General features: G+C 43.8%; 3 protein-coding genes, 1 long non-coding RNA gene and 1 pseudogene across 10 annotated transcripts in view; 1 reads left to right on the forward strand and 4 right to left on the reverse strand.

Moving 5' to 3' along the window:
- Dntt (DNA nucleotidylexotransferase) overlaps positions 1–2,561 on the reverse strand; it is a 29,572-nt gene extending 27,011 nt beyond the window's left edge. For both annotated transcript variants that reach the window (XM_050148601.1, XM_050148593.1), the window contains exon 1: positions 2,359–2,561. In XM_050148601.1, coding sequence (XP_050004558.1) covers positions 2,359–2,561 — 203 coding nt within the window. The remainder of the gene's footprint in view (positions 1–2,358) is intronic.
- Positions 2,562–39,094: 36,533 nt separating this feature from the next.
- Positions 39,095–109,456, forward strand: Blnk (B cell linker). Its single transcript, XM_050148473.1, has 17 exons — positions 39,095–39,360; positions 69,446–69,511; positions 73,592–73,641; positions 78,701–78,741; positions 80,051–80,207; positions 82,504–82,667; positions 84,711–84,792; positions 85,862–85,933; positions 90,728–90,797; positions 93,043–93,070; positions 93,845–93,887; positions 97,206–97,290; positions 98,324–98,355; positions 99,735–99,811; positions 100,902–100,985; positions 102,666–102,821; positions 109,094–109,456. The coding sequence occupies exons 1-17, from the start codon at positions 39,314–39,316 to the stop codon at positions 109,211–109,213; spliced, it is 1,374 nt and encodes a 457-aa protein (XP_050004430.1). The 5' UTR covers positions 39,095–39,313; the 3' UTR covers positions 109,214–109,456.
- Positions 50,032–61,262, reverse strand: LOC126505500 (uncharacterized). 2 transcript variants are annotated; one of them, XR_007592922.1, is made up of 3 exons: positions 61,153–61,262; positions 59,968–60,072; positions 50,032–50,162 (listed from the first exon to the last, which is right to left on the reverse strand). It is a non-coding gene; the product is annotated as an uncharacterized lncRNA (long non-coding RNA). The 2 variants fall into 2 exon arrangements; XR_007592920.1 differs by lacking the exon at positions 50,032–50,162 and adding an exon at positions 59,692–59,822.
- Positions 109,457–117,649: 8,193 nt separating the features above from the next.
- Positions 117,650–139,558, reverse strand: Znf518a (zinc finger protein 518A). Of its 5 annotated transcripts, none has more exons than XM_050148007.1 (6): positions 139,459–139,558; positions 137,059–137,139; positions 135,037–135,115; positions 126,576–126,706; positions 124,531–124,613; positions 117,650–124,140 (listed from the first exon to the last, which is right to left on the reverse strand). In XM_050148007.1, exon 6 carries the CDS (start codon positions 124,019–124,021, stop codon positions 119,564–119,566), a length of 4,458 nt encoding a protein of 1,485 aa, XP_050003964.1. In that variant the 5' UTR covers positions 124,022–124,140; positions 124,531–124,613; positions 126,576–126,706; positions 135,037–135,115; positions 137,059–137,139; positions 139,459–139,558; the 3' UTR covers positions 117,650–119,563. The 5 variants fall into 5 exon arrangements, with proteins under 5 accessions (XP_050003964.1, XP_050003972.1, XP_050003981.1 ...); XM_050148015.1 differs by lacking the exon at positions 139,459–139,558 and adding an exon at positions 139,183–139,400; XM_050148024.1 differs by lacking the exon at positions 135,037–135,115 and having other exon boundaries at positions 126,576–126,679.
- A 3,069-nt stretch (positions 139,559–142,627) lies between these two features.
- Positions 142,628–144,080, reverse strand: LOC126504151 (glyceraldehyde-3-phosphate dehydrogenase-like; annotated as a pseudogene).
- Between the last annotated feature and the right edge of the window lie 99 nt (positions 144,081–144,179).

The following is a 144,179-nucleotide window of genomic DNA, read 5'->3' on the forward strand; positions in this document are numbered from 1 at the left end:
TCTGGTGCCCTCTTCTGGCCTGCAGACATACAGACAGACAGAATGTTGTGTACATAATAAATAGATAAATAAATATTTTAAAAAAATGTATGTCTAAGGCCAGGTGTGGAGGTACATGCCTTTAATCCCAGCAGTTGGGAAACAGAGGCAGGAGGATCTCTGAGTTTGAGTGAGGCCAGCCTGACCTACATAGTGAGTTCTAGGACAGCCAGGATATCTAGAGAGACCCTGTCTCAACAAACAAACAAATATGTATTTATTGAAAAAGAAATTCAAAGACACAGAACTATGAGCATATGCCTTCCCACACCAGATACCTGTTTCTAGTGTTTTCATGGGCTGCCTTCCTGCTTGCTCCTGTCATCTGACCTAGTTTATATTGCGGAGAAACAATCTTCTTTCAGTTTGGCTGGGCAGGTCAATGGACCTAACCAGTTAACAAGAGAATAATGCACTTTTCACTGTGAACTTTGCCAAAGCATATTGACATCCTTTCTCTTGTTCAGCATCACACCAGATAGAACACTGATCTGAATGTTAGGGAGCCAAGAGGAGAATGTACCGAACCAACCACAGGTCTGGGACGGGTTAGAGTCAGGAGGTCTAGAAGTTTCTTCCTAAGAAATTAATGACTCTGTATCTGGGCACAGAGATTCTGTTAGCGCCGGGGCTTCTGCTTCCTGTGGTTTATTTTCCTCTACGGCGCACACATGTGTTGAGTGTGTCCGTGCTCTCAGCCTGAGAACTCCGCTCCATCACAGGCACAGCGGTGGCTTCCTCGCCGGCACCCGTTTCCTCTGTCTCCCCAGCAGCGGGCACAGTCCTGGCAGTCAGTACCCGGGGCACTGCTCTGCCTCTTCGATTCCCTTTGCCGACAAAGTTCCCTGCTTCCTGATGACCACCCTAAACACCTGACCCGGCCAACCTGCTCGGTTGGTTACTCAGTCAGTGAGCCTCCACCTGAAGCTTGGACCGGTTACCAGAGCGCTTTCTGAGTAAGTGGCCCCAGGCAGACGACTCTCACCTTTCTCGCTGGTCCTTGCTCGATTTCTTTACCATGAAAAGCAGCTTCATATCTGCTTAAAATGTTCATTTCTGTTTTTAAATTTCTCTTTAAATTTTTTTTTTTGCGGTTTTTGTTCCCCTCCTTGATCTATCTAGTTTCTTTCTCTTTCAATGCTAACACTGTATTTAAGCCTAACAGATTGGTTATAGTAAAAAAAAAAATTAGGTGAAATTCGTTTTGTGTGTAAAGAATGTTCGGGAACAAAATTGAGAGTGACCGTAATGACTTAAAACGAAACAGAGCAGGAGACCATGTGGCAAGAACTCAGAAAAGAGAACCCCCAAAAATTCAGGAAATTTTGATTGGGGATATTTTAGCAAACGAAAAATTGTCCCCTCAGTTTGGTGTGTGGAATTTGGCATGCCTGGTTATTGACCTTGGAAATGTGTCTCTGTACTGCTTCAAAGCCTGCATTTCACCAGCAAGAAATGTTTGACAATCTTCTTGTCAAATTCAAAGACTTAAAATTCAAAATATCACGTAAAAGTCATAGCATCCCTGACATGTTATGCTCAGCCCACCCTTGCACAGTCGCACACAGAGAACTGAGTGGGTCACCCACAGTCCCCGCCGTAACCCCAGCAGTCCTGTCTACAGCCACCATGTGTGCCAGGGCCTTTCCTGGGGCTTTCTGAATCACTTCGATTCTCCTCATTGATTCAAGACGGTGAATGTATAGAATATTCAGAAACACCATGGTAACCGCTGCTTCCTGACAGTGACTCTGTCTAGCTGGGTCCAGACGGTGGCTTCAGCTACCTATTTCCCTCCCTCTTATCACAGCACTCTGTGGTGGCGTCTGTTACCCCTAGACAAACACCCTTAACCAACATCCCATCCCAAAGCCTACTTGGCCTGGACCACTCTTTGGAAAACCATCACCGAGGCCACTTAGGTGTCCATGGTGAGCCATCTCAGCCTGGCCCACACCCAGCCAGGTGTGTGTCAAGTCAGAGACACACCGTCAGCCCATCCTCTTATTCCAAAGCAGCGGTCTAAACAGCTGCACCCAGTGGTGCTGGCTCAGTTTGGTAGAACATGGAACTGAGTGATTTCCATGTAAAGTTTTCTGATGAATTTTTTTCTTTCTTATCACCCCTGGGCAATTCATCTCAGAGTCAGTCATGAGGAGCCAGATTTTTAAAAATCTTATCTTTTGGTGCCAATTAGTTCCCATCTGATCTCATTCAGCCTGCACCCATCTTGTCTCCCTTAGCCAGCTGTCTCCTTGGGTCCCTTGGAGATGTCCTCAAGGCCCCCACCTGCTTGCCAAGTGACCAGGGCTGTCCTACCTGAGCTCGCTTTCCACCCTGAACCCTTTCCTCCGGGCCAGCTCCATGAGGAAGGCTCTTCGAGTCGTTCCCATCCTCTTCTCCAAAATGAAGAGGACCAAGTCTCGAAACCTGATGTCGTGAGATGTGGTGGCCACTGAGGTGCCCGTCTGCCTGGGCCTCTTCTTCCGAGGACCCAGGTGGGCTGCTTGCAGTGGATCCATGGCAGCAGACAATTTGGCTCTACAGTGCTGTCAAGTGCTGTCTCCTACATCAGGGCTCTGATGTCATCTCAGCGGCAGACTCTGCAGCCAGGAGCAGCTTCCTGGGCGCCACCCTGGTGACAGCTTCCTGCCGAAGGAATTTCTAGCTCTCATCAGTTCCTTTGCCCAAGGTGGAGCTCATGACAAAGAGTCAGTCTAGCTTGTGTTTCACATGCTCGATGTCCGCAGCCTTCCAGAATAAGCTCAGGAAGAAGTGGAAACCCGCCACTGGCTGAGTGCTATGTCTTAGTTCTAAGTGTGTTCAAACCCTTTACGTTGCATTTTTTAAAGCTATGCAATCTTCTTTTCATTAAATTTGCTTAAGGGGCAAGGGGGTATTGTGTGCAGGCCATGGCATGAGCGTGGAAGTCAGAGTCAATGTTCTCCCAATGAGGTCCAGAGATCAAACTTGGTAAAGATGCTCGCTGGCCACTGCATCATCTTGCTGGCCGCTGTGGGCTTTATTTATTGCTCCCTCTTTCACTCCACTTTTATTCTCTCCCCTTGGACATTACATCGGATGTTTGTATTTTGCACAGGTGTCAAAATACACAAGTGACTGTTTTGGTTTTTCATGAACGGTATCTGTGTTTCTCTCTCTGCTGGTTACAATTTTTCTTAAAGCCTGTAACTATGATTTTCAGATCTCCGTTCTATGCTGCTGCTTTAAATACTGTCATTTTGTGGTGGGCACAGGGACACAGGCTGTGAGCACATTTTATAAATAAGGAGCCAAGGTTCAGTCACTGTCCATCACAAAGTAAGGGGCAAATGAGATCTTAAATGCAGTTCTTCTGTCTTCAGATGTGATGCATATAAGTTTGTTTTTGTTGTTTTGTTTTGCTTTGGGTTTTGGTTTTTATAATGCACTGAAGTTTGCTGGAGAGTGGTCCATTATATAACTAACATAGGTCTCAGAGATGAGATAACATTTGGATAAAAGTCACTTTCGTGAAGTTAGGATCATTTTCATAACTTTCTGTGCAAAATGAAATTTGCATCTTTAGCCAACATATTTCATAGGTCTCACTTCTTGAATACCTACGATGGGACCTAGGCAAGCACCTACAAGCCTTTGCTGACGGATCCTTACAAGACCACTGCTAGCTAGCCACCACATAATACAGCAGAGAAGAACCTTGGCCTCCTAAACAACTTGCTTAAAACCACAGAAGCAATAAATAGCCACAACAAAGAAGTGTCTGAGTCAGGACTTGAGGTCAGATTTGTCTGGCTTCAAATTCTATGTACTCTTGGGACCAGTGGGATGGCTCAGTAAAGACACTTGAGTTCCCTCTCAGCAACCAACTTGATGAGAAGAGAAACTGACTCTCACACATTGTCCTTTGATCTCCACAGAAGTACCAGGGCACACATATTCATGTACACACACACTCACAAATAAAATATAAGAAAAATTTCAAAATTAAAAATATATGTTCTTGCCAGGTAAGGTGGTGCACACCTCTTTAGTCGCAGCACTGGGGAGGCACAGGAAGGCAGATCTCTGAGTTCGAGGCTAGCCTTGCCTACAGAGTTCTCTCTTCTCTCTCTCTCTCTCTCTCTCTCTCTCTCTCTCTCTCTCTCTCTCACACACACACACACACACACACACATCAAGATGCCTCCTTCTGTCATATGTGGTGACATATGACATATTCACACGTGGTGGTGTGAATAAAAATGGCCCACATAGGCCCAAAGGGAGTGGAACTCTTAGGAAGGCAGCCTCCTGATAGGTGTGCTGTTTGTTGTTGGAGGAAGTGGACTTTGAGGTCTCAGAACTATATCAGTGTCCTTTTTCTGACTCCTAACCCCCAAGCTTCTCAATGCCCATTACACCAACCCTCTACACTAACAACCCTCTGACACTCACACCATATGAAACACCTAACTGAAACTTTAACACAATGTCCAAAGAGAGCAGAGGTGCGGACAGGGGACTATCCACACCACTGGAGACATACTCTACCTGAAGAAAGACTCACAGAGGCGTGCATACCAGGCAGCTCATCATGGCCTGTTCTGGGCAAGCAGGGCTTAGATGCACAAACGATGTCTACTAGCAGACTGGCGGGTAAAGTGTGATATGGCGCTCATAGCCACCTAGGTCTTGCCACATGCCAGTAGGCAGCATGGGTAACATCCACAATCTAATAATTATAAAACCAGCTCACAACTTTTGTGACCAATTCTAATAGAGAAGAACAGGGAGGCTCACGGCTTAGGCAGGAGTTTTAGCTTTGTCTTCTTGCTAAATGTGTTTCTTGCCTTCCCCTTTCCTGTCCTTCCTTCTGTTTGTCTTTGAGATAGAGTCTTACATGCTGCCCTGGCTGGTCTAACCCAATAGCTATCAGGGCCCCTCCCAACTCCATCCAACTCAGAGCAACTTGAATGACACACCACACCTGGCTCTTGTTTAACAGATGGATCCCCTACAATTAACAGGGATTGTATCTTAACCACGACAATAAATAAATACATAAAATAAATAAAAATAAAATTTTAAATTATCTTGCATTGTATCATGTTTCCTTGGTGACTCTGGGGCAGTGAAATTATAAGTGAGCAGAATCCAGGGTGGACCCATCATTTACATTTCTTGTGAAGTCCTACCTGAGTGTCAAGGGATGTGAGAATCCGCTGATGTGGACTTCTGATGCTGAAGAAGGTGGGGGTTAGGAATTTCACCTGAAAAACTCTGGGGATGAACTCTGGGGCCTCTAATTCCATTTTTTTTGACCCACAGGGTCCTTCACAATGGCATTGTGTGGTCTGGCCCCTTCGTATTCTGATTTGAAAATGGTTTGTATCCTCAAAACTTATACGGAAACTTAATTGCCATTGCTGGGAGGATTGTTGGGGGTGGTCTGTGGAGGGGTGACTAGGCATCAGGATTAGTGTCCTTGTCACTGGTTGCATGGGATTAGTTACCATGATGGTGCTGGGTTCTTAAAACGTGAAGCCACCCGGGGGAGTGGGGGCCTGAAGAGATGACTCCTGGGTAAGAGCTCTTGTTACTCTTGCAGAGGACCTGGGTTTCAGTCCCAGTACCACATGGTAGCTCACAACTATCTGTCACTCCAGTTCCTGGGGATCCAGCGTCCTCTTCTGACCTCCGTGGACACTGCATGCATGTGGTACACAGACACACATGCAGGTAAAACATCCAGAACACAAAATAATTAAAATATTTTTTAAAAATAAGTGAAGCCACCCTTCACAATTCCCCTCTGCCACACACCCCTACTTGTCTTTCTCTTTTCCACCACGAGAAGAATGAGGCCTTGTCCCATCCTCTTTGACAACCCAGCCTTCAGAAATTTAGCCAAAATAAACCCCCTTTCTCATAAATTACCCAGCTTCAGACACTGCGGTGACAACTAAATATGGATATATAGTCACAGTTTAACGGAGGGAGGTGGAGGTCTGCTCAGAATGGCTCTAAAACGGGTCTGGGGGCACAGAAGCATGGTAGTCATTTCGGGAATTCAACTCCGAGCTTTAAGTACCTTGAAAATTGTGAAATGTGAGTTTGGGGGGCAGAGCTCAGTCAGTAAAGTGCTGGCCACCCAAGCATGAAGATGGGATTTGGTCCATGGTACTCGTAACCCATTGCTATGCTCAGGCCTCTCTTGGACTAGCATTTGAAGTTACAGATATGAACCAACAACAAAGTCTGGTCTCCCAGAACTACTTCCACACCAACTTCCAGACCTGCTCTGGAGGGAGCCTCATGAAGGAAGTGGTAGAGGGCTGTCTGGGTTTGGCCAAGGAACTTCCTGCTCCCATCATCCCTATTTCCTTCCCCATAACAGTCCTGTATGTACAAAATGTAAATGAGATGGACTGCCTTTTCCATCAAACTGAGGCTATGAGAGGTCCATATTTAAAGGAATTAGCAAAGACACCATCTGGCAGAAATCCTATCCCCCTTAGCCAGGCAGTGGTGGCGCACGCCTTTAATCCCAGCACTCGGGAGGCGGAAGAAGGCAGATCTCTGTGAGTTCGAGGCCAGCCTGGTCTACAAGAGCTAGCTCCGGGACAGGTTCCAAAGCTACAGAGAAATTCTGTCTCAAAAAACCAAAAATAAATAAATCTCTCCCCCTCACACCCCCAAACCACCTTGGCATCTTCCAAGATGAAAGTACGTGCATGAGGTGACAGCCCGATCTCAAATCTTTGCCTCTCAGCTGCCCCACTGAGTTAGCCAGCTGTGTGAGGATGTGAGGCCAGGTTCTGAGCACTCAGAGTGAGGCACAGAACCCCTGTGCATTAAGGAACAGGGCTGCCACTGAGAGTTTGCTTGCTGGATTTGTAGGGTCTGCTCACCCTTCTGCAGAAGTAAAACCTTTTGCCTTGCTGAAAACCTTCACATTCTGGACATTTTCTTGGAACCCCAGAGCCATTTCTGATACCACGATGCCGTGATCTAATTATTCATGCACCTTCCATTGGGTCGTAAGTACTGTGTGCTCGTAGCTGAGTTCTCAGCACTTAGCCCAGCTAGGAAGGCAAGAACCACCAAATGTTCACAGAACAGCCAGATTCTAAATGTAAGTTGACGTATTAAGTTTTTACACTGGGCAGCTTTTACCCCCGACAAGCACAACTAAGTGTCTTTTCAGTATAAGTGATCGAGAGGCATTAAAGAGCCAGGCCACTCAAATGCAACACACAACGTTATGAACTATATACTCACAGGTGTTACCAGACTTTTTTGTGTCTCAGTTCCCTTACCTGAACAATGGAGGTTCTAGTGGTTTCTGCCTTACGAGTGTTTATAAAGACTAAAGAAATGCAAGAGTATTGTCAAGCAATGTTTGCTCAGAACAGTACTGTTAGCCAAAGGGGCGTGACTTCTCTTTGTCCCTCCGCCCTGACCCCTTCACTTCCCTGTGTCACCAATATTTCTGCCACTGTGGTGCTTTCCGCGTAGTAGATCTTTCCAAAAGAGGAGTTCAAACCACTCAAGGTGGACTCAGGATCTTAGGGATGGTGGGGAGAACAGCAAGGATCCCAGGGCAAGTTTCAGGGGATGCTCCAAGCCAACAAAACATTCTTCAGTGCTGGGTATGGTGGCACACACTTGTAACCCCAGAAACTGGGAAACTGAGGCAGCAGGGTCATGAGTTTGAGGCCATCCTGGATTATATAGTGAGACTGTTGATGATGATGATGAAGATTCTGTACTGAGTTAAGACAGAAGGACCAGGCAGCCTAGCTCTATACAATGTATATTAAAACATCAAACACCTCCTGAAGCCCTATAGTAAAGAAACCTGCTTGGTTTGTTGAGTTTGGAGCATGCCCACCTTGCTCCTATTCTGTTAGCTGTCATGCGTGATACTTAGACAATCTATTGGACGTAATGAGGCGTGTCAGTGACTTGGGACTCGGACAGGCCTGAGCCACCTGACACTTTCCAGATGTGTCTGCCTGGGCAACTTCGGACGCTGGTGGAATTCTCAGCTTCCAATCTGTAAAATGGCCATCAGGGTGCTGACCTTCATAGCCTCATAAGACACAACTTTCTCTGCCTGCCGCTCACCGTTCTTTCTGCCTTCCCTCCCTGCCACTCCAAGGTGCCAGCTGGCGTGAGTGATGCTCTTGCTTGACATGACAGGTATGGATAAACAAAGGGCACATCTGACCTCCAGCCACCACTCTGCCATTCCCGTGCAGTGGCTCCTCTTCCAGGTTTAATATTAACCCCACGTCTGTAACGCCAGTCTGCCCTCCTCTTCCTCGGTGACCCCCATGCCAATTCTTAGAGACCTCTACTGAGGCAGGAAAGAGGCTGTCACGCTGCAGCTTTTCCCTGGATGGACAGGCACATCTCCCCTCATCAACAAACACTATTTTTACCCTGAGCCCAGTTGCTCTTTGCACACACCGAAGGAGTCGGTTTAGGAGAGGAGACGTCTGTTTCCGGCAGTTTTATTTTCTTTTATATCGAACACCTCACATCATCTTATTTTAAGCTGCCCATCTGGGAACTTTGCCATCCAACTGTGGGCAAGGTCTTGTTTTGGTTTGGTTCTTCGCTGAGCCAGTGCCAGCTTCCTCTGTGGCCTGCGCAGCTGCTTTCGGCTCTCCATTGCAGGTGTCTTTTGGAGAGCAGAACTGCCTGGCTGGGAAAAGCTGTAGGGTTCGTCAAAGGACAACAATCTCAGGACATTTGCCTCTTGTCGTTGAGAAGCCATCCACAGCAATACACATTTTCTGAGTGTTTACATATAAGGAAATTCTGTATTTTAGCTCTGTGTTTTATCTTTATCCACTAAGTGAGAAATGACAGAACAAGGGAATTAGTGACCACATAGCAGTACTGGTGGCTTCCATATTTTTTCTTTTAAAGAATTATATTTATTTTATTTTTTGTGTGTGAGTGTTTTGCCTGATGATATGTCTGTTCACCATATGCATGCAAGGTACCTAAGGAGTAGTGAGCCTTGTGGGTGCTAGGAATCCAGCCTGGGTCCTTTGTAAGAACAGCAAGTGCTCTTAGCCACTAAGTCAACACTCAAGCCCTCTTCTTCTTTTCATTTAACCGTATTTATAAAACTCCAGAGGAACACAAAATGAACAGGCTACAGCCTAAGCATCCCCCATGGATGTGAAGAAAGCCAGGCATTTCTTACAGAGAAAGTCTGAATAGGAAAGTTGGGGTTTTGTTTGCAAAGACTTGGGAGCTATCGAATGTGTCTGAGCAGAGGCCAACTGAGAAATATGGCACCTCATGAGAACTAGCAAGGCAGAGATGAATCAGGGAGGAGAGCGGGAAGCAATGAAGAGATACTTGTTATGAGATGTGAAATAGGACCAGGCAAAGGGAATGGGAGCAATCTCAAGTGCAATGACAGTCCCAGACCATAGGCTGAGCTGTTTGTTGGTCACTGGTGGGAGGAGGGGTTGTCAGTCAGTGATGGCCCCTGGGTGCCTGGAGAGCCCTCTAGCCGCTAGCCCTGCTACACCTGGCTTCCTTCACATTCGTATCTCTAGCCTATGCCCCTTCCTTTTGTTCTCTCTCTCTCTCTCTTTCTCTCTCTCCTCTCTCTCTCTACCCCCCCCCACACCCTCTGAGACAGGGTTTCTCTGCACAGCCCTGGCTGTCCTAGAACTCACTTTGTAGACCAGGCTGGCCTCGAACTCACAGAGATCCACCTGTGTCTGCCTCCCAAGTGCTGGGATTAAAGGCACGCGCCACCACTGCCTGGCTTGTTTTTTCTTTTTGAGGCAGGGTTTCATGCAGCCAAGTTACATGGCCTTGAACTCACTATGTGTCCAGTGATGACTTTGAACTTGTCATCTTTCTGTTTTTACTCCGTGAGTGCTGGGATTACAAGTGTGAGCCTGGGTGTCTGGCTGGGATCTCTCTGTCTTGGGTTTCAGGACTATTTATATTCCACTTAACAAACCTTTCTGAAACCCCGACAGAGTGACTCATGACTGCTCCCCACGCTGTCCCAAGCCTTTTCCATCCTTTCTCCTGCTCAGTAAACTCCCGAGGCCACCATCTAAACCTCCTGTCCCTCTGGACTGCAGACAAGACACCGGCACAGGGTGAGAGAGGCAGCAGCTATCACTGGCTCACTAAGCTCTGGAACGCCAGCTGTTGGTGCTCAGTGGCATCCTCAGGTGGCTCCTACACAATAAGATGACCAGCCACTCAGCCTTGCCACTACCAGGAACCTGGAAAACCCTGCTCAATTCTGGTTCCAACCTCCAGGGCACACACCCTTTAGCTGAGAAGTTGACAAGTTGACGATGTAATGAAGTACTAGGAATAGTGGCCACCTGTAGGGATGGTCCACTTTAGCAAACACTTCAACGTTTGCCCTGACCTCAGATATCCCTGGAGGTTAGAACGCTGGCTGGTAGGATCTGCATGGAAGGGTAGGATGGAGACCCAGAGCTGTGATGCCACCTAGACACTGTTGCCAATGGCCAGAAGAGAGACTTTGGAAACTATGAGTCCAGCCATAAATTCAACTTGTTGTTGGGTACCTTCCAGGATCTGGAGGCTCTTCCAGGCTCTAGACATGCAGACAGAAAAACATGGCTGGTCCCTGCACTCTTGGAGCTTAGAGCCTGTTCCATGGAAACAGACAGTAGATGAAGTTATTAAATCAGCAGATTTGGCTGGTGTAAGAGCTATGGGGACGAGTAAGGGGAGCAGAGTGTCTGTGGATGGGGCTGGGCTGATTTGAACCAAGTTGCTCTGAAAGGACTTTCCTGAGATGGTGACATTTAAGCGAAGGTCTGAGAAACAAAGAATAGTAGGAATAGGCCCTAGAGGACAAAGTCACTGGGCTGAGGGGTTGAGTCAAAAAGATACAATTTCAAAAGCGACTTCTGCAATCTTTAGACAACTAATTGAAAGACAAAGTAGAATAGTTAGCCAAAACAGTAAAAATGTGTAGAATTAAACTAAACTTGGTATGTATTTGACCTTCATGCTTTGAGGATATCTGTTAAATAGCTTGGTTATTCTTTCCTGTGTTTTATGGAGGTACCTAAGGTTGAGGGAGCAATTGTAGCCTCCGTGTTTGAGCCATCTTAGGTAGCAGTGTAATGGCTGGCAAAGAGGGACCTTCTTCTCTCCAGCATACACAGTGACCATCAAGTCCCTGACCCTTGTAGAGGATGCAGCAAAGGCTGCTCAACTCCTCAGGCAGGAGACTGATGGCTCCGGAAGAAAGCCTCCATACCTCAGGTCAGGACTTCCCATGGGGGAAACCCACAGCAATTACTGCTCAATGGTCAGGGAAGGTTGTTGCCGTGGGTGACAACTCTGAATTGTCCCCCAGCTCCAACACATGGGCAGTTGGCTGTGTTGTGTCTATCCAGTTCCTCCTGACCCATCTTCTCCCACTGCCCTTGATTCCACAGACATCCCTCATCTCAAATCCTGCATACTTCCTCAAAGAACACACCTTTAATATGCACTTGAATTGCCTCTGCCCCTCCCTCACATTCTATAAAAAGACTCTTCATATAGAGTGTAGCCTTCATGAGCCTCAGAGGGCTGGGCATCCTACACAAACATGTATATTTAATTACACACCTAAGGATGTCATTTTTGTTTCTGTCTAAAGAGCCTCATAGAAACTTTATCAGCTCCTGACCCAGATGCAGAAGACCAGAGGGCTCAGTCCTCAAGCAGCCATGCCAAACCATCTCTCTAAGGCTGTTTTTGCTGATGATACAGCCACCACCCCCATTCCTCTCCAGGAAATACAAGTCTTTTATCAGCACCTGGGAGGAAAAGGGGGTTCAACCGCCCTGTAGACACAATCCACACATGTGATGCCAAACTTGGTCCTTAGCAACCTTGAGGCTCTATTTTAAATGTTTAAGTGTTTCTCAAAAAGAGAAGTTCATGGAAGGGAGAGGGTGACATGGAAAATCATTTTCAATGCAATAGTCAATTCTAAAATGCAGACTTAAGAATAATCCTTTTCTTTCTAAAATTCAAAAAAGAAAAATTCAATGTTAGAACATTGTAGAGACAATAGTTCAGTTTGCATGTATCATGTGCCAAATCTCAAGTCTATATTTAACTAAGATATTTTTTTTATATATGCAGACTAACTACTTGCTTCTGTGATGCATGGAGGTCAGCTCCTTTCAAACACATTCTGAGGCAACAGGTTACTTCATGGCAGAAGTAGGAAACTTTCATGCAGCTAGTCAGCTGAGGCTTTACTAGAAAAGGTAGAAGAGAGACTGGGATGATGGCTTAGTGGTTAAGAGCACTTGCCATGTTAGGCAGAGACCGCTCTTCTGTTTCCCAGTCATTCAGACCCAAATAATCACGCAGAAACTATGTTAATTACAACACTGTTTGGTCAATAGCTCATGCACATTTCTAGCTAGCCCTTATATCTTAAATTAACCCATTTCTATTACTCTGTGTTTTGCCACAGTGCTGTGACTTACCAGGTAAAGTTCTGGGCATCTGTCTCCTTTGGGAGTTACAAGGCATCTCTCTGACTCTGCCTACTTTCTCTCTATATCTCTGTTTGGATTTCTAACTGGCTTTACTCTAAGCCATTGGCCAAAACAGCTTCTTTAATAAAAAATGGTAATAAAAGATATTCATAGCATATGGAGGGGAATCTCACATCATCTCACCTTTTCTGTCTAAATAAAAAGGAAGGTTTTAACTTTAACATAGTAAGGTTACATATAACAAAAAAGATATCAGGCAAGAATTACAGTTACAATTTTTTTGAGTCTAAAGTTTCATATCTAATTTATTTTTATTATAACTAAGGAAAACTATAATTATAACTATCTATTCTTCAACTCCATCAAAGACCCCAGAAAGATATAATATTACCTAAGTTAACAGGAAATGCATTATAAACAACTTCCAAAACTCTAGAATTAACAGAGACATTGGGACAGTCATCCAAAATTCTTCTGCAACATTGGGGCATCCATCTTCAGCCTACAGGCCCATAGTATCTGTCAGACCTTTCCATGAAGCATAAATGTTTTCCCTCTATTGTCAGTTTGTCAATCACTTCCTTCTGTATCTTGCAGAATGTCTGGCAGTCTCTTTCATTAAGCAGGAACTCTGAATGACTCTCTCACCTTTAGGCAAGTTCAGCAGTCATTTTTATGTGGGTCCTGCATGTCCAGATTGTACAACATATCATCAAGCAGTCCAAGCAAGAGCCATTTCTTGCCAAAATGGCTAACAAATTCTAAGGAGCTTCTTCAATGCCCATCATCCTCTTGAAGTAGATTGGTGCTGCCAGGAGCAGATGTGTCTCATTGTTTTGAAATGTCCTAAGTTCTCAAAACATTTTATTTTATTTTTTATTTATTTATTTTTTTATTTTTATTAAAGATTTGTCTCTTCCCCATTGCCGCCTCCCCTTTCCCTCCCCCTCCCCCAATCAAGTCCCCCTCCCTAGTCAGCCCAAAGAGCAATCAGGGTTCTCTGCCCTGTGGGAAGTCCAAGGACCACCCTCCTCCATCCAGGTCTAGTAAGGTGAGCATCCAAACTGCCTAGGCTCCCACAAAGCCAATACGTGCAGTAGGCTCAAAAACCCATTGCCATTGTTCTTGATTTCTCAGTAGTCCTCATTGTCCACTATGTTCAGTGAGACCGGTTTTAACCCAGGCTTTTTCAGACCCAGGCCAGCTGGCCTTGGTGAGTTCCCGATAGAACATCCCCATTGTCTCAGTGTATGGGTGCACCCCTCGTGGTCCTGAGTTCTTTGCTCGTGCTCTCTCTCCTTTTGCTCCTGATTTGGACCTTGAGATTTCAGTCTGGTGCTCCAATGTGTGTCTCTGTCTCTGTCTCCTTTCATCGCCTGATGAAGGTTAATATTCAGGAGGATGCCTATACGTTTTTCTTTGGGTTCTCCTTCTTATTTAGCTTCTCTAAGAACCCGGATTATAGGCTCAATGTCCTTTATTTATGGCTAGAAACCAAATATGAGTGAGTACGTCCCATGTTCCTCTTTTTGGGTCTGGCTTACCTCACTCAGGATAGTGTTTTCTATTTCCATCCATTTGCCTGCAAACTTCAAGAAGTCCTTGTTTTTTACTGCTGAGTAGTACTCTAATATGTATAAATTCCATACTTTCTTCATCCATTCTTCAATTGAAGGGCATCTAGGTTGTCTCCAGGTTCTGGCTATTACAAACAATGCTGCTATGAACATAGTAGAGCATATACTTTTGTTGTATGATAAGGCCTCTCTTGGGTATATTCCCAAGAGTGGTATTTCTGGGTCCAGGGGTAGGTTGATCCCGAATTTTCTGAGAAACCGCCACACTGCTTTCCAGAGTGGTTGCACAAGTTTGCATTCCCACCAGCAATGGATGAGTGTACCCCTTTCTCCACAACCTCTCCAGCAAAGGCTATCATTGGTGTTTTTTATTTTAGCCATTTGCTGATCAGGAGTGCTTTAAAAATGGTAAATAGCTTGGTCACAGTGGGCCTGGATGCTCAGTTCCCCTCTCTTGGCCTTTCAGTATGGCAGAGGAACATTTACTGCCAGTTCTGGGACTGCTGGGTGGAAACTGTGCTCACCACCTCAACTCTGGGTAGCACCATGCAGCACATAAACCCTTTTTGTCTGAGTAAAAGCTAAATCTGCCATGTAGCATGTTGTGCGGCCTGGAAATGTCACAGTGTATGGCAGTGGGAATCTGCCATGCTCTCCTCTCTGTGCACACCTAGCAGACCTGAGCTTGCCACCTGTGTAGGCAAGGAACACTGAGCTATGGGCATGGTCTCAGCTACTTTCCTCCCAACCCCAAGTAGGCACACAAGCACTTGGACCCAAAGTGGGTGGTGGGCATCAGCCCCAAATATTTGGGTGCCATTTTGTAGGTGGAGACTGCTCCCCCATTGCTCAGATTCGAATAATAACATAGAAACTATATTAATTATAATACTATTTGGCTAATAGCTTAAGCATATTTTTAGCTAATTCTTATATCTTAAACTAACCCATTTCTATTAATCTGTGTGTTGCCACAAGGTTGTGGCCTACCAGTAAGGTTCTGGTGAGCAACTGGTGTCTTTCTCCTTTAGCAACTACATGGTGTCTCTCTGAGTCTGCCTACTTTCTCTCTATATCTCTGTTTGGATTTCCTGCCTGGCTTTACTCTGCTAAGCCATTGGATGAAGCAGCTTCTTTAATAACCAATGGTAATAAGACATATTCATAGTATACAGAGGGGGAATCCCACATCAGCCATGCAAGCATGAGGACCAGTGCCCTTGTAAAAAGCGAGGTGCAGCTACTCATACCTATAACCCCAGCATGTGGGGGATGCAGACAGAATGACTGCTGCAGTGTGTTGGCCACCAGTCTAGTCAAAAGCGTGAGCTCCAGGTTCAGTGAGAGACCCTGCCTCAAGAGAACAAAGTAGGTGTGATAGGGCAGGATACTAGAGCCCTCCCTCCAGCCTCCACATTCGCCCACATATGCACATGAACTCACACATAAACCATGAACACACAAATACTAATACCAAGTTATTATAAATATAGTATGTTTAAAGACAGAGGATCCAGAACAGCAGCTTCTGCTGAAGGAAGAGGTTTACTTCATACAGCTTGGGAAGCTGGGGGAGGGAAAAGGAAAACCCCACAGCTTTGATTGGACAATTAGGTGAATTCATGAGCTATCGTCTCCAGGGTCATAGGGCAAGCTCCTAAATTCAGGCAGCTCTAGCAAAAACACTGTAGACCAGATGGCAACAACAGTTTATCTCTCATGTATCTGGAGGCTGGGAAATCCAGGAGTAAGGAACCAGTAGATTATCCCTGGGGAGGGGTCAGTTCTTAGTCTTCAGATGGCCCTTCCAACTAGATCCTCCCTGGAGATCCCTCATGAGAGAAAGGTCACTTCTCTCTCTCTCTCTCTCTCTCTCTCTCTCTCTCTCTCTCTCTCTCTCTCTCTGTGTGTGTGTGTGTGTGCATGTAACAGCAGCACATGTGAAAGCCACAGAACAGTGAGTCAGTTTTCTCATTTCACCTTTATATCAGTTCTAGGGAATGAACACAGATCTTCAGACCTGAACTGCTGTGGGACAATGGTCTTGTGTTATTTTAATAAAATGCTGATTGGCTAGTAGCCAGGCAGGGAGTAGAGGTGTGGCAATGAGAACAGGAGAATTCTGGGAAGAGGAAAGGGTCAGTTTTCAGTCATCATCCAGCCACAAAGGAAGCAAGATGAGACTGCCTCACTGATAAAAGGTACCAAGCCACGTGGCTAACATAAAGAATTATGGGCTAATTTAAGATATAAAAGTTAATAAGAAGCTGGAGCTAATATGCCAACCAGTTTATAATTAATGTAGACCTCTGGAGCTAATATGCCTCCAGGTGCATTCAGACTGGGGATTAGAACATTAGTATGTGAATTATTTCTGGCCAAGGCAACACACATGCATCCCATATCAATGGATAGAAAACAAATGTGCACATTGTTTTGCTTGTTAAATTCATACATTGTCAAATTAAATATGTGTTGTTTGTTTATTTATTTATTATACAATATTCTGTCTGTGTGTATGCCTGCAGGCCAGAAGAGGACACCAGATTTCATTACAGATGGTTGTGAGCCACCATGTGGTTGCTGGGAATTGAACTCAGGACCTTTGGAAGAGCAGGCAGTGCTCTTAACCACTGAGCCATCTCTCCAGCCCCTAAATATGTGTTTCTTATGCAGATCTTTGATTCACAACCTGGCTGCATAATAAATGTACCCAAGCTTCTAATAGTGAGCAGTCCCAGTTTCAGACTAGAGGAATTAAATATGAAGGTGAAGGTAAATGTGTGTGTGTGTGTGTGTGTGTGTGTGTTTGCGCACGCGTGCGCGCGCGCAACCACGCACATGTTTCACAAGCTCATGGCTACCCTGTCCTGGTCTGTGGGAGCCCACAGAAGTGAATCTGTTCCGCCTTGACTAAACGTTAGAGAGTTCATCTATTCTAGCTCCTTCGAGGTTATGAGAGGAGGTTTGATCTAAGGTGTGGCTGGCTACTAATAGGATGTTTTGACCTAGGGTATGGTTACTTGATGTTTTGGGTATTAAGGTAAATATTTTGTTTGTTCCTTGTATCATGGTAAATAACCCTCTTGCCTCCCCCTCCTCTTTGGATCGAGGTATATAAAGCCTATAAGAAATAAACATGGGACAAATCTCTGTATTTACTAGATGCCCCCCCCAACTCTATCAATTGTCTCTTGCTTACCTCTTTTTTTCTTAATCCTCACGCTTCCCTCCAAGCATGGACGAATAAGTCACCCGGATGGTTCCAAGCATGGACAAATCAGCCAGGCAGGACCAGGTAGTTGTCACCCGGATGCAGGACACTGATCCAAGGTTGAGAAAATGGTGGCATAGAGTGTTTGTTGAGCATGGCTAAAATAGAAAATTCTTTTTTGATCTCCTTTATAGAATTCTGAAATTCTCTTGACCCTTGGGCTTGCTAATGAGAAAACTATTCTTAACTGCTGGCATATTTTTTTTTATCAATACTCTAGGTGACTTAGATTTGCACCACCAAGATCTTACCAAGTGGCCAGTGGCAGGACACCAGAAGAAGGTACTACTGCCTGCCCTGTATGAGATGGTGTTATGAGGACAGATAACTGTTCTCCTATCTTTCATACCAGGTGCCTCACTGGGGCAGAAATCTGAAAGATGCCAAATCTCCTGAAGTCATTCAAATAGAAAAGGGGAGTCACTGGATGGATTGGTTGCAAGTGTTGAAAAGACAAAGTGGGGATGAACTTTAGCTGTTTCCACAGGAAAAAAGAAAATCAGCGCCCTCTATAGACAGAAGAAGGAAGCTCACGTTTTCTCTGTACACCTTAGGCAAGGCTAGTGATTTTTATCTCCCTAATGTTTAACACATGAGCTTGTGGGTACTCACGTACATCCATCCACATGTCTCTACACACAGAAATACACAGGCAAGGGCACACACACACACGCACACACACACGCCAAAGACAAAGGCAATGCAAATATTAGTGTTGGGTCCAGGGGTGTCGCGTGAAGATGAGAACACCACCAAATCTAATAAACCAGAAGCAAACTTTATTCCAGAAACCAGATCTCAGAAAAATCAGGAGCAAACTTAAAAATAAAAATAAAAAATAAAACACCACAGGGCATAGAAGCTTATCAACTAGCTGAAACCACAGTCAGAGATGGTGTTTGTTAGGCTGTGGCAAAAGGCCAGTTTCTGAACCCATCTTTTTATAGTAGGGACACCAAGCATTAGGTCTGAACAAAGGAATTTTTATGATCATGCCCCAGAAAGTCAGCGGAGACCCTAAGGGGGGCAGGAAAATGGGCTCTAATGTCAATGGGTAACTAGGCAGCTATCATGAAATATGTTTCAGAGGAGATTACAGTGCAGGTCACTAATTTCAAGAAAGTGGGTGTCTTTAGCAATTAGTCAGAAAAGGGACTGCTAGTAAAACTAGAAGGTTAATAAATTAGAATTAATTGGTTCTTAGACTGGGAACTTAGAAGATAGCAGAAAGCTTCTCACACTATCTCAAGGTAAAACTCAGATACCGACTGCCATACTTTACAGCCTCCGTTATCAGAGCTCATTAGATAAACCAGGTGTTTCTACCTTGTCCCCTGTGTCTCCTGGTACCTCCAGGCAGTGTACTGGCGCCCCATGCCTCCCCTTTGGTGATACCAATTTCCCATAACAGAGACAGTGCTTAACCCAGAGGTTACATAGCTCTGTCTCCTAAAGGTTAGCTCAGTTCACATCTGTCGTTTATCAGGGATGGCCAGGACGCTACTCTCAGTTTGCAGAGAGAAGCTCTGGCCTTGTAAATAGAACAGCCAGCTGTAAAATGAAATGACCTAGGCTTAAGCGGCTGAGAAAACAGCTCACTGTGAATGACTGATCCTTGATCTGCTGTGAAAGCTACTGACAGTCTGTTCTCATTCCCCTAGACTTATAACTTTATATTTCTTCATTTCTACATTCTTATTTCTGGAATCTACATTTTAATTTTCTTATTCTTGGACTCTCCAATTAGCAGCACCAGCCTGGTCTCAGACTGTCGGACAGAGCAGGAATGTGAGTTTTCTGGGAGCAACTCAGACTTATACCCACGAGAAATGTTGCAAAGTGAACTCACCAGTGATGCCAACAGAAGGCTTTTACCTGCAAAGTAGTGGAGCAGCTTCCTAAACTGGTCTTATTTTCCATTTCTTTGGCAGGGAACTTCTCTTTGTTACCACTTGGGGTCAGTATTTCCATCTTAGAAGGCTTGCAGCTTGTGAGCAAAGTCCCTGAAGGAAAGATACAGTGAATTATATAGCAACTAAATGACTTTAGGGGGTTCCAGCATCCTCTTTTTCTTTTTTTATGTTCCCTGCTTCGAGCTCTTTCTGTGTTTTCCTGTGTGCGGTAAACATCCATTTTATTTGCAAATGCTGATACCAGGTTTGTGCCATTCATTCAGTTTTAAAAAGTAAAGATGTTAAGTAATAAAATAAGCAGAACGATCATTAAATATTTGTTCAAATCTGTGCAACATTGAATGGGCCCTAATGCTCCTGAGTGGACCCTGCTTGGGGGACTTTGCTAGGTCTCTGCAGGTTCACCCATTCAGCAATTATACTGCTTTGATGGGGGCTGTGGGTGACGAGAGAGGCTGTGTATCTTGGTGTATATATGATACCTCCTTACCTCCCCCTTGTTTGCTGTAAATCCTGGAACTGCTCTTTAGTTTTTCCACTTAAAATGTTAATGATGTTACTTGTACCACAAACCCTAATTGGAGGCTTGTATACATTTAGGTAGAGGCTACTCTGACTTCCTGGTCCTCCATCTTGGGCTGTACAGATAGCATGGGGTTGAAGGCAAGTTCAGGCTCCATCATTTTCTTGACATTTTGGTGACAGGAAATTTCCTTAAATCTTCTCAAGGTGCCCATTTAATTTGTAAAGACATTGTCGATCTGCAAACTGCTCTTTGAGAAAATATCAGTTGAAACTCAGATTATACACCAGAGAGGTAACGGGTTCCTTTTCCTTCCACAGTTAACAAATGTTGGGGATTTTGCATATTGTGACACATAGAAAAAGACATCCTAGTGGAGTTTTTGCTTACTTTCCGTGTGTGTGTGTGTGTGTGTGTGTGTANTATTTATTAAAGATTTCTGTCTCTTCCCCGCCACCGCCTCCCATTTCCTTCCCCCTCCCCCAATCAGTCCCCTTCCCTCCTCAGCCCAAAGAGCAATCAGGGTTCCCTGCCCTGTGGGAAGTCCAAGGACCACCCACTTCCATCCAGGTCTAGTAAGGTGAGCATCCAAACTGCCTAGGCTCCCACAAAGCCAGTACGTGCAGTAGGATCAAAAACCCTTTGCCACTGTTCTTGAGTTCTCAGTAGTCCTCATTGTCCACTATGTTCAGCGAGTCCGGGTTTATCCCAGGCTTTTTCAGACCCAGGCCAGCTTCTTCTTGTGCTTGTTAAGAATATTTCTCTGTTGGATAGGCTGTGTCTTTCTGGTTTCGTGGAACTTATTTAGAGATAAGTGTATAAACTGACAACATGACCACTCCTTCATACAGATAAGGGAAAGGACAGCCAGAGGCAGCTGGAAGAATCCAGAGCAGACTGGACACGGTCAGCAGGCTGGACACGGCCAGCAGGCTGGACACGGTCAGCAGACTGGACACGGTCAGCAGACTGGACACGGTCAGCAGACTGGACACGGCCAGCAGGCTGGACACGGCCAGCAGGCTGGACACGGCCAGCAGACTGGACACGGTCAGCAGACTGGACACGGTCAGCAGGCTGGACACGGTCAGCGCTATCTGCAGAGATGAGGGAGCAGCAGGGAGAGGACACAGTGAGAAAGGCAGGGTCCTAAGGACATGACAGACAGGGAGGGAAACAGGGGAGCTGCAGGGGGTTTGGGGGAGCGAGGAGGTGAGCAGGGCGAGAATGCTGGCCTGGACTTTGAGATGTGGAACAGGAACTTGGGATGCTGAGGGAGGCTGGAGGCCAGCACCAGCTTGGGGATGTTAATAAGCACCACAGGTAGCCATGTGTCCCTTCTGCCAGGGGTTAGGGACATGCCTTGGTTTCAAAAGCTCATGAGGAATCCTGGCTTTTATCTAAGTGCCAGAAATCCTCCTGTAGTCCAGCTTGAGCTCATTTCTAGGTATTTGGGATGTGTTTTGGAGTTTGGGGAATTAAGAGCTTCCTTTGGACCTGGCAATAACAAACTTAGCTTTCTTCCTATGTTTTGGTTGCTAACATTTGCTTCAATGTGCTCTCTGCCTCAAAAAAAAAGTGTGTGTGGTATATATGAGTGTGTGTGTAGGGGGTGCAAACACCTCTGTGACTCAATGTAGGTGTGCATACAAACATATGCACACACATACACATCAGATGTCTTCCTCTATTTCTTTGCATTGTATTTTTTTTTTTTTTCGAAATGGGTCTCTCTCTGAGCCTGGAGATTGATGTTTCAGCTAGACTGTCTGGACAGCAAGCCCCTAACACCCCCTGCCCCATCTACACCTCACCTCCTACAACAGGTGCTGGGGCTACAGGTGAACACATCCCTACACTTGGTTGTTTTTTTTTGTTTTGGTTTGTTTTGTTTTTGATCATTTCCGGGGATCTAATCCCAGGTTTTCATGCTTGCATGGTAAGCATCTTAACCCACTGAGCCATCTCCCCAGCCCTTCTTTGATTTTTAACTTGGTTAACGGTACTTTGTGGACATTTTATGGTGTCTAGGCTTTGTATTACACGTAGACTCTTCCCATTCAGAGATTATAGATAGGAGGGGGAATCTTATATTCTCTTCTTATTTTTTTCTTATGCTTTTATTTTTGTATTTAAATTGTCAACGCTGGAATCTATTTTTGAAAACCAAGTATGATATTGGACCCAAGTTCCTCTTCCTCTCAAAAGCTTCTCAGCTGTCCTAGACTCTTTCATTAAATAATCCATATCCCCCAATTCCCCGGTCAGAAACCTCCTTAGATGATGAGAGAATCAGTATAGGCCAATGACTTCTAAATTTGGCAGCAGAAAACTCTGTGAGGTGCAGAACTTCAGACTAGACCTATAGCCCCCACGGTGCCTCTCGTCACTTGGAAAAAGAAGAAATAAATGTGCACTGAGCTGAAGCCATTCATCAGTAAATAGCTGTGTGGGAGAGTGGAAAGAACACAGCCCCAAATCAGAAGCCCTCCCCTTGCCTCTCCTGTCCACTAACTGTGAGCAAGACACACAACTGCCCTGGGTCCCAGTTTTCTTCTGCGCAGAGAAGAACTAACCACTGTGTCAGAATGTGGTCTGGGGCTCTAGTGTTTTAGCGAATGTGGAAGAGCATTACAAACCGTGTGTGTGTGTGGCGGGGCGGGGATGGGGGATTGGCCTGGCTGTTTGAGTTTTTGCAAGGCTGGCCCAGAACTGCTAGGTAGTGTAGGTGACACAACCCAGGTTTCTGAATGTTTAAATGTTCGATCTTTACGGTTTCTTTAGCGCTGGTCCACTCTGTTACCTTCCTGGTAAGAACCCTGGGTCTGTGGTTTCTCAGCTTTATCCATTTAGACAGTGTCTGGTCAGGGAGGTATAAAAAGAGAAGGAGCGAGAGGGAAATTCAGCATCATCTGATTGGTGGAGGGGTAAGAAAGAGTGAAGTTTGTGGCCTTGTTTGATAGTCTTCTAGGATTCTTTTTGTTTGTTTTTCGAGACAGGATTTCTCTGCGTAGCTTTGGCTGTTCTGGAACTTACTCTGTAGACCAGGCTGGTCTTGAACTCACAGTGATCAGCCTACCTCTGCCTCCCGAGTGCTGGGATTAAAAGTGTGTGCCACTACCACCCAGCTTCTAGGATTTTTTAAAAAAATACTCTCTGCTATGATTCATAGCAGTTTGCTGGCAATGCAGAGCAGTGGCGAGAACCAGGCAGTGTGGCAGTCTGGTCACATTCTCTCCTCCTACAGGTACTCACTTTGCCTCACTTCACCCCAGACATCATGAAGATAGCATCCCTGTGCTCATGCACGTCTTCACAGGGGTTCCTGATGGCTCACACCGTGCCTGTAGCCCATCCTGTAGGGGACCTGCAGTCAAAATGGGACATTGCTCTTTCCCACCCCACAGATCAACAGGAAAATTCTACTAAGATCTAATCAACTTAGCCAGAGAAGACAGGGTACAGTCACTCTGTTACCCCAAGGGGAAGGCACAGTGTCCAGGAGGACACAGTGCAGAGAGTGCACTGGAGACAATGTGAGCACGCTGGCTGAGGGCTTAAAGAAGGGGTTCTTAGGAGCAGGACATAGGGAAAAGTGCAGGGCAGCTGATGACCAACAATGTTCCCTCAGCTGGGAACCGGCTTTATTGGTCTTTCCATCAAGACAACCACCAGTTAGCTACTTGGTGGCTAATGTTCATCAAGGCTCCAAAAGCACAGAACCCCTCCAGCCCCAGGGGAAAGTGACATCAGCATTCTTCTGTGGATAGCACATTTTAGTGTATTTTATTAAGTTCCAAACCTTTGAAAACTGGTCTCCCCAAACACTCCAGCGGTTGGTCCAGGTGCCGTGAAAAACGACATTTTCTCTGGGCCAGTTATCAACAATAAGTGAACCCTTGGGGAGTGAATAGAAACCACCCTAGGGGTTTACACTTTTTTTTTTTTTTGAGGAAGGTCCATATTGTTTCATTTTCTTTCTTTCTTTTTCTTTTTCTTTTTTTTTTCTTTTGACACAAGGTTTCTCTCTGTAGCTTTAGAGCCTGTCCTGGAACTCACTCTGTAGATCAGGCTGGCCTCGAACTCACAGAGATCCACTTGTCTCTGCTTCCCAAGTGCTGGGATATGAGCCACCATGGCCTGGTCATTGCTTCATTTTCAATTCGAATTTTTCATTAATTCTATTCTAGTCTAGAGCTAGAGAAATGTACACTTGTGTGCTCTTGTTAGCTCTGGGGTGGGGAGGTAACTTATGCAGTCACCCAGTGCTCCACACTCAGGAGGCTCACACTTGGATCCATGCTCTGATGAATACAGGGCCTTATGTGTTAATTTAGCACTAAGCCCTACAAAGTAGTCAGTCCTGCTCACTAGATAATCGATAATGCTCAAAAGCACAGACAAGCCAGGTATGGTGGGGGTCTATCTTTAATTCCAACATTCAGGAGGGAAAGGCAGATCTCCATAAACTCAAGGGCAGCCTGGTCTCCTTAGGAAGTTTTAGGTCAGGGCTATATAGTAAAATGGTGGGCAGATCACCACAAGTTCTATGCCAGCCATGGCTGCTGTCTCTCAACAATTAAAATTAAATATGGCTTAAGAAACAAGAAAAGAGGGTCTGGAGATATGGCTGAGTGGTTAAGAGCACATACTGTTCTGACAGTGTTTCCAGTACTCAAATCAGGCAGCTCCATTAACTCTAGTTCCAGGGAATCTGACGACCTCTTCAACCCTCCTCAGGTACCTACACTCACGTGTACATACACACACACACACACACACACACCTTAAAGAATCAATATAAAAGTAAAAATCAGGAAAATAAATATAAATATTTACAAATGAAAATTGCTTTATCGTGCTAATAATGTATACACACCAAGTATGTATTTCAAATAAATAGCAGTGAATAGGTAGTTTTGAATGGAAAAAATAATCATAGTTCTGTTGGTTTGGGAACATTAAGTCTCACCATGTTACATTGACTGCCTAGTTAGAGGAAGTGAGAGAGAAAGAGAGAGAGAGAAACTGAGGAGAGATCGGTCAAGGGTGGTAGGAGAGAAATGAGGAGTGGGAGGGTGAGCGGAACTTAGCACCAAGCCCAACTGTCTTCCTTTGATGAAAAAAAGAATTGGTTATCTCTGATACACACATGATCTGCGGATATGGATTTATCAGTGAGACAATATATATGCTATCTTCATTGTGTGGCTTCTCCTTATTTTTCAGTTTCTCTCTCTGTCTCTCTGTCTCTGTGTGTGTGTGTGTGTGTGTGTGTGTGTGTGTGTGTATGTGTGTGTGCGCGTGCGTGCAGATAAATTCATGCCCATGTGCGTGTGCCCCAATACACTTGCAGAGGACCATTTGCTGGGGTCAGTCCTCTCCTACTGCCTGGGTTCCAGGGATTGAGTTCAGGTCATCAGGGTTGGCAGCAAGTGCCTTTAACGCTGAGGCCCCATTATCTGAGTTTAAATGTTTTCTGGTCTGGGCTTGTTTTGAACCAAACTAGAAACCTTATCACAGCCCTCCCTTGGGAGGCTGAACTCAAGGTAAAACCCATGCCTTTGATCTCCAGTTTCTCAGGGTGCATGGCAGATTGCCCTGATTTCTAATGATCATATTAAAAAACAAAACAAAATTAAAAACCTCTTTTTCTTATACTGTGCTAATAGAAATACTTCCCCTTAAAATTTCAGCATTGTTAGTTAATTTCCCATCCTAGTAATTTCTTCTATCAAGAGGACTTTTAATATACATATTTATTATTTAAATATATAGTAATTTAAATATGAATTAAATTAATATATATGTGACTCTGTTGTTCTAATGAGAGTATAGTCACAATCAGTTTCTCTGAAAATGCAGCGCCCAGAGTTCATATTTAGAAATGTTAACACACATATACTTCTGTTGCACTGGAGTGTGTAAAACATTACAGGAAGCTCATTGCAGTTGAGTTCAATCATTTACTTGTAGTTTGCTTGTTAGGCACTTGAAAATACTTTGTTCCCACGGAAGCAAAGCTATAAAAGATGCTTTGGTCCCCAGGCTCAAAAGACTGTTGCAGAAGTGTTTTGCCCTTGCAATGAAAACAGAAAACAAAGCATTTGGTGACATAGTAATGGGGGAGAGAAAGAAAGCTCACAGTGTCAACCTGTTGGCTTTGAACACTCCAGCAGCATGAATTCCAGGCCAGCTCTACTGAGGATCCAAATGGCCCTGCTCCTTTGAAGGCTTAGTTGAAAGCCGGTGTGTACTTCAAGGGCACCAAGTGGCGTTTCTGTGATGTTATGTTCCGTTTTAGCCTTCTGGCTGAGCACAGAGAAGAAGGCGAGAGAGGAAGGAAAGCCTTTCTGAGATGCCCACGGAGCTCAGAAAGTAGAGAGGGAGAAACACTGGGTGGCCTCCAGGGCTGTCACTCAGCTTGCCTTGGGAAAACCAGTTGTCCCCCATGCTCCTCCTCCTTGTGGGTTCCTGAAGCTTACACAGCCTCCTCCCTGGGGAGCTGGCCCATTTTCCCCGGCTCCTGGACCAGCTCACAGTGCAGATTCTTGCTATCACTGGGAAACTCATGCCATTTCATAATTGTTCGTTACACATATTCCCTTTACTTGCCTCAAAAGAAGGAAGTATTTAAATTCATTTTTAGGGACCTACCTAACACTGAATGTATGTTTCATTTGTCTAAGTTGGCACCAAGCTATGAGCAAACACTCGGCCTGGAGGAGAGAAAGAATGAAGACATTACCCCTCCTAGAGGAAAGATGGAGACTAGGGAGGAGACTAAAACTGCTGCTTTACAAGTGATGGTTGGCTATACTGTGAGGTTTCCCCAGACCCCATGCCACCCCTTCCTATGGACAGTCGGTGTTCATATGGGGTTCTAGGTGGGCCTCTGACCTGCTTCCACAGTGGAGGACAGCATGGCTTCCCCTCGGTCTTCATGCTTAGTTCAGAGATGGAGATGTGACCTCAGTTTGTGTCCAGTCCAAACGAAATTCCGTTTCCCCCAATTCTGGTTGCTGGACAAAAGTCAGTTCTCCTCCAGCAAAGGAGCCCTTCCCTCCCCTCTGACAGAAGGAACAAATGTGGAGCCTATTAACATACCAAAGTGCTCTCTGGTCTGTGGGCTCCCTCCCTCAGGATCACAAGTCCCCAGCTCTTCTCTCTTCTCACCTCCCTCCACCACGGCAAACTTCCAGCCTCTCACTCTCCTTATCACCCTGGTATTTTGACTATGCCCTCTCTTGGTCCTTTCTTTGTCTCCTCTTCTCACTCCCCTGCCCTGCCCTCTGCTCCTGTTTCTCCTGGCCAGGCCCAGTCTGCTGGCCATGTTCTGCTTACTACTCTCTCTCTCTGCTCTGGACTCGACCAGATGCCTCTGGATGTCCTCTCCCTAACAACTGTAATAAAAATCTTGTCCTTCACCATGCCATGGAGCCCTCATGTCATTGGTTTATACAAGATGATCAGGCCAAATCTTCCTACATCTGAGGGTGTTATCTCCATTCTGTTGAACTGAATCTGAGGAGCTGGAAGGCTGTGGAAGTGGGCTGGGAAATATTCAATAGCTGGCTCTAGGGAGAGGGTCCCTGGTTGATAGCATTGCTCTCTTCCTGGGATGAAAATCATCCTGCCACAATTGATTAGAAGCTCCATCATTGTGTCCCTCACATGGAGATAAATATAGAAGATGTGACTAGCCTCAAAATCATCCATGGTAGAAATTTAACTAGGAAGAGATGATTTAAGTGGATTTGTTACATTTATTTTTCAACAATTTTAATTTTAATCTCATATATATCTTTTTTTTTTTCAAATAACAGCATTGTTAAATACAGGCCCACAAAATTCTCTGACAGTTGTCTCTGAATAGTAGGTATGAGTTAGAGCCAGCAACTCATCAAGCAGTTGCATCTGGCCATCTCGGAGGAAGTAACTGAGCAAGTGGCCCAGAATGAGGGGGAAATGGTCGAGCATGATGCTGGGCTCTGAGCTCTGCAGCCTGCCCAGCACAGGACTGCCAGGCCATTCGTGAATTGACTGTCATTTGTATTTGAAAAGTCACTAAGTTAAATGCAGGTTTTACATATTGGGCATTTAAACATTAAAGAACTTATAGTTTCAAGGTACACTCTACATTTGCCCTTGTATAAGCAAACTCTAAGCTTAGGGATAATTTCTGAATTTTTCATTTTTCTTTAGGTAGAGAGGCATTTTAAGAATCCTAAGACCTGGGCTGGAGAGATGGCTCAGTGGTTAAGAGCATTGTGCTCTTCCAAAGGTCCTGAGTTCAATTCCCAGCAACCACATGGTGGCTCACAACCATCTGTAATGAGATCTGGTGCCCTCTTCTGGCCTGCAGACATACACACAGACAGAATATTGTATGCATAATAAATAAATAAATATAAAAAAAGAATCCTAAGACCTGTTATTAAACACGCTTTATCAACAAAAGCAAGCCCTTTGACAAATCTGAATAGGATTATTCCTTAAAATTATTTAGAAAACTTAAGAGTTGGTATCTTATGCTTACTTGAATTTGAATTTCTTGATTCGGTAAGATTACGTGCTTGTTTATATAATCTTGTTTTCAATTTGCTATTTCCGAATTTGGAGAATCTCTGTATGCATTATAGCATAGGCATCGTTAAAGGTCTATTTCTGTAAAGCGCCCTTGCATAGATACCTGTTACTTCATAGGTATAGGGTCTGCCTGTTTATGAAGAAGCAAATGGGAAGGACTGTAAGAATGGCATTAATGCATTTGGTTTTTCCCATTCCAACTTCAAAGCTGCTAACGTTCCTAGTCTGTCAGTCCTCAATCGGTTATTGCAAGAGGAAATTTTATTTCTTCCCTCAGACAGTGTGAGGCTGGGATAGGACAGCTTTCATAAGACAACTCACCCTAAGGGACTACATTGTTAGTTAAGTAACATTAAGGCACATACACAATTCTTTTCATAAACAATCAGCTTCCTTGTTCTGACCGGAGACACTGTTGTCTTTGTAAAAAAGAACAATCTCTAGGTGGGGAGTGAGTCAGTCCTAGTCCTTTTTTGTTTTGTTCTAGTTTGAATCTTCATCTATTTTAGACTTTTTCAGGGGCTGGAGGGATGACTCAGCTGTCAAGAGCACTGATTGCTCTTCCTGAGGACCCAAGTCTAGCTACCAGCACCCACATGGCAGCTATAACATCAATACCAGGAGACCCAACAGCCTCTTCTGGCATCTGAGGGCACCAGGAATGCAGGTGGTGCACATACATGCATGTAGGCAAAGCACTCATATGCATAAAAGATGGATGGATGGATGAATGGATAGATAGATAGACAGACAGACAGATAGACACAGACAGACAGTTCATTCTCTGGGTCTTGGTTTCCTGATCTTAGAATCGTAAGTTAAAAATACAGGATGTTATGCAGTATTTGGGACAGGCTTTTTACTAAAAATGTATCCACTTGTTTATCTAAAATTGAACTGACCATCCCTTATGTTTATCCTCTAAATCTGATTGAATACAAGAACAAGAAAACTGGACCCCTCTGAAGAGTAGTTGGAGTTTCAAGTATGGAGAGTCTACCAAAGGAGAACATTCTGGAATCAAGGTGAAGGAAATGCTGGTGAGATCCGCATTGATGGATCTGGGCCTATAGGGGCCTAGAGACATAGTTAGAAGGTAAAGAAGACGTGCAGGTGGAATCAGTCAAGGTGTGATACCTCTGACCTTTCTGGAAGGTGCAGTGAGGAATTGCAAATCTTTCCTGCTGGCCTAGGTTTAGGTCTTTTCCTCTCTCAGCATGAGATTCTTGGAGGAATTCCAGCTTCGTGGGTCCATTGTTTCAATAGTCTGATAGTCAGATGAAAGATAAAAGTGTCTCCGCCAGGCCAGTTAGACCATCAGTGAGTTCCTGGACTCATTTTTAGGACAGCTCACTCTATGTGCAGACTTGGTTTGGTTTTCCTGGCCACCGAGTTCCAATTAGTGCAGTGATTAGGATTTCAATCACTATCAACTCAGTTGACTGCCTGAGTTAGAACCCTGGTTGGGTCTCACAGCTGTCTTCGTTTCTTACCTTTACAGTCCGTCACTGCCGACGAGATGTAACAGGGGAAGTTCCAACTAAACAACATTCTAGCTTTATGATGTTCACTATGAAGAAGGATCACAGCCAGGTGCAGTAATGATCCCACACTTCAGAGGCACAGGCAGCAGGACGGAGAGTTCTAGGCCTTCTGTGCTGCCTACTGAGACCCTACCTCAGAGAACATGATAGGGAAAGAAAGGCCAATGAAACAGAACAGAGTCCTTCCATGTGGATATACAGACATAAATCATTTCTTCAAGGTAACAGAATTATATTTTCAGAACGTAAACAATATTGGCAAACGCTCAAAGTGAAGCTGAAGTACCAAGAGACAGAACAAATCAGAGATTTTCTGCTGGATGAAATTTGACAAGCTTCTGGAAAACAAAAGTGGTTATTGGAAGTGGCTGGGATTTGGGCAGGCCATAAGACATTAGAAAAAAGGAGAAAGAATAGGGGGATACCCAAGAGACACCAGGGGTCTCCGAAGCAGTACTCTTTCTCTGGAGGCAGCATTGACCAGGCCTGGGACACTGGGCAGCCCCAACACCCTGGTGCTTCTGCAGAGAGGGCTGGTAGTGACCATCGTTTAGAATACTGCAGTAGTTTTAAACTTGAACATTTCAAACTCATGGACGAGCTGAAGACTGGATAGAACCTGTACCCCACCATCCTGTTCAGTCACCACTAGCGTGTTTAACGCCATTTGTAAGTAAGCTGTAGGAATGATGACCCTTACACTCTAAGTCCACCAGCACCTACCATCCAAACATGGTCTAAGAAGAATCTACACCACCACTCAAACAGTGAACAATTCCTAAGTTGCTGATTGTCAATACCATTTATATCCAGATCACAATAAAATCTCAGCTGTTGACTGGAGCACTCTCTGTTAGCTAATTTCCTTAAATCAACATTCAAATCAGGGTCACGCAGTGATTGCTCTTGATTGTTATGACTCTTGAGTCTGGTTTAACTTTGAACAGTTCCTCTTATTTTTTTTTCCTCTTTCCTTCTTCCTTCACTCCTTCTTGCTTTCAAGACCAAGTGGTTGCCTTGTAGAATTTCTTCATCTGGGTTAAAAAAACAAAACCAATAACAACAGCCTCCCCCAAACGAAACCCCACCCTCATTTCTTCCTTTTAGTGTTACAACTTTTTCTAGACTCTTTATTCCAAAAGAATCTCTTTCTCAGCTTGCCTAATATTTTGCTTACACACTGTGTTCCTAGCCTACTTGTAACCCTTGCACTCGCCAGATGTCCTCGTTTGGATTAACTATGGCTCACTCCATGTAAACTGGAAATCTAGATCTGAAAGCAAACCAGTCTGAAAGTGAGCATTGGCATCAGAGTCCTTCCTAAGTGAAATAGGGCACTTAGCTTTGTCTCACATCAGGAAGCATTGTGGGTAGGCTAGACTTGATTATATGACGAAGATACTAACCCTCAGATCTCAGCTCTGGACACCTCAGCTCTGTAATTGGCCGGTAGTCTCTGGGATGGACTTTGGTATGTTGTGTTATTATCAGGATATGGTGTCCTCAAAAATATTTCCCATACCTGCCTTGGCATTAGTTGATGGTCTTTAGCTTAATCTGTTTTTCATTTGAGATTGCGCAATGGTGGTTTTACTGGGAAGGGAATTCAAGTCCTTTGTGTACCCTGGACATGCATGCTACTACTGAGTCTTATCCCTGGTCCTTTCCACCCTGGACATGCACGCTACTACTGAGTCTTATCCCTGGTCCCCTCCACCCTTTTTCCTTTTTTCCTTTTCTTTTCCTTCTCATTTTAAAATTCTGTTAAAGATTTATTTGTTTTGTTTTGTTTATATGAGTGTTTTGCTTGTGTGTATGTATGTATGCCACATGTATACATTGCCCTCAGAGATTAAAGAGAACATCACATCCCCTGGAACTGGGACTATGAACAGTGAGTCATGTGTGGGTGATCTACCTGGGTCCTCTGCAGAGCAACAAGTGCTCTTAACCACAGAGCCATCTCTCCAGCCCACTTCTTTCTTTCTTTTAAAACAAATTCTCACCATATAAACCCAGCTAGTCTTGAAATTGCTCTGTAGGATAGGGTGGCCTTAAACTCACAAAGACCCACCTGTCTCTGCATTCTGAGTGCTCAGATTGAAGACACGCACCACCAAGCAGGGCACACTGACCCTCTTTGTACTTTCCGTTTTGATATAACATTTCACTGACTTGCCCAGGCTGAGTCTGAACTCTATGGCTCAGGTAGGTCTTAAGCTTGCCATCCTCTTGCCTCAGCCTACCAAGATTGCAGGTCTGTACCATCAAGCTCCTATGCGATTTTCTTATTCTGCCATTTATTCTGTATGGATTAATTAACTTTTTTCTATAAAATTTGGGGAAGAATTTTAGGGATTTCTTAAAATGCTGGAATAGAGGCTTTATTCTCTTCAAAATTCCAAACAATCTAGCTTTATAAATTTCTAGCTATTAGAATGAATGAAATAATTGCCTATAATGTTAGTAAATTCTTTTCTAAAGCTTTTAATATTTTGAATGAGTGGATATTTTTATTGAATGATGGTCTAAAGTAAAGTAGTCACTTACTCTTTTTGACATTCAGATTGTCCCAAAGGTATCTACTGGACCCTCCTTGAAGTGTCTGACCTCACTGGGCGACTCAGTGAGGGAGGAGAGGCAAAGACAAGATGGCAAGGGTATCTTCCTCGTCCTTACCCTGCCTGGTCTGAAGTCAGCCTTTGCTGCAGCAGGACCCCGCCTCTTTTTAATGGGCAGTCTGCCTTCTCGGTGTGATGCAATTGAGACGTTTTGTTCATGTGTCTGATATCTGGAACAACATTGCCCTCATGGCCTTTTAGTGCTCGGTGCAGGCTGATCTTCTTTATTAAATTCAGCATCAAGTTTTAATGTTCTTTGCTTTTATTTTTCATTCTTACACTATGAATATTAATTTCTACCAATTCTATGCAATATATTAAAATTTTCCCTTCAAAAGTCACAACACTTGGCCAGTATACACACACGCGCACACACATACACGGAGTTGAAATCAGAGATTAGGACATCTTAATGGTGCTGACTCACCCTATCCTCCACATGGAGCCATGACATGAAGACTTCCTTGTTTGCTAACCAGCATGTACTTGGAAATTTCTTTTTGCCTTTTTCTCTTTTGAGACCCTGTCTTGCTATGCAACCAGAGCTAGCCCCAAAGTTGTGATTCTCCTGCACCCACTGCCCATATGCTGGCGTTACAGAATCACACACAAACATGTCCTGCTTATTTGGAGGCCTTCTGAATCCAGGATGTTAATCAACAGCGGCTGACACCCTCCTGGCAGGTAGAACCTCATCTCAGCTCCCCATGGCTTTCACACACCCGTCTCGCCAGAGAGCTCTGCCTATCCACCGTTGCCTGCTATCTGATGGACTGACTCCTGGGATCCACCTGGCTTGTCTGGTTCTCCATAGTATCTGCACCCCACTCTTGTTTCTAGTTTGCAAGTTTGGGGTAGTGGCTGAACCACATGAGTAGTGAGGATCTAGGAGTGTGGTATCTGATGGGCATTTTGATCAGAGGGGGTCACTCGCTGGCCAGTAGTGAGGCATAACAAGGGCCATCAAGGGGAGCATCATTGAGGGGTGGCAAAGGCAGTTGCACTTGGTTCCAGTAGAACAGAAACTCCTGCCTGTGAAGGCCTAAAGAAGGGTCTGCTGCTGGAAGCAGGGGTGTGAGGGTGAAGGTGGCTACGGGAAGCAGCAAGCAGTTGGTTTATAGTCCTGTGAATGCTCAGGATGGAGGAAAGCCGGCCAAGGCAGGACTGTCACCAGAGACTCGAGACAGAGTGGCTGAGGGCTGAAGGCAAGGGAGGAGTTAAAGATGACACAGAATCTGAAAGTGCTCCAGCCCAGTGTCAGGCTGCTAGAATGTTCTTTCCAATATGATCTTGAACCGATGCAATGAATAAAGGCTATTTTCATACGGGCCTTTCTCTTAACTAATTAGATGTTGCACCCTAGGTCTGTCTGAGAGGCAGAATGTTGAATTTTCTGAACAGATAAAATAGAAGGCCAATTGCACTATAGGAAGTGAAGCTTATGCTTCAAGGGACCTTAATCTTCGGCTCAAGACACACCCATTGTCCCCTTCTTCCTTCTTCCTTCTTTCCTTTCCCACCACAGCAGAAGAGAACAAACAGGTCCACAGCCGCCAGCAGCAGCCACCCCTCCCTTTTTGTCTTTGTCCTCTCCGTCCTTTCCAATATTTGCTTCCACTGCCTTGCCCAGGCTCCTTAGCTGCCTCCCTCGCCTTCCTCAGCTACTATGCCTTTGGCTGGGATGCTGAGAAGGCCAGGCATGGCTGACCAGGGGCCCATTCCTGCCACAGGAACCTGTGTGTGTCAGAATGCAGGCGGGGCTGCTGTTGCTATGGGGTGAGCCTCCTGTTTCTGCTCCCAAACAGGGCTGGCTGGAAAGGAAAAGTGAGTGTATGGTTTGGGGGCTAAGGGCAGGAACTCGGGCGCCAGGACAGATGGAGTAACCATTCCTTCCTGATTTTCACATCACTAAAGAGAAAGGACAGTGACCTTAATGGGGTCATGGATCTGCCTAGAACCAGACTGCACGGTACCAACACCACACGTCGCCCGTTTGCCTGAACTGGCCCCAGGAAGGAAATGCAGGCTGAGGACAAGTGCCCGAGCAGACTGACTGAACTACAGCTGCCATGCCGGGCCCCCTGAGGACTTGGGCTCCCACCTAGCCTCTCTTCGAGAAGATGACTGAAAAAAGGAGAACCCGAGGCCTCTCCCCTGGAAACTACAGTGAAGTCCCGCAGGTGCAAACCGTTTTTAGATGCCTCACCACTGTTGAGATGGCGCCACACAGGTCTGGGCTCTCCTTGAATCCCTTCTCCTGTCCTCTAAGAGCAGAGGAAGTCAGGGAGATTAAGTGACACTCTCAAATCTGTGGTTGATGCTGGGACAGAGCCTTCTATCTGCAGCACAGATCTCTCTCATTGGAAAGCCCTTCTGATGGGCAGTTTAGACTGTAAACAGCCTTGGACGGAGTCCTAGCTCCTCAGTGGAGGAAGGACACCACTGTGAACCTGCTGTTTAGCCTGAAAATCAACTCTTCATATGAAAAACACATGTGACTGGAGTGCAGGACACACAGATAGTGCCCAATAGACACATTGTTGTGTTGTTATCGCGGGCAAGAGCAAGCATCCAAGACCAACCAGAGCTGTATGGGCCTCACTCCAAGCTCCCTTACGTCTGTCCTCTCATTCTCGAGCTTCAGTCTCCCACAGAGCTGATTTGGGCTTAGGCACACTGTCTTTCCTCAATAATCCCAGACCTCTATTATTCCTGCTAAATAGTCAATGCCCATGAGTGAGATTTGAATAATAACAATAAAATACTAACATCCGTCACTCCACTTAAGATATAGGACATGGGGACTGGAAGAACAGCTCAGCTGGTGAAATGCTTGCTGTGGAGGCGTGAAGGCCTGAGTTCTGGTGGTATACACTTACTATCCTAGCTCTGGGAAAACAGACAGGAAGAAGGAATTCTGGGACTTGATGGTCAGCCAGTCAAGCCTAATTGCTGAGCTCCATGTCTCAGTGAGGGACCTTGTCTCGGAAAACTAGGCGGACAGCACCTGAGGAACAAGACCTAGTGTTCCCTTGGTCTCCACACACACACTAACCCTCCAGCACCAAACACACACACAAAAGAAAGAGGACGCTACTCCTGCCTGGAAGCCCTGTGAGCCCTTTCCCCCCAATTTTCATCCCCTGGAAATCATTCACCTGAATTTTCTGTATTCCCTTCATTGATTTTATCATACACACATATATAGTTGTATCATTTTCTCCTTCCCCTTCCTCCCCCTAACCCCTCCCATTTTCCTCCCGTCTTCCTCTCAAATTTATGGCTCCTTTTTCTTTGATTATCGCTTCCATATATGTAAATGTATATATATATATACACACACAATTATGTAAGTACAACTTGCTGAGTCCGTTTCTGTTGTTTGTATGTATTGTGTTGTTGTGTTGTGTGTAAGTGATTTCAGAACTGACTGCTTCGTATTGGAGGCTCAGTTAGGGGGCTCGCCCCTAGACGAGGTCAATTTTCCCTGTCTCAGAAGTCAGTAATTAGTTGCCTACAGACCTTTGTCTAGGGGAGGGACTCCGTGGGAGTTTCTGCTGCTGCCTTTAGAATGTCTGTTGATATTCCCACCATATGGTCTTATTCAGACAGCCATTTCTAGGAGACATCAACTTCTTTTTCAAAGTCAACTTTTACTTATATGTGTGCTCACACGCTCTACTGCCCGCATGTGGAGGTCAGAAGCCACTCACAGGAGCAGGCGTTGGTTCATTCTCTCTGCCACGTGGGCACCGGAGACTAAATTCAGGAGTCAGTCTCACAGCGAGAGCCTTTACCCACTGAGCCATCCTGTAGGCCTATTCCTCCATTTCTTCAGTGTCTCTTTATTTCATTTATTATTATTATTATTGTTGTTGTTGTTGTTGTTACTAGGGCTGGGGAGACAGCTCAGTCCCCGAGAGAACTGGCTGCTCTTCCAGAGGACCTGGATTTGATTCCTAACACCCACATGGAGCCTCACAAATGTCTGTAACTGCAGTTCCAGGGAATCCAGGGCTTTCTGCCCCCATCAGGCACAAAGTATTCAGGTTAGGTGCATAGACATACATGTAGGCAAAGCACTAATAGACATAAAATAATAATAAAATACTTTAAAAGAGAAAAATATTATTTTTGCCATTTATCCATAGTGATACAACTGGAGTTTACTAATTTCCACCATTAGATAGCAATCATTTATGCGGGTATGATATAATTCATTCCTTTTTCTCCTGTTGATGAACAACTGGGCCCTTTCCAGAGCTGGCTTTTGCTTTTCCTGTTAGAACACCGCTGCCAGTTGGTGCTCAGTGGCTCAGCCCTCGCAAGGCACGCACACGGCCCTGCAGAGGGGGGGCAGTAGCACTTCACTGGACCTTTGTGCACGGGAGCTTGGTGCACCACTTAGAAATGTCTTACAGACCCATGGCCTACGCTGTCGCAGGTAGGTCCCACCACCAAACTTACTAGATAATACCAAACTGTCTCCAAAGCGATTCTGCTTCTGCTTCTCCACACATGGATCACATGTTTTAAAAGGGCTGTCCCTGGGATTTGTCAAGCTCTCCATGCCTGCTGTCATATCTGGGCCCGAGCGCCCATCATGGCCTGTGCCCTGGGCTGCTGCTCCATTAACGAGCCCACCGCTAAGATTTGGAGTCATCGGTTTCCGCTCTTGCACAGCCCTTCTGGGCAAGCAGTGACGGCTGTGAAGCCATGGTGGCGGGCTTGGGACGTCGGGCTCTGACACCTCACAAGCAGCACACCACATGGGACAAAACGTCCAGCCTGGAAAAGCAGATTCTCGTTCTCATCATGTCAGACTCCATACAGTAAAAAGAAGAAAGAGAAGCGGCTGTAAAAAGAAAAAGCAGAAGTGGAACCCTTGCCCCCGTCTCTTTCTCTGGGGAAATAAGAAGCTGCCAGACCAGGTGCTGAGCAGAGTTGGTGGAGAGGAAAGTTGGGGGGCCAAAGGGGAGCATTTTACAATAATTCAGAAGGAACCAGAGACTGTTGTCATGCCACTGGCCGGACCCTCCTGCCCCCTGATGACATCGTTCATGTTTTCCTCCTGCTTCTTCCCACTAAGAACTGGGGCAGGGAGGGGCAGGGAACTAGATCCCCTCCCTTCAGGATATACTGCAAGAAAACTGAGCAACATGGTTAGGGCAAGCCAACAGCTACAGGAAGTGAGCTCTGGCGTTTTTCGCACGATGATCTTTTCTCGGGCAGAAGGACCCCACCCTTTATCAGCTCTTAAGCGCCAGCTCCTGAACATCCCAAGGAATGGGAAATTTAGAGAGAAGGCATGAATGTGAAGAGGCAAGGGACCCAGGGGACAGAAGAACTTCGGTTTGAACAAAGAAATCCATTCCTGCTCTCCATCTCTGCTCTCCCTCTTCTGTCTGGTCCTCCTTCCCTGTCTCTCTTCAGTCAGACCTTGGGGCTGTAACAGGAGAGATAACTGAAAGTCCTCCACTATGTCCCCGTGCGCATGTTTTAGACCCAGGCTGATGGCCCTTTGATTGTGTGAGGCACATAGCCTCCCTCACACAGGTGACCAGGACTTAGCAGGTGGCGGAGCATGGGTGGGGCGCCCAGGTACAACAGGAAGAAAGAGCGCTCCAGCTCATTTTCTCACCCTTGACCCTAGATTGCGTTCTGCTTGTTAACTCACAGATGAACCAGAAGCTTGCAGAGTAGGCAGAGGAAGTGGGGGGTTAACTGGGGAGTCTTGAGGAGGGCAGCAGAGCTGTCTGAATGGGGTCAACAGCCACAGGTGAGGGAGCTCACTGTCCTTAGGATACCCCTCATCTGACATACCGCTTGGGTCTGCTGAGAGGACCAGTGTCTGAAGTCAGGAGGGGAGTTAGGAAGCATATGCCTGGTGTCGAGTGATAGGAAATGGCTGGGCTTGTCCTCAGCTGATTTGGGGTGCATTCTGATTTTATTTGAAATCATTGAACTCTCAGCAAGGCAACCCCTGACTCCACACAGTGCAGAATGGAAATTAATTTGTCCTTCCTGGAGTCACCTGTCTCTACCACTAAGGGACACTGACCTTGCACAGCTTGAGAAGGAGAGACCCCACATCTCTGAGTAAATGACCAGTGTCATGACTTTGCCACCCAGCTATATGAGGAAGGAGCACCATGAATAGCCCACTTCGTGTCCTAGCTCTCTGAGCAGCAGAGGCTAACCCATGGCTTCATGCAAACGAGCAGAAGGCCCCCAAGAGTATTCCAGATCTACTTGACTGTTCAGCTTTTCCTTGTACCTGGGAAGTTGCAGGTGGCACTGGCTATCTGCTGAAAAAAAGGGACTACCTAAGATTTGGGACAGACAGGAAGTTATGTCCAGCCGGAAGCTTATTCCAACCAGGCAACACACCTTGTCATAAAAGAGAGGTGCTGGAAAGGGATTTGCATGCCCAATAAGGTTTCGCTACCGGAGTTTACACAACGCGCAGTAATCAGCCAAGCTGGCTGACTCCCCGAATCACATGATCTCGTAGAAACATGAAACTTGACGATGCGCTCCAGCGAGTTTTACTTCCCCTGTGCAGGGGTGTTTGCCAGCAGCCTGCGGTTACTCTCAGAAGTCAGTTCCAGCGGCTTCAGCCCTTGAGCCTGGAGCCCTACCATGCTGCTCCCTGGGAAGGCTGGGAGCTACTGACATCCACCGGACAGCGACCCACGTCTCCTCTCGGGGAAAAATGGACAAGCTGAATAAGATTACTGTCCCTGCCAGCCAGAAGCTGAGGTAAGTTTCCCTTCGGATCCTTACCCCTGTCCCTTCCCCACCGGTGTTCCTACTGGCGCCAATACCCTAGAATACTTCGCCAGTTCCAAGGAAGTGACTGGCAATGGCTAAGCGGAAGCAGACCGGGTTTTTAAAGAAATGTGTAGGAATGAGTGGACCTACCCTGGCTGGGTTTTGCCAGTGATAGGATGAAGGGTGAAGCCCTGGAAAAGCAAGAAGATAGAAAGTTATCTGGCCCACATGCTACCAATGGCCGGCTCTGTGAGTCTGAATAGGTCACACTTCTGAGGAAGGGCTTGTCCAAACAGTGTGCACCGCCGCACAGGGAACATTTGTGGTCATTGCTGGTTATCGTCTCTAGCTTATTTTGTGAGTGTTCAGCGTAAGTTTATGGCGCGTGCCGGGTGTAAGGGGGGGGGCGACTATGTGTCTTTCCAGTGCTTTCATGACAGTACAACAATCATCTCTTTTGAAAACTGCTGAAGAGTCAGTCGAGTAGCTCACCGGGTAAAGTGCTTGCTGTGTGAGCCTAGCAACCTGGGACCTGAGTTCCATTCCCACAACCTAGACAAAAGGAGAGAGAGAGAAGCAACTCCACAAAGCTGTCCTATGACTTCATACTCACTGCATGGCACATGTATGCCCTGACACATTATGCCCACACAGGTACCACACACACAAATGAACACACACACACACACACACACTCAGATTTATAAATCTACTGAAGATCTATGAGTAGGTCCATACGACATATGCATGTATGCAGTGGAGCAAGGCATAATTCAAGGGTCCATGAAAATACTTCCCAAATTTTGAGTGTGAAGATCCTTTTGCCTCCCTGTAGCGGTGCCAATGGTTTTCAGAGGCTGGAACTTTGGAATGTTCAGGAGTGTGCTATATTCCCACTGTAGATTGGACTTTCATAGGGTCATACTTAGGAGTTGGAGAACTGGAGATTTTGAGACAAAGTTGAAGAATAATAAATCTAGAGTTGGGGGAGAGGCAGCCTTTCACAGTTAGCCTGTGGGCCCTCTAACCCTGAGGAGTGTGGTAAGAAGCAGACTGAGATGCACGAAGCGGCCTAGGACAGCGGGCAGCCCCATCTGGTCAGCCATTTCCAGAGCATGCCCAGGAGAGCCAAAAGCCGTTGGCTTGGATGGACGTCAGAAGGTCCCACAGGCACCCTGGGTCTTTCCCTATGTATCTCACAGGAGGAAGGGGAGCAGTGGAGGTAAGAAGGGGCCACAAAGTGGAAAAGAGGATTGCAGTAGCGGAGACATTTTCATGAAGTTGTTTCAAGAACCAGACTCTTGAGAGGCAGCTCAGGTAACACAGATGGAGAACTGTGGAGGACAGTTTCATCACGCTGAGGTGGATACAGAGGCTGATGTGAGGAGTTCTCAAACGTTGGAGAGGAGTGTTCTGCCCAGCGGAGGCTGTGGAGTGGAACGTATAGGGTGAGAGGGCCCTGGGACCTCGGTCCTCTCTGGTGGGGCCCGATGGAAAAGTGAGAGCCGGGTGGGGGTGGGGTCTAACCATGCAGAGTTGGGTAGTGGTTTGTGTTGTCAGATCCAAGCAGGACGGCTTGGATGGAAGCAGCTGGAGGCACAGAGACTAGCCTGCTGGGAACAGAAGGAACCCAGGCACAGCAGTGAGCAGGGGGAAGCAGGGAGAGACCAGATGTGGCAGAGAGCAGACAAGGCCTCAGGGCTGCTCTGAACAGAGGTCCCAAAGGTCCCTAATCTAAAGCCATCCAAAGCCTCAGAGCTTGCTTCAGGGAACCAGGATGGGAATGGAAATAAGCAAGCAATAGAACTTGAATCACTTTATGACCCGTTGCCCCTGGGACGAAGTCCGGTCTAATCACGGAGTGGGTGATGGGCATGACGTTATATTATAGGCCTGAAGACCAAAATTATACTGCAGATAATCACATGCTACGTTTATCTTCTTAAAGCAAAACAGCATTTTCTCCACTTGGTTACTAAATTGTCCGCACAGAATCAGCCCGTTTTTAAGAAACGTGCACCATCGACGTGGAGGCTCCACGCGTGGAAACTCGCAAAGAAAGGAGACTGTAAACAAAGCAGCTCAAAACACCACCTCAGCTGTTTTCTGTAAACACGTGATGAGGTGGGAATGGGCAGGTGAAAGGCAGCTCCCTCTGCTCCCTTGGCCCGCCCCTGAGTGGCCAACAGCAGCTCAGAAAGTTGCCTAGCCAGTTCTTTGGCACCAGGGAGCAATGTAAATGGAGAGTGATGTCCAGACTTTCAAAGCTTATAGAGGGGTTTGCTCAGGGTAAAGTAGAGCAAACAGCAATGACATGATTAAGAGCACACAGTGAGTGTTTGTGGGATGACGGGGATCCAGGGACAGGGGTTCAGTGGGATGACCAGGATCCAGGGGGTTGTATAGCCTGGTCTGGAAAGAGACTGGGGGCAGAAGGGATGACTAGGAAAAGAATAAAACAGTGAACCAAGGAAATGAGGACAGAATTGGGAGCTGGGACTGGGGGAAGGATCCTCAGCCAGAAGGATGAAAGGCTCCTAAGGCCCCACTGGGGGGGAGGGGTGACACTCACTGAGAGATTTGTGTACCAGAACTGGGACAGGTGAGGTGGCCAGACGTGTGTGAACAGACGTATGCACGTGTCTCTTTGTTAATAGAAGTCCCCAGACTTGCAGTATCTCATTTTTGGTTCTTAGCCCCGACTGCCCTTTGAGTTTTATAACTCAATCACAAACTTGACTGAGCCCTGGGTTCTCAGTTCTTCAACAGCAAAGATCCCTAGGACCGCACAAGCACCATGTCACTGGGTGAGCATTGGGAATCTACCATCCCAGAGAGCTTTGGCAGCCGCTCTTTTCAGGGTACCATAACTGACCTGAAAATGAAGCTTTACATTTTAACAGCTTCCCCAGATCTGTGTTTGTATTTCCCCCGCCCCGTACACACACACATGAACACATACTGATTTGTTTAAGTAGAAGAAGTCTTTGACATAAGGCTGGTCACATCATGTTTCCTCAATCTTTATTTTGTTGGTTAGAGGATATCGTATTGGTTTTAATCAGACAAACCAAGGATTTTGTGATATTAGGCCAAGTTTACTTAATTTTCCTGGCCCCAGTTTTTTAACCTGTAAAGCAAGGTTTATAATAATAGTACCAATACCATCGGGCTATTGCGGGAATTAGATGAATTGTCTCATGAAGCAACTGACATCATGACAGTATGTCATAGCTACTAACTTTAAAAGATAATAGTTATCAATGTTGCTATCACGGTCATTCATATTAATTCTATAGTTTGCGATTGATTTTATGGACATAAACAGAGGACTTTACAGTGACCCCTGGTGTGTTTCCTGATAGTTTCATTTCTTCTTTCTATTTTGGCCGTTTTCTCGACTGAGCCCGACATCTGTGGGCATTTAACTTTGCATGGATTGTAGACATGACCTACAAGTCTCTTAGGCCTCTAAGTGGCCAGTGAAACTGTTCGGGACAGAAGGCTCTGTCATGGGTGTCCAGGCCTTGCTGGCTAGGGACTCACCCTGGGATTTTCTCTGACAGACCCCGGGACACACCTCTCCCCTCATCTTCTGAAATTCTCCATCGGAGTTTCCCATTCCTGAACTTATCACACTAACTTCTTTCTAATCAATCCAGCTTTCTTTCACTCTTCCGCCCTCCCTCCCTCCTCTCAGCCCCTCCCTGTTTCTGTCAAAGCTTTCACGATCGGCTGGTTCTAATTCTGACTCATCCACCCTGCCCTTCACTCTTGCCTACTCGCCTGCCACACCCTCTAGCCTTCCTCCATTTCTTCCGCACCATACGAGGTAGGGTCCTCACCTTCCCACGTTTCCTACATTTGTCAACTAACTCCCGAAGTCCTTCTTAGCCCTGAACTTTGTGACCCTGAGAGCAAGGGAGGCCAATTGTGACATGCGTCTTTGTCTTTCTCTAAGCACTGTGTTCTTCCCTGGCTCTCAAGGAATACTTCTAATGTATTCAGAAGGATGACAGAGCTGACTCCAGAAGGCTGGTTCCAACTGCCAATGACCATCTTTGGCTCCCGGAGAGGTGAGGTGTGTCCCAGGGATAAAAACAAAAGCTAAGGAGATGCAGGGCTGATAACACGTGCTTGTCACACCGTTCTTTAAGATCTTCTTTGCCTCATAAGCAAATCTGCAGTGTTTATGAGACACAGATTTGAGGTGATCCTCCCTTAGCCAGGGTGGCATCCCTGAGGCTATCTTCCTCAGGAGCACCCACCAGGCCATCCCTGATGAGTAGATTTTGAGAGAACAATCTTTTTTCTTTTAGGAGTTTTACCTGGCACTATTATAAATCAGTTCTGTATTTTTCATCTTCCACGACTATAAAACGACTCTTTGTCTTTGGTCTTATCAAGGTCTCAGGAAATGGTTTATCTGATTTTATGTGGAGGACCCAGGCTTTCTGCTTATTAAGTGGGGTGTTCAAGGCTGGTGGCTGATCCTAGATCCTGCCTCTGAACTCAGGGAACTTCCAGGTTCCTGCCCTCTGCAGACAGAGCCTCATCAATGGAGCCTGTATACCTGTTCCACAAATGTCACAGACGTCACAATGCCTCTCTCAGACACCTGCGACTCTGGAATTATGACTCTACCTTGGGGACTCCTCCTGATTTTTGTGTTTTCCCCCCTTTTCATTCTGACAAAATCCATATAACATAAAGTCTGCCATCTGAACCATTTTTGTGCGTACAGTTCAGTAGCATGGGATGCATTCATAGCCTTGTATAACAGCCATCACCGTTCATCCCCAAGACTCTTATTGCAAAACCGGAACTCGGTGCTAATTAAACAGTAAATCCCACTGCCCTCCCATCCCCCAGAAGTCAGTCTTCTCTGTGTCTCCTCTAGGAACCTCAAATAACTGGAACCACGCTGTATTTGTTATTTGTGCTTGCTTTCTTCACTTAGTTTAACGGTCATTTGTGGGAGGTGGCACTACACTCCTTTAGGGGCGGCTTAGCTTATTTCTATTTGCTGTATCAGATGTTGATGCTCAAAGTCTCAGGAATGGGCTTAATCTTCTCATTCCATAGCCTTGCTGGGTTTCCTGGGTCCCCAGGGACTCAGGACCCTAGGGACCAACTATACTGCTGGTAGGGGGCAAGAGAATGACATCTGTCACTCCAGAAATGTAGTCTAAAGGGTTTGGAATTCCAGCGCTCCTCTCAAAGGTCCCTCAAAGAGTGGAGACATCTGAAACGTGACGCTAGACGCTGTCTTCTAGGTCCCACACCTTCTAAGCTCGCCAGCACCATTATGAAGCAGCAGCCTCTGTGCTAACTGATGTGGGGTCTCAGGGATGCCTGGCCACCACAAAAACCTCTTTTGGGGCACATCATGCCATCTCTTGACCGTGTGTTGAACGTATTTACTATGGGCACATTTTCTGTCCCTGGGTCTCTATTCGCCAGTGTGTTAGCCACTTCTCTCATCATTGTGACCGAACAACCTAAATGAGGAGGGGTTTCTTCTTGTTCACAATCTAATCATGGCCAGGAGGGCATGACTTGGTCAAAAGCATTGGGAACCAACATTGTGTGGCTTGGTTATATCTTGGAAGACCAGGAAGTAGAAAGCTTGGGATGGAAACAAAAATGGATATGACCTTCCAGGTCTGCCCAGAGATACCCACTTCTCCATACTAGTCCATGGTCCCCAAAGTTCCACAGTCTTCCAAGACATCATCAAACACAGAAGCCTATGGGGACATATTTAACATTTAAAGCATGATAATGGGAATAGGCTTGTCTTTCTTTCTCCCTTCCTCCCTTTACAACTCTTATTCCACAGCTGAGAGGCATTTACTTCCCAAAGATGCCCTCCTCCAAGCCCCTCCCCCGCCACCTGGCCCATCCCTGGCTTTGATTTACCTCCTTGCCAAAACAGTACACTGGCAGCTACTCCTGCAGCCTTTGAATTCATTCTGGTATTTTCACAACTCTCCCACAACTACAGACTAGGCCTTGAAAATGTCATTTCCCTTGGACCCATGTGTGTAGATTTTGAGAGAACAATCAAGGTCCAGTTCAAGGGCAAAGGAGTCAGCTTAAGAACTCTGGGTGTCCCCTTGCTGGGCTACACTTCTCTGCTGATCACTTGCCTGATGAAGGGACCTTAGTAACCCAGGAGCAGCTCTGCCTCCATGATGATCTTCTTCAGACTACACTTCTTCACACAGGGCAGGCAGGGTACATGCATCCGGGCTTCTGAGCTTCCTTAGACATAAAGCCACACACACAGAAGAGCCCACATGTAGTTGAACACTGCTATCACCAGCCTTAGTAACTTCAATGAGAGGCCGTGTTGTTGTTTTACACTAGATACTGAGAATTATAGAGCCAGTGTTGGTAAAGGTGTCTGTGCTGCAGCATGCCTGCTTGTTTATGTTGAGACATAGTGTCTGCGGAGAAGCACTGAGGCCCACCTTCCCAGGACATAAGAGACATTTCTCAAGCCTCTTTATGTCTCAAGTAGGACAACTGAGACCAAAAAGGCAAAGTCACTTGTGCAAGCCAACAATAACCCTCACACCTCCATGTTGCCTGTGGATGGAGGCAAAGAACACATCATCCCTTTGCTCCATCTCCCTCCCTGAGGTATTTATTGGCCAATAAACTCCCTAGTCTAGTCAGTGTTCTATACATATCCTCGATAACTATTTTAAAAAGCTAAAAGGGATGGGATGGAGTGTTGGCTAGTGGTTAAGATCAGGTTTCGATTCCCAGGACCCATATAGAGCCTCATCATCTCCTTGGGCACCAGAGAAGCATGTAGTCCTCAGAAATGCAGATAGACACACAGGCAAAACCCTCATACACAGAAAACAATAAAAATAAAACAATAAAAAGTTAAAAGGGATCGTGTTCACTTGTCAGACACCTCCACAAAGCTCTGTAGACTCAGGTGTGACTCGGGTTGTTGCGTATTTTCAAGCCCCAACTTGAATTCACTGACTCACGTGTGAGTGGTGCCACATTGGTGTGTTTTACAGTGACCGGGCCTACAGTGGTTCCCATTGTCTGAGGGTAAGTTATAATTACAAAGAGCATAGCTGGCCTTCCCTGCAGGCCAAGCATCCATCACCAATGTGATATAATTTAGGAGGCAGCCTGGGAAGCGTCTGCTGCATGAGACAGAGAATTCACGTTGATTGGAATTGGCGGACCTGTGTCTGGGTGCCCGCTCAGCACTAATTAGCTTAGTCTCGGCGGAAGGCACTGAATCCATTTTACCTTGGCTCTGTCATCTGGAAAAGAGAAGTAATACTATATACTAATAATATACATATATACTAGGGGCATTGTAACAGTGACTATGTCAAATCAACAGTGGGAATATCCTTTTCACCTAAAATACCCTGGTTTTAACTTCCCGGATACCCCAGGTTGTGTCCTTAGCTCCACACAGGATGAAGTGTCTTGGGGTTCTGGTTCAGAATCACATCACTAAGGGAGCTGGCTGATCCCTGATACCAGCACCAGTTAAGAGTCACTACTCTAACAGCAAGCTTGGGCCCAGAAGTGGACGCAACCCTCCTGCCTCCAGCACGGAGATCACTAAGTTGAATGAATGGAACACTGTTCTGGACGCAGAGGTAGGAGGTGGAGGCACGCCCACGTGAGCCCACCTGAGCCCACATGAACCGGGGTCCCCAGGTGGGAGGCTGTACCCAGGTGTCAGAGCAGAAGACGAAGAACACATACTTAGACACAGTGCTTTCCTGCATCCCCTCACATGCTTTAAACCAACAGTTCTCCACCTCTGGGTCGAGACCACTTAGGGTGTTGAACAACCCTTTCACGGATATCACCTAAACCCGTCGGAAAGCACAGATATTTACACTGCGATCCATGACAGTAGCAAAAGTACAGTCGTGAAGTAACATCAGCAATATTTGTTTGCTTGGGGGTCACCATAACATAAGGAAGTGTATTAAAGGGTCACAGCATAGGAAGGTTGAGAACCACTGCTTTAAACTATGTACCTTTAATCCTATGTACCCAAGAGTCTGAGGCAGAAAAGTCACAGGTTCAAGGCCATCCTGGGCAACTTAGAAACATCCTGTTTCAAAATAAAAAGTAAAGGAAGGGACTGGAGATATGGTTTAGTGATAAAGTACTTACCTAGCATGAAAGAGGCCCTGGACTCCATCCCCACTACTGAAAACAAGAATAAAAACAAAAACTGTACTTGGTTCAGGTGTAAAGATATATAGCAGGAGGAATAAGTTTTTTAAGGACATATATAGATATAGATATGAATATATGTCACTAGACAAATCAGGAGACAAGAAACACATTTTTTTGGTTTTGGTTCAAACATGAGAAATATATTTTCTTTTTAAAATTATTTTTTGGGTGTGTTTTGCTTCCATGTATCTCTTTGCATAATGTGAAACTGTGTGCATGCCTAGTTCCCAAGGAGACCAGAAGAGGTGTCAGGTTCCTTGGAACTGGAGCTACAGGTATTTATAAGCATCCATGTAGATGCTGGGAATTGAACCTGGGTCCTGTAGAAGAACAGCCAGTGCTCTTAACCATGGAATCATCTCTCCAGCCCTGGTAAATACATTTTCAAAAAAGAAGTGGAAAGCCAAGCATGGCGCCACACACCTGTAACTCCAAGACTAGACAAGATGAGGCCGGTAGAGAGTTCAAGGTCATCATGACCTTATACAGTCAATTCCAGGCCAGCCTGGGCTATATGAAGTCTTGTCTCAACAAAACAAAACAGAGCAACCAAAATACAGAGAAGAAAATGGAAAGCGGAATTCTAAATTCTGAGAAAGCTCATTTCTATATATATGTGTGATTTGTAAGGTTTTATTATTTTTTATTAATTAATTAATTTTTCTCCAGCCTGATCACAGTTTCCCCTCCCTTTTATTCTTCAGCATGCATTAATTGTACAAAGTAACAAGGGGACTTCTGGCTTCACAGCACATCCACATTCAAAGATCTCAGTTGCCATGCCAACCCCAAATGGCTGGACCTATGTGTTGAGTGCTGTATTTTAGGGTGAATGTTGTTGCTTATAAAATGATGGTAGCACTACTGGGGGTGAGCTCAGTGGGGGAGCCTGCCCATCAATACAAGGCCTTGTAGTAGATCCCTCCTAACACAATCACACACAATTTCTCGCACACACGCACGTGCGTGCACACAGACACTAAAACAAAAGCTATTTATTTAAAACTTCAAAAGTATTGAAGAAAATAATATGTTTTAAAACTGTTACTGACTACTCTGCGTCTGGATGGTGGCAGCGGTCGTATGATCTTGTGAGTTTACTAAATGTTGCTATATAAACGGTGACATTTGGACTGTGTGTGTTTCGCTACAACCAAAAGCTTGATTGGGCCAGCGAGACCGTTAGTGAGTGAACAAGCCTGCCAAGCTGAGGTCCATTCCCGGGACAGCATGGAAGGAGAGGCCTGATTCCCAAAGTTGTATTCTGATCTCCACATGGTACCATGGAGCACATACACATTCGTGTATGTGCATGCACATAAACAAACAAATGAAAGTAATTTTAAAAAAGTGATAATATAGGCTATTTAAGGGGCCATGACCATAGTTTTCTTTGATCCATGAGATACTACTTCAAGGTTTTTCTTTAAATGTATCCTTTTGTGTTGTGCTGTGTGGCCCTGTTTAAGTGTGTGTGACTGAGTATGTGAGTACTTGTGTGTGTGCACAGGTGTGTGGATGCTAGAGACAGAAGCCCACACGTAGTGTCTTCTTCACTTGCACTCAATTTTATTTTGGAAGACAGGTTTCTCACTCACCCTGGAACTCGAAGGTTCAGCTAGACTGGCTGGCTCGAAAACTCCCAGGAGCCTCCTGTCTCTGCTCCCCAGTGCTGAGGTTGCAGGCGCGCCCACAGGTGCTGGGAGAATACACTCAGGTCCTCGTGCTTATTTGTAAAGCAATAACTTTAAGGAGTGAACCTTTTCAGCAACCTTGAAGGTATTCATGATACACATTTCTAGATGCTTTTTTAAAAATTGCAAGGTTTCTTTTCAATCCTCTACTCCCCCCACCCACCCCAAAACATTTAAGATGTTCCCGAGTGTCTTTGTTTTTAACTCAGAGCCCAGAAAGAAAAATCTAACTGCGTCAAATGTTTTCAGGACATAGGAAAAACTATTCTCTAAAATTGCTCTTTATTTTTCACAATATTTTGGGTTCAGCTGCAGTAATGGGGCCTAGTCAAACAGGTGGCCAGACTGTGCAGTACCATGCGGTCATAGGCAATACCCTTTTTCTCCAGCTGAGTCAATTAAATGTGTTTATGTTAGCATACATTACCCATGTACAACAATGGCTTTCATTATGGGATTTTTCACACATGCACCCATAATATGTAATTTATTTTGATCATAAGTTGCCATAAATATTTTTGCTAACATATAATAATTATATAAAACAATAGAGTACGTGCTGAGGTGTTCACAGATGTAGCTAGCTAACGTACCTTGATCATATAGTTGTTGTTTTTTTTTTTTAAAAAAAAGACACACTCAAATTCTTGAAACATGTTCACTGCGTAGAAAAACATTTCCAGAACTTTTCTGAAGGCAGTTTTGAAAGACTTCTTGGCTACTTGCTTTTACAAAAAGTTCCTAACTACTTTCCTTTAGAAGCCCTGTTGTTGTTGTTGTTTGTGTGTTTGCTTTGACGTGGTGGTTTTTGCTGGTCATGGAGAGAGGCTAGGCATACCAAACTTCATTAGACACCTGTAGAAACAGTGAGTATGTGAGAATTCTGTAATATGTGTGGCTCACCTGGGGGCCTACCTCTCTGTGGCCACAGGCATCTCTTATAATTGTTTGGTTTTCATAACCTGCCTTTTTACAGACTCATAGAGACTTTTCCCTTTACCTGCTCCATGCAGCACAAGTGGTGAGAGCCAAGAGCAGCAGGGTCCCGGCATGCTCAGAGGACAGAAAAAACTGTAGCCTTCTAGGCACCAAGGGCTCCTAGTCACTGAAATCAGGAAGAGGAAGGACCATGGCAATTACTGTGGTCATGTCAAGTGACAAATCTTCCAAGAACATTCTCAAGTCAGGATAGCACAGGCTTTTGGTCAGCCCATCTGTCTCGACGTGGAGAGTCCTCAGTCAATCTGTGTCTGACATGGGAAATGGAACCAGGATTTTAAGTAAGATAGTGGATATTTGTAGAATCATCCCTGTTCTTGGTTGTGCCAAATTCAGCCCAACTTCTGTTTCTAACCCGGCTCAGCAGCACAAGCATGCCATCCGCCAGCAGAGAATGTTTGCAGATGTCTGCGGGAAAATAGAGACAGGGCAGGGTACTGGGAACACCTGTGATGGGCTTCCCATGGTTAGTGGCTGTTAGCTGGGAGCGTGAGTTAGCTGTTGTGTCGGGTGTACAGGGGCTCCTTTCTGCCTAGGCCGTGGAATAATGGTGCTGCTCTTCTTCCAGCCTGCTCAGGCACCACCAACACGTCCCGGGCCTGCAGAGCCCCGTGTGGTCCCTTCTACTATCAAACCAACACCACCCTGTCTCCTTCCCTCTCACTGACATGGGTCCCTTCCTCTTTTCTTTCTGCCCCTAAGCAAAGCCCGAGAGGCCCTAAATACTCACGCTTCCTACCAGCTAAATGTTTGACCTTGGAAGCCAATAACAGGGCAGGGATGGGGGACATAGTGCCCCCAGTATGACTGCTGGGTAGATAGGGGGACTGGGTGCCATCTCCAAGGATAGAAGGGAAGCTGGCCATAGAGGCCCGTGGTAAATGTGGTCATCTTCCCAGAAGAGGGCCCAAGTTGAAATAAATCACTGTGTCATTCAGACAGGGCAAAGTTCATGTACCTTGGAATCACAATTCATTTTGTGTGTCACCCCTACCAGTGACAAGACTATATGACTTCCTCAACTTCCCAGACCAAATGTTCTAATCTCTATACATGGGGAACCACAATAGTATAAATACTCTTTACACCACTGCAGACATAAAAATGCTTAAGATTGTTTTTGTCACTAAAGAAGGTGAGTTAGTAACAGGTGCTACCCCAGGTGTGGTTGTGACACATGCAATACCTGGTGCATGCATTGTCCACAGCAAATGCCGAGGCTTACTTCCGTTCTGGTTCTTTCTCCAGGGCTCTCCGCTGGCCTGGGGTAGGCTGGTCTTTCAGAACTGTCTTGCTGGGTCTGTGCTTCAGTCAGTGTTCTGGACTGTGGCCCTGGAAGGAAGAGGCGCCTTGTTCCTATAGGATGGTGTATATCCCAGCCGAAGACCTGAGCCGGGTGGGAAAGATCAGGGAGAAGGTTTGGTCAAAAGAAGCAAAGCAGTTGTCCACTAAGCTAACCCTGGGGTTGTTACCATATCTCCCTAGAACTTAATTCTCTCCCTTGGAGCAAGATAAGGCTGGCCCAGATTATACCCAAGGTCTCTATCATATCTAAATTTCTATGACTTCACAGACAAAATGAGGAGAGCCTGGTTATCAAAGCGAGACCGTTGAAGCAGCACTTTCTGGGTCTCACTGTTTGCATCTATAAAACAGGATGGGGCAGCTCACTCAACCCAAGGAGGTTATTCTGGCTACCCGGCCCTGGAAGGAACTATCAAAATATCTTGCCAATTACATGACATTGTTCAGAAGGGAGCAACTGTGCTGAATTCGCAGACCTAAATATAACGCCAATGATGCCACAGGAAGGCCAAGCTGGAGGAGGAGGACATGGGGAAGTTGAGGCCAGACAAAGGGTATGGAGGAAGGAGGCTAGCCATCTGAGGGGAAAGAAGCTAGACATCAAGGGGAGAAAGAGGAAAGAGGCCTTTAGAGGATGTCTGTGGCAAATAACAGAACAATCAGTAGCATCTGCTTCAGAATGCTGGGTCAGGAGCCGGTGATGTCATGTTTAAGACAAGTTGTCCAAGAGGAAGATGTGTAGGACTTAGAGCAGGCTTGGCTTCTTTCTGTTTCTTTAGTCTAATTTTTCAGAGACCAGAAGAGTTGGGCAAGCGTGAAGAGGGGAGGGATTCATGTCCTGCCTTCTAGAGGACAGTTTTTGTCTTCAGTTTAACTCGGGAGCTCAAGCGTGGCTGGCTCCTTGAACTGTGGAATAAATAAGGCACAAATAGCAAATCATGACATCACACTTTAAGGAGTAGTCTGGAAAAATAAGTAAATCAAGGTAAAAAAAAATTGAACTAAATACAAAATAGAACATGAAGAACTAAATATTGGAAATTTAAATTTAAATGTGGGGCTGGGAAATGACTCGTCAGGTAAAACACGTGTGTGCAAGGGTAAAGACCAGAGTTCAAATCTCCAGAAACCATGTAAATTGCCTGTGGGCATTGAGACTCACCTGAGGTTCCAGACTTGGAGCAGCAACAGTATCCCCAGAGCAAACTAACTAGCCAAAGCAGCCATATGGATGAGCACTGCATATGAGGGACTCTCCTCAGTGAGCCGAGTGGAAGAGAGATGGAGGACGACTCCTTCCACATGCACCAGCGCACATGTGCACATGAATCACACACATGCATCCCAGGGGAGGGGGGGAGAGAAAAAGAAATTTTAAATGAAGACAGGACAGTGTTATTGTTAATTTTTTTTTTTGTCTCAACCTCCAAGATGGCACACTAAGAACAGCTTTATGCCGGAGGTATTTATGTATTTATGTATTTATTTATGTATGTATTTATTTATTTATTTTTGCCGCGACAGAACTAAACCCCATGGTCTTGTGTTTCCTATGCTCTACCACGGAGCTGCCTCCCCAGTCTTTGCTTTTCTGAGACATCGTCTCACTCTATGTCCCAGACCGACCCAGAACTGTGGTCCTCCTGCCTCGGTCTCCCTGGGGTTGGGGTTAGTAACTGCAATGCCACGCTAGGTGGGCAGCAATGTCCGCTATGAAAGCTGTCAGCCTGAATTTCCAGAGGGGAAGCTCACGCCATTCCTGCGTCTTCAGTTTGTTCACCATTCCGGAAGCAGACTCAGCAGAGATGGTCTCACTGAGCTCCCGGCCACTAGTGTCCCCCACCCACACAGTCTCCATTCTCCCCACTCAATCTCTGCACACCCCAGGACCCGACCCTGAGTACTTCCGGCTGTCTGGGACTACTAAGGCGTTGGCACCCGCCCTTCCCTTAGCTGGCAGGCCTCACTTTTGACAGCAAGCCTCTCACAGTAGCCTTATCCCTTGCCACGCCGAGCTTCCCACCAAGCCCCAAAGGTCCCAGATGATCCTACTTCTGAGCCTTTGTACTTCCTGTTCCTCTCCCACGCCTGGCATTTCCCGGTCTGTACACGTGACGGGCGATGTTGACACAGAGAACTCAGAAGCTTCAAGCCCGAAGATCCAAGGACACCAGATTTCAAGCTCCATTTTCCTCCTTTCCTATGGTTTCCTGGAGATTTAGTTTTTTTCTAAATTAAATACAGACTACAATTTAATTAAGAAGGTAAAAAAGTGGGCTGCGGTTATAGCTCCATTAGCCAAGCACACACCTGGCATGAGTGAGGCCCTGAGTTCAATCCCTGGCACTGAAAAATGGGAAGTCCTCTTTAAGGAATCTGGAGTCAAAAGTATTAAACCATGGAAACTCTCCAAAGGGGTTGGAGGGGGCTGTTTCAAAACATAGAAACCAAGGTCAGAAACATGGTTCAGCAGGTAAATTTACTTGCTATCAAGCCTGTTCCTGGGACCCAAAAGGTGGAAGGAAAGAACAGACACATCAAAAATCAAATAGACCTATGGATGGTCGTTAAAATAATTCTAATTTAAAATAGAAGTTTAAAATAGAAGCAGTTTTAAAGATACATTTGTAGTAAGAAGCAGTAAAGAGATTGAGTGTATTCTTTAGACACACAAAAAAAAAAAAGAGAAAGAGACAGAGACAGAGAGAGACAAAGAGACAGAGAGAGACAGAGAAAAAGAGAGAGACAGAGAAAGAGAGTGGGGGCAATGAGGATAACAGAGAAAATATTATTCCAAATTAATCTTAGAAACAAGTGGCTGGAGACACCACACCACCCATTTGTATGAGCAGAGAAGTCCTCGAGGTGCCTGAGATGACAGGCTTCTACAGGAGATCGGGGTGCGCTCCAACAGTGATCAGCCAAGGTGAAAATGTTGAGCTAGGTTTGGTGGAGACCAGGGAACTACTGCAAACCCATGAGAAAGGGAATAGCAAGTTGAAGTTTGAGACTCAGAAACAGGAGCACTGAAGGCTGTCACAGCACAGAGTGGAGGGCCTCCCAGGCTGGTACAGCCTTTTCCAGGTAGGAAGCGGGAGCGGCAGGCTTGGACCTAGATCAGCTCAGGAGGCAAGGCTAAACTTACAGCTCCTGAAGCATGAAATACAAGAACTGGATCCAAGGCTGAGACTGATGAAAGGGGAGAATATACTGGCTATTCGCAGGGTTTGCTTTCCTTTGAGACTCTGCTAATCCAAGACCAGCCCACAAAGGGATTTTCTCTGATCTGGTTGCTTTGCATTTGGTCTTTTCTGGGAAGAGAAGTTGGGGAAATGCCTAGATGCTATGTCCCCTTTTCACAGCCCAGTGAGTGCAGAGGGAGCTGAAAGAAAAACCAAGATACTTCACACATTATACACACATACACACAAACACGCACAAACACACATATACATAAACACGCACTAATACATACACACACAAAAATGCACAACAAACACATACAAACATAGGCACAAACACGCACACGCAAACACACACATACATACCTTTAAGTTATTTTGACTAGGCTTTTGAAAATATGTTGTGGCAGGTACAACCATTTTCGAACCATTTAATAAAACACAACGGGGCATGAATCTTGTCAAATGAGAGCTTTCTTGGACACCTGCTTAGTGGCTGGTCACACCACAGTATGGCTGCTTTCCCCAAGACCTCTCACCTTGGTGCTTCATAAACCATCCTTCCAGAATTTGTCCCACCCTTGAATACCTAAGGATGTTCTGAAGATCAGCTGTGGGGCCCTCCCTGGTGTGTTCTCACAGACCAGATCCCCAGGGCTCGGGGGATTGGGGTACACAAAACTCTCCCACCCTGATAATGCTGTCTGAGGGTCTCAGCCTCAGACACACACTGGAAACACTTGAGGGCTCATGACTCTGGGTTCCGTAGTCTGGAGTGAGGCCTAGGAAAAGCAAAGCAAANGATAACCCTCACACCTCCATGTTGCCTGTGGATGGAGGCAAAGAACACATCATCCCTTTGCTCCATCTCCCTCCCTGAGGTATTTATTGGCCAATAAACTCCCTAGTCTAGTCAGTGTTCTATACATATCCTCGATAACTATTTTAAAAAGCTAAAAGGGATGGGATGGAGTGTTGGCTAGTGGTTAAGATCAGGTTTCGATTCCCAGGACCCATATAGAGCCTCATCATCTCCTTGGGCACCAGAGAAGCATGTAGTCCTCAGAAATGCAGATAGACACACAGGCAAAACCCTCATACACAGAAAACAATAAAAATAAAAATAAAACAATAAAAAGTTAAAAGGGATCGTGTTCACTTGTCAGACACCTCCACAAAGCTCTGTAGACTCAGGTGTGACTCGGGTTGTTGCGTATTTTCAAGCCCCAACTTGAATTCACTGACTCACGTGTGAGTGGTGCCACATTGGTGTGTTTTACAGTGACCGGGCCTACAGTGGTTCCCATTGTCTGAGGGTAAGTTATAATTACAAAGAGCATAGCTGGCCTTCCCTGCAGGCCAAGCATCCATCACCAATGTGATATAATTTAGGAGGCAGCCTGGGAAGCGTCTGCTGCATGAGACAGAGAATTCACGTTGATTGGAATTGGCGGACCTGTGTCTGGGTGCCCGCTCAGCACTAATTAGCTTAGTCTCGGCGGAAGGCACTGAATCCATTTTACCTTGGCTCTGTCATCTGGAAAAGAGAAGTAATACTATATACTAATAATATACATATATACTAGGGGCATTGTAACAGTGACTATGTCAAATCAACAGTGGGAATATCCTTTTCACCTAAAATACCCTGGTTTTAACTTCCCGGATACCCCAGGTTGTGTCCTTAGCTCCACACAGGATGAAGTGTCTTGGGGTTCTGGTTCAGAATCACATCACTAAGGGAGCTGGCTGATCCCTGATACCAGCACCAGTTAAGAGTCACTACTCTAACAGCAAGCTTGGGCCCAGAAGTGGACGCAACCCTCCTGCCTCCAGCACGGAGATCACTAAGTTGAATGAATGGAACACTGTTCTGGACGCAGAGGTAGGAGGTGGAGGCACGCCCACGTGAGCCCACCTGAGCCCACATGAACCGGGGTCCCCAGGTGGGAGGCTGTACCCAGGTGTCAGAGCAGAAGACGAAGAACACATACTTAGACACAGTGCTTTCCTGCATCCCCTCACATGCTTTAAACCAACAGTTCTCCACCTCTGGGTCGAGACCACTTAGGGTGTTGAACAACCCTTTCACGGATATCACCTAAACCCGTCGGAAAGCACAGATATTTACACTGCGATCCATGACAGTAGCAAAAGTACAGTCGTGAAGTAACATCAGCAATATTTGTTTGCTTGGGGGTCACCATAACATAAGGAAGTGTATTAAAGGGTCACAGCATAGGAAGGTTGAGAACCACTGCTTTAAACTATGTACCTTTAATCCTATGTACCCAAGAGTCTGAGGCAGAAAAGTCACAGGTTCAAGGCCATCCTGGGCAACTTAGAAACATCCTGTTTCAAAATAAAAAGTAAAGGAAGGGACTGGAGATATGGTTTAGTGATAAAGTACTTACCTAGCATGAAAGAGGCCCTGGACTCCATCCCCACTACTGAAAACAAGAATAAAAACAAAAACTGTACTTGGTTCAGGTGTAAAGATATATAGCAGGAGGAATAAGTTTTTTAAGGACATATATAGATATAGATATGAATATATGTCACTAGACAAATCAGGAGACAAGAAACACATTTTTTTGGTTTTGGTTCAAACATGAGAAATATATTTTCTTTTTAAAATTATTTTTTGGGTGTGTTTTGCTTCCATGTATCTCTTTGCATAATGTGAAACTGTGTGCATGCCTAGTTCCCAAGGAGACCAGAAGAGGTGTCAGGTTCCTTGGAACTGGAGCTACAGGTATTTATAAGCATCCATGTAGATGCTGGGAATTGAACCTGGGTCCTGTAGAAGAACAGCCAGTGCTCTTAACCATGGAATCATCTCTCCAGCCCTGGTAAATACATTTTCAAAAAAGAAGTGGAAAGCCAAGCATGGCGCCACACACCTGTAACTCCAAGACTAGACAAGATGAGGCCGGTAGAGAGTTCAAGGTCATCATGACCTTATACAGTCAATTCCAGGCCAGCCTGGGCTATATGAAGTCTTGTCTCAACAAAACAAAACAGAGCAACCAAAATACAGAGAAGAAAATGGAAAGCGGAATTCTAAATTCTGAGAAAGCTCATTTCTATATATATGTGTGATTTGTAAGGTTTTATTATTTTTTATTAATTAATTAATTTTTCTCCAGCCTGATCACAGTTTCCCCTCCCTTTTATTCTTCAGCATGCATTAATTGTACAAAGTAACAAGGGGACTTCTGGCTTCACAGCACATCCACATTCAAAGATCTCAGTTGCCATGCCAACCCCAAATGGCTGGACCTATGTGTTGAGTGCTGTATTTTAGGGTGAATGTTGTTGCTTATAAAATGATGGTAGCACTACTGGGGGTGAGCTCAGTGGGGGAGCCTGCCCATCAATACAAGGCCTTGTAGTAGATCCCTCCTAACACAATCACACACAATTTCTCGCACACACGCACGTGCGTGCACACAGACACTAAAACAAAAGCTATTTATTTAAAACTTCAAAAGTATTGAAGAAAATAATATGTTTTAAAACTGTTACTGACTACTCTGCGTCTGGATGGTGGCAGCGGTCGTATGATCTTGTGAGTTTACTAAATGTTGCTATATAAACGGTGACATTTGGACTGTGTGTGTTTCGCTACAACCAAAAGCTTGATTGGGCCAGCGAGACCGTTAGTGAGTGAACAAGCCTGCCAAGCTGAGGTCCATTCCCGGGACAGCATGGAAGGAGAGGCCTGATTCCCAAAGTTGTATTCTGATCTCCACATGGTACCATGGAGCACATACACATTCGTGTATGTGCATGCACATAAACAAACAAATGAAAGTAATTTTAAAAAAGTGATAATATAGGCTATTTAAGGGGCCATGACCATAGTTTTCTTTGATCCATGAGATACTACTTCAAGGTTTTTCTTTAAATGTATCCTTTTGTGTTGTGCTGTGTGGCCCTGTTTAAGTGTGTGTGACTGAGTATGTGAGTACTTGTGTGTGTGCACAGGTGTGTGGATGCTAGAGACAGAAGCCCACACGTAGTGTCTTCTTCACTTGCACTCAATTTTATTTTGGAAGACAGGTTTCTCACTCACCCTGGAACTCGAAGGTTCAGCTAGACTGGCTGGCTCGAAAACTCCCAGGAGCCTCCTGTCTCTGCTCCCCAGTGCTGAGGTTGCAGGCGCGCCCACAGGTGCTGGGAGAATACACTCAGGTCCTCGTGCTTATTTGTAAAGCAATAACTTTAAGGAGTGAACCTTTTCAGCAACCTTGAAGGTATTCATGATACACATTTCTAGATGCTTTTTTAAAAATTGCAAGGTTTCTTTTCAATCCTCTACTCCCCCCACCCACCCCAAAACATTTAAGATGTTCCCGAGTGTCTTTGTTTTTAACTCAGAGCCCAGAAAGAAAAATCTAACTGCGTCAAATGTTTTCAGGACATAGGAAAAACTATTCTCTAAAATTGCTCTTTATTTTTCACAATATTTTGGGTTCAGCTGCAGTAATGGGGCCTAGTCAAACAGGTGGCCAGACTGTGCAGTACCATGCGGTCATAGGCAATACCCTTTTTCTCCAGCTGAGTCAATTAAATGTGTTTATGTTAGCATACATTACCCATGTACAACAATGGCTTTCATTATGGGATTTTTCACACATGCACCCATAATATGTAATTTATTTTGATCATAAGTTGCCATAAATATTTTTGCTAACATATAATAATTATATAAAACAATAGAGTACGTGCTGAGGTGTTCACAGATGTAGCTAGCTAACGTACCTTGATCATATAGTTGTTGTTTTTTTTTTTTAAAAAAAAGACACACTCAAATTCTTGAAACATGTTCACTGCGTAGAAAAACATTTCCAGAACTTTTCTGAAGGCAGTTTTGAAAGACTTCTTGGCTACTTGCTTTTACAAAAAGTTCCTAACTACTTTCCTTTAGAAGCCCTGTTGTTGTTGTTGTTTGTGTGTTTGCTTTGACGTGGTGGTTTTTGCTGGTCATGGAGAGAGGCTAGGCATACCAAACTTCATTAGACACCTGTAGAAACAGTGAGTATGTGAGAATTCTGTAATATGTGTGGCTCACCTGGGGGCCTACCTCTCTGTGGCCACAGGCATCTCTTATAATTGTTTGGTTTTCATAACCTGCCTTTTTACAGACTCATAGAGACTTTTCCCTTTACCTGCTCCATGCAGCACAAGTGGTGAGAGCCAAGAGCAGCAGGGTCCCGGCATGCTCAGAGGACAGAAAAAACTGTAGCCTTCTAGGCACCAAGGGCTCCTAGTCACTGAAATCAGGAAGAGGAAGGACCATGGCAATTACTGTGGTCATGTCAAGTGACAAATCTTCCAAGAACATTCTCAAGTCAGGATAGCACAGGCTTTTGGTCAGCCCATCTGTCTCGACGTGGAGAGTCCTCAGTCAATCTGTGTCTGACATGGGAAATGGAACCAGGATTTTAAGTAAGATAGTGGATATTTGTAGAATCATCCCTGTTCTTGGTTGTGCCAAATTCAGCCCAACTTCTGTTTCTAACCCGGCTCAGCAGCACAAGCATGCCATCCGCCAGCAGAGAATGTTTGCAGATGTCTGCGGGAAAATAGAGACAGGGCAGGGTACTGGGAACACCTGTGATGGGCTTCCCATGGTTAGTGGCTGTTAGCTGGGAGCGTGAGTTAGCTGTTGTGTCGGGTGTACAGGGGCTCCTTTCTGCCTAGGCCGTGGAATAATGGTGCTGCTCTTCTTCCAGCCTGCTCAGGCACCACCAACACGTCCCGGGCCTGCAGAGCCCCGTGTGGTCCCTTCTACTATCAAACCAACACCACCCTGTCTCCTTCCCTCTCACTGACATGGGTCCCTTCCTCTTTTCTTTCTGCCCCTAAGCAAAGCCCGAGAGGCCCTAAATACTCACGCTTCCTACCAGCTAAATGTTTGACCTTGGAAGCCAATAACAGGGCAGGGATGGGGGACATAGTGCCCCCAGTATGACTGCTGGGTAGATAGGGGGACTGGGTGCCATCTCCAAGGATAGAAGGGAAGCTGGCCATAGAGGCCCGTGGTAAATGTGGTCATCTTCCCAGAAGAGGGCCCAAGTTGAAATAAATCACTGTGTCATTCAGACAGGGCAAAGTTCATGTACCTTGGAATCACAATTCATTTTGTGTGTCACCCCTACCAGTGACAAGACTATATGACTTCCTCAACTTCCCAGACCAAATGTTCTAATCTCTATACATGGGGAACCACAATAGTATAAATACTCTTTACACCACTGCAGACATAAAAATGCTTAAGATTGTTTTTGTCACTAAAGAAGGTGAGTTAGTAACAGGTGCTACCCCAGGTGTGGTTGTGACACATGCAATACCTGGTGCATGCATTGTCCACAGCAAATGCCGAGGCTTACTTCCGTTCTGGTTCTTTCTCCAGGGCTCTCCGCTGGCCTGGGGTAGGCTGGTCTTTCAGAACTGTCTTGCTGGGTCTGTGCTTCAGTCAGTGTTCTGGACTGTGGCCCTGGAAGGAAGAGGCGCCTTGTTCCTATAGGATGGTGTATATCCCAGCCGAAGACCTGAGCCGGGTGGGAAAGATCAGGGAGAAGGTTTGGTCAAAAGAAGCAAAGCAGTTGTCCACTAAGCTAACCCTGGGGTTGTTACCATATCTCCCTAGAACTTAATTCTCTCCCTTGGAGCAAGATAAGGCTGGCCCAGATTATACCCAAGGTCTCTATCATATCTAAATTTCTATGACTTCACAGACAAAATGAGGAGAGCCTGGTTATCAAAGCGAGACCGTTGAAGCAGCACTTTCTGGGTCTCACTGTTTGCATCTATAAAACAGGATGGGGCAGCTCACTCAACCCAAGGAGGTTATTCTGGCTACCCGGCCCTGGAAGGAACTATCAAAATATCTTGCCAATTACATGACATTGTTCAGAAGGGAGCAACTGTGCTGAATTCGCAGACCTAAATATAACGCCAATGATGCCACAGGAAGGCCAAGCTGGAGGAGGAGGACATGGGGAAGTTGAGGCCAGACAAAGGGTATGGAGGAAGGAGGCTAGCCATCTGAGGGGAAAGAAGCTAGACATCAAGGGGAGAAAGAGGAAAGAGGCCTTTAGAGGATGTCTGTGGCAAATAACAGAACAATCAGTAGCATCTGCTTCAGAATGCTGGGTCAGGAGCCGGTGATGTCATGTTTAAGACAAGTTGTCCAAGAGGAAGATGTGTAGGACTTAGAGCAGGCTTGGCTTCTTTCTGTTTCTTTAGTCTAATTTTTCAGAGACCAGAAGAGTTGGGCAAGCGTGAAGAGGGGAGGGATTCATGTCCTGCCTTCTAGAGGACAGTTTTTGTCTTCAGTTTAACTCGGGAGCTCAAGCGTGGCTGGCTCCTTGAACTGTGGAATAAATAAGGCACAAATAGCAAATCATGACATCACACTTTAAGGAGTAGTCTGGAAAAATAAGTAAATCAAGGTAAAAAAAAATTGAACTAAATACAAAATAGAACATGAAGAACTAAATATTGGAAATTTAAATTTAAATGTGGGGCTGGGAAATGACTCGTCAGGTAAAACACGTGTGTGCAAGGGTAAAGACCAGAGTTCAAATCTCCAGAAACCATGTAAATTGCCTGTGGGCATTGAGACTCACCTGAGGTTCCAGACTTGGAGCAGCAACAGTATCCCCAGAGCAAACTAACTAGCCAAAGCAGCCATATGGATGAGCACTGCATATGAGGGACTCTCCTCAGTGAGCCGAGTGGAAGAGAGATGGAGGACGACTCCTTCCACATGCACCAGCGCACATGTGCACATGAATCACACACATGCATCCCAGGGGAGGGGGGGAGAGAAAAAGAAATTTTAAATGAAGACAGGACAGTGTTATTGTTAATTTTTTTTTTTGTCTCAACCTCCAAGATGGCACACTAAGAACAGCTTTATGCCGGAGGTATTTATGTATTTATGTATTTATTTATGTATGTATTTATTTATTTATTTTTGCCGCGACAGAACTAAACCCCATGGTCTTGTGTTTCCTATGCTCTACCACGGAGCTGCCTCCCCAGTCTTTGCTTTTCTGAGACATCGTCTCACTCTATGTCCCAGACCGACCCAGAACTGTGGTCCTCCTGCCTCGGTCTCCCTGGGGTTGGGGTTAGTAACTGCAATGCCACGCTAGGTGGGCAGCAATGTCCGCTATGAAAGCTGTCAGCCTGAATTTCCAGAGGGGAAGCTCACGCCATTCCTGCGTCTTCAGTTTGTTCACCATTCCGGAAGCAGACTCAGCAGAGATGGTCTCACTGAGCTCCCGGCCACTAGTGTCCCCCACCCACACAGTCTCCATTCTCCCCACTCAATCTCTGCACACCCCAGGACCCGACCCTGAGTACTTCCGGCTGTCTGGGACTACTAAGGCGTTGGCACCCGCCCTTCCCTTAGCTGGCAGGCCTCACTTTTGACAGCAAGCCTCTCACAGTAGCCTTATCCCTTGCCACGCCGAGCTTCCCACCAAGCCCCAAAGGTCCCAGATGATCCTACTTCTGAGCCTTTGTACTTCCTGTTCCTCTCCCACGCCTGGCATTTCCCGGTCTGTACACGTGACGGGCGATGTTGACACAGAGAACTCAGAAGCTTCAAGCCCGAAGATCCAAGGACACCAGATTTCAAGCTCCATTTTCCTCCTTTCCTATGGTTTCCTGGAGATTTAGTTTTTTTCTAAATTAAATACAGACTACAATTTAATTAAGAAGGTAAAAAAGTGGGCTGCGGTTATAGCTCCATTAGCCAAGCACACACCTGGCATGAGTGAGGCCCTGAGTTCAATCCCTGGCACTGAAAAATGGGAAGTCCTCTTTAAGGAATCTGGAGTCAAAAGTATTAAACCATGGAAACTCTCCAAAGGGGTTGGAGGGGGCTGTTTCAAAACATAGAAACCAAGGTCAGAAACATGGTTCAGCAGGTAAATTTACTTGCTATCAAGCCTGTTCCTGGGACCCAAAAGGTGGAAGGAAAGAACAGACACATCAAAAATCAAATAGACCTATGGATGGTCGTTAAAATAATTCTAATTTAAAATAGAAGTTTAAAATAGAAGCAGTTTTAAAGATACATTTGTAGTAAGAAGCAGTAAAGAGATTGAGTGTATTCTTTAGACACACAAAAAAAAAAAAGAGAAAGAGACAGAGACAGAGAGAGACAAAGAGACAGAGAGAGACAGAGAAAAAGAGAGAGACAGAGAAAGAGAGTGGGGGCAATGAGGATAACAGAGAAAATATTATTCCAAATTAATCTTAGAAACAAGTGGCTGGAGACACCACACCACCCATTTGTATGAGCAGAGAAGTCCTCGAGGTGCCTGAGATGACAGGCTTCTACAGGAGATCGGGGTGCGCTCCAACAGTGATCAGCCAAGGTGAAAATGTTGAGCTAGGTTTGGTGGAGACCAGGGAACTACTGCAAACCCATGAGAAAGGGAATAGCAAGTTGAAGTTTGAGACTCAGAAACAGGAGCACTGAAGGCTGTCACAGCACAGAGTGGAGGGCCTCCCAGGCTGGTACAGCCTTTTCCAGGTAGGAAGCGGGAGCGGCAGGCTTGGACCTAGATCAGCTCAGGAGGCAAGGCTAAACTTACAGCTCCTGAAGCATGAAATACAAGAACTGGATCCAAGGCTGAGACTGATGAAAGGGGAGAATATACTGGCTATTCGCAGGGTTTGCTTTCCTTTGAGACTCTGCTAATCCAAGACCAGCCCACAAAGGGATTTTCTCTGATCTGGTTGCTTTGCATTTGGTCTTTTCTGGGAAGAGAAGTTGGGGAAATGCCTAGATGCTATGTCCCCTTTTCACAGCCCAGTGAGTGCAGAGGGAGCTGAAAGAAAAACCAAGATACTTCACACATTATACACACATACACACAAACACGCACAAACACACATATACATAAACACGCACTAATACATACACACACAAAAATGCACAACAAACACATACAAACATAGGCACAAACACGCACACGCAAACACACACATACATACCTTTAAGTTATTTTGACTAGGCTTTTGAAAATATGTTGTGGCAGGTACAACCATTTTCGAACCATTTAATAAAACACAACGGGGCATGAATCTTGTCAAATGAGAGCTTTCTTGGACACCTGCTTAGTGGCTGGTCACACCACAGTATGGCTGCTTTCCCCAAGACCTCTCACCTTGGTGCTTCATAAACCATCCTTCCAGAATTTGTCCCACCCTTGAATACCTAAGGATGTTCTGAAGATCAGCTGTGGGGCCCTCCCTGGTGTGTTCTCACAGACCAGATCACCAGGGCTCGGGGGATTGGGGTACACAAAACTCTCCCACCCTGATAATGCTGTCTGAGGGTCTCAGCCTCAGACACACACTGGAAACACTTGAGGGCTCATGACTCTGGGTTCCGTAGTCTGGAGTGAGGCCTAGGAAAAGCAAAGCAAAACAAAACAAAACAAAAAAACAACCTCTGGGTGATTCTACCACCAGACCTAATTAAGGCCACTTCTTTAGTTAGCCTGTCTTCTGAGGAGAAGTTATAATGAGATTGATTGCCCACATGCTCATTGGAAGACAAGATGATGTGGGATAGCGATGTGTCTGTGGTTTGGGGGGTTGGCATTGTTGCTGTGCTACCTAGCAGGTGTGAACTATCTCTGCCGGTGTGCTATGCTGAGCCCAGGTGCAGGCACACCCAGCAGGTGTGAACTATCTCTGCCGGTGTGCTGTGCTGAACCCAGGTACAGGGAGGGACACCCAGCAGGTAGGAACCAGCCCTGCTGGTGTATTTGTTGAGTAGAGGTAAAGGAAGAAGGCAGGCCACCGACAGCCACAGCTCTCGCATGCTGAAGGTAGATGGGATGGCGTGCTGTTGACTGAAACAGAAGGCTGGGCACTTTGTTTGTTGGGCCATGAGATATCACTTCACTCCAGTTAGAATAGCCACTAATCAAATAACATAGGATTTCAAGGGTGTGGAGGAATGGGAGCTCTTACACACACACGGTGGGAATATACTTTAGAAGTTAGTGTTATAGAAAGTAGTAGGGACATCCCCCTAAAACTAAAGAAATAGAACTGCTATATGATGATCCCACTACTTGAGGTGTGGAAGGAATGGAGTCGGTTACTCAAAGAGACGGCTATATCCCCATGGTTACTGCAGCTCCAGCCACGGGAGCAAAGAAATGAAAACAGCCAATGAATAGAAAAACAAAACATGAATACACATAAATGGTGAGATATTACTCAGTCGTTAAAAACATAATGAGAACAATGGCACTGGGTTTTGATCCTACTGCACGTACTGGCTTTGTGGGAGCCTAGGCAGTTTGGATGCTCACCTTACTAGACCTGGAAGGAGGTGGGAGGTCCTTGGACTCCCCACAGGACAGGGAACCCTGACTGCTCTTCGGGCTGATGAATGAGGGAGACTTGATTGGGAGAGGGGGAAGGAAATGGGAGGCGGTGGCAGGGAGGAGGCAGAAATCTTTAATAAATAAATAAATTAATTAATTAAAAAAACACAATGAGATGGGTAAGGAGGTGGGGAAAGAGGGATGAGAAAAATTTGCAGGGTTTTTTATCCCCCCTTTTTTTTATTGAAAATAGATTTTTTTCTCATACAATATATTCTATTATAATCTCCCCACCCACAACTCCTCCCAGGTCTTCCCCACCCACCCAAATCCACACCTTTTGCTGCCTGGGGAACCAGGCTCCAGGCCCACAGGTGTCAAAGGGAAATCCATAGAGTTTCCTGTGGCTTTTTATCTGATGTGGTAGAGGAAAAGACACCACACACTCTTTTGATGACTTCCTTCTCTTATTCTTTTGCTGTATTCTCTTCTCTACAGCTTATATACCCCCCCCCCAAAGTCTTCCAGGCAATCTAGGAATTACACTATGGTTGCATTTTATTTTTCAAGAGAATGATTATAACAAGTACAGGTAAAAACATATTTTCATCTCTCTTACATGATTAAAACAAAGTCATCCCAAGAACCCACATCCATTTGCATCTAAGAAGCCTGTTACAGATTAACAGAGTGAGAGCAAGTAGGGGTACTTTTCTCTGCAGCCTTTTACTGGCGGGCTGCATATTGAGGTTACAAAGGAAGAATCAATCCCTTTATTACTTATCTTGAGAGGTAATCTTATAAAGAATCTTAAAGGGACCACAAACCTAGACTTTCACGCATCAGAAACAATCAGCCAGCTGTACTTTAAATCTTTAGGGTGCCTATCCACTCATTAACAGTTTCTTATATCAGGAGATTGAGGGCAGACTGGGTACAAGGAATTAATCATCGCCTTTGAGCATCAATTAATCCAAGCAAGAAAGGCATGTCAGCTAATGATAACTGGGCTGCTTTGTTCTTATTCCCTGACCTGAAAGGGTTCCCCACTCAACTGTGTGCCTTTCTAAAACTTTAGATTGTCTTCTTGGGTTTTTTCACCTCAAAGCTATTTCACAAAACACCTTAGTCTAACTTCAAGTTATTTTTGGAGCTTTGTTTCAGCTATGATGCACTCCAAAACCTGTGAACACATCTCCCAACATTAAGATTAAAAGAATTTAAGCTATCTGGGTTACTAGGACTCAGTTATTTTCCCTAATCATTAACCTAAGCCACAGTCTATGTGACTCCTCAAAGAAACTCATGTGTTCTAGCTGTGTGACACTTCCTTGTTTTATTTTTAATCATCAACACTCTATTTGAACTAACATTATTATTACCAATTAGACAGCACAGTTTAGGAAGAAATCATCTTCATAATGATCCACAGGTAAGAATGCCCAGTAAAACAGGATGTTTCGTGGGATAAACATTCTACCTCACATTCACAGCATACCAGATCCCAGAGAAAGATGACAGCGCACACAGGTGAAGGCAGAGCAGAAGCAAGAGACACTCTGGAAACTGAGATCTCAGGGCCTTGATGAGCGGGGATTCACCCATCAGGGACTGGCCTCCTAGGGGGCCGTCCCCCTGAAGCCAACGGCAATCTGCTGCTCCTCTGACATGGCCAGCTGCACATACTCTTCCCTATCTCTTGCGGGAAACAGGCATCTAAGAAAAAGGAAGAAGAAATAAAATAAAATAAAAATCAAGATAGGCAAAACAAGCAAATAGAAAAAAGAAAGAACCAAAGAAAAAGCAGAAGAAGAAACATACACAGGCAGGATGTCACACACATTTGCACACAGAGAAATCCCATAAAACACAAGATCAGAAACCGTAATAAAAAAGCAAAAGATCTTTAAGGTACAAAAATGCCCAGACAAATTTTATGTTGGCCATCTACTGCTGGGCGTGGGGTCAGCCCTGTGGTGTGGTTAATTACACTTTGATAGCACCAGTAAGTTCTGATATTCTAGGAGAAAGGAAATTCTCTTTCTAGCCTAGTGACAGCTGTTTGAGAACTGTAACATTCGTCCTAATGTGAGCCCTGCGCAATGTGTGTATGTGTTGAGATCTGTAACATTCGTCCTAATGTGAGCCCTGCACAATGTGTGTATGTGTTGAAATGCTACATGGACCCCATAAATATTTCCAGCCTTATGTGTTAATTGAAATAAAAATACAACTGATTCAAAAATTGAACATGTTTATAGGCCACCATTTATATACATAGATATATTAAGAGTAAATATAAGGTCACGGCTGGCCTCAGTTTTATAAACTAGATGCTTCTTCTGTGCATTAGGTATGAAAGCCTCAATGGAATGTTACTAGCAGAGATTGGGATTAAGAGGGGCCATGCTTAGAATTGTTCCCATAGGACCTTCCAAGCATCATTCATACAGACACATGGACTACACGGATCTGCTCTTACAGAACTGCACAGATGAGATGCTTCTTACTTGCTCCCCTTTTTCCAGCCTCCAAGCCTATAGATGCCGCTGATCTTCTACCGCCTCCACAACTTTCCCTTTCCCACAATGCTATGTGCACAGCTAGAATCAGATAGCACAGAAACTTTCTTCATTGGCCTCTTCACTTGTTGTATGTTTTAATTTAAAATAATCAGAGGTCACACTCCATCACGAAATCAGGGCAGGAACCCAGAAGCAGGAACTAAATCAGAAGTCATGAAGGATTCATTCTTAGTGGCTTGCTCCTCATGGCTTGCTTACCCTGCTTTCTTATAGTACCCAGGACTATCTACCACAGTGATTTGGGCCTCCTACAACAATTATCAATCCAGAAAATACCTCCACAGGCTTGCCCACAGACCAACGTGGTGGGGACATTTTCTGAGGTTCCCTCTTCCCAGATGACTCTAGCTTGCCTCATGTTGTCATAAAGCCATTTGGCTCACTAGGCAAGTACTCTGCTATTGAGTTACATTCCCACACCTGGAATTCTTTATCCAGTGACAGGTATGTGACATTGTATATCTAAAACCCTACTACCAAGTGGCATCTTCAGCTTCAGTCATTCAAGTCACAGTGCCCAACATCACTATTTCTGCTAGTGACCTCTAGAATACCTACTAGGAATGACAAAGCTGCCCTGGGGATGGATTAAACTCCAAATAGGACCAGTGCCTTTTGTTAATGAAGGTAAAATTGTATTGCAAAAATCAGCCTTGATGTTAATATTTTGTTTGTGGTCTTTTTTTTTATAGACAGCTTCAAAAGATGGTCCATGATATTAAGAACAATGAAGGTGGAATAATGGACAAAATAAAAAAGTAAGTTGGTCTCTATTATTTATATGAAAGAAGTCAGTCCGTGCTGAGTGAAGAACAAAGCTCTTTGTCATTGAATGAGGACCATGTCGCCTGTCACCTTTTTACTAGGGCCAGGAAGCCGTGGTGGTTAGTCCACATCCTGGAAACAGGAAAATAAGTGAACTAAGACTCAGGGATCTGGAATTTTCCAACTCTGTGAAAAGGTATGCTGGGCCTGCCCAAGGCATCCAGCAGGAAAACTACTTGGACAACCACGGATGATCCTGGAGAAGCCAGCAAGAACTCAAGGAGACACAACCTGGCTTCTCTTGTTCAGCCTTGTCTAGGTGCTGCTGAGGCAAGCAGGCCTTGCTTTTTTGTGACGTCATATAGCCGGGCTACATTCTGATCCCTGATTTCTGCTTTTTTAATTGTTACCTTAAAATCACGTTTCAGTGAACTCTGGACAAAGCGGAGCCAGAATCCTGGGTTTTCATGTGCATAGAAACCCCTTACATTAAATAAAGAAAAGACAACAGAAGTTAGGCTGGGTGCCCTGGCACACAACTGAAATCTCAGCTGTTGGAGAATTTAAATCAGTCTTAAAGAGCTTGCAGGGCCCTAGCATGTAGAAGACCCCGGATTCAATCTCCAAACACACACTAACCCCACCACACACACACACACACACACACACACACCACAGAAATTGTACATGCTTCTTACATTTACCACTTAAAATCTAAGACAAGATGAAAAAAGAAATAGCATTTTGTTTTGTCTTTTGAGATAGGGTTTCACCGTGTAGCCCTGGGTGACTTTGATTTGCTATATAGACACACTGGCCTCGAACTCACAGAGAGATACCTGGTTTTGCCTCCTTAGTGAGGGCTAGGATTAAAGGCATGCGCTATCACTATATGCTTTGTGTTTAGTCTTTAAGTTTACTTTTTTTTATTAATGTAATACAGATTCACCATGGGAAAAAAATTCAAAGAATTTGAAACTTATCAGGAATCCTCACTTCCTCATATTCTCCCCCTAACCCAGTCTCCCAGAACAGGCATCGTCCTGGGTGAGTCGCCATGCATGCACGCCCGTGTGTGCTTTCACAGGCATGTGTACCCCAGTACTACATGTGGCCCCCCACAGTTTTCATCTTGAGTAGCACCATGCTTCATATACCATTTTCCCTGCTTGTGGTACTGGTTTTACCACGGGCCTCTTTATTAGTATGTAAAAATAAACCGTATTTTTTGGGAAGGGTTGGCTAGTAGTCTATTGTAACAAAAATATAATTAAAGAAACTGACTATATACTGGTGGGTGTGTTAAAGGGGAGGGTGTTAGTTCTAACTGGTAATGTTTCTTTGGAGGGATGGTTTCATATCAGTCAAAATTCTCCAGCTATTCCTTTCCATGTAGCCTGTCACTCCAGTGAGGCTGCTTTCAGACTTCACGAGCTCCATTAATCTAAATTCCTGATGTAAAATTTCTCAGTGGAAGTTAAAGTTTTATCACCATTATTAAATCCTCCTCCTCCAATTTTGTGCCAACAGCAGCATGGGGCAGTCCGTGTCCCCCTGTCTATAGAACAAAGCATTCATTCTTGTTCATTTTGGATGGGGTTTCTAGAATCCTCCGCACACACAGGGATTGGCAGGTAGTGACCCATGGTCCTCCATGAGAGGATGGGGTCCTCTCGTAGAGGAGGACAGTCTACCTTCAGGCTTTGTCCAGGGGCTGGCAGAAGGGTGAGTTCATTTCTGTTTATCCTTTCTACTAGTCGCTGTCAGAGTCACTAGCAACTGTGGGTTGCCCAGATTTGCCAGGCTTGCAACTCCATTGTTCCCGATGGAGAGAGGTTTACCTTCCCATGTTCAGACATACGCCAGCAGCCACAGAGCAGAGATGTTCCCGACAGTTTCTATTTCAGAAATTCTGCCTGCTGTCCCCAGAGCACTTCTCCTTGTGTATGTGTTACGTGCACACATGCACACAGAAACCAGACCCGGATGTTGGGTGTCCGCCTGTATTACTCTCCATATTATTGCCTTGCTAAGGTGGGTCACTGAACTGAAAACTCACGGACCGCTTCTGCAAGGCTGGCTGACCAGAAAGCACTCAAGATATGCCTATCTCTGTTTAGGAATGCTGTGGTTGGAGAGACGCACAGCCATGCTGGCCTCTCGTGTGGGTGACGGATTCGAATGCAGGCTCTCACATTTACCCGCCCTGCCCCCAGCATCTCTCTGGTCCCAGAGTGTTTGTCTTGACAAGCCATGCTTCTTAGTCTGGAAAGTAACAGTTTCTCCCTTGAGAGGAGGAAGCACGGTCAAGCACGCTGGGTTCTCTACCACAAAGACTGGATGAAGTTCTCATGGGTCATGGGCCGCATGTAGAGAAGCCTGTGAGGTACTGGGTTTGGTGTGTAGTTGGTGTGTAGCTGATAGCTACTTATTACTTTGAGAAGTCGCCTTTAATTCCTGGCTTGTGGTCAGTGCCTCTCTCTCCCTGTATTGCATGTACACATCTTTGTGGGTGAGCACACATGTGCGTGTCTGTGTGCATATGTGTGGAGACCGGAGTCCCACATTCCTCTACTGTGCTCCGCCTTGGCTTTCTGAGCCTGGACCTCTCACTGTACTGCAGCTTAACTGGACCGACTGCCAGCCAACTCCCCGGGTCCTCCTGTGTCTGGCCCCCAGTACTGGATTCATAGGCAGGCTCAGCCATGCCCAGCTGTTAGGTGGGTGGGTCTGGGGACCCAAACTCGGGTCCTCACATTTGAGCAGCCCCCCCCCCCCCCATCGCAGAGCCACCCTGGAGTTTGTCCTCTATTCTGAGATGAGCTGAGCGGTTAAATGTTTGCTCTTGTGAGTAGAGGATGACAGTGGGTAGGAGTTGGCCTGAGTGTCTTGAAATGCTGTCCCCAGACACCAGGCCCCCTTTTGTTCTGTTGCTCTCCCATGCAGTCCCTTTGACGATCTCTTTCTAGACTTCACCATGAGTTTATTTTGTTGAGAATTGTTAGCTTATGATGAGAACGGGATGCAAATATAGATGGGAGAGCTTATGATAGAAAAGGTAGGATTTCTATATAAAACCAAATATTGCTATTTTGTTATTACATATATATTGTTGTTATTGTTATATATCTACAATTTTGGTTTGTAAGGGGTTTGTGTATTTCTAAAATAACATATAAATTCTTATGTTGGTTTTAAAATAAATAAATATATATAATTATTATTACATATACTGATTCTATAAAAGGAAATAATATTTTAGTTATTAAAGGCTACTGGATATAAGTTTTATCTATATGTATTTAAATTTCATTAATTTAATAAGGATATCACTCTTAAGTAAAATGGGCAATTATTATTAATTAGTAATTTACTTTAAACCTTCCACCTTGAGATGATGCTTACCTAATTGTTATTTTTTTCCCCTAATGCTGGGGATTGAACCTAGGGCCTTACACCTGCAAGGACAACACTCTAGCCTGAAGCCATAGCCTAGGTCTTATATGCCATGTTTTTAAATGGTACAAAATAATTTTTGTTCAAACTATGAGCAAAGTACTTGATATTGATGATTCTGCCCCCCCCCTTTTTAAAAAAAAAGCATGTGTGCACTGGGCAGTAGTAGTGCACACCTTTAATCCCAATACTCGGGAGGCAGAGGCAGGAGGACCTTTGTGAGTTCAAGGCCAGCCAGAGTTAAACAGTGAAACCCTGTATCAAGAAAAAAAAAAGAGTATTTGTGAACCATTAAAATACAGGTCATCTTCTCTTACTTTCCCAACAGCCAATGAGCACTGCCCTTCCTCCAATCATTGAATGCAGTGGTGACTGGTCTTTGGGTTTCACAGAGCTCTTCTATGGCTCAGCCTGGCTTGGGGCTAAGTCATAGGCTCCTGGTACACTGTGGAGAATACTAGCTTCATTAGGTTACCATACACTGAATTCTCAGTGTGAGGGGCCCAGAAGATATTCTAGTAGCTATCTACCTCTTATCTCTGTGTTGGCTTGGGCTGTGAGCCTTGACATCAGTTGTCCTGCCCACTGACCCTTGTTCTACTGGTTCTCGTCTACAGGCTAAAAGTCAAAGGACCTCCCAGTGTTCCTCGAAGGGACTATGCCTTAGGTAAGAGTATTTCTGAAATACATTAGCTGGCTTTTGTCTAATGCTCCTATTTATTTCTTGGAGAAGGAAATTCTTGTAATAAGAGCGGCGGGGCTGCGTCCCCAGCACACTGGCTGCCTAGCTAGCTTATGCCCGAAATAACAACACACAAACTGTATTCATTTAAACACTGCTTGGCCCATTTCTGTCTAGCCTCTTCTAGGCTGATTCTCGCACCTGGACTAGCCCATTTCTAATAATGTGTGTAAGCACCCCAAGGTGTGCTTACTGGGAAGATTCTAACCTATGTCCATCCTGGGTCGGAGCTTCATCGCATGTGCCTGCCTCAGAGAGCAGAGCTGTCGAGTCTGAGCTCACTTCCTCTTCCTCCCAGAATCCTGTTCTGTTTACTCCTCCCACCTATGTTTTAACCTATCAGGGCCAAGGAGTTTCTTTATTGCTTAACCAATGAAATCAACAGATTGATATATGACACTCCCACATCAGGAAATAAGTTGTACTTACTTAAAAACAAAGGATGCTCAGTCTGATTTTAAGAATGACCATATCAATGAGGCCTTTGACTGCTGTGCTCAGTGAAAATGTACTCCACCCACCCATCCACCTATCCATCTACCTACCCACCCACCCACTCACCCATCTTCCTATCCATCTATCTACCCATCCACCACCCATCCATTTACCTACCCCACCCATCCACCTACCCATCTACCTACCCATCTACCCATCTATCCATCTACCTACCCACCCATCCACCTATCCATCTACCTACTCACCCATTCACCCATCTATCTGTCTACCTACCCACCCATCCACTCACCCATCTACCTATCCATCTACCTACCCATCCACCCATCTATCCATCTATGCAAGCATATCTGTCTCCTGGGGATGAACTAGCAGCATTGGAAATGACAGACTCAGATGCTGTACCTCTGAGTCAGGTCTGAGAAGCCTAACCAACTACAAGAAGGACTCTCTCCTCACTGCGGCTTGCTCACCCCTTCCCCATGGCCTCCTCCTCTGTTTTCTTCTTTGGTGAAAGGCAGAAAACACCTGTCATATTCTCATCCTTTTGCCTAAGCCGTATGTGACGGGGTTCATTGTCACTTCCTGTTCTTCCTTGTCCTCTGCAGGAGGAATGAGTCTTCCTCTAAATTCCACTGATTCCAGCCTTAAAGTATCTTTCCTGCCTGTTGCCATGGATACAGCTCAGCCCCTTCATCATCTCTTGTCCTTGGACAGAGCTTCTAAGTGGGCCTCAACCTCTCATTCCATTCCTAACTCTCATCCTCCCTCAGAGAAGTGAGCCCTAACACAGCTCTCCTCATCTCCCAGCCCCACTGGACTCGTGATGGCTCAAAGAGTGCAGTCACAGGTCACAGGGTCCAGTGACAAGGTCCTCTCACATCTAGCCCTAACTGGCCATGTAACAATGGACATCGCCCTTCATTTCATCTTGTCATTGGAGGAATGGAGATCAGCAAGATTTTGGACCCGGGGTCTTGATGCTGCAGCAAGCCACTCTGACATTCCCTGGCTTTAGGAATGCGTGTCTTCCCATCTACTGGACCTCCAAAAGTCTTCTCTGACCTCAAACACCTGACCTCTTCCTGAAACGCTCCATTTAGTCTTTTCTTATACAGTGCTGGGGCTCAAAGTCAGGGGCCTTATATATTGTAGGCAAGTACTCAACCACCAAACTACAGCCCTAGCCCCTCCATGTAGCCTTGATAGCAGTAAAACAGCATCTCTTGGAACACAGGAGTGTGGCTTGCTCCGTGGTCTGATCCCTAGTATAGTGACAGAAGTCTGCTGGGAGCTCGTTAGACATACATAACCTCAGCCTTGCCACACGGCTGCTGAGTCAGAATTAGCACAAATTCCCACATATTAAAGCAAAAAAAAAAAAAAAACCTGCTTTAACCCCAATCCCTCCTAGTTCCTGATCTTAGAAATCAGTCCTGTGCACTTGGCCAACAAACAGGGCCTGCTCCCACTCCTGCTCTTGCTCTCACTCCTTGGAAGCTGTCCTTCCGGCAAAACTAGCATCAACACCTGTAGTTGTGCCCTTCCTTTTTCCTGCCCCCCCACCCCTAGCTGCTCATGTCCCAGGGACGTTTCCAGCTGCTCCCCTGTGTCTTGGGGTTCCCACACAACTGCCTGCACCGACTCAGAAATTAGCCCCGAAGCTCTCAATGCCGGAAGTGTCCAAGGAACTCAAAGGTTACATAAAGAGACGGAGACAGGCAGACAGACAGTCACGTAGACAGACATGGTGGGCGGGGGGGGGATTTGTCTTAGTTCTGCAGATAAAGAACACCTCCAAGGGAAGGACCTCAGGTTTTAGGGGTCGCTGCGGAAATCCTCAGGTCACTCCACAAACCCCCGAGGGATCAGATCTGAACGAGGCTTCTGTACTTGCAGCCTCTGCCCCTCATCTTCAGGGACTCTCAGGAGACACCGCCACCTACCCACAGAGGTTTGCCTAGTACTAACCCTGTCCCCACTGATGTCATGCAGAGAGGGAACTGACCAATTGTGAAAAAGTAGAAGTTCCCTAAAAGAATGAAACTAGTGTTTCCCTGTGATCCAGCAACCGGACCACAGGATGGATGACTAAAGAGAAGGCAATCATATACCAAAGGAACATGTACGCTCCTGTGTTCACTAACATGTGCGCTCCTGTGTTCACTAACATGTGCGCTCCTGTGTTCACTAACATGTGCGCTCCTGTGTTCACTAACATCTGCGCTCCTGTGTTCACTAACATCTGTGCTCCTGTGTTCACTAACATCTGCATTCCTGTGTTCACTTCTGAGCCAAGGCAGGGAGACAGCCTGACTCCATGCCCATGAGTGGATAAGGAACACGTGGTGCCCACAGAGAATGCAATACTATTCAGTCGTTCTGAGGATGGAATCCTGTCATTTGTAGCCTGGGTGGAGTTGGAAGGTCACTATGCCAAGTGAAGTAAGCTAGACACAGAAAGACAAGTCCAGCACATTCTCATGCTGCCTGTGAAAGCTCTCACGGCAGCTCTCCCAGAACCGAACTGACCCAAGACACCGACCACCAGGGTAGTGGTTACCTGAAGCTGACAAGGGTATGGTGGGGGAGGCTGGGTCCAGTGGGAGCATGAAATTCCGGGGTGCTACCTCACAGGTGACTATAGAAAACAATATACTACTAATTCCAATAACTAAAGAGAGATGCCGAAAGTCCCATGTGAAGAGACGGGGGGGGGGGGGGGGGGGGGGGGGGGGGGGGGGGGGGGGGGGGTGTTTACCCTGCTTTAAACAGGATACAATGGATATACGTATTGAAATATTGAAACACCACACATTGATCGATTGAGCTGGATACTTTCTATGTTTTCATGTATCAATTAAAATAACTTTTATTTAAAAAGATAATTCATCTAGGGCTAGCGAGATGGCCCAGTAGATACAAGTGCTCACTGTGAAAAACAAAAGAACCTGAATTCAAATACTGGATATTCACCCAACCCAAAGGCTGCGTATAGTTGTGTGTGCCTGACTAGCCTGCCTACTGAAGCAGTGAGCACCAGGTCCACTGAGAGACCCTGTCTTAACAAGCAGGGTGAGAATGAAGACCCGCTGGCTGCCTCTGGCATCCACATGTGTACATAGGCGTACATACCCTAACAGGCAGCAATTAAATAATATTATATGTTTAAAAGGAAGGAAGGAGAGGACCATGGGGAGAAAGGCTCTCGGGTCCACCCTGCCACGGAAGCCCAGAGTCTACACAGCCACCCTTGGTCCTGGAGAAATGAGCTCTGAAACTCCCTGTGCACTGTCCCGCTGTCCTGAGTGGAGCCAGCATCCCTTGCTGCTCCATGTCTCTGCTTGCCCTCACCCTGGTGGAATGAGCAGAACTGCCGTAGAGAGGGCACCGTAGTCAGTGTTTGGGGTTCCACCCGGAACCAAGAATAGAGAGACACGGCTTGGGCTCACGGTGTTTTCAAAACTTGGAAAGTACTGGAAGACCGTTCAGTCTAAGCTTCCAAGATAAGTAGAGCCAGAGAGGCAAAAGACTATCCAAAGTTACACAGCAAGGCCGTGACTGAGCCTCGATATGGGCCCCCATGAGAACCCTGTGGAGGGGTGAATGCATACGCCGGCAGAGGGAGCTCTTGAGGCATTCAGTGATGAGACTAAAAGCCCCTCTCCGAGCCAGCTTTCCCCAGCCCCTTCCTCAGGCCCCACACTAAATCCTGACCCTGCCAGTTTCCAGCGCTGCTCTCTGGAGTTTTTTGTCAGCTTGACACAAGCTAGAATTACTGGGAAGAAGGAGCCTGTATTGAGGAATTAGCTCCATCACATTAGACGATGAGCACGTCTGGGGGCATTGTTTTGATTGATTGATGTAGGGGGATCAGGCTACTGTAGGGAGAGAGAGAGAGAATAAGGTGGGGGGGTAGCAAAGAGAGTGGAGATCTGAGGTGAGAGGGGCCAGGATAGGGCTTTGAAATGTATAACAAGTACTTGTGGGTAGGGACTGTAGGAGCCTGGAACACAGCCACAGGTGCACGTCCTTGGAGAGCCAACGTAAGGGAAATGACCCCTTTTAGCAAATGGGAACCAGTTTCACAAGTTCTTGAGGAATGCCGGCTTGTAACCACCAGAAATCCTCCTATAGTTTAGTTTGAGCTGGGCCTAGACTCACGTTTGAACTGAGTTAGTGGGCCTGCCCTTTTGGAGGGGAATGGGGGACTACCCCTTAGACCTGATAGTCATGGAGTTTATTTTAAAAAAGGCAAGTATAATATTCCGGTAATATCCCTTGACAAAGGCGGGCAGGCCTAGGTAAAGGGGGCCCCGCTGCTCTGCTCCTGCGAGATTCTCTTTATGCCTTGAGATTTAAGCTTTCTGAGGAGATCAAAAGCAAATGACGATATGATTGCAATTACGGTTCAAGGCCACATAAATGCACTAGAAGACTCACGGAAGACAGGCAGCATTGGTGCCGGGGTCAGCTAGAGATGCTCAGCTGAATGCATGCTTTTTTGCTCTATGTCCCTCTTCTATTACAGATAGCCCTACGGACGAAGAGGAGCGGTGGTCAGATGACTTTGTAAGTATCTGCTCCTGTGATCTGGGTGTGGGGGGGAGGGGTGCCAACTTCCTGGGGAGACCTCCCAAATGCTTTGTTTCCAAATGCTGATGGCTAGCTAAACATCACAGGGAGAGGGACACAGAAGGGCTGAAAAGCAGGTGGCAGTGACCTCACTGGTGGCTGACTTGACCAAAAAAAAAAAAAAAAAAAAAAACATCAGCCGAACGAAAAACAGGAAGCTAGCCGTAGCGACACTGGCCAGTGCTACATCAGAATGAACTGTCAATCTTCTCCCAGTGGCTCCGCAGTCCGCACCTGTTGGGAGCTGAGTCTTGCCGACTAGGTATACTAAAGTTTTCTTCAGCACCCTTGTGTCCTTCCACTGTTAGCACGCTCTGATCTAATGTGTAAGGGATCCTACATAGGCCACACCTCCACCTCACACATCAGGAAAAAGAGGTCTCAAGGACAGAATTGGCGCAGCTACTGTCCCTCGAGGGGATGAGGACCCACGATGCAGATATCCAGGCCAGCGCCCAGAATCAAATCTGTGTTCACCACCTGGAGTGGATGTGGTCTTTGACGACAGCAGTTCCTCCTCCTTTAACCGCAGAAAAAGACAAGAAAAATAAGGGGAAGGGGGACCTCACTGTGGATCACTTGGGCATAAAGTTCCTCTGAGAACCCAGTGTAGCGGAAAACAGTGTCAAGGCTGCGCCCCCTGCTGGCGGCAGCGCAAGATCACATCTGCGGTAAAGGAGGGCAAAGAAAGATCGCTGGCTGTACTAAGAATTTGAAAGAGCGAGGATGGATATATGTGAGGGTTTGGAGGGAGGAAAGGGGAAAGGGAAATAGTGTAATTATAAGAAGTAATTTTTAAAAGGAAAGCGTAGGACACAAAACAAAAACAAAAAAAAAAAGGAGAAAAGAAAACCAGACTTTGGAAGCACCCCAAAGTCAAACAGCCCAGATGAATAAAGATTGGGTAAGTGCCCCTGGCCGTTATTTTTACTTTTTTACTTCATTAGGTCTCTACTTCAGATAATATGAAATGTGGGCTTGTTCATAGAGCCCTTAGATCAGACAAAGGAACACCATTGGAACATCAGAGGTGAAAGGAGACAAGGGTCCTGTCTCTGCCCTGGAGAGTCCTGTGCGGCTCCTGTGTAGTAGTGGCGGAGTTGTGTGGAGCAGGTGGATGCAAACAGTCTCCCCCCGGCCTCCGCTTCCTATCTTCCGCCTCAGGAACTGCTCCTGCCTCCTAAGGCAGGAACTGGACACCTGGCGGCATCTGCAGGGATACCAAGCATGGTGCTTCCCTTTGCAGGACAGCGACTATGAAAATCCAGACGAACATTCGGATTCTGAGATGTACGTGATGCCCGCGGAGGAGACGGGCGACGATTCCTATGAGCCACCGCCCGCTGAGCAGCAGACAAGGGTGGTCCATCCAGCCCTGCCCTTCACCAGGGGCGAGTATGTAGGTGAGGCCAATGTGGACGCTGGGACCACAGGGAGAGGAGGTGGGCAAACCTAGCTGCTGCCTGAGGGTCCCCTGGCATTCTCTACTCTCACTTCCAAGCGGCAGCCCAGGAGCTGGCAGGTGTAGGGGAACAATGTTATGGCTTTTTTCATTTTATGGGGAGCGTTTTTTTCCCCAGACTGGGAGCACTAAACAGGTTCCCTGTACTGATAAAGAAGTGTAACCTGGCCGGGCGGTGGCGGCGCACACCTTTAATCCCAGAACTCGGGAGACAGAGGCAGGTGAATCCCTGTGAGTCTGAGACCAGCCTGGTCTACAAGAGCTAGTTCCAGGACAGCTAGGACTGTTACACAGGGAAACCCTGTCTCGCCAGAAAAAAAAAGTGTACCCTAAGAGCCGCCCTCCCTTGCTTTTGTAGCTTCATGGAAAATCAACCTGGGCATTAGTCTTTTTTCTCAGGGGAACTCCTTCATCCAAGGCTCTGAAACTTCTGAGAAGCCTAAACAGAATAACAGTGTGCTTCAATGACCCGAGTGTCCACTAAAGTCTCCTCTACCTCTGGTGCCAGATGGCTTTATACACAGGCCATTTAGACTGTGGATGTCTGAAGGGGGATGGGGGTGCCAGTGAGCCCTGGGCCTGGACTCTTTCTCTTAGGTCCGGTGGACACAGCACAAGTCTGGCTTTGAGGCATGCCTCTTGTGATTCAGGAAACCTGGTGTGGGAGCACAGGCCCACAATCCTAGCTTGGGGGTAGGGATGAGGAAGGAGTCCAAGTTTCCAGGTTGGGCAACATAGCAAGACCCTGTCTCAAAATTTAAAATAGTTTAAAAACAAACATAAATAAAGCAACAACAAAAAGCTGGCTGGGGGTGCGGGTCGGTGGTAGAGTTCTTTGGTAGCTTGTGTAAGGAAGGCATCAGGGGGAATAAGAAAATCACTCCTGTTCTCACCACAGCAGGTGACTAGGTTTCCGGGGGTGGGGGAGGGGATCGAGTGTGTCCACAAGGAGCGCGGAGATGCATGTGTGCAGCAAGATCATCTCTACTGTCGTCAGCAGCCTCCCCAGAGGCTGCAGGTACTGCTGGTGCTGCATTCCACTGTTAAGCTGTTAGGCTCTTCCTGTGGCCTCGGACCATGCTCAGTCCCGAGCATTTAGCAGTGAGCAAGGCACCATACCCTTGCTATGTTCTATAGGTTACAGGGCAATGCTTTAGAGCCACGGCTTCTTAGCCCTGCCAGGCTTGAGGAAGAAGGATATAGCTTCACTGTGTGGAGGAAGGAGAGACGCAGGGAGTGAGCTAACTGTGTCACGGTTATATAAGTGGCAGAGCTTGGATGTGAGCTGGGCCTCTCAGCTTCCACACTGGCATGCCCCAAGCCCTGCCCCGCTCACTCCCGGATGGATGTGGCAAGTGACTTTGTTCACTCAGTGCGATGATCCCGAGAGGGAAGAGGCTGTAGAAGGTGCACAGGGCAAGCCAGAAGCCACAACTCAGTTCTTCAAAGCCTGCCTTCTGTGTTTTGCTACTTCTCGTGGGTTTAAGCATCACATTCAGAATTCTATATAAACTAGGATAGCTCGAAGGTGGATAGCGTGATCTTCTGTTCATAGCGTGATCTTCTGTTCATAGTGTGATCTTCTACTCTAAAAGGAGCAAGGCAGTGCCAGAGAAACTGTAACTGGTCCAAACAGGCGCAGTTAGTCGATGGCAGAGCAGAAGAAACCCAGATCTTCAGAGCCTGGGCGCTCAAATACCTGCTGAAAGGGACAATTCTGGACAAAGCAGGGTCACCTGGCTTCTCCAGGAGTGAGGAAAGGAATTCCTCCAAATAACTTGGGGATCCCTTGGGAATCCCAAGGAACTTAAAAAACCTATCACAATAGACTTTATCCCGAAGTCCAGCGTTAGGTCCAGAATGGAGCCATTTTTAAAGTCCTGAAGGTGGTTCTAGTATGTAAATACAAGTGAGAACCACATTCCTTGCTCCCTCATGCTGCTTCCACCCACTGGGCTTAGCAGAATGTGGAACTCTCGGTTCTCCAGAGCATGTAGGCTTTTATCACTCCCCCGGGAATGTGGTCCTAAGGACCTTCTGCTAGTTAGCATCTAGGTAAACAGACAGATGGACAGACAGTGGGAGCTTCAGTCTATCTGTCCTGTTCACTTGGTTTCTTTAAGGACACCACACTGTAGTCACATACATACCTTTGGCTGTGTGTTTCCTAGAACCCCACGGTATCCATACGACGAATGACCTAAAGCCTCTTTTGTGTTCTTTTATGTTTGTTCAAGACAATCGATCCAGCCAGCGGCACTCTCCACCCTTCAGCAAGTCACTCCCCAGCAAGCCTAGCTGGCCTCCAACGAAAACGAGGCTGACCTCCACTCTGCCATCTCCCACCGCCCTCCAGAAGCCTCAGATCCCCCCCAAGCCCAAAGACCTCCTTGAGGATGAGGTAAAGTAAGCCTGCTCAAAGGGCCGCCCAGGAGGGGAGCTGGGAAAAGTAGGCCTGAAGCAGCCTCCCTTCCTCCAAGCCCTACTGTCTCGCTGTCCATCCAATCCCTCAAGGCGACACTTGCTTTCTCTCAAACTGGCAATATGACCCATTTTAATCATCACAGCTTTCCAAGAAGCGTGATGTTGTCCTGGATCTGTGCCCCTCCTACAGCCCCCACCATGCCTCTCAGAGCTCTTGCTCCCCCACTGCCCCTCCCCTCGGGGAATCCGGGGACTCACCTCATCAGCTTCAATGCCTGCTTCTTGAGAGTCTTTTTCCTCTTGGGATTGTTACCTTTTGAAAGTGACCCAATATATATATATGTGTATATATATATGTATATAGATAGATAGAGATATAAATGTATTTCTTACACACACACACACACACACACACACACACACCACTGTGTTCCTATCATATTCTAGGCTTTTTACAAAGCCCGTTTCCTAGTCTCTCCTGAGGACTGAAGATGGCAGTAGGCAGCACTGAGTAGAGCTGCTGAGCCTCGTGGTAGCTGGGCTCAGCGGTGAATGAATCCTGGTCCCTTTTCCTTTGCCATGGGCTCAGCAGTCCTACAGCATGTACACGCTTTGTCCTGAAAGGCTCCTCAACCCTGTCACCTCTGCACACATCAGTACCCCTAGCAGAGGGCAGCAGACTTGGGAGTGGTGATCTCTCAAGCCGAAGTCTGTCTGTCAGTCAGAGAGAGGTGATCCTGTCTCTTTAAGGAGGACATAGGTGACTGGGAGCAGGAGAGCAGAGTAGAAGAGGGTAAGAAACCAACCAAGAAGACTCTATGTGAATTTAGACACAGAAGCAAAGAAAGGGACGCCATGGGCTGGGACAGGGTCTCCATTTCTGTGATGAGGTGGGAGGGAACTGAGGGCGGAGAGGCAGAGTTCTGCACATAACGTCCTGCAGAGGTGCCTGAAGGAAGCCTGCACCAGTGGGAAAGAAGTGTAGAGGAGGCTGTGTTCCCAAGAAGCAGATGGGAGGATGAGATTTTCAAAAGGCCAAAGCCAGGGACTGGGTGATAGTTCAGTTGGTGAAGCTTTTACCTTGCAAGAAGAAAGACCAAAGTTCAGTTCCCACAGAACCCACATTAAAAAGCCACGGGTAATGAGGCTCACCTGTAATCCCAATGCTGTGAACCAGCTGATTCCTCGGGCTGACTGGCTGGCCAGGCTAACTTAATTAGCAAATAAGTCCCAGACAAATGAGAGACCCTGTCAAACAAAGAAACCCAGTCTGGAGAAAAAACAAAAACAAAACAAACAAACAAAAAAAAAAGTTTAATTAAATTAAAAAAAATTAAACAGGCTGGAGAGATGGCTCAGAGGTTAAGAGCACTGACTGCTCTCCCAGAGGTCATGAGTTCAATTCCCAGTAACCACATGATGGCTCACAACCAACTGTAATGAGATCTGGTGCCCTCTTCTGGCCGGCAAGTATACATGCAGGCAGACTGCTGTACACATAATAAATGAATAAATCTTTTAAAAAATCAAACAAATGAAGCCCACAAAGTGATCAGCACTGAAAGAATGATGCCTGAGGTTTCCCTCTGTGCTCTTGTACCTGCACACACGTGTGCCCCTCACCTAGACCTGCACACACGTGTGCCCCTGTACCTGCACACACGTGTGCCACTACACCTGTAACATGTGTCCCTGTACCTGCACACAAGTATGCCCTCACACCTTTACACACATGTGTCCTTGTACCTGCACACACACACACGTTTCCCTGTACCTGCGCACAAGTGTGCTCCTATACCTGTGCATTCACGGAACAGAGTCTGGTAGGAAAGGCCCTGTAGACCCAACAGGTGGCTAAATGCCCAAAGGCACCCCATGGTAAACTTCACCTAGTGCAGTTTTATAGTATGCGAGTTACAGCCCATAAAAGCTTTCATAAAAAACAAAAACCTCTTTCTCCCACAGTTAACTATGAGCTTACAGCAAGCATTCTCTCCACTCATTTCTGTGTTACTTTTAGGCTGATTATGTGGTCCCTGTGGAGGATAACGATGAAAACTATATCCATCCCCGAGAAGGCAGCCCGCTGCCTACTGAGAAAGGTAAGCAAGTGTTCGAAGTCTAGAGAGCCTGGAAGCTTCTAGCAGTGAGCCCACACCGGGTTGTTCAGCGGTAAGCACTGAGGAGATCAGAACTGACAGGCGCTCCTCCTCTGTAACCCCCACCCCCACCCCCTTTGGCTCGGTTCAGAGCCTTTTCTCTTCCTTCCACGGTCAAGGTTTTAGATTCTGGTTATGAAAGCCCTGGAGCTACTATCTTTGACTACCTTTTTCATGCAGAATGGTCCTCAAAAGCTAACGCTCACAGGATTGTAAGCCCCAGGGTGGACTTGGAAGCAGCGCACCACGAACAAGTCTATGGCGGAAGGATAAAATGAGAGCCGTGTACTCCGCATCCTGGCTCTTTTGTTCCACATGTCTCAGGCCTATGGGACACTTTGTCTGTAAATTTTGCCAGGAATAAGAAATGCTGTCATAAACACGTGTCTCAGATCAGACATGGAAACAGCACCCTCCAGAAATAGTGACTTTGGAAAATTCAGTTCCAGACAGGAGACGGCGCCTCTTTGGATGACACTTCCTGTCTGATAAACTGGACCAGAGAGGACTGTCCTCAAGAATGCTGGGTTTTTGTTTGTTTGTTTTTAATAGCAGCACTCTGCTGTACTACCAAAGCGTAGGCAACCGCTTTAAGACCAAGCCACCCAGTGCACAAAACAATACCTACATGTTCCTCCTCCGCCCAAACCATCTCAAAAGCCAAGTGAATTTGTGCGGAAGGGAAGGACGAGTGATTAATTTGGCACCACCGTGCTTGGCTTTAATATCCTTTTGATTAAAACAAAACAGAGCCAAACTCTCTTTTGTCTCCCACCCAGCCAGACGGGTGACATTCTGATCTGTGGTACTCCAGCAGATTGTTTTATTTCATTCCTTTAATCGCTAATATAGCCAACCCAGAGCTTCCCCTTTGGATGGTTGCTGGGATTAATAAGGGTCGTGGAATCTTTGCGGATCCTCTGGTTTGACTGATCTTCTTTCCCCCTACGAGAACTTTCCTCAGTAGAGCATGGCTGTAATTATTCCATGTGTGCATATTTGTGTGTTTCAGCTCCCATGGTGAATAGATCAACCAAGCCGAACAGCTCGTCAAAGCCAATGTCACTTCCAGGGAACATCACAGGTAAAGTATATGCATGGCTGGTTTGGTTTTACAAACGCTCCAAAAGAGATATACAACTAAGAGCACACGTGACCAATCACCTGTATCCCCAAGTTCACTGATAATGGGAAACCAAGTCTTTGTCCCGTCCATGCCCACAGGCTTTCTGCCCCTGCCCTGACCTCTACCAACTAGATTCCAAAACCATCTCCCTACGCATGATGGGCAAAAGTATCCCCATGTGGTGGCAACTATCTCTGAGTTGGGATCAACTTCTAGCCATATGAGAACCACCAGTTTATAGAAACTAAACAACTCCATCCATAGGGACTTGTCTCCCAGTGAGCATTTGGAGAGAGTAAAATGGCTGGCCGGTCTGTAGCTTTTATCAAGAAAGGATAGATAAGAATCTGTATTTCTGAGCTTTTTTCTAAGTTGGTTTCATTTACAATTCTGCACCCTGCCCCAGAAAAAAAAAAAAGCTTCAAATTTATAAATCCCCATAAAAGTGCAAGCTGAATTTCACACGAGCGCAGCCTGTATTATTGCGGAATTGCTGGGTGGAGTCTTTTGTGTGCGCGTGTCAGAGTATGGGATGCTGCATAGTCTGATAACAGCAGAAAACAGCAGTCTCCAAGAACGCTTGCAAAGAGACGGAGCCCTGGGGTTTACACGGCCGATGTGGGGGTAGGGTGATGCTAACAGAACAAATGTTGGATATAAAGCTGAAGTAGAGTTATGTCGGAAACACACAGGAGCAGGACACACTGAGGACCCATAAGTGAATGTCTTAGCTGAGAAAGTAAGCAGCGATTGACACCCAAGCTGCACCTTTAAAACAAACACTTCTAAATTTCAGCTCAGGACAGAGAGAGACAGAAGCTGATATTCCCATTTTACTTTTATGCTTTGGGTACATCACCCATCACACTTCTTCCTTAGAGTGTCCTAACCAAGAACTGGACATGCTCAGAAAGCAAGGTGGGTGCCTGGTATACCACTGCTGGGGTCATCCCACTGCCAGGTGGTCCCACTGATGTGCATCTTGGTCTGGCTGCACTCTGAGGAAACAGAAGGGCCCAACTGGTGAATAGAGGGGTCTGTCTCCATTCTCCCTCCCTCCAAGGTCACAGAAATACTCTCCTTCTGAGAGAGGCAGCCATGACTCTGACCTGCACAGCAATCCTCCAAAGAACGATACAGACATCTGACTGGAGAGAAGTGCTGTCTGGGTCCACCGCTCACGTGGTCTTGCCTCTTGCCCTCTCGGAGTCTCTGTCTGTTTCACTTGGTGTTGGTGAGGTGTAGGTGGCACCTTTGCAGTGTCTAGCACTCTGCCAGCACCCAGAGACACTGGGGTATTCATCACAGGACACTAATAAACATCCTGTTGGCTAATCCTTTATATGTAGTAGAAAGGGGGCCACTTAGCCCTGAAATAATCACACATAAACTATATTAATTAAACCACTGCTTGGCCCATTAGCTCTAGCTTCTTACATATTAATTTAATCCATTTCTATCAATCTGTGTATCGCCACATGGCTATGGCTTACTGGCTAAAGTTCTGGCGTCTGTCTCTGGGAGGGGGGCTACATGGCTTCTCTCTTGCTCCGCCCTTCTTTCTCCCAGAATTCAGTTTAGTGTTCCCCACATAACTAACTTCTGCCCTGTTATAGGTCCAAAGCAGTTTCTTTATTCATTAATGGTATTCACAGCATACAGAGGGAAATCCCACATCATTTATGAGCTATGAATATCATATATAACATTCACCCATCTTAGTATAAAAATACTGATGTCTATGAATCGTGATGTTTAGAGTGGTACTTTATGTAATCATTGCCCCAGCTCACTTTTAGATTCCACACCCACCCAGCCAAGATCCCTTATGTCCGTTTTTATATAGTCAGTGCTATTCCACTCCCGGCTCCAGGCAACCACTTGTCTTCATCCGTTGCTGTAAACCTGCTTTTGCTGACATTTCATAGAGACAGGATCACTCACTAGGCGGCCCTAAACATCTGGCTTCTGAGCATCTGGCTCTTTTCCTGCAGTTTAAAATTTTTAGCTATCAGAAACTTTTGCTCCTTTCCCACATTCTGGATGTGTTTGGCTGATTCTTTAAAATATCATATTTATCCTGTTTTCTGACCATAAAAAGTGAATTTGATAAGATGAGAGTGTCCCCATATCACAGAGCACCCGAGACAGTGTTTTTTTAAGAGGGCTCCCAGCTAGTTTGATAATAGAAAAATAACTAGAATGCTGTCTTCCTAACGCAAGACTATGGTGGATATTTTTAAAAAAAATATATTTGTCAGGGGACAGAGCATGTTCCTATCTTGGTACACACGAGGAGGTCTGAGGACAACTTTGTAAATTCGGTTCTGTTCTTACACCATGTAGGTTTTGGGGATTGAACTTGGGTCCTCAGCCTTGGTGGCCAGCACTTTTATCTGTTGAGCCAGCTCACTGGCCTAAGAGCACAGGCTTGCACCAGCACCATACTCTGGTAGCTCAGAGCATGGCTGGAAGGCCCTCCTGCCTGGTGGCTAAAACCTAGGGAGAGGAAAGAGGCGGGGAGATGTTGGTGTGCTGGCCGGGGACATGGAGGAAAGGATAGCTCAGCAGAGAATCCAGGCAGTGGGTCTAACAAGGTTGGGGTCGGGGTGGGCTCTGCTTCCTGTTTTCTCAGACATGGTTGCCTCCTCTGCCCTGAGTCCTTCTATCTGGATGTGAGTGTCTAGCCTATCTGCACAGTGTCAACCTCAATGTTCAGTTTTAATAGCAGTTGGGTGATCACAGTGGGACTCGCACACCATGGTGGGATGACACTTCTCTTTATTTTCACAGAACAGCTTACTGTATGCGAGGGGGCCCAGCGGCAAAACTGCCGACATGATTGGGCTCTGTTATTAGGGGGAAGGTTTATACTGCGAGTAAAAGAGAGAAAATACCCAGAGACACCAGGAAGAGTCCAGAGCAGGGGCGGGGCGGGGAAACAGGGCAAGCGGAAGAGTATAGCGGAGACTGCTGAAGAGGCAGAGCGCAGCCTGCTGGAGAGTGAAGAGCGAGAGAACGCTGTGGGATAATGCTCTTGCACACTGTAAAGATTTGTCACCCATACTGGTATGAATTTGTAATGTGGGGAGTGGCCCAGCAGCTGCTCCCACTTGGCAGTGCTGAGTAGACATTCCCTGATGTATGTGAGGAGCAGACACGGTGCTGAAGTGTGCTATGCATGAACCAGCAGGACCGCGCACACCAGGAGGGGTGGGCTGAGCCCACACGTCTCTAGACACCATTGCTGAGCACACCTGTACAGTGTGCTCGGGGCAAGTGGTATTGTCTTGACTCCCTCTCAAAGGCACTTCCGTGTGTTTTCACTGGGCTCTCAGAACCAGGGTCCCTGAACTTGCCCTTGAGTCTAAGGAATGGGTCTTCCAGAAGCATTAGAGTGGCACTCTGACCTACAGCCTGTGTGAGCTCATATGCTGGCATTTTTTTCTTGTGTGTATGTATATGTGTGTGTGTAATTTGTAGTGTATGTGTGTATATGTGGTATGTGAGTGTGGTGTTGTTGAAATAGGCGCGGCGGGGCTGCGTCCCCAACACCCCGGCCGCTTGGCTAGCTCATGCCCGAAATAACAACACACAAACTGTATTCATTTAACTGCTTGACCCATTTCTATCTAGCCTCTTCTAGGCTAACTCTCGCACCTGGACTAGCCCATTTCTAATGATTGTTTGTAAGCACCCCAAGGTGCGCTTACCAGGAAGATTCTAGCCTACATCCATCCGGGATTGGAGGAGCTTCATTGCGTGCATCTGCCTGGGAGAGCTGAGCATGGTGTCTCTGCTCCAGCAGAACTGTCAGGCCTCTCTGGGAGCAGAGCAGAGTCTGACCTCACTTCCTCTTCAGCCCAGCATCCTATTCTGTTTTCTCCTCCCATCTATGCTTTAACCTATGAGGGCCAGCCAAGCAGTTTCTTTATTGCTCAGCCAATGAAATCAACAGATTGATATGACACTCCCACATCTGTGTATGTGTGTGTGTCTGTGTATGTGGTATGTGTGATGTGTGTGTGAGTGTGTATATGTGTGTTTGTATGATGTGGATGTATGTGTGAGTGTATGTGTGTGTATGCGCGATGTACATGTGTGATGTGGTGTGTGTGTGTATAAAATATGTGTGAAATATATGTATATGTGAAATGTGTGAAATATGAAGTGTGTGTATAAAATGTGTGTGTGATGTATGTGTATATGTGGTATGTGTGTGATGCATATGTGTGATGTGTTGTCTGTGTGTGATGTATGTATATGTATGATGTGTGTATGTGTGGTGTGTGGTATGTGTGTGTGGAGGCCCAAGACTGACATTGGTGATCATCCTCTCTCTCTCTCTTCCATCTTGTTCACTGAGGCAGGGTCTCTCAGTCAGACTTAGAGTTCATCAGTTGGTTAGTCTTGCTCTTAGATCTCTGAGTTTTCCATCTCTGGCATTACAAGCAAGCTGCCACGCCCACTTGGCATTTACACGAGCTCTGGCGAACTGACTCTCGTCTTCACATTTGTGTGGCAAGTGCTTCACTACTGAATTATCTCCCGCCCTGTGCTGGGGTCTCAAATATCTCATCATCTATGCCCATTCCTTTGCTCTTCCCTCCCCACCCCCGGCTTCGGTGTCACTGGATACAGGCCCTTCCCTTAAAGTGACACAAAGCGTGTGTGTATCAGGAACGCTAGCCTCCCTAACCCGGCCATTCCTGAAGGTAGGCCCAGTGACCGACGCATGTATGTTCTGTGCAGGTCGAAACAGTGGGGTCTGGGACTCCAAGTCATCCCTGCCTGCTGCGCCATCCCCACTGCCACGAGCTGGGTGAGTACTGACTGAGGATAGCGGTTGTACGAGATCTGTGTGTGCGGGATGGAGGGACCCTGCTGCCCTGAGCACTCCTGTTAGTTCTCCATACCTATGGACCAGGGGAACTGCCACTAAAATCGGAAGTGAGGAGTCTTGCCTCACACAGAGTCAGTTTTAGCTAAAATGTGAGTTCATTGGCTCACTGTGATTTGCAGGGTACCCCAGCTTTCAGCACCCGAAAGCTCTGAGATCTCCAACCAAGTTCAACCTTTACTTTCTGTTCCCTAATTTCATTTGCAAGTAGTGCATGGCCTATAAAAGTGGGCCTGGCATCAGAACTTGCATTAGGCACTCGTATACCTGAACATGAGTTAGGGTGTTTTCTGGGACAAAGCTTATGGGATTTAAGGTGGCTTTGGAAACTGCTGGGTGAATATTATGGCACCATCGTATTAATTACTTTTCTATTGCTGTGATAGGACATCAGGACCAAGGCAGCTTGTAGAAGAAAGTGTTTAATCTGGGCTTAGGCTCACATGGTTTGGGGCCATGATGACACAGTGAAGGAATGGCTGAGAACTTATGTCTCGATCCACAACCATGAGGCAGAGAGGAGAGAGACTGGAATTGGCACAAGGTTTTTGTAGGTGTTGTTGGAGTCTTTGAGGGGGTTAGTTCGAGACACGGTTTTTCTGTGTAACCCTGGCTGTCCTGGACCTTGCTCTGCAGATCAGGCTAGCCTCAGACTCAGAGATCAACCTGCCTCTGCTTCCTGAGTGCTGGAAGTAAAGGCATGTGCCACCACCACCGACCGGCAGCACAAATCTTTTGAGACCTCAAAGCCTGCCCCTGGTGACACGCATTCTCTAACAAGGCCACATCTCCTAACACTCTTAAAAAGTTCCACATACTGAGAACCAAGCAGTCAGATATATAAGCCTGTGGAGACATTCTTATTCAAATCACCATATACTCCATACAATTACGTTGGCTCAGCAGGTTGTTAAAGAAGTTCGCTTATGAGCTGGGAAGTTGGCTCAGTGGTTAAGAGCAGGCAACATTCTTTCAGAGGACTGAGTCTGATTCCCAGAGTGAATGCCAGGAGGCTTACAACTGCCTGTGACTCCAGCTCCAGGGAGTCAGACAAATCTGACCCACACGGCACCTATCCAAACACCATGCACACATACACACACACCTTATATACACATGCACTCACATACACCACACTCACACACGTGCACTCACACACATCACACACACACACACACCACATGCACATACACAGAAATTTTAATAAAATAGATCTTTTTTAAAAGCACAGTTATATATGTATAAAACAGACCGGCATGGTTACAATCTTGATTCTACCCCAGTGCACACCAAATGAGTCTTAGTTTGGTGGGTTATTAACCAAATGTGCCCTCCTCTCTTGGCTTCACTTTGAGCAGTTCCTTAGTTTTTCTAAACCTGTTTTCTGATATCAAAAAATGTGACAATAAGAGAAAATAAAATTGAGACAGGGTCTCCCTATGTAGCCCTGGCTGGTCTGGAATGTGCTCAGTAGGTCCGGCTGGCTGCCTGCCTCTGCCTCCCACATGCTACCACACACGGCTTCTTGTGGGTTTTCAGTTTTGCCTGAGACAGGGTTACCCTACATAATACACACTTGGAGGGGTCATTTAGATGGTTGAGGTGATCTGTGAGGACTTTAACCTAGCTCCAGACTCTGACAGACACTGGATTATTAGTACTCTTCCCCTGTACTTCAACTCTCAGACAAAACATGAGGGAGTGTAGCGGGGAGGAAGAGAGAAGAGAGTGGGGAACTGAATCAAAGAAAGGGAAAAGAATTAAAAATAAACTCCAACAAGGAGCATAAAGCCTGAGGAAAGTAAGTCCAGGCTCTATTAAAGCTCTCAGGTACTGCTCCAGCACCTGCCGCCATGCCGCCATGCTCCCTTGTCATCCTGATAACAGACGGAACCCCTGAAACTGTAAGCAAGCGCCCTCAGTTAAATGCTTTCCTTTGTAAGAATTGCCTTGGTCATGGTTTCTCTTCACACCAAAAGAGCACTGGCTAAGACAGTAAACCCTTCACCATCTGTTGGGAGGACCATCACAAGTCCTCCAGCCTTCCCTGTCTGTCCTTTAAGAGAGGTCTCCTACCCAGTTTTCCCTTTCAGGGTTTAGGTCTAAGAAGGTGGTAGCTCTGTTTCATCTTCCCTGTGTTTAACAAGGCTGATCTTTTATTCCCCAGGAAGAAGACAGCTACACCCATGAAGACAGTAAGTTGATTCTGCACTTCAAAGTGTGTCCCATTTCCTGCAGTATCTATTGTGAGCCTCCTACTTAAAGTAAGCAGGGCATCCAGCTGTGCTTAACACAGCAGGCTTAGCACCTGGAGCTGCTGCAGACAACCCGAGGAACTTATAAGGCTCAGAGAGCTGGGAAGGTGCTACCCCTGGAGAGCTGGTCCTTGCTGAATTCTGTTAGCCTTCCTGAATGTGTGCAGCAGATAACAGAAGATGTTATCCACACCTCGGTCACTGCAGGAAGCATCTGTCCACTTCCTGCCTTGTGGACCCCAGAGCAACTAGCAGACCACTGTGTACACATCAGATAAATCGTCACAGGCAAACACTCAGCTTCTGGACAGAATGGGATGACCCTGGGCAAGCCCATGATGCCATGCATCCCAGATGGACCCGAGCTTGCTCTAGAATGTGACAGTGACTGTCACTTAGGATATATAGAGGATGGGACCATGTGACCAAAGACAGATGACCGATGCCCACTGCACAAGCATTGCTGCCTGGCAGCTGCTGAGGGTCATAGTGTCCATCAACACTGTTGACAGATTATGATGTCCCCACGGTGAAATGCGCTTCTCCTCCATGAGACACACCCATCCAGTTTTCAGTGAATGGAAACCACTATAGCTATGTTGACACGATTTACAGCAACTGCATCAGGTCTCTCCCAGCGTATTTAATATTGCTCTGACTTTGATCTCCACGTTCTGCTGTGTTGAAGGTCTTTGTCTTTTCTCCTTATCGTAGACTCCACTTGCCTCCTCACAGAAAGCACCAAAAGTTTGTGAAGGTAAGTACATTTATTCTGAAGGCTGCGCGTGCACTCTAAAAGTAATTTTTTTAATGAATAATATGCATATCAACCCTTAATTCTGGATTTCTTTCATTGTTTATGAGCCAATTGTTAATATGAAGCCAACTCTGAATGATTAGTGCTTTGCATTGTTAGTAGTAAGTCACAAAGTTAGCTCGGAAGCCTGAGCTTAGCCGGCAGGGTCTATGGAGAAGGCTACAGCCTGCCTGCCACTTGTCCATTGCAGAAGGCACAGTCAGCTAGAAAGCAGCGTGGTGGTACTATGTATGACCTTAGAGAACAGCTCAGACAAAGTAATGAATTTTTAAAACTCTCTTTATTGGGGCTGGAGAGATGGCTCAGAGGTTAAGAGCATTGGCTGCTCTTCCAAAGGTCCCGAGTTCAATTCCCAGACACCACCTGGTGGCTCACAACCATCTGTACTGAGATCTGGCGCCCTCCTCTGGCATGCGGTCGTACATCGAGGCAGAATGTTGTATACATAATAAATAAATAAATCTTAAAAAAAAACCTCTCTTTATTTAAAAAAGTTCTGCTGGAAAGGTTTCGAAGTTCAAGTGCCCCTAGTCTTAGTACATCTCCAAACACTTCCCTGCCTTTACTTCACTATACCTCAACACAACATGCTTTTTAAAATAATGACCCCATTTAAAAAGTTTGCATTTGAAAAACATGACCGGGGACAGGAAAGAGAAAGTATGACTCATTCATGACGTCAACACTTAGAGCGTAGAGACCCTGAGGTCCTGCACCCGTCCTGCACACGTGACGGCACCCTGTGCTTCATCACAGTGCGTGTGCTTTCACCACGTCCTAAGTCAGCGTCTGCACCCAGCGTGCTGGCGTCCCGGCTCACGGGCCAGTGAGCACACATGCATACAGCTCTTATCTCTGCTTTTGTTGCACCATTAGGTCCCCCCTGCCATTCTATTTCTGTCTTCTTTTCTCTCCCCAAGCTGTTTCTGTCTTCCACCTCCTCCTCCTCTGCTGTTCTGTGGTTCTCTGCCTCCCCTTTAACGTTTTTCTGTTCCTGGACATGACACGCATGCCTCACGCCATCCTTCCAGGCTATCCAGCCTGCTAAGCAGAGAGCACAACAGAGAGCCTCTGTGCAAGCTTCAAGGCTTCTGGAGCCTCCAAAACCAAGATGGAGGGGCTGCTGTCTTGCTCCCTGCTGCTCGAGGCCTTGCATGGAGGAGTTTAGCAAGCTGCAGCTTCCTTTGGACTTCTTCCAAAAACAGAGGCAAGGGCCATTTAAACCCAAAGGGAAGGAGCAGCCGTCTCTGCCCTGGGGAGGAGACTTGGGGACTGTGAAAGATAGGTCTGAAGGAAAGACAGACAAGGAAGCTAGTGACTTGAGACCAGGCAGGGCTTTGCTGGGTGAGGCAAACTCAGTAGGAATCATTGCCCACGGCCTGCTTACAAGTTGGGGCGCAGGTTGAAAAGTTCCCTTTTTCGGCTGCTGTTTGGCCATTGCTGGAAGGACCAGTGAGTAGCCATTTAAAGAATCAGATGAAGGATAGACATCTCTCATGACTGGGGGCCCTAGGGTAGGAAGACAGGAATCCAGAGAAACAATCTGCTTGAGTTCTGGTGTGTGAGTGGGCGCAGGAAAGAAACGGCTGACGTGACTGATCTATGCTGTGGTTAAGGTTTTTATTGTAGATAGGAGAGAAAATAGCCAGAGCCATCTGGAAGAGTCTAGAGCAGAGAGAGAGAGAGAGAGAGAGAGAGAGAGAGAGAGAGAGAGAGAGAGAGAGAGAGAGAGAGAGAGAGAGAGAGAGAGACTGAACATAGCCAGGATGTAAGGTGGATGAGCTGCTGGGGGAGGGAACCAGTTGACTCTGAAATGTGTCACAGGTCCTTGTGCTACTGAGGGAGCCCAAGGGCCAGCAAGGACTTTGGTATCCCGATAGCCGCCACAGGTAACCAAATGTCCCTTCTGCCTGAGGTAAGGGAAACGATCCTTTTCAGACAGGGACCAGTTTCACAAGTTCCTGAGGAATGCTGGCTTTTATCTAACAGCCAGAAACCCTGTAGTCCAACTTGAGTTCATTTCTGGGTATTTGGACAGCCCAAGAGACCTAACAGTTCTGGAAAACAAATTACTGTAATTATGGGAGCTGCCTGTCACAGCTCCACTAAAATGGAAGAGGCTTTTTTTTTTTTTTTTTTTTTTGGTTTTTCGAGACAGGGTTTCTCTGTGGCTTTGGAAGAGGCTTTTACAAGATGGCAAGGCCCTGGCTAACAGAGTCGTCTGGAGACAACACAGCGTGGCCAACGCTTAAGGCTGCTGGAACCTAATAGAGAGGCATTGTGCTCCTTTGGGAATTTCTGAGTTTTAAAGAACTGTGCACAAAGTTAGCATGACAGCTCAAAGTAACCCGCCACACATTTCGAAATACCTTTAGAGTTCAAGGCGGGCTGATGGCAGGACCCGAGGGCTGAGCACTTCCAGCACGCCAGTCACTGCTTCGGTTCCTTTGAAATCTCTGCAGCTTCTGTCTTTTCTTTGTTGTTGTTGTTTTTAGTGAGCTATATATTTTTCTCTGCTCCCCTCCCTTCCTCCCCGTTCCCCTTTTGCCCTCTGCCATGATCCCCACGCTCCCAGTGTACTCAGGAGATCTGGAGATCTTGTCTTTTTCTACTTCCCATGTAGATTAGATGCTTTTGTCTTTTTTTTTAAATGTCTCAGTAGGAAAGTTCCCTGTGAGCTTCAACAGAAATTTCTTAGACTCTGTGGTCAAGCCTATTTCCTACCCTCCCTCATGAACAGGCTGAGATCCAAGTGGAATCAACATTCACGGGTGACCTGGACTTTGATTCGGTTGATTTTTCAAAAGAAGTAGATCATTATAAATTCTGAGATTTTACCTCTCATCAGCAATACGTCACTCATCCTACCTCTCACGGCCAAGCAAGACACGCAATTGTGTGCTAACACCTGAAGGGATACAGTTACACAGAAAGCAGAGAATGGGAGATGCAGAGGGATGTACATCTCCTGACAGCCACCTGTTCAGACACTTACAGTCCAGTACCCAGGGCTTCTGTCTTCAGGTACAGAAGGAGGCGTGCAGAGGTACCGGCACGGTAACACTGCTAACAAGGGAGTCACAGTCCTAAGAGTACACACACCAAGAGAGTGGCAAGTACACAGACTGAGAACACCTAGAAGACAGGGTATTCTAAGACATCTGTCCAAAGAGGGTCCTACACAGCTGATGTGGCTGAATTTGGGGATGGGGCCAGATATTTCACCATAATACTAATATAAGACCTCTTTTCATCTAGAAAAGCCTGTTCCTGCTGAACGTCACCGAGGGTCTAGTCACAGACAAGACACTGTACAGTCACCAGTGTTTCCTCCCACGCAGAAGTAAGAATCCTTCCACTTATTCATTCTTTCTTTCAAGAATATTTTTCATTTTGATTTTGTTTTTATGTCTATATGCGAGTATATGTTGCATGTGTGTGAAAAGGGCATCAGATCCCCTGGAGCTGGAGTTACATGGTTATGAACTGTCCATCATGGGCACTGGAAGCTGAACTCAGGTCTTCTAGAAGGGAAACACCCACCTCTTCTATTTCTTTATTTTATATATATTTTAAAGACAGGTTCTGACTCTAAGCCTAGCTTGCCTGGCTATGTATGCATTGCCTTCCTTATATATGTAGCCAGGATGCCCTTTAACTCCTGCCTCAGCATCCAGAGTGCGGGAATGATAGATAATGAGCTAGCTCTTTCCCTTTAAAAACAAGTTTCTTGTTGCTATGGAAATTCATTGCATTACAAGGTCACGCAGAACTTCTTAATTAAATCTGGAAAGGTGTTAGCAACTTAAGAAACTAAGAATTTCAGAGGCCCACTCTTCAAGTTATTAGTCTCATCTAAAACATAACACTTCAATCAAGGCTCCTCCTTTTTCAAAGTTAAGGGGAAAAAATCTTGCTTTTCCAAAGGTTTTGTTGTCCCGCCCATCTTTAGATCTCGTTATCCTTTGGTGTGGATTCTCCAGATTTTGCACTGTGTTCTGATGATGCCCCTTTGTATGCTGTGAATATGTCTTATTACCATTGGTTAATAAAGAAGCTGGTTTGGCCAATAGCCAGGCAGAATATACCCAGGCAAGAAATCCAAGCAGAGATAAAAGGAGAAAGAAGGCGGAGTCAGGTAGATATCAGCAGCCACCGGGGAAGCAAGCTGTGCGGTAACAAGCCCAAAATATAGAATGATAGAAATGTGTTAATTTAAGTTGTAAGATCTAGTTAATAATAAGCCTGAGCTAATAGGCCAAGCAGTTTGTAATTAATATTAAGCCTCAGAGTGGTTATTCAGGAACTGGCAGGCAGAAGAGAAACCTCCTCTTACATTCCTCTGCCTTTATTTACCCCGCATGTTTTCTTTTCAGGCCTGCCCATCAAAAGCCTGTTCCTCTGCCAAGTAAGTGCAATGAAATCACGATGGCCAACCCGGGTGGAGGGCAGGGGTGGGCATGGGAGCCAACGGCTCTGTCACCTCCACCGTGCAGCCCCTGTGTCTTCTCTCGTTCATCTTCCTAGCTGTAAAATGGGGCCAAAGATACTTATTTTGTAGAGTTATTTTGAAAGGTAAATATTTCCAATATTTAGTATCGGTTGAACATTTACTTATCAGCCATCATAACTTAAAAATTTATAATAATACATCTATTTCTTGGTACCAAGAAGGTTCTCAGTAAATGATAGGTATTTCATTTAAATCGGAAATATGCTTTAATGGACCTCACATATATCTGTAAAATGTACCCTACAATGAGAATGATAATTATCTGGGTAATTTTCCCAAGGTAAACTTTACCTTATAGAGGTGAATGAGAGGTTGGGTTCAGTTCCCAGCACCAACAAGGCCTGCACCTCCAGCCCCAGGGACCAACGTCCTCTCCCAGTACCTACCCTCATATCCATATACACACATACACAGTGAAAAATTCAGCCTTTAATATACACACCTATGAGTCAGGTAAGTCAGGCTCACAGAATGGAACTACCCCACCTTTAATTTTCTTTCAATTCAATACAGGGGGTAAAACAAAAAAAGGAAAAATGCTACCTGAAATTTGGAACAATTTTCAAATTAATTCAGATTGATCACTCAAACAGAATAATTGTCATTTACAAATAAACATTTGCATTTTTGCTACACAAGTTTTTTTGTTTTTTTTTTTTTTTAGTTCTTAGTTACACTTTTGGTTTATTTTAGATAATTGCCTAGATCCATATCTGGCACACAAGAATGAGTTAAAGGAAGGAAGGAAGGAAGGAAGGAAGGAAGGAAGGAAGGAAGGAAGGAAGGAAGGAAGGAAGGAAGAGAGAGGAAGGGAGGAAGCAACAGAGTGTTTTCTCTATTTCACGTGTTTTATAGTCAGATTTACTTCTGAGAGAGGGTCCTACTGTTGTAACCCAGGTTGGCCTTAAGCTTGTGATTCTCCTGCCTCAGTTTTATAGTATCTGGAATTACAGCCTGCATTACCAGGTCCAACCTGAAAGAATTTATAAATGTCTAGAGCCAATAGTCAGTTGCTATACTTTCTTTCTTGAAAGACAAGAAGAAAACCTGGGTTTTTCAAAGATAGGTATTTGCCAAAAAGTAAAGACCTCTTAAACATCTGGGATGATCTTGGGGATTTCGAGGGGTTCTAAGGCTGCCTCTGAGCAGCATTGTCTAAGAACTTTTCAGCTCTGTGTATGGTCCACAGTGCTAGCTCAGCAATGAGGCATGGGCACTCTAACTAACTGCGTGGGAGATAGGAAAGACTAATGAAAGTCTCAAATCTCTTTTAGGGTTTGCAGAAGCAGGAAGCCCAGCTGTAGATGGACCATTACCTAGCTTTTCATCTAATTCCACTTTTGCAGACCAGGTATGGCATGACCATGGTGTCATCAGACTGTTCCAAGTTAACCTTGGGAAAGGGCTTGTCTTCTGAGAAAATGCTGTGGAGTAAAGCTCAGGATGGAGTCTGCCTTTCAACCGAGTTGCTCAGACTGCTATAGAATATTCTGTTTTTTCAGTGGTGAAGAAAAACCATGTTCCATTTTTTTCTCATGTTTATTCTGGATACCCTGAAAAACAATTAATGCCTCTTTAAACTAGCGAGGGAATGTGTTGTTTTTGTTGTTATTCCTCTCACATCGTTTTTATTTAAACTTTATAATTTCCTCAGAATAGACCTGTGGAGGCTTATGATGTTAACACCTATATCAAGCAGAGCAACATGAAAAAAAAAAACAGAGAAAGGGCCCTGTGTGTCCTTGAATAAGTCTCTTTGAGCTTATGCAAAATGTGAAGGTGATAAGTGAATAAATATCCTTATTCATCATAATCAAGTAAGATAATGTAACTGAAACACCGGCCATTGGAAGCTGGGGAAACAGTTCGGTTGGTAAAGAACTTGCTGCACAAGCGTGAGGATTTGAAATCCACCCCCAGAACCAACAAACAGAACAAAGAAGATGAAATGAAAAGGGGATGTGATGCTGGTACTTGTGACAGAAACAGTAGAGCCCTGGGGTGGGCTGGCCAGCTAGCCCAGCTTCATCTCTGTGTCCAGTGAGAGATGCTAACTCCAAAACAAAGTGGACAGCTCCTGGGGGAGCAACATCAAATGGTGATGTCTGGCACACGTGCATTCCTGCTTGCATGTGTGTGCGTGTGCATGCAAGCCATATGAGCATATGAACACACACACTGAAATTATGAAGCCCTCTATAAAGCATCAAGAATAGAAAACAATGAGAAAAGTGTATGTAATTCATTCAGGAGGAAAAGTGGTCCAGGGACCTACTGAGTCCGTATAAGCCTTGTGGTTGACCAAAGGAAACACAAAACTCATTTTAACAAAATGAGTTGCAAATTATTATTCCTGATTTGGTTTTGCAAAACCTGCCATTTAAGTACCTCACCTAAATACCTTGAGGACCAACTCATGTTCCACAATACCTGTCTCACAGGAGGCTGAACTTCACGGTAAGCCCTGGTATGCTGGCGCCTGTGACCGCAAGTCTGCTGAAGAGGCCCTGCACAGATCCAACAAGGTTTGTGCATCTAGAGATCCTACACTGTGGAGCTCATCATAAATCCAACTAAGTCATTGCAGGGGTGTAGGCCCAGGTCTAGTCCCTGCACTTCCTCCTCTCTCGGGGTCACCCACTTTGTTCTTCCATCTTCTGCCTTTTTGCCTTTCATCTCAAGGCCCTGTGGAGTCCACTGCCCCTCAAACAATGGAGAGAAGTGGGAGGCAGGGAGGTTTGGGGAAGGCCTGATGCTGCAGGAGCCCCACCTTGGAGTGAGGGGGGACAGGCTATTTTGAACCAACTCATGGGACCCAAGTGTTTATTTTTGAGAACTCAACATTGGGTACGGATGCGACAATGCAGGATTAAAGCTCCCTTGTCACTTTCTCTGCTTTCCCGGTTTTTAAAGCCTGAATCCCTGTCAAAATGTCATCAGTGAGCTGGCGAGGGTTCCTTTGCTCTGCCTAGATGGAAATTGTGGGTAGCCCAGGCTTTCTAGGGCTGTGTCCAACAAGCTGAGGTTTTCCTACGTTTTTGCTTCTTTCCTGTCCAGCCTACACTACTTATGAAAAAAAAAATGACCACCTTTTTGGGGACACAGTCCTGTCCACCAGAGAAAGTGGTCCTGGAGAGAGACAGGGTAAGGGAGAGGTGTGTTTTGAACCAGTCACAACCTGTTTGTATGGGCCAATCACAGCTTTGCCTTGATAGCAATCACAGCACTGAGGCTTATATTTTGAACCAATCACTATACCTCCTTAGCTAGTCTACTAGGGGAAGGACTAATCCTTGGCCACGGTGGAACTGGTTGCAGGGCCATCTAGAGTCGAGTGAGTCTCGCCATCATGCAGCTGTTTCAGGGAGCCCCGACTCCACACCCTCCAGACCCAGGACAGTCAGCTGCATCTTTTCAGAGTCATGTCAAGGCCTCCTGTCTCTCTTCAGTGATCGTCACTGTCTGGCTGACTCTGTGGCACTCCATTTTAAATGTCATGGTCGTCCCCATGGCTTCCTTTGGGTCACGCATTAAGTCTATATTGGAGTTCACTTGGTCCCCAGAAATCTTATAAATTTTCTTCCTTTGTTTCTAAGATAAATTATGTTTTTTCTTTTTCTCCAAATTCTTTCCTAAAGCTGATCACCGTTTTATCGCATTTCTTCTATCTGTCTTTTTGGCCAGGTTTTGCTCATTCCTTTTTATAATTTATGATTCTAAACTATTCTAATAAAATACTTAATACAAATTGGAATACTCGGTTACAGTTTTCAACTTTAACATAAGTCTGTTGAGGTGAGTGTTTTCTTCAGCTAAAAACTTGAATTCTCAGCTTCTACTTGCTTCTTACAGTTCTTTCCCACAGAGTATGTTAGACTTTTACTCAAGGGAACTGGCAAACATGGGCCCTCACTCAAAATACCCTAGTTTTGATCTCATTTTTCCTTTTACATATTCCTAAACCCCAACAATCATAATCCCTCAGGGAACACATTAAACGCTGGCATTGACTTCACTCAAGTTTGTCTGCATATACCATTTTATGAACAGTATTCTTGAGAAATGATAAAACAATTTCTAATCAATAACAAGAACGTGGAACTAAATTATCAATATTTGAAAACAATAACTATCCTTCACAGACTGGTATCTAGCTTACAGAAATATAACTAATGCTATCAGTGTGCTTTACTTTCATTAAACAGGATGGATCATTTCTTATTCGGAAGAGCTCTGGCCATGATTCTAAGCAGCCATATACACTAGTTGCATTCTTTAATAAGCGAGTATATAATATCCCTGTACGGTTTATTGAAGCAACCAAACAATATGCTTTGGGAAAGAAGAAAAATGGCGAAGAGGTTAGTAATTATTCTTTCTGTATTTATTTATTTACTTATTTATTTTGAGACAGAATTGTAATATGTAATCTGGGTGGAACTAAAACTCCCTGCCAAAGAGAATTCATAATTCTCCTAAGTATGGGATCCTGGGGAAGTACCACCATGACTGGCTGGTAATTTCTTTTTAACTGAGCTCTACATCTGTTTTGAACACAGGCTCTGTTAGGTGCAGAGGCAAAGGAAAAGAATACAGAAGCATTTGGTCTTAGGGATGTATATATGTCATGAGTAGAATATATAATGGGATACCATGTTTTGAACTGCTGTATTATGTAGTATATGATGCATGCTGTGTAATAGTATCTCCTATGAGGAAACAGAAGAAAAGCAGTGATATATGTGCCTGTACTTTTGTTCATTTTAAAATTACATATGTCTGTGTATATGGTGTGCATGTGTGTGGGGTACACACGCACGTCATCGTACATGTATGTGGCGGCCCGAGATTATTATTTGGGAGTCTTTCTTGATCGTTCTCCACACTGTTGTTTGAGGCAGGGTCTCTTGATTGACTATGGTTACTCTAGCTAGCTGTTTGTTCCAGGGATTCCCCTGGCTCTGTCTTCTGAGTACTAGAATTACAGGCGGGCCACTATGTCCACCTGGCGTCTTTATGGGCACTGGGGATCTGAACTTCCTTCATCTTTATGGGCACTGGGGATCTGAACTTCCTTCCATCTTTATGCTTGCACAGCAAGTGCTTTCTCCACTAAGCTGTCCCCTCTTCCCACCTATTATTAATAAGGGCAATCAGATAAAATTTATTAGTTCAAGAAAACTTATAGATGGAAGTTAAAATGCCAGATAGGATTAAAGTGATGAGAATCAAGGCCTTGGACTAGCTCTCCAAAATCAAGGCTCAACTCTGGCACTAAGTTCAGTGACCAGGGAAGGACGTGATAATTTAGAACTTGATTTGAAACATTAGACTATAATATTTGGGCCAAGATGAGCTTATGTAAATAAAAAAAAATACCCACATAGGCCTTAAATAACAAACAGAAATGTCTTGGATTAGGAGCAAAGTGATAGCTCAACATGTTTCTGTTTAGGTAACTTGCTCCAATAAAGGAATCTTGGAGCATGAGTTAGAATACCTCGTTATCTTTGTTACTGTTCAATCGCTGTGAAGACACAACATGACCAAGGAAGCTCCTATAAGAAAGCACTTAACTGGGGGCTTGTTTAAAATTTCAGAGGTTTAGTTCATTATTATCATGGTGGGGAGCATGGTGGCAGCGTGGCACTGGAGAAGCTTCTAGAGCTCCATCCTGGTCTGCAGGCAAAGAGAGCAACACTGAGCCTAGTGTGGGCTTTTGAATCCCTAAAGCCAGTGACACAGCTCCTCCAACAAGTTCCCACCTCCTAATCCTTCTCAAATAGTGCCGCTCCCTTATGACTAAGTATTCAAATGTGTGGACCTGTGGGTCCCAGTCTTATTCAAGCTACCACGCCTATGAAAGGTCCAGAAATGGTTCTCATTTTGAATGATGGGTTGAATTTGAATCTGTGGAATGAACGTTGGAGGAAGGAAAAGGAAGAAAAGGTGGAAAGGACAGTTTAAGCAGAGAAAATAGCACAAGCAAGTAGTTCTTGTGAAGAGACATTTAAGAGTGTGTGTGGTGGCACCTACCGGTCATGCCAACGCTTGGAAGGTTGAGGCTAGAAGATTATGAGTTCAAGTCCAGCTTGGGCTATAAAATGAGGCATTACCTCAATTTTTAAAATGGAAGAAAAAAAGGAGAAAGGAAGGAGGAGATGGAATAAGAGAGGCAGGAAAAAAGGAAGAACGAAAAACAAACATTTTTGAAGATACTTTCAGAAAGAGCCACACCCTTTCCAAACTCAGCATTTATTTTATTTCTTTTAAAGAATCTTTTTTTATTTTACATACTAACCTCAGTTCTCTCTCCCTCCTCTCCTCTGACTCACTCCACCTTCTCCCTCCACCCCCCCATCCATTCCTCAGAGAGGATAAGGCCTCCCATGGGGAGTCAACAAAGTCTGTCTCATCACTTGAGGCATGACCAAGGCCCTCCCCAGTGTATCTACTCAAAGCAAGGTATCCCTCTATAGGGAATGGGCTCCAAATAAGCCAGTTTATACACTAGGGATAAATACTGATTCCACTAACAGTGGTCCACGAACTGTCCTGTTTGTTTTAAATCGTAATTACTTATGCTTCTGTCTTCTCCAATGATGAAGCCATGACTTTGTCTTATTCACTTTTACAGAACTGGATTAAACTGGCTTATTTTAGTGGACACTAAATGAATGAATTCAATTGTTAGTTGAATGGTTATAGGCAAAATGGCATTTGCGAAACAAATCAAATAGCCTTTACATACTTTTTATTTTGTTTTCTAAAAAATGTGGTTAAGACACATATCAGGTGAGGCCATGACATATTCCTTTATCCTCTGCCCTTACTGATCACTTCAAATGCACTTTGCCCCTTAATTGTCCATTAAGGGGGACATTAATGAAAAGGTAAGGGTGATCTATTAAACTCATTTCCCGAACTTACCTATCATCTAACCTCAATCTAGGTGCTATTCTATGGGCCCACTGGAAATCCGTTGCTGTGCTCTTGACTCTGATGTGATTTTTAAGGAAGAGTCAACTTTCCACCCTAAGCTCAAATAAGGCTGAGCATCTTCAGTTGCTCTGGCTAATTACAAGCACAAAACCAAAATGGATTTAACAGCTCAAAGAAACACTGTTTAGATCTCTTCATTAAAAGAGCTGTAGCTCTGTCAATGGGACCAAAACCATGTTGATATTTTCCCTTTGAAGAATCTTTTAATTACAAGTATTTATGAAGTTATGCATGTTAGTTACTTTCCTACTGCTGTGACAAAGTGCCACGACCACAACAGCTTAGAGAAGACAGTTTTTATTTGGGATGTAGAGATCAAGAGCATAAATCAGCTATCATCATGGCAAGGAGATGGCAGCGGGCACAGGCATGGCTCTGGAGCAGTAGCTGTGAGATCACATCTGCTCCACAACTAGGATGTCAGGAAAAAGAGAGATAACTGGGGGAGATAGGAGCGTTTGAGGCCTCAGAGCCCATCCTCAGTGATACACCTCCTCTAACAAGACCGCATAGCCTTATCTTTCCCAAAGGAGTCTACCAATTTATGGCTAACTAACCAAATCTGTGACCTGTTTGGGTCATTCTCACTCAAACCATCGCATTGTGACTACTATGAGCTAGTCTATGTCAAGCATGTGGGTGAAAAACCTGTAGGAATTGATTCTCTCATTCTCTCATTAGGGGTTAAGGTTGGAACTCAGGATATCAGACTTCTATGCAAGTACCTTAAAATGTTGAACTATTTTTCTGTCCTGCTTTTTTTTTAACTTGTAATTGTTTGGCAAAATCAAATTAAAAAATATATATATCAGAACTTGACCATGGTTTCCCCTTTTTCCACTCCTCCCAGCCCCTTTCCCATTTCTCTACTTCTATTTGTGTACAATATAATATAGAGAGTCAATAAATAGCTAGTTAATTTATTGTTTAGCTTTTCATGCAGTTGTTTTGGCTTGCACAGTACAGCAATCTCATAGCTTTAATATCTACTCTATTTTATTGTCCAAGAGATGTTGAGTTACTGAACCAGTTATTTTCTGAACATATGCAGACATCTCAAATACACTGAAATAATATGAACATAAATAAAGAGAACTGAGGGGAAGCAACAGCTAAATGATTGCCAAGTCATCCTTTATTTAACCACAAATGTGCTTCAACTCCACTTTATATCTCAGTTCCAACTCAAATCCTCTTCTCTCTTCTGTGTTTATTTTCTCTTTCTTTCTTTCTTTCTTTCTTTCTTTCTTTCTTTCTTTCTTTCTTTCTTTCTTTCTTTCTTCTTTGTTTGTTTTCTGAGTTTTCAAGACGGTTTTTCTGTGTAGCCCTGGCTTTCTTGGAACTCACTTTGTAGGCCAGGCTGGCCTTGAACTCAAAGCAATTCTCATGCCTCTGCCTCCCAAGTGCTGGGATTAAAGGCGTGTGCCACCATGGCCTGGCTTTCTTTTTTTAAATTATTTATTATTTTATCTGCCTTGTTGTTTTGTCATTGGTGTCAGGTCCCCTGAAGCTGGAGTTACAGACAGTTGTGAGATGCCATGAGAATGATAGGAATTGAACTTAGATCCCCTGGAAGAGCAGCTAGTGCTCTTAACTGCCAAGCCATCTCTCCAGCCCTCTCTGGGTTTCTTAAGTTCAGAACATATTTTTTTAAAACTTGGAATCCAGCGTCAAAGGACTTGTTTGCTCATCTTCTAGCCCTTTCCTTTTCAAAGCTCTGACTGTATTCGGCTTGACAACATTCTGTGTCATCCCCCCCCCCCCCCCGCCCCAAATGAATGTATCATGGCATTTTTTCACAGAGGAATCCCATTAGCAATTACAAAACTGTCAGCGACTACAGAGAAGGAGGGCACAGAAGTGAGAGCATTTGAACGTCTCTATCACTTGCCTCTCCTCCATAGTCTAACAGTTAGATGGCCAGACATCTAAACACAACTGTATTTCATTTGGAAAGTTGTCCAGTATTATATAGATCTTGGAAGTCATCCAAACAATCAATAAAACTTTTAAATTGCTTTGTACCCAATGGCTATCTGTACTAAAGAGGTTAGGGAACACAATAAAGTCAAGGGACACTAATTATTTAAACCGTGGCACTATTGCAGACCAATTACTTTTAAAATGATAGGTGTGCTTACTTGATGACTATGAACTTTGGTGTACCTAACACATTTTATTTTATGGTCTGTGTTATATTTATTTATTCTTTCATTTAAAACTTTGATCGTTTTTCAAAACAAACTTTTTGACATCCTTAAACCAAGACTTATAGACATGGAAGATTCTAATACAGCAAGATTAATGTGTATGCTGAGAGTATAGCATGAAATTTCATTATTGATTTGTCATCGAGTTAGCTCTACGTCACAAGCAGCCAAGAATAGATAGAAACAAGAGGGGTCATAAAGCTCCCCTTTCTTGTTCAGAAAAGAAAACAAAAAGGTCAATGTATCTAAGACATCAGTTTTCCTGGGTACTAAATCCTAAGAGCAACTTACTGTATCGATTGTCTTTCAGTTGGCTTCCATCACTGTATCAAAAGTACCTGTCATAACCAACTTATAAAGATTAAAAAGTTAGTATTGACTCGGTTTCAAAGGTATTAGTCCATAGTAGATTGGCCTTGCTGTTTGGACCCCAAGGTGAGTCAGTACATCATGGCAGGGTGAGATCATTCACAGGAAGGGAGGAAGCAGCAAGTCCCACAGTGCTCTCGAGGGCACATCCAGAATGAAGCAAAGGTTGAGGCCTGCTTCTTAAAGGTCCCACTAACTTAACAAAGCTGGCCCTGTGGGAACCTTGCCCTTAGCACAGTGGTTCTCAACCAGTGAATCACAACTCTTTTGGGGGTGAATGACCCTTTCACAGGGGCTGCATACCAGATATCCTGTATATCAGATTTTGATATTACAGTTCACAGCATTTGAAAATCACAGTTATGAGGTATCAATAAAAATAATTTTATGGATGGGGGTCAGTACAACATGAGGAACTGTATTAAAGGGTAGCAGCATTAGGAAGGTTGAGAAGCACTGCCCTGGCTCATGGGTTTTTGTCAAGACTTGTACAACATTACAGGTAGTTTGTGTTTTGTTAGGGATGTAGAGGAGTCTAATGCATGGCAGTTCCAAGTTTGACAAAAAGAAGTTGTTTTTAATTAATTAATTTCAAGACAGAGTTTCTTCATGATTGTTCTGGAATCCTCTCTGTAGACCAGGCTAGCCTGAACTCAGGGATCATCCTGTCTCCACCTCCAGAGTGCTAGGATCAAAGGCACGTGACCACACCCAACTCTGAAGCAAATATTTTAAATCATTGAGCAAAACATTTTAAAAACATTGCACCCTAATCGGTGAGGTAACTTGTCTAAGTAGGCATTCTAACTGAAGCTGTCCACGTGGCATTGGTCTTACTAAACACAGGAATGTCCAGAGCCTACCATCCTGCAGGGTCCAGCCTTTGTTAAACTGGATGGACACTTATGGGCAGGATATCAGCTGAGACCCAATCACCGTGAACAGCTTGGGAACGCGAGATGAGAGGCACAGAGCATGGAAATAGCATAAACAGACGCTGGTTCACCCATGGTTTCCTTCCCTGCTAATTATCCCGTGTTCTCCTTCCCCAGTACTTTGGAAGTGTGGTGGACATCATCAAGAACCATCAGCACAACCCCCTGGTTCTGATTGACAGTCAGAATAACACAAAGGATTCCACAAGACTGAAATATCCTGTGAAGGTTTCCTAAAGACGCAGGCATCAATACTGCAGTTCCAGACATTGCTCCGTTTCTTCTTTTGAGAAAACTTCATCTTCTGGATATGAAAAGCCAGCAATAAGAGAGATGAATGAAGCCACCGAGGCAGTAAACTCCACTCCTTCATAAGATGCTCACATGAGCTTTTCTAGTGCCTGACCCGATGAAGTAATAGTTGGGGAGGTTCAGTTATTATGCTACTAATATTCTCCAAATAAATGTATTTAAAAGTGACAGGTGTAATGCATTTTCAGTCATGTAAGAGAACAACAGTGTATTTTTAAACTAAGAAAATTATGCTCTTGGATACAAAGCTTCTGGGAACTCAGGCCCTTACAGCAACCACTGTACCTGAATGTAGTCAGACTGTTCACTGCTGATGCTTGACAGATATCTTGTTAAACATTTTTAGACAGGGTCTCACTGTGTAGCTCTGGCTATCCTGGAACTCTCTGTAGACCAGGCTGGCTTGAACTCACAGAAATCCACCTGACTCTGACTTTCAAGTGCTAGGATTAGAGTGTGTGCCACCTGCCCAGCTTTAGTTAAATTGGCTATGTGTAAAGTGTTAAAGGTAATGAGTGCCCGACAAAGGGGTAGGGGTGGAACAGATCTTTCTATGTGTGCATTCCAACCACGGCAGAGGTATACAGGAACAAACTTTCTCATTCTTCTGCTAGATTGTGTTATTAGCTGTGCTTTTAAAAAAATATCGTTCCCTCTTTGATCTGAGCATCTATTAGACACAGCCTAAACTTCATATGAGTTTGAAAACGAGATGATAGAAAAAGTAAAAGGAAAGGCAGGTGCTAGGAAAATACCCCAGAAAGCACAAACAGGTAAGCCAGTGTTGATGAATACAAGGGTCCATTATTTTCTTGTCTGTTGATGTAATAAAACACCATGACCAAGGCGACTTCCAGAGGAAAGAGTTTTGAGTTCTTATGGTCCTTCACGGCATCAAGCAGCAGGCATGGCAGCTGCAGCAGGTTGTTGAGAGCTAGCATCTCAACCATGAGCTGTAGCAGAGAGTGCAAATGGAAAACAGGTGAGGCTTTCCCTCTCTCAAAGCCACTCCCTTTCCCCAACCACCGACATACTACTAAAACCTCCTGAAACAGAGCTACCAACTGAGGACCAAGTGTTTCGATGCTCAAGACTATGGAGGACATTTCTCATTTAAACCACAGCAAAGATAAAGGTAGTGTGAACAGCTTTCACAAGGTCTTAGGTCAGTTCAGAAATATACTCTAGGTGGTGCGAAAAGACGTGCAGCTAATTAAGTCTAATAATCAGATGAGACACGCTTGATCACTGGATAAGATAGTAGCCTCAACAGTATTTAAAAAGCCTGATGGTGATGCCCATAGGTCAGAGCAATTCACAGACTCTCTTATAAGCAGTGTGGCATGTTTTTATGTGTCAGTTTCATGACTACTAAATTATGGGTTGAATGGTATCCAAGGCCCTTACAGATAGAGTCAAGTTAAGATGGGATAAGTAAGGTAGGTGCCACCAGGAGACCTGTTCCTTATGATTAGAATTGTATAGCGAGAAAGCTGTGAAGAGGCATCAGAAAAGAACACCATGTAAAGACCAGGGACTAGAACTGTGCACTCATGAACTAAGCGCTGCTAAAAATGACTGCCAAACCAGCAGAAGCCAAGCAAGGGCAAGGACAGATTCCCTCCAGGTTCTTAGGAAACATGGGTCTGTTTACACCTTGACTTCAGACTTCAACCATCTAGAACTGGGGGTCAATGAGTCTCTTTCTTTTTCTTTTTTTAAATTTATTTATTATGTATACAGAGTTCTGTCTGCATGTATGACTGCAGGCCAGAAGAGGGCAGAAGATCTCATTATTGATGGTTGCCAGCCACCATGTAGTTGCTGGAAATTGAACTCAGGACCTTTGGAAGAGCAGGCAGTGCTCTTAACCTCTGAGCCATCTCTCCAGTCCCGAGTCTCTTTCTTTAAGCCACTTGGATTGTAGTGGTTTGTTAGAACAGCCCTTGAAATGAATACAATTCACAGACAGTTTTTACACAGAAGTTTGGGGATTTTGGATAGAGTTTTCCCTTTTACATTTTAGCAATGGAATTGCTTAGGAGATACTAGAAAGAACAATTCACAATAAAGAAGACTGAGGTAATCTTTTACAAAGAGCACCTCTAATGACAGGAAGTGCAGGCCCCTCTCAGTTTTGCTGAGTGCTCCATGGAAATACTTTTTTCTGTCAGTAAGTCTTCGTTCATTCCTTCGGTGACTGCCCCGCTCGCAGGACAGTCTCTTTTGCTCTGTCCCCAACCGTCCTCTTCTAGGTGGCACGTTCCAAAAAGCTAAAGAAGCATAGCTTGTTTAAAAAAAATTATATGTGCAAATCCATATTAATTTAATATTTAGCACTGCTATGGTGGGTTTCTTGGAGCAAATGCTGGGATCCAGTCTCTGCAGAGGTATCCTCTCCTCCCCAGTGTTGGGAGAAATATCCTACCTAATATGCCAGCTCCCCCACCCTGCCAACCTCCCTGAAAGAGTCCATTAGAGTGCAGGTAACCCTGCCTGCTTCTAAAAGCCATTCTCTGCAGGTGGAACTCTCAATGAAGCTAGGAAAGCCTCCAATAGATCCCATCAGTTTCGTCTATGATTTTCTTTTGTTGGTTTTTATTGAGCTCTACATTTTTCTCTGTTCCCCTCCCTGCCTCTCCCCTCCCTTTCAAACCTCCCCCAAGGTCCCCGTGCTCCCAATTTACTCAGGAGATCTTGTCTTTTTCTACTTCCCATGTAGAGTAGATCTACATATGTCTCTTAGTGCCCTTGTTGTTGTCTAAGTTCTCTGGGATTGTGATTTGTGGGCTGGTTTTCTTTGATTTTCAATGCTTAATAAGCAAATCATTTTTTTCACGGAGGAATTCTCGGGCAAACTAGCTGATGGGATGGGAGTGGTACGGCGGCTGAAGGAACATCTCAGTTCCTGTTTTCTGTTTCCAGAATGTTGCAAAGAGAGAAAGACTGCAAGTTTGTGCCAATAGGCAGGAAAGATGGAGAGGCTAGGCCCATGACCATCAGAAGCCTGCCCTGCGCTGAAATGAGCCAACCATAGCAGCTGTTTCATACTCTGAACCCTGGGAGCAAAGTCACTGTATAGTAATGGTGACAGGTTTGCCTAAGAGTAGAACGCATCCACGGGAAGCAAACTAGCCATATGTGATGCAGGATTTTAGAGATGGACGAAACTCAAAATGATGTTAAGATGGTGTGCAACCTCTACTTATAGGTGAAGATGCATAGAAAGAATTTAAAGGTCTGCTCTCTGAAGTTTAGTCGCATAATGTCCCTGGCTGTACCTCCATCTAAGCACAAGATGAGACAGTATTGGCAGTTAGAAGACAAGATAAGAAACAGAAAACACGGAAGAAAACACCTGTCTAACAAAGGCAAATCCAGAAATTGGAACCCAGACCTATAATTACTCCAAATCCAGATGTCTAGGGGGTATGTGACAGCAAACACCTTTAATCCCAGCACTCAGAAGGCAGAGGCAGGTGGATCTTTGTGAGTTTGAGGCCAACCTGGTATGCAGAGCAAGTTCTAGGAGAGAAACTCTTTCTTGAAAAAACAAAACAAACAAAACAAAAACACAAGGACAGCTAGGGCAATATATCACTACCAGAACACAGCCATCCCACTATAGCAAACCCTGAATATTCCAACATAGCTGATGCACAAGAAAATGACCTTAAAACCAACTTTATGGTGATGATAGAGGTCCTTAAAGAGAAAATGAATAAATCCCTTAAAGAAATTAAGGAAATGGCAATTAAAAAATTGGAGGAAATCAATACATCTCTTACAGAATGTCAGAAAAACGAGAAAAAAACAGTTGACAGAAATGAATAAAACTGTTCAAGGCCTGGAAATGGAAATAGAAGAAATAAGGAAAACAAAAATTGAGGGAATTCTGTAAGGGGAAAAATCTAGATAAGCAAACATACATTGAACTTCACACATTAATATTGGGAGACTTCACTACACCACTCTCACCAATGGACAGATCGTCCACATAAAAACTAAACAGAGAAATACTAGAGCAAACAGATGTTATGACACAAATGAACCTTAAGATATCCATAGAACATTTCACTCAAAACCAAAACAATACACTTTCTTCTCAGCACCTCATGGAATGTTATCCAAATTTGACCACATACTCAGTCACATAACAAATCTCAACAGATACAAGAAAATTTGAAATAACCCCCTGCATCCTATCCGATCACCAGGGATTAAAGAATACTTTTAATGAAGTGACTGACTATAAGATTAGCTCAAAAAATCAGCAGCTTTCCTATGTATAAGCAATAAATGAGCTGAAAAGAAATCAGGGAAACAATACCCTTCATTCACAATAGCCACAAATAATACAAAGTATCTCGATGTAACTAACTAAGAAAGTGAGAGACCTGTGAAGAAAGAAACTGGAGAAGATATTAGAAGATGGAAAGATCACCCATACTCATGGATTAGTAGGATTAACATAGTAAAAATGGCCATCTTACCAAAAGTAGTCTACAGATTCAACACAATTCCCATTAAAGCCCCAACACAATTCTTTACAGACCTTTAAAGAACAATAATCAACTTTGTATGTAAAAACAAAAAACCCTGGATACCAAAACAATCCTGTACGATAAAGGAACTTCTGGAGGCATCACCATGCCTGATCTCAAAGTCTACTACAGAACTATATGGCATTGTCATAAAACAGACAGGTGGATCAATGGAATTGAATTGAAAGCCCAGACATAAATTTACACACCTATGAACACCTGATTTTTGATAAAGAAGCCAAAATTATACAATGGAAAAGAGCATCTTCAACAAGTGGTGCTGGTCTAACTGGATGTCAATATGTAGAAGAATGCAAATAGAGCCATATCTATCCCAATGCACCAATCTCAAGTCCAAGTAGATCAAAGACCTCAACATAAATCCAGATACATTGAACCAGATAGATGAGAAAGAGAAATAACTTTGAACACATTGGCACAGGAGACAGCTTCCTGAATAGAACACAAATAACATGGGTACTAAGTAAGATTGACAATTAATAAATGGGACCTCATGAAACTAAAAAGTTTTTGTAAGGCAAAGGATACCATCAATAAGACAAAATAGCAGACTAAAGAATGGAAAAAGATCTTTGTCAATCCTACATCTGACAGAGGCTTGATTTCAAAATACATATAGAACTCAAGAAACTAGACATCAAAATATAAAACAAAAACAAACAAGCAAAAACCCAAATAACCCAATTTAAAAACAGGGTACAGATCTAAACAGAGAATTACCAAAAGAAAAATCTCAAATGGTTGAGAAACACTTAAAGAAATGTTCAACATCCTTAGCCATCTGGGAAATGCAAATTAAAATGACTCTGAGATTCCATCTTAAACCCGTCAGAATGACTAAGATCAAAAACACAAGTGACTGTTCATGCTGGAGAGGATGTGGAGTAAGGGGAACACTCCTCCATTGCTAGTGGGAGTGCAAACATGCACAATTACTTTGGAAATGACACCATGAAATTTGCAGGCAAATGGATGGAACTAGAAAAAAATCATCTTGAATGAGGTAACCCAGACTCAGAAAGACAGCATGGTATGTACTCATAAGTGGGTATTAGCTGTATAAGTAAAGGACAACCATGCTACAATCCACAGACCCAGAGAGGCCAGGTAACAAGGAGGGCTCAAGGGGGATATGTGGATCTCCCTGGGAAGGAGAAATAGATTTTTATGGGCAGACTAGGGGCAGGTGGGTATGCAAACGAGGAATAAGGTTCCGTGGGTGTCATATTTAAGAGGCATTTGCCTGAAAACCACAGCTATTTACCACTATTTTCTTTGTTTTACATTTCTTGCTTACATTTAAATCTAGAATTGTATAGATAGTGACAGATTTTGCTCTTTATTCCCTAAACTGTGCTTCAGGTTGCAAAGTCTCAAGCTTGTTGATTCTTCTACTAGCTCAAACCTTCTATTAAGCTGCTAGTATTTGGCTTTGAGCCTAAAATTTTCCTTGGGTTTTAATAAAGATTATTTACTATCCCTAATGGTTGAGGAATTACTAAGCTTTCCTCAGTCCTTTGAATCGGCTTCCTTTAGTTTTGAACACTATTGCTCATCACTTAACTGGTACACCTCTCAAAGGCTTCTAGTTTCTCCCTGATCACAATTTTAATTATATTATAATTTTGTATTAAAACTGGACATTTTATGTAATGTTTTCCACCCTTCTTCCTGTCATCTCCTTCTCTCCCTCTCTCTCTCACACACACAAACCCCTCAGATACTTTACTTTGTAGTGACCTGACTGGGCTAAATCAAAAGCCTAGTTCTGCCTCAGATATTATTATTCAAGCACCCGTTGTCTGATATTTTAAGTCTCCCTTTCCCAGAAGTTACTCTTGGGTCTGCATGTTTAGTGGTCAGCCCTCTCCATCTGTGAGGTGTGTACTCCCTTTGTTACAAGATCTTGTGTCTTAAAAACAAACAGCTTTCACTGCTGAGGGACTTTACAGACTTGCCAGTGTTCAGCCAGGAACTTGAAATCCAGAATCCCTTTGGTCACTCTTCTGAGGTTACAGCTTGCAGCATGTGTGCAGTTAGAGGGGTATTGCTTTTCCCCAGGTTCCACTTTCACTGACCCTGTCCTGAAATTCCTCGGTGGTACCTCTGGTATGACCCACAGCTGTTGCTCTTCCCTAAGCTCTTGCTGATTGCTCTTTTTAGCAATACTGAGGTAGGAACTTTTTGTTTTGAATAAAACTATGGTGGGCTTAAGGCATCATTCTGACTGGATTAAAGAATACCCTGAAAACTGTTTTTTTTTTTTTTAACGTGTATAGGCTTTTTCCAAAGATGGTTGAATAGGTGGGCTTCTGTCCTTTGATGACAGAACTAAAGTCCCCTAGTGTAATGATATTTCATTTGTCTTTTAATACATAAAGCTTGCCTGAAGATCAGAGAGTAAAACAGTCCCACTGGTCAGGCTTACACACCAGGCTGTGGTGACACACACGTTTAATCCCAGTAGCCAAACTAGTCTGCCACGAAACCGGGTGGTAGTGGTGCAAGCCTTTAATCCTAGCACTAGAGAGTAATATAATAAGGGAGGACAGTTTTCAGACATAGAGCTTCATTATGAGATTTCTGGAGGCAGTATCACCATTTCAGACTAAGGTAGAGAGGTAAGAGCCAGTGGCTGGCTGTTTTGTTTTTCTTACCTTAAGGTTGAATCCCAATATATGTCTCTGAGTTTTATTAATCATGCTACACCCTAGCTCTCAGGCTTTTGATCTTGGACTGAAGAATTAGAGTCACATTACCAGCATCTTTGAGTCTCTAGTCTGCAGACTATTTATAGGGCTTCTCAGACTCCCTAACTGCAGAAGCCAGTCCCTCCAACAGAAGTCAACATGTATGCTGCTATCTTGTGTTAGTTCTACCTCTAGGGAACCTAATAGAGACTCCCTGAAATAGGCAATATGCTAGACTTTGAAGCTCACTCTAGCTCTTTTCTGAACAGAATTTTTGCTTATGGAGCTAGAGATTGGGGAAGGAGTTATTGGCAGAGCAATGCTGAGAAAAATGCAGTCAGCGAAGTTTAGTACAGAGAAGTTTAGGCCACTGAGAAATACTGTATTCCATAGATGAGATTTTTCTTTAGATGAGTCATGCAGATTACCCTGTGCCCTTTTCGATAAATCAGTTTGTTTCCTTACTATTATTCTGTTTAGAAATCCAGTTCTCAGTGTACATCTTAACATTTTCAAGATATGAAAGCCAATCATGTCATTAATATTTTGCTCTTCTTTTAATATTTTCATTATTTGTTCTATTTCTTAATAAGAAAACATCTCATGTGTATGGACATTTTGCCTGCATGAACGTCTATTCACATGCATGCAGTGTCCTTGAAGGCTAGAAGAGGCAGTTAGAATTCATGAAACTGGGGTTACAATGGATTGTGGGCCAACACGTGGGTGCTAGGCTCTGAAGCTGGGCCCTCTATGAGAGCAACAAGTGTTCTTCTCTTAACCACTGAGCCTCTCTCAAGCCCCTGACATGTATTTTGAGTGTTACAGACTGTCAGGGTAGCCTCTTTTCTCCTATTCCCAGGAAGTAATACATGTTATGTATGGGCCTATCCATAAGAGTGAAGTTCAGCTAAAAGTGTTTCCCAACAGAGCCAAGGATAAGTTGCCATAAATGTGACCTTTCTCAAAGTTCATCTATAATTTTGGAAGAAAAAAGGAAAGTCCCATACTTATTCTATAGTTTTCACAGACAGAGAGAAGGGGAGGCATTTCCTATTAGAATTTCTATTAGGTTTTAGCTCAGTTAAAAACAAAGAACTCTCATGTAAACACAAGCTTAAGTTTAATTGAAGAAAACCTTCAAAACCTTCATTAACAACAAATAAGGAAATTTTAACAATGCTTACCATTTTAAACATCATGTACATTATTAATATATACTGTGTATTTCCAATCAATTCCACTCAGGCTCAATTCAAGAAACACAATTATAACAGGTTTTATACAAAAAATACTTCACTAAGAAAGGTAAACTGCACAAAAACAGTACAAGTATAATGTGCATAGCAATATAGCTTGAAGCATCTATTTATGGCTTTGTTTAAATCAAAACTATAAGGGGAATGGGCCCACTTAGGACCTACTGTTACAGTTGACATATGTAAACTGTTCACATCATTTTTAGGCACTTGCTAACAATAGTGTTTAATCCCTGAAAAAAATAAAACATATGCCCCCAACCAAATAAAAAAAAGTCAGAAATAAAAAAACAAGAAAATAACATGGGTACAATCTTTTTAAATCACCCACTTTTATTAATGCATGCACAGAACTGAAAGAAAATAATTTTTTGTGTCATAAACCTTCTGTGCAAATTTACATAATTAAGTACAAAAATATGTACATTTTTTATATACAAAAAAGAAGCCCTGAAGTTTTGATCCAATCAATGAAAATGTCATTAATATGTATAGTAACAACAAAGCAAAAAATGATGCTGTACGTCATTTTTTAATAGAACTTCACTGTTCAATGAGGCAAAAAATTGATACAAATGTTTATGGTAAAGTTAAATCAATGGGTTGTTATAAAATGTCCATTTTGAAATTGTTGGGCATGTCTCTTACGAATTGTTCTTAAAGATTTATGAATTGCTACAGAGTCTGTCATTAATGCTTGTTTCTCTATTTTCAAATGCCAACTATTAATACTATTTTGGGTTGCTGGTCATCCTGAAATATTACTAATGAAAATGATCTGTCCTAATGTGGACATGTTTTGGTAAAAATAGTAATTAAACACAAGCAAAAATATGATCTGCTTTGCTAACCTTGCTGTAAAATATTTTATCTGTAAAAATAAGTTGTTTGAATTTTCAAGAAAAGCCATTCCCTTTGAGGTGTTTCTATGTTTTCTGTTCATTGTGAAAGGATGCCAACCAATGGAGGAAAAAAAAAACTATTTGGCTATGGTCACTTCTAATCAGATAAACACAATTCTGTGCAAGGGAACCACTGGAGAACAGAACCAAATTCAGGAAAATGTTGATTTTCAAGTGGGTTTTAGAGAAAATTTCTTTCTCTTCTGGAGACTGCCTCATTTACTGAAGTGATCCAGACAGTTACAGAGTAAGAGAATCATCTTGAGGGTATTCCAATCTGACACAGGGCAAAGTAACAGCAACAGGACTTACTTGCCCAAAACACTTCAAGCATTATTTCAAGTTTAACTATAGTCCAGTAAGCTGTAGCTTCGAAGGAACATAATACCTTTCAAATGAACTGTAACAGACAGAAAGTAACCTTATCAAGCTTAGGCCATCTTCACAAGTGGTAAGAAACTCATGTGTGAGACGGTTCTTCATCTCCAGAGAAAACTCATTTGTCAGATCTATAAGGCTGGTTGGAGAAGAAAGCGAATGGGGCTGTCCACCATTACCCTCTGCTCAAGTCTCTAAACTCAACTCGAAAAACTCTTTATCAAAAATTTCCTTAGCCCCACCTTCCCACAGATGCATCTTTAAACAACTAAAACAAGGCTCATCTGTGCTAATTACTTTCTTTCAAAACATGTGAACTGTGGCATTTTCAAGTACCACACATAAAGCTTTTCTTCTTCCACAGAAATATAACCAACTCTTAAAATGTTCAAAAACTATATTGATGTAGAAAATGCCTGAATTATGGTAACTTAGCCCATTTTTTCCTTCTAAAGTCTCTTTCCTTTGTAATCACAGTAAATTATTCTAACACATTCCAATCCCGAGTAGCTTCCACTAAATGTCTCTGCCCATGGCCAGCCCACACATCCTGATTGTCAAAAACTCGACCACAGAACCAGCAGTTAAACTTAGTTTTCAAGACACTTTCAGAGGTAGATTTTACAATCTGGTAATTATTTTTGCTTGTCTTTTTGAGCGTTAGTTTTAGCACAAATCTTTCTTTCACAGAATTAGCAGGTTTAAGCATTTTGTGTCTCTTGGAAAAGTCATTGTAAGTTGTTTCTGAAGTGTTGTAATAAACTGGCTTCAGTAAAGCATTAATAGTTGTTTGTGACAATGAAACCTTCAGTACGCGTCCATTAAACTTTGCAATAGTTTTCATCACACGTTCTACTTCTGGGGCATCTGCATCAGGATGGTTCAAAACCACAACTGGTTGGTTTCTCCTAGGACATTTCACCAGTTGTTTGGAATTAAAAGGAAAAAGTCTCAAAGTTCTACCTGAATCCTTTGAAAGCCTCGGTCTGCTAAATGCTAATGTTTCCTGGACATCGTCAGAATTAGCCTTTTCTCTGCACTTTCTATGTAATGTGGACTTTTTTCTTGGAGGTTCTTGGTAATTATCAGTATACTTTCGTTTACAGCTTCTGTTTCTAGATACAATGGTGCTTTCAGAATCTTGACTTATACGAGTCTTAATTTTTGCAAATTTATTTTTACAAGTCTTCCTTTTATTGAAATTTCTCTCATTTATACAATTGGCTTTATACCTTAATGCTCTAGTCTCTGAATGCTCACTGACACATGCTGGTTCCTCAGAAGATTCTGCACATGCTGCAGTAGAAGCATGAACAACTTCATTTGCTGGCATCAAATCATTTACTAAGACTGGTAAGGCATCTCTAGAAGATTCTGGCTCTTTCTGCTCTCCAAGTCCTGGTAGTTTAGATGGTACATTCTCTTTCTGTAATGAGGGTTCAGAGTTACTAACTGAAAGATTATTAGCAGCACTGACATTTAAAACAGGATTAAAAATTTTTACCAATATTTTCTGTGGTGCTCCTTCAGGTCTCTTTGGCTGAATATGTTGGTAAGGACCATTTCTGACTAACTTAGGCTTAAGCGGTTCAATGTTATTTGGCATCATACACTTTAAAAACACAGCTTGTTTCCCATCAGGCATGAGGGTGTACAGAGGTGCTTTGGGCAAGGTTTCATTCTGTAGCTTTCCTGTATCCAAGATATTCATCTTAGGGCCCTGCTGCTCAGGTAGAATGTTAGGAAAATGAACAGCTCTCACTGAAGAAGCCACTGATGTTTTAATAATGTAAGGACCCTTCAACGGTGACACATTTGCTGAGCAACTTTTCATGCTGACACAACTGCCACCACCGGAGCAAAGTGTAGGGGTAAGAAAGTTATTGTTTGCTTCTACCTTAAGAAAAGGTGTTTTGCAAGGTTCTGTAGTTACAGTTCCATAGCTGGGAACATTCTCAGTTTTGACAGTGTGAACACCTTCAGGTTTCCCTTTATTAAGTGTCAAAAGCACTCCAGGTTTCTTGTTCACAAGGAGAGAAGCAGGTGCACTCTGTTTATTAACCAAAGGGAGTGGTCTTCCAGAGAAAACGTGGAATCCAGGTTTGTTAGCAACATGCAGTGGTATAAGAAAACCTTTTGGAGTTTGAACAAATACAGGATTTCTCTGTTCTGAGGTTAGAAATGAATTCTGAATATATACAGGACCTGAATTTTGTGTTGTGGTTCGGAGTTTGTCTTTTACAAGTTGTTGTGTTATTATTGCATCTGACTGAGTCTTAAGTAGTGTTACGATACTTGGAATTTTAGCGGCCACCTCTGAATTTCTCACATCTTTTAATACTGTCACCACTTGTTTTTCTTGTCCGTTACATTTTAAATTCAAATCATTTGTAGGCACACTAACACCTACACTGGGAGATGGAACTGGGAAGACGTCTTGTAACTGGAAGTCTTTAGAAGATTCTACTACCATTTCTTCTTCCTCAACCTTTTTAAATGTTTGGTCATAATTGAGTGGAGGGTTTTTACTGGGAATGTTATCAGAATTTTCCTTTGTATCAGATTTTGGTTTTAATATATCTTGAAGTAACTGGTTTACTTCTGGTGGTAAAAATTCTGAAGCCTGCTGGCTTTGGAGAGAGAAAACAGATGTGATTCTAGGCATCAAAGGGGAGCCAGCACTGGGAATGTCATTCCATTTAGTTTCTTCAGTAACATTCAATAAATTTTGGTTTTCATCAGTGAAGAGGCTTTGCTTATCAAAGTTTTGTCTTTCTTCTAAATTATACGGTTCTTCAATTTCAGCTTTTGTTTTGAAAGTTCCATCTTTATCATTTAATGGGCTGACAGATGCTAATGGGCTACCTGAGTTGGAGCTCTCCTTTTTCGTTAGTGGTGAAGGTGAATCACTATCACTAGCTGAGTCCTCAGTTGTTTCACTGGAAGAGTCCCTCGAAAAGTTTTCAAACCCTCCTGTTCTTGAAAACCTACGATGCTTGTAATTCACCTTTGAGTAATTATGAAAAGGTAATGATCCTTGGTTAGAGAACTCAAAAGAGCTGGAGGATTCGTCAGGTAACTCAGAGCTAACATAATTGATACAATAGTTATGCATATCTCCACAGCTGTATGCATTTGGCTTAGTGGTAAGGTTGACTTTATCTGGACTTTCAATGGTGGTGGTACCTAATGCATCTGGATGACTCTGAGTGGTATGATTTTCCCACGAGTCAACATTATCTCTTGCTTCAACTTTTGTAGTCAAACTCACTGATGCACCAACGGATTCTGATGTTGTTGGCAAAGATAAACTTTTACTGTTATCTACTGTCTCAAGCATATTAGTCTTTTCAGATGAGAAAGCCATTTCTTTTTCAGAAATTTCTTTCCTGGAAAGCACAGGAGACGAAGATGAAAGCGGAGCTGCTTTGACAAAATCTGTGTCATTCACCTCAGTTGTTACTCCAGTTGCAAATCCAGCGCTGTCCAAAGCTAGGGGTGGCAAATTAGCTGTATTATCCTTTTCTGTGTCTGGTTGTAAGGCTGGTGCAGGTAAATTCAGTTTACTGATCGGCAACAATTTTATTACAATATGCTGTCTCCCATCGACCACCTTGAAGCCCATAAACTTAGCGCTGTAGTTAGCAGGAATTGTTATCTTATTATTTCTCACCAGTAACACTGTAGGCCCTTGTACACTACTCTTCAAGGAACTTGAAGTAGCATTTGCTCCCTCGTCAGCTTTATTATATTGCCCAGGGGACAGCAAAGTTGACTTTTCTGATTCTGTGGGCTTATCATCATTCTCACAGTGCAGTCTTTCACCCTTGTCTTCATTTAATTGCTCTTGACTCTGGTCTTCAGATTTAGTCTGTGTTTTGTTCACTATATTAAACGTGTGAGCAGTTTTTCCAATACTTTCATCATTCCCATTGGTAACTGTCTTACGTTTCCAAAACGTCTTTGTTGGACCTATTTTGTATCTCTTAAGTATTAGTTTAAGTCCTGTCGTAGTTGTTGCCACTCTTGTATCATAATGGTCTTTTTCCAGTTTTTCTTTCGCATATAAGTGTTCTTTATGCAAAGTTATAACATGTCTGACAAGTTGGTCTTTATGAATGGCACCGTAGCTACAGTAGTGACAAGTGAAGGGAAGAGTACCAGAGTGGACACAAAGGTGCTTCTGAAGCTCTCCCTTGGTAACACAGAGGTGACAGCATTTTCCACATTTATAATGCATTTCTTTATGTCTGTGAATGTGCTGAACAAATGTGCCAACATCCTGGGTAAAGAATCTACACTCTTCACACTGAAAATTACCATTAACACAATGTTTAGACGAGAAGTGTTTTGTCAACTCCAATAAAGTATATGAACGCTCACTGTTACAAATATCACATTTTACAAAAGTGCTCCTATGGGTTTTTCGGTGTTGTTTAAATATCTGGAAGTCATTTGCTGAAAAACTACACATTTCACAAGGAAACGAAGGCAACTCACCATGATGCCACATTTCAAAGTGTTTCTGCAAATCGTTTGGACTATACTGAGTACTGTCTTGGCATTTTAAACAACTGAAGTTGAGTATTTTTGCAGACATGTTTACACTCTCTTCTTCAGTTCGCTCAGATTTACAAGGCAGTACACACTCCTCAGCACAGCTTACAGTCTTTGCACTGAAAGATTTCCTTGCAGTCTGTGGTTTACTCTGAAATAATATTCTGTATTTTTCAACTTCATGTTTCATTAACACTTCATTTGGAATATTTATCTTGGGCAAACTGATGTTCACATTTTTTAGCTCGTAATGAAAACTAGTTTCTGGAAGTTTTGGTGTAGGTATTGATGCACCAGTGTCTGCTGTCTTATGTCCTGCAGTACATTTTCTCAAAGTAGTTTGTTTTTCATCAGAAAATAGCTGTGTCTGTTCAAATGGCATGATTTAATTTTTAAAAAATCCAGTTTCTTTTGTTCTGAAAATTTATGAAGTTATTTGTGACTAAAACACAAAACAATACTGAGCTGCAACATCTTCAAAATAACCAGGAATCAATTCACCTAAAATTAAACAAAGAATTGAAATTTTCGTCACAAAATTCAAAGTAAATTTCTTATTTCTAAGTTCATTCTGACTCAACAAAGCAAAAATGCTAATCAAACACATATACTAAAGATACAAAGACCTGATCTGTTAAGAACACCCAGGTTTAGAGGAAGCGTCATCTAGCAATAGAAACAATATTATTAGCTTCTGCTATTTCTCCTTCCCTTAGCTTCATGGTCAGGCGCTAGGTGATGCCAAGATGACTTCAAGTTCAGTTAGCAGCCTTCAAGGTACAAACTTAATTAAAAAACATATCACTCCTCCAAAAGCACGGCACAGTCTTGGCCCAAGTTTTCTTAACTGTTATTCTCTACAATAAGACAAATTTCTATGAATGACCATACCTGATTTATAGGCTACTCATGGGAGTCAGAGGCATAAAACACCATCAAGCATGAACTGACATTAGGGACTATAGGATGCTTCCCTAGAAGAAAATCAGCATTATTACCAGATGGTAGGAACAGACAAGATAAATGCAAAAAAGGAACATACACATATGAAGTTTGCTGTTTGTCTTGCATAAATAGAATATTACTTAAAAGACTTTAACATCTTAACTTTCTTTACTTTTGTATATACTTCTTTCAAAGAACACCAATGCAAACAGATCTAGTTCCCCCTTCCAATGACTTCAGAACATCTCAGAGTAGATATGCTGTGGACTACTTACTGCTGGTGGAACTTAATTCCTACTATTGCTATTACAAAGGCTGCTACAGGCTCTGACCAGAGAACAAGCTCTAGAAGGACACATTAAGCTGAGCTGCTCATGACTGGATGGCTTTGTTCTTGTGTTTTCTTTCTTGTAATGCACATATTAAAAAAAAAATTTTAAAGCTAAAAACAAAAAATAAAGACAGCTATAGGAACTATCATTCCATGTCACATTTATGCATATAATATTTCTGAAAGATATCTAGATTTACATTTCCTTCCACCCAATGTGCAATTCTGCAGTTCTAAAAATTTCTTATATCCAACAAAGTTAAAAACCGACAGAAGATATATTATAAAAGAATTATATTTAATTTTTCTAATATATAACTTGTATTTATTTTTGTGCTCCTCTCTGAACAGAAAGACAGTGTTCATGAGTAACATAAGAGGTAAATGTGTATTTATTGTTTCCTCATGTATTAAAAGGGATTTAAACTGAAATGGCTATTGGTTGAAAACTGCAATATACTAAAAAAAGAAGTAAAAACTATAGATGCAAACTTTCTATCAACTATTTTATTATATTAATAAATTTCAAAGCAAAATTTTCAATGATGATTATCAACAAGGATAATTGTCATCAAAGTAACTATTTGATCTGATAAGCCCATTAAGAGAGTAAACTAAGTTACTGACTCTAAAATATTTGAAATAGTGAACCTAGAATGGGATCTTTAAAACTTTAGTATTACTACCACTACTATTATAACTACTACTAATAATGGTGGTGGTGGGGTATTTAACAGTAAAGGTCATATGAAGGGCATGGGGGACCTAAAAGAAAACTACTGAGTAACTAGAACTGTTAGAAAGTCAGGATATAAGGATGTCTAAATGAATGCTCCTTCATCCAGATGGTACTTAAAGATGATTCAGTAATGACTAGCTAGAGAAATGCTTAATTTACAAATAAATACCCTTAGCTTTTACTTAAATTTGATAACTTTCAATTAATGCAGAATGTCAATACACTCTTGGAAGAGCTCAAATATTTCAGGTAGTTGAGGGCTTGTATCTCAAATTTCAACTTTACCTGGAGAATCTATCTGATCTTGAAGCATGTTTACCCTGTAAGTGTGTAAGTAAAGTCACTAAAGAACAACTTATTCTAGAGTTGCCCCCTTTGGCTGAAAGACGGATGGAAGGAAGGAAGGAAACTATGTTATAAATACCTCAGGTAATATAAGACAGGAATTTTATCATAATTTTCACTCCTACCTATTAAGCTAGTTTTTAATTACAGTCCAATTTTCATCTCCATCAACAAAGATTGCTGCTTATTTAAACTGTGGTTTTTATTAACTTATAAGTTTACCAACATCCTAAATCACTGAAATTAGACACTTTTGTAAAGGTATTAAAATAATCTGCAATTTCTTACACCATGATGACCAACAAAAACTATAGACTTTGACCACTGAAATAACAAAAAGACTTAGTGGAGAAAAAGTTTTTTTGTCCAAACTGGACTCAAATTCTGGGGCTCAAGCCACTTTCGCACCTCTGCTAGTAAGCAGTAGAAATACCAGGACATGCATCACATTCAGACACGAGCCACCATTTCAAAGAGGAAGAAGCCCATTAGGAGACACTCATTCAATCAATATTTAATAAATATCAATAAATAAGAAAGTGACAAAATTTTGCCTCCTTTATCCACTAAACATACCTTGGGAGAGATGGAGACTTGAATGGAAGAACAAATTGGAGCTCTCTGGGTGACAAAAGGCTCAGGAAAGAGAGGAGTCCAGAGTTTCCAGCTGAGTTCAGAAGCTAGAAATAGGGAATTGCTATTATCAACTGTTAGGAGAGATGTAAAAGGAAAATTATTATTAAAGGCAAATGAACCTTCCTATACTAACAGATATCTCCCTCTGCCTAGTACTGTCTTTTCTTAAGATATGCTTAGGTCACCTTCCAATTAAAAAACTGAGAAAATCTTGTTTTACCGCATCTCAATTATTGATATCACTAGAAAAATTAAGCAGGAGCTTGACATTGTGGTGCATGCCTTTAATCCCAGCACTGGGAGGCAGAAGGATCTCTGTGAATTTGAGGCCAGTCTGGGCATATAGTGAGTTCCAGCTGGTCAGGGACACACAGTAGGAGCAAAGAAAAAAAGAAAAACAACAAACTAAAAGAATAAGCACAAATAACTGGATAAAGTGATAGGTGGGAGGGAGGGAAAAATTTAAGTATTCAGAAAAACTTATTTTTCCCTTTGTCTTATTCAGAGTGACTAATGAGTTATTGCCATTAAAAAAAAAGAGACAAAGAAAATTTCTTTTAAAAATCAAGTAATACACAGCTCCTCCATATCCCCTGATCTCACTTAGGGGCAGAGAGATGCCTGAAACCAGAAGTACCTAAATACTGTATATACAGTTATCTTCTTACATATATCTATGATAAATTTAACCTATAATACAGACACAATAAAAGATGAATAATAAAATAGAATAATATGTATAATAAAAAAGTATGTAACTGTACTATATTCACCATTCTTCTGGTATGAAGTCTGATGATACAATGTTCTCAAAGCAAGGTACATAATAGAGATATTGTAGAATAGCTACTACACTGAGAAATATGATGTCATGAACATCAAGTTGACAACTAAGATACCTCCCAAGTGACTAGAAGGCAGGTACCAAGACACAGCGTGGGCAGGCTAGACAAATAAATAATTCACACAAGGATGTACAGAAATAGACTACAGCACACCTCTTAGAGTAGCATGCAATTAAAACATGAACTCATTACTTCTGGACTTTTCTTTCTTTCTTTTCTTCTTTTTTTTTTCTTCTTTTTTTTTGGTATTTCAAGACAGGGTTTCTCCATGTAGTCCTGGTTGTCCTGGAACTCACTTTGTATACTAGGCTGGCCTTGAACTCAGTAATCCACCTGCCTCTGCCTCCTGAGTGCTGGGACTAAAGGTGTGAGCCACCACCACTACCTGGTCACCATTTTCAGATATCACTATTGGTTAAAAATGGAAAAATTCTACAGTCGGCAATCACAATGAGATTTGAGATTATATATATGTTCTATAAGAGAGAAAAAGTAATTTTGAAGTCAGATGAAAAAAATATAGTAATTTTTTCTTAAAAAAGATTTGCATTTTTAAAATCAAAGTTTCTCTAAATTCTAGGCATATTATTAGTAGAAAGAGAATATAAAACAACACCTACAACTTATCTAGTAAAAGATTTTCGTTTAAAAAACAAAATAAACAGCCAGGCGATGGTGGCGCACGCCTTTAATCCCAGCACCCGGGAGGCAGAGGCAGGCGGATCTCTGTGAGTTCGAGACCAGCCTGGTCTACAGAGCAAGTTACAGGACAGGCTCCAAAGCCACAGAGAAACCCTGTCTCGAAAAACCAAATAAATAAATAAACAAACAAACAAACAAACAAACAAACAAACTTATAACCAAATATGGTAAAAAGTTATCTTAAATAGAGTTAAAGTTTTCATTAACTTTATCAACTAGTTAGGTACTATACCCAACACCAACACTAATTAGCTGGCTGTAAATGCTATGAGATAGGGATATGGAGCAGGGATTTATGGAGTTTTCAGAGGAGAAACCCAAGAGTTCATTCTACATTTACTCTAAAGTGACAAGAAATGAGAAGAAATTATATAGTCTCTAAGATCCAGAGACTATATAATAAACTCTACAACACAGAAGTAAATATGAACAGCATTACTAGTATAATTAGGGAAACAGAAAAGAAGAAAAAAAGAATATGAAGTAAATTATAAAATATCCACAAGAAAACATTATACAGAAAGATGGATGATTGAATTGGGAAAGACAGTTTGTATAACATTTTTAATTTAAAAAAGAAGAAGTACATTAAAGCATCCAATGTATTTTAAGTTAGGAGGAAAGGTCATCATTTGTATGATAGGAAAAGAACCTAGAAGGCAAATAAATCTATAGAAAAACACTCTCCAAACCACTGAAAGATAGCATGTTCTATACAATCAAATTGTGTTACCCAATCAACAGACTCTTTAGCCCTCCTAAGTATGTGGCTCTCTCTGTGTAGTCCTCGCTGTCCTGGAACTCGTTCTTTCGATGAGGTTGGCCTCAAACTCAGAGGTCCACCTGCCTCTGCCTCCCAAGTGCTGGGATTAAAGATGTGTGCCACCACTACCTGGCTATCATAGTCTTATTAACATATGTTTGGATGATATTGATGCATACTCATTTCATAAGGTATATTCTTTTAAAAATATTTATTTTTATGTATATGAGTGATTTGCTTGTGTGCTTATGTGTATCTGCCCATGGGGCCAGAAAAAAATGCTTCTTGTGTTTCTTGTTCTTTGACCTAGATTGCCTGTTCAATCTTTCTTGTACATTCATGCCCTATTGTCTTTCAAAGGCTTTCACAAAGCATACTTTTTTTGTGAAACAAGTACAGTTAGCATTGGTTCGCCTACTATGTGTCCCTAAGTATGAACTTTTGGCTACATTTAATACATGGAAGCAGTATGAGCTATAAAGCAAAAATGGGACTTACTTTAAAGAGTGAGCATTTCCAGAATTTAATCAAGGACAGGACTACACACACAAGTGTCCCTAAAGGCTTCTGGTAGTCACCTTGTCTATTTCTTTAAAAGCAGATCCTACAGGAATATCCTCAAAATACTGTCATTTCATGATTTGGAAAAAAGCATCTGAAGCTTTTTTTTCTTTTTCTTTTTTTCTCATTAGTCACTTAAAAATTTTAAAATGTCTACCTAAGGAACTCAAACTATTATACTAAAGCAAGAGAAGGTTTTGTAATACAAACATACATACACACATATCACAGACACCCATATATGCACACACACACACATATATAAAAACAACTCAAGCATGATCATTTCCAATCAATGTGACCTGATATGCAATTTAAATACAGAAAATATAGCACTAACAAATTATTTATCTTCATATGCATAAAGCAGACATAATAAAATATAGGTCTAGAAATGCCAAAATTCAATCCTGTATCTGATTCCCTAGAATTTCAGATGAAATCATTTTATAAAAAACTTTAGAGAGCATGTTAACTTGCTTTACAATAATCTTGAGTTTAGTTTGAAATATTATAAAAATCAGAAATGTAATCTTAAAATGTAATACTCATTAAACTAATGGTGTAAAAATGAAACAAATTAGCACTTGATCAATATGTAATGAAGAAATACTAATCTTGGTTGCCTTTCTTCTGGACATTACAACTGTGATGAGAATAGGCAGATATTAAGATTTTGAAATGTGGGGTGGGGGAGAACTGTGGATGGAATGTAAAATGAAATTTAAAAAATATCTATGAGAAAAAAAGGTTTTGAAATGTATGAGGCCAAGGAAAGGACTCAAAGACAGATTGCTATTTGACGTGAAAACACGTAAGAACATGTAATTCATCCCCGTCAGCTTCCTCCAAAAATAGAAACTGTTTTCTTCATATACAAAGGACCTTTTCCATGATTACAACTTCAACTCCCAAAAATTCTTTATCCCTTTCAGTACACAGTAACAAAATCTATCCTATTCTTCAACCCATAAAGCAAGGAATTATCCTTTCTCTTATTAAATATTGTCTTAGTCATTGTTTTGTTGCTGTGAAGAGACACCAAGACCAAGGCAACTCTTAGAAAAGAAAGCATTTCATATGTAATTGGGGGCTTGCTTACAGTTTCAGAGGTTTAGGTCATTATCATCACAATGGGGAGCGTGGAGACACACTTGGTGCTGGAGCATAGCTGACAATATCCTGATCCACAGGCAGATAGAGAGGAGAGAGTGTACAGATGCACCTGGGCTTCTGGAACTTCAAAGCCCACATCCAGTGATATATCTCCTCCAACAAGAATACCTCCTAATCCTTCTACTTGTTCTCAAGTAGTGCCACTGTCTGATGAGTAAACATTCAAATAAATGAGCTTTGGGAGCCATTCTTATTCAAACCACCACAACCACATAACCCATAAGTAATCCTAATCTACTATTTTCAAAATATATCTTGTATCCTCACTCCCCTTCTCTTGATAGTCAATGCCATCACCTTAGTCCAGTCACTGTCAGCTCTAACTTGAAGCAAAATAACAGTCTTCCTAAGTGGCATCCATGCTTCCCTCCTGCCTACCACATAAACACATTCTTTAGGGCTGGAGGGATGGTTCAGCAGATAGGAGCAATAGCTGCTCTTCCAGAAGACCAAGTTTTAATTCTTAGCACTCACATAGCAGGTCACAAAGATCTGTAATTTTAGCCCCAGGGGATTTGACATCCTTTTCTGTCTACCACAGACACTGCACACAAGCGGTGCAAAGATACACATATAGGCAAAACACCATACAAATAAAATAATATACTAATGAAAAATTCAATAAAATAAAATGCATTCTCTAAGCAGGAGTCAAATAATATATCAATATAACTCATAATGTTCCCTAACTTAAACCTTAAGTCCACTGGGCTGATCTAATAGAATACTATTTAGCCAGGCAGTGGTGGCACATGCCTTTAATCCCAGCACTTGGGAGGCAAAGGCAGGCTACTCTCTCTGTGAGTTCAAGACCAGCATGATCTACACAGCTAGTTCTAGGACAGCCAGAATTACAAAGAGAAACCCTGTCTCCAAACAAACAAACAAAATAAAGGGATACTAAACACTGAGTGGCCCATAAACAGTAGAAATCATTTCTCATAGTTCCAGAGTCTGGGAAGCCCAAGATCAAGGCACTGTTATGTTCCTAGTTCATGGATGGAAGAGAAACAGCAAAGGAATTCTCTAGGGTCTCTTTACTAAGGACACTAATTTCATTCATGAAGAATTTGTCTTCATAATCTAATCAATCCCTAATGGCTTGATAGTTTCTTAGTAATAATTAAGATCATTCAATCTATAGCACCACAGCCTTAAATTTTAGTCTTTTTGCAAGAGCCTGACAAAAAATAATACCTGAGGCTGAAAAATGGTTAAGTAGTTGAGAGTACTTGCTGCTCTTCCAGAGGACTTGAGTTTGGTTCCCAACAACCACCTTAAGACCACCTACAGGAAACCTGACACTTCTGGCCCAGAACGGGTGCCAGCACTCAAGTGTACATACTCACATGCAGACACATACACACCTACACATAACTTGAAAGTATTAAATAACAAATCTTGATTTGTAATTATTAAAAAATGAAACAACACCTTATCCTTGCCTTCTTTCTTCACTCTCGTCTCATACTTCATTTCCATCTGCAAATACAATCTAGCAACCCCCACGGTCTCCTAACTCCTCAGATATTCCTTTCTTAACTTTGCCTCTCCATTTGTTACTCCTTGCTTGAACTGTTCTGTCTCAAAGGGCTATATCCACTCATCTTCTGGCTGAGCTCAAATGTATCCCATTCAGCAAAGCACCTATAAATCACCCTCCACAGTAAGAAATAAAAACTATTTTATGCCTTTTATTAGACTTTTACAATGTGTTGGCAACATTTTACCTATCTTTCAATTTACACTATCTACACTAGGGCTTTAACTATATAAGGACTCTATCTATAATGTTCTTTGCTGCTCTATCAACATAGTCCTGGGCTTGTAGTTAGCACCAAATCAGTGCCACTCTTTTGCTCAAAATATCAGGAGTACAATAGGGAAAAGGGGGTGGAAAAAAAATCCCTCCCCTTGTGGAGATAATAGTCTATGGTTTAGAGAATAAAGTACACTGTTAATCTATTAAAAGGGAGCAAAAATAGATCAGACAATGGGGAAAGGAAGAACCAAAGTGTTATTAGGAAAATCTCACTTCAAAAGTTCTTATGGGGTCCTGGGTCAGTGATATTTACTAGTCTAGTATTCTCTACAAAGCTTTGAGTTCTATCCTCAGCACTGCCAAAAGAAAGAAGAGAGTCTTAAGTTAAAAGGAGGGACTGGGACACAGGCATAGCACTTGCTTTTAGTTCACCGACTTAGGAAGCAATGACAAGTGGATCTCTGTGAATATGAAGCCAGGTTAGTTTTTGGTCAGCCAGTGACACACAGTAAACAAATTAATATAAACTAAAAAAGGAGAAGTTGAGAGAGCTAGCATTCTAAGTAAAGAAATATTATGTGCCAAGATCCTGAGTGTGCACCATGCCTAATATATCTGGATATATCAGTATTACTGGGTCAGAAGGATTAAAAAGCAACATAATGTAAAATCAAAGGTATAACATGGGGACAGAAATAGGGCCTGAAGGTATAAGCAATTTGGTTTTATTCTGAATGAGACAGAAGCTACTTCAGATATAAGATATGAGCTGAATTATTTTTGTTTCTTCCTTGAAAGTGTCATGGACATGCTAGTCAAGTATATTCCAACTAACCTACATTGCCCAGCCCCTGAACTACTTTTAAAAGAGATCATCTGGGTTATTATATAAAAAATAGAAGATTTGGGAATTATTAATTTATTAGTTATTAAGTTATTAGGGGACCAGTTTAAAGGTTATTATAAATACTGTGTATGAGATGAATCTAGAAGGAACGGTAGAGTTCTGAACTGATTTTGAAGAAAGCACCTACAAGATTTATTGACCTATGATCTCTGATATAAAGAAATCTTCCAAAAGCAATTAAAATTTCCAAATCCAATAACTGAAAGAACTATGTTGTATTATAAGCCATTAAGTATTCTAATATAATTAAAATGTACGTCAAATATTTACTAAGATTTAAAAAAATGTAGAAATAATAGGAAAGTATTTTTAAAAGGTCAACTATACCCATACACAATTCAGGATCTCTCAGATATTAAAGTGGAATTGTATAATTAGTACTGCATGAAACATTTAGAGTTCTAGTTAAAAGATAAAATTTCAGTTGTCACCATGATCTAACTGTGTTTGTATTTATGTATTTGGAACACAATTTAAAATCATCAAAGCATAAGTAAATAAAATGTTTAAAGCATAAAGCCTCAAGATATAACAATATAGCTGGGCGGAGGTGGCACATGCCTTTAATGCCAGTAGAGGCAGACAGATTTCTATGAGCTTGAGGCCAGCCTCATCTACAGAGCAGGTTCCAGGATAGCCAGGGCTACACATAGAAACCCTGTCTCGAGGAAAAAAAAGTAAAGAAAGGGGAAAAAAAATAAATGACAGGGGTCTGAAGAGATGGCTCAGTGGTTAAGAGTATTGACTGCTCTTCCAGAGGATCCAGGTTCAATTCCCAGCACCCACATGGCAGCTCACAACTGTCTGAAGATCCAGTTGCAGGGGATCTGACACCTTCACACCAATGCACATAAAATAAAGTTAAATAAACCATAAAAAATATTCTAAAAAAATAAATAAATGAAGTATTTAGGAAGAAAAATGAAGAAGAAAGTGAGGCAGAAAAGGAACATCCACTGATACTAAAGCTAAATGAGCATGTGGTAGTCTAAAAGCAAGGTGAAGAAAATGGAATTAATCAATTCCGTTAAGTAAGCTAACACAGAAATTACCACTGGTTTTAAGGTCATGATCACCAGGAACAATGATTGGTATAGTTTTGGAGGAGTTAATTAGTAGAGAAGGCAGAACAGTACAGATTTAAGAGAAAAACGGGAACAAAGCTGCCCTACAGACAACTCTTTCAGGAAGTTTACCACAAAAGATACACAGGTAGTAGAACTGAAGTGTTTGGTGTGTGTTTGTGCCTTTTTAATAGACAAAACTATAGTATGAATGAATAACAATTAAAATGATATGGTAGAACTTTTAAAAGCTGAGGATAGAAGAAAAATGTAGTAGCAATGCCCTCAGCAGATCAGAAGGGATGGAGCTTAGAGTAAATTGGAAGCATACTTTAAAACAAGACAACTCCTCCCTAGTAACTGCAAGGAAGGCACAGATGTTAGCAGGTGGACACATCTGGTGACCTTGAGACATCTTGTTTCACAGAACTAGCAACCTACAAACTATGGGCCAAACCGGGTCAACAGCCTGTTTCACAAACTTCACTGAAACATAAGCTACAAACTGTCACCTATGACTACTTCATATTACAATGACAGCTGATAGTAGTACCAGAAGTCATATGGCCCCCCAAAGTCCAGACATTTATTGTTTGATTATAAGAGTTTGCAAACGCACACCTGGCGATGGTGGCGCACGCCTTTAATCCCAGCACTCGGGAGGCAGTTCCAGGACAGGCTCCAAAGCCACAGAGAAACCCTGTTTGTCGAAAAACCAAAAAAAAAAAAGTTTGCAAACGCAGTATACTTAAGCCATTAACAGTCTTTAGGTTTGAAGGTAGAGGATCTGGCTATAAAAAAGAAGACATGATCCTAGACAACACAAGCATCTATCAAGCAAGCGACATATTAACTTTTGAGTGAGACAGGTGCTCACTGTGTAGCCCTGGCTACCTGGAACACACTATGTAGACTAGGCTGGCCTCAGAACTCACAATCTCCAAACTCTGCCTTCTGAGTGCTGGGATTATAGGCGTGTCCCAGCATGCCTTTTAGGAGATGAATTCTATGAATAATCAAATATTACTTAAATTTCATTCATCCTGATCAAACTGTTTTGTCTACCGCCATATCACTTTCATTGACTTTATCTTTAAAAGAAGTATAGTTTTGGTCTGTTACTAAGGGATCTCTCAAAAAAAAAAATCAGTTAAATTTAAGAAACAGAATAGCATTCCACGTTAATTATGACCATTTGTTTACTGAGGGTCTGTAAATTGAATGTAGACCCAAAGCAAACACTCTACTACAAAGCTATAGCCCTAGCCAAATGACCCCCCCCTTTTTTTATATTCTCAAGATAGACACAAAGAGGCTTTTACCACAATGGATAATTTCATACCATTTAGGTATACTTCATATTTAACATCAACAAAATGGCATTAATAATTGTCGACAGAGCTGATACTTATTTTTATCTATTATTACTTCTTGAAATAAGACCCCTATGAAGCTTTCAAACTTAAATACACTATTTTTCTGATTCTCACGTAGCAATACCAATCCCAGCATCGATTTTGCAACATGTAATAATCTAAATAATTTTAGTATGTAATCATGCTGCAATTTCTTCCTCACTTCATGCAATACTTTCACTATTCATGATGTCACTTTTTCTACACAATACATATCTAACACAGTTTTGAAAATTCTCTACATTCATCATTATTTTACTAACAAACAAAGTACCATGCAAATCTGGCAAGGCGTCAAACACATTATATAAAAAGAGGTTACTCAAGTAAGGAACATAAATGATGACTTGGTGTCTCAACTCAGCTTTTTTATATTTGTTCTACTCAATACAGCCGTCAGACATTAATTTCTAAATAAACAAAAATTTATGCCTTTGTGAAAAAAAGGCCCTAAAAAGAACACAATCTACTGATAAAGTTCATGAAAGAACATTTTGATTACCAAGTAATATAAAATAGTATAATCAATCCTGGGTATTTTTAGTATATGCTTAGTGCATATGAGAGGAGAGTGGAGATAACGTGGTGCCCACAGGCCCTAACTGACACAGACGAGAGGCACATATCTCTGGGCTGAGGGCAGATTAAACCACATTTTGTACAAAAGCACAGCATTTTCCACTACATCTTTATAGCTCTACTTATGATTTGCGGGCAGTTTCTGCCATTCTTCTTGTCTACATCAAGATATTCTGATATTTATTCCAGGAAACCATCATAATTGTTTAGTCAACCTCCAGTATCTTTTCTAACAAAGTAGATATCATTAGTTATAATGTAAATATATATTACTGTTTTTCTTTAGGTGTATTGAGTAGCACTTGCTAAGTTAAAGCATAGACTCTGGCCATTTATAGAGCTTTGAAACATGTTTCTACCATATTGACCTTTATTGGTCATTATACAGAAGCCCTTAATCTACCTCTCTATTTTGTGACATATTATAAAACATTAAATAAACTATAAAACCCAAAATTACTTTTTGCTTGCATTAAAATAAAAACTTCTACCTATAGAAGTCCCTTCTATTTTGGCCAAAAATAAAATACTAAGGTAACTTAGAAAATGCACATACATGTAACCATTAAGTTTATTTAATCCACTATTAAGACATGGGAACTTACTACTTAATAGACTATCTACTCCAGCACGCCAATCCTTATCATACCTTTCTTTCAGGAACAAAGGCACACAACTTAATGCTTGGACAATGCCATAATCAGGTACAGTGATTAAAAAGAGATAATATCTGGAAATAAAAAAAAAAACCAAGATTTTAAAATTTTTGACTGTAAAATGTCCTTTGTCAATTACACTTCATACTTAACTTCAGCATATAAGTTTGTTTTTAAGATCCTTTGTACTAAGGCATAAGCATATCATTGATACCCAGTGATAACATGTCATAACTTGTATAATACAAATGTCACAACTCAAAGTATAAAAATCTACCTAATACATTAGCATCACTTAATACAATAAAACAAAAGCTGGTCTTGTCCCACCCAAATCACAAAAACAGAGCCAGTACTGCATCTAATTCTGAACCACTTCTGTGACCACTGAATCACTTCTGTGACCACTACAAAAGCATCTTGAGGGTGCTCAGTGCTGGTATCCAAGATCCCATGAAAACCGTTCACCATGCGAGCCAGTATGAATATTCATAGTCCAGACATGAGAGTAAACAACCAAGAGTCCAAAACTTTGTAATAATCGTTTTCTTCCACTTATTGCAAAAAAACGTTTTAATAGAGTACCTCAAGAAATGCAAGATTCAGACTTGCATTTAAGAAGCAATAGGAAAGTAGAAAGACTGCCATATTAAGTGCTCTACAGGGCAACTGCTTCAAAGAGAACAATCCCAAACAAATGCAAAGAGCAGCAGTGGAAGTACATTAAAGGGGCATTGTAGGTATTTTTTAAAATCAAACTGTATTTAGTTAAAAAATTTCCCATTCCTATTTTAAAATACAGCATCTTTTGAAACCAGAGTGTGCAATAAAACTCTTGGGTTAGAAGTTTATATACTATGAGCTCACACAGTAGATATGCACTGTAATTGCTGCCCTTTTATTTTTTCAAACACTAGACACATGTTTTGAATTGGTAATTATCATTTTGCAAAGGAAAACAAAACAAAAACCCAGTAAGGTCTATGTGATTACCTACCCCACAAAATGCCAATACCCCAAACGTGTTCATTTGAGCTGCCTTTTATGAATTTCTCAACAACAACAACAAAAAAAAAAAACAACACAGCTTTGCTGAAGGATAATAAACGCATCTGCAGAGAGTTGCAGATATAACTTTAAAAATGTTAGAGTATTTTAGCGAGTCCTTTAAAATGTTGTCTATCCACTCTGACCATATATACTGGAGCACACTCTAATCAGAGCTGTTCTGCTGGAAAAAGAGCAATTCAATTAGAATTAATCAAGAGTGCCTAAAAAACAGACTTTCAAATTAATGACGCTCCTACCACAATGTGAGTTGTTATCACGTTGCATCCCTGAGATAATCACAGGCAGCTCAACATTCTCATCAATTAAAATGTGACTTTTTTTTTCTATTTTTAAGACTTAAAAAAAAAATTCACAAACACTAAATGCCCCAAATTTAAACCTAAAGATAAAACTAACCCTTAACTTTTGTTTTCTAAACTTCGAAGCTCCATCTATTCTACTGGTCTAGATAAGAGTTAAAACACATCACCATATATGCATTCAGCCCGTATCCTTAGCATTACCCAAGCCATCTACTCAGAGACTTAACAAAGAGGACACCATGTTAAGAAGAGATTCAAGATGGACCAAAAAAAAAAAAAAAAAAAAAAAAAAAAAAAAAAAAAAAAAAAAGCCAGCTACAAAGACATCCATCTGCCACTGGGTGTGGTTGGGTGGGGGTGGGGAGTCTGCCAAGAGGAGCACTTTTTTGCCCAACTCTGAAGAGGGCGCGGAGTGCGTGCGCCAGGGAGCGGGGAGTCTGTGCGAGGGAACAGCCCCCAAGAGCCCTAGGCTGGGCCCGCAGTAGGGATGCCGTCGAGGCGGGCCGGCGGACCTACAGCTCGAGGGGTGCGGGCTGAGGGCTGCCCATCCCGTCCGCACCGGCCGCGGAGCCCGACGAGTGATGGCTTCGCGCGCCGAGCGCCCCGTGTCGCCCCCGAACCCCGCGCCCGATCCGCCCCTTTCCCCGGAGTTCCGCTGCCCCTTGGGCGCGCGGAAGAACACCGTCGCCGCGCTCGCCCCGGTCCCGGGCGAGGAGCCTGCAGAGCTCCGACAGACAAACTTACTGCAAGCCCGAGCGGAGACGAGAGCGGCCGGCTCGAGCCGCTGCCAAGAGCCCTGGCTTAAAAACCACTGACTTCTCTAGAAAAACTTTGCCGCAAGTTGGGCGGAAGCGCTGAATGGACGGGACTATTTAACATGGGCTTCCTATCACAAGAGGCGGATCCCTAGACCTTTGGGGGGACCCTGATAACCCGCGGACTCGCCCCTTGCCCCCTGCTGTCTTTCTGTGCGCCCCGCCATGCTAACTGGTCTTGGCGGCTCCGCACTACGGGGAATACCTGTCGTGGTCCCCATTGCCTGCGAGTCCCAGATGGCGGCCATTACCCGTCCATCCGGGTATTTCCGGAAAGCCGAGCGCCGCGCTGCCGGCAGCGCACGCTACGGCGGAGGGATCCGCGCTGCACCTGAGGCGAGCGGAAGAGAACGGCGGCCGGAAGGGTCCGCGCCTCAGCCTCACGAGAGCAGGCCATGGCGGGAGGTCATGGCTGCCCCCGCCATGAGCCGCCTCCCTGGCTCCCCCCTCACCACTGTCCCTGCGCTCACCCGTGGCGGGGAGTCAACTGTCCCTGGAAGAGCGGGAGACGGCCACTCTGTACCCACCAGAAGCTGGGTGCGCTTGGCAAGCCTTGGCTGACAGGAAATGGCTTCCACACAGAGGGTTTAGCCAGCCCCGTCTTAACAAATGCCGTCTTCCCACTACTCACTCGGATCGTGCAAGTCTTGGTATCCCTTGAAGTCTTGGTCGATGGAAGAAGCTGCCCACGGGGAGCCCACGCTGAGCTCAAAAGCGGGGTCACAGGCCACCCTGAGGGATGGTCTCCTCCTCACGAGCGCCAGGCGACCTCATCCCAAGGCGGGGAGATGTCGTCTGAACTAGGAAGTCCTCTCAGCGAAGGAATTGCCGGCCCACGCACGCACAACAGTCTCAAAAGTGGAATCCTTGCCCCTGACAAAAGAATCCGCCCCCTACGTCATGCAAGAGTTGTACAGTCTTCATACATGGCTCCTCTCTTTCAACCTATTTCAGAAGCTTACTCGCCTTGCATGGTGAATAAGCACCTAATTTACAAAAAAATACGTCGAAGCACGTGGCAATTGCTGTCTTCAAAAACACTAGGCGGAAGGATATAGCAAAATATTAAAGCGGCGAAACTCTGAGAACTTTGGCTCCCACTGTGCGCCGTAGTTTTTTTTTTTTTTTAGGTTTGCTTGGTTGGCACTTACGGGTTTTTCTTTAAAAACAGCTTGAAAACTTTTAAGTGTTTTCCAATCTCAATAGAATATGCTTTTGAACACGATGACCTGTCGCCACAAAAGTTTTTCTCCACCCTTTAATTAAAAGCCACACAAAGAGCCCCTCATTTTTAGGTGGTACGTATGTTGGTGGACAGTAGTCATCAGAGAAAAGGCACGCTGAAATTCACATGAGTAGTACAAATAGAAAGCCAAAGGAGAAATTTATTAATACCAAAGGGCAGTATATAATGAGGACTGTTTTCTCTAACAACAGAAAGAAAATGCATATCCCTGAGGAGAGAAGGGGAAAATATCTTGTTTGGTTTTAGGGTTTTTCATGACCATATTTCTCTGTGTAGCCCTGGCTGTCCTGGAATTCTCACTGTAGACCAGGATGGCCTCGAACTCATAAAGAACTGCCTGCCTGCCTCCCGAGTGCTACCATGCCTGGCTAAAAAGTTTTTTTCTTTTTTTTTCTTTTCTTTCTTTCTTTTTTTAATTTTCCAAGACAGTTTATCTGTGTAGTTCTGACTGTCCTGGAACATTCTCTATAGGTCAGGCTGGCCTCGAACTCATATAGATCTGCCTGCCTCTGCCTCCCAACTTCTGGGTTTAAGTTTGGTCCACCACCACCTAACTTTTTATTCTTAATAGCAAAAAAAAAAAAAAAGTTGGTAATATTGGTAGAGTTGACTATCAAGAAAATGCTTCACTGTGCTCATTCCGTGTGTGTGTGTGTGTGTGTGTGTATGCGTGTGTGTGCACATGTGTGTATGTGCATGCCCGCGTGTGTATGTATATATACATGTATGTATGTAAAGTCTTGAAAGCCTGCATTTATACTAGAAGACTCAAAGTGTACATGCTAAATAAGCTACAACATTGTTGAGCTCTTCCTCTTGCCCATTTTTTTTTATTTCTATCAAACAGCTCTCATTTTATGCTCTTTAAAAGTTCTGAACACTGAAGCTAACAAAAGTGAAAAGACAAGGAGGTAGTCAGAATGTAAAGCTGTGTTCTATAATGCTGCACACTTAAGAAGGATAATTAATGGGAGTAGGATATCCATAGTAATGCTTTCAGGGGTTGGCTGCTCTGAAGACCAACATGTTATAAAATGACATGGGGTAATAATTCTGAGCTTTTCATAGTAAATCTGGTGGTGACCATCACAAAGATCCCTTCTTGCTTACAAATATTTTGTTAATGTATTATTAATTCATGAACATTGTACCATAAAACAGGTTAACATAAGACAATTATATTTTCTCCTAGAAAGAAATGGCTATAATGCATTTCACTTTGGGCATTTTGTCCTCTGAATTGTGTGACATCATTTCATAATAAAGGCCACAAGCTACATGTACATTTGCAGAAAAGTAAGCATTGCACCATAAACACTGCAATCATAATGAAAAGGTGAGATGTTTAATTTTTTTTTTTTGAGACAGATTTCTGAGAGTAGTCTTGGCTATCTTGAAACTTGATCTGTAGACCAGGCTGGCCTTGAACTCTAAGATCCACCTGCCTATGCTTTGCAAGTGCTAGTACCTCGCAAGTACCTCCTGCAAGATGTTTACTTTTATTTTTATTTTTATTTTTTTTATTTTTATTTTTTTTTGAGACAGGGTTTCTCTATGGCTTTGGAGCCTGTCCTGGAACTAGCTCTTGTAGACCAGGCTGGTCTCGAATTCACAGAGATCCGCCTGCCTCTGCCTCCCGAGTGCTGGGATTAAAGGCGTGCGCCACCACCGCCCGGCTAAGATGTTTAAAGCAAGAGTCTCCTAAAAGTGAATCCCTTTTTGTTCCTCTTTCAACTCAAGCCCATGCTCCTGGCCCTCAAAATATAATCCAGTCCATCTGGATTTGGACCAAGAAGACATAAAGAACCTGGGTGATCTAACAGAAAGTGGACATACCCCTTGATCAAGGGTATTATGGATTGGTCACTAATGATAATCTGTAAAATAGTAGCTGAGCCTCAAGTGGTATCTTTCCCAATGTTATTTTCTTTTCTCTTTTTTTCTTCTTTCTTTCCTTCTTTCTTTCATTCTTTGTGTGTGTGAGCAGTGAACTTTACTGGCAGTATTTAGAGAGCAGGGCTCCCTAAAACCCTCCCTCTTCTGGGGTCTGGGTTGGAAACTGTGAAGGGAGATACTCAGTGTTAGGGGCTGAGTTGTGACAGGGACTCTTTAGCAGCAAGGATTTCTCTCATCCTCTCATGTTCTTGTTGGGGTGGGTGGTCCAGCGCTGCTTACTCATTGACAGCCACGTAGGCCCTGAAATCAAAACAACCACCCTGCTGCTGTAGCTGTTTTCATTGTCATACCAGGCATGAGCATCACAAAATTGTCACTGAGAACAATGCCAGCCCCAGCACCAAAGGTGCAAAAGCGGGCATCCCTATTCAAGTCATAAGAGACAATTTGATACTCAGTATAGCCCCAGATGTCATTTAGTGGGCCCTCCAATTCTTGCTTCTTAGTGTCATCAGACTTGGCAGATTTCTCTGGGCACAGGTCAGATCCAAAAAAGACACACTAAGTTTAGAAGCATGGAAGGTCATGCCAGTGAGCTTGTCATTCAATTTTGGGATGGCCTTGCCCACAGCCTTGGCAACACCAGTATGTGCAGGGATGATGTTCTGGTTAGCCCTATAATCATCACACTACAGCTTTCAGAGGGGTCATCCACAGACTTCTGGGTGGCAGCAATGGCATGGACTGTGGTCTTGAGTCCTTCCACTATGCCAAAGTTGTCATGGATGACCTTGGCCAGGGGTGAGGGGTGCTAAACAATTGGTGGTACAGAAGGCATTGCTGACAATCTTGAATGAGTTGTCATACTTCTTCTGGTTCACACCTATCACTAGCATGGAGGTGTCAGCAGAAGGGGCAGCGATGAATACCCTTTTGGCTTCACCATTCAAGTGGATCCATGTTGGTGAAGACACCAGTAGACTCCACAACATACTTGGCACCAGCATCACCCCATTTGATGTCAGTGGGATCTCATTCCTGGAAGGTGGAGATACCCTTCCTGTTCATGATAAGTTTCCCATTTTCAGCCTTGACCGTGCTGTGGAACTTGCCATGATAGAGTCATACTAGAGCATGTAGACCATGTAGTTGAGATCATGAAGGAGTCACTGAAGGCAACAATCTCCACTTCGTAAGAGTTGAAGGCAGCCCTAGTAACCAGGCACCCAATGTGGCCAGTCTGTTCACTTCAGCCTTTCCTATTGTGCCCCAGGAGATCATTCTTTATAGTGACAGTGGATAGACATGGGAGCAGGAATCTGCAGTATTTTTTTGTTTTGTTTTTTTGTAAGGTCTGTCTCTCAGCTCTGAGTTTCTTTCATTTCTTTCTTCTTAACTCAGACTATCAAGGACAACCTAAAAAGGACTTGAATTTTCAACCTGATCTAAAGAAGGAGCAAAACTTCTGAAGATTTAACAAATAGAAAAGAAAGATATCAAACTAAGAAGCACATCCTTTCTGAAAAGACAGGCAGCTCCCTAAAGCTTGCTGGTCAACCAGCCTAGCAGAATCCTTGAGTTTCTTTCATGTTCAGTGAAAGACCCTGTCTCAAAAGTAAAGGTGAGAGCAATGGAAGAAACACATCCAAAATCAGCCTCATACCCCTACCTACACACATACTCATGCACACGCACACATGCACACACACACACACACACACACACACACACACAGAGGGAGAGAGAGAGACTTTATAAAAGAGTTGGAAGTATGGATGTTACTC

This window comes from Alexandromys fortis, unplaced genomic scaffold, assembly GCF_014885135.2.
Source record: "Alexandromys fortis isolate MF-2015 unplaced genomic scaffold, M_Fortis_MF-2015_v1.1 scaffold_16, whole genome shotgun sequence".
NCBI lineage: Eukaryota > Metazoa > Chordata > Mammalia > Rodentia > Cricetidae > Alexandromys > Alexandromys fortis.

What these genes read in the sequence shown, in the direction of transcription:
- Znf518a (XM_050148024.1), bottom strand. Translation starts at nt 124,021, where the DNA reads ATGCCATTTGAACAGACACAGCTATTTTCTGATGAAAAACAAACTACT.
- Blnk (XM_050148473.1), top strand. Translation starts at nt 39,314, where the DNA reads ATGGACAAGCTGAATAAGATTACTGTCCCTGCCAGCCAGAAGCTGAG. An exon ending in AAGACCTCCTTGAGGATGAG is followed by an intron (nt 82,668 to 84,710) that starts GTAAAGTAAGCC and finishes TGTTACTTTTAG; the next exon opens with GCTGATTATGTGGTCCCTGT. An exon ending in CCCTGCACAGATCCAACAAG is followed by an intron (nt 100,986 to 102,665) that starts GTTTGTGCATCT and finishes TTCATTAAACAG; the next exon opens with GATGGATCATTTCTTATTCG.